Source organism: Molothrus aeneus, chromosome 14 (assembly GCF_037042795.1).
Source record: "Molothrus aeneus isolate 106 chromosome 14, BPBGC_Maene_1.0, whole genome shotgun sequence".
NCBI classification, from domain to species: Eukaryota; Metazoa; Chordata; class Aves; order Passeriformes; family Icteridae; genus Molothrus; species Molothrus aeneus.
Genome location: NC_089659.1, coordinates 7,877,544 through 8,020,988, shown reverse-complemented (window position 1 = coordinate 8,020,988; position 143,445 = coordinate 7,877,544). Strand labels below are relative to the sequence as shown.

The 143,445-nt window shown below is 44.4% G+C and overlaps 1 protein-coding gene across 4 annotated transcripts; it reads left to right on the top strand.

The window, feature by feature from the left end:
* The first annotated feature begins 70,990 nt into the window (after positions 1-70,990).
* On the top strand, positions 70,991-143,084 carry PAK3 (p21 (RAC1) activated kinase 3). 4 transcript variants are annotated; one of them, XR_010784561.1, is made up of 16 exons: positions 71,027-71,139; positions 105,958-106,154; positions 111,332-111,432; positions 115,992-116,145; positions 117,190-117,227; positions 118,432-118,563; positions 119,148-119,310; positions 123,709-123,772; positions 127,447-127,495; positions 128,289-128,401; positions 129,277-129,394; positions 129,756-129,855; positions 130,273-130,469; positions 132,813-132,950; positions 134,464-135,260; positions 136,164-143,084. XR_010784561.1 is itself a non-coding variant. In XM_066559753.1 (15 exons), exons 2-15 carry the CDS (start codon positions 105,980-105,982, stop codon positions 134,551-134,553), a joined length of 1,632 nt encoding a protein of 543 aa, XP_066415850.1. In that variant the 5' UTR covers positions 70,991-71,060; positions 105,958-105,979; the 3' UTR covers positions 134,554-143,084. The 4 variants fall into 4 exon arrangements, 3 of the variants coding, with proteins under 3 accessions (XP_066415850.1, XP_066415849.1, XP_066415851.1); XM_066559753.1 differs by having other exon boundaries at positions 70,991-71,060; positions 134,464-143,084; XM_066559752.1 differs by having other exon boundaries at positions 134,464-143,084.
* Positions 143,085-143,445: the final 361 nt, after the last annotated feature.

Below are 143,445 nucleotides of genomic sequence, written 5' to 3'. Positions count from 1 at the left end.
ATTAGGCCACAGGAGAATGTGGCACATGCTGGACATTGTGCATGAACAGAATGTTCACAGGTGGCCTCTTGGTGAGTGACTCTTCTGGGCTGGCAAGGTTGCCAGTGCCCCTGGATCCTGGGAGTGCTTCACGTATGCCCAGGCTGTTCCTTTTCTCCCAGCTCTGGCCAAGTCTCACCAAGAAGGACAAGCACAAGCACTACTCCTTGTGTGTCACCACTGCCCGTTATGCTTTGCCTTGTCTCACATCTAACACAGCCCCATGGCAGGGCTGACACAGCACTGACAATTTAGCAAGCCCCTTGCTCTGTGCTCTTGCTCAGCACTGAGCTCTTACTGCAGCTTGTGGAGTTCAGGGCTGCTGCACACGTGTGAGACACAGAGCTCTGGAGAAGTGTCACATCCACAGTTGTTACCCTTCATGCTGCCAAGCAGAACTCACTGCTTGAATATGCTCTGCATTCTAGTGTCCAGGCAGGAAAGAATTGCTCCTGATAGTGAGCAATAAAGATTGAAGGATGCCCTAAGTTTTTATAAGCACAGAGGTTTATCCATGCAATTCTCATTAACGATAATGGAAATTAAGCAGATAAATAATGTGACACTGCCAGTAGAAGTCCAAGTCCCTGTGCTGTGCCTCACAGTGACTGAGCAGCATAAGGGTACCCTGCTATTATTTCTCATTTCTTGTGAGGGGAAAAAAAAACAGGCTAAAAGATTCATGCCAATGCTAACATGTTTACACACCATGTGGAGTTTTCTTAATTGCAACAGACATGGAGCTCTGAGAGATATTAGACACATGACACAATATCCCTGTCTTTTTTTTTTTTTCTATTTATTTGTGGTCAAATTTTCACTCTAAAAATGTATGAAAGGAAATTCTTAGCGTAATGATGAGTGTCCTTTGATTTCTGCATTCCCATAAATTCAGTGAAGCCCTTTGGAAAATGTATCTTAAGATGCTAAAAATTATTCCCAGGGTTTTATAAAAATCTCTAAATTACTTTTTGTGGTTTGGATCAGCCCCCCCCAGTTATCATACTGGGAATACAATCTGGATGTTCACCAAGCAGGCTTCACAGATACTGTTCAACAAAAAGGGCTTCAGATGTGCATGATTTTGTGATTATGGCATAGGATGGTCATGAGCATTCTCCACCCTCCTGTTTTTTCTGTAGCATGGACTTCATCCACAGTGTGTTGTCAGTCCTCTAGCACTAGAAATTAATTTATTTATTTGCCAGTAAGACAGATGGATGTAGTGAGCCTGAGATTTCAATTCAGGCATTACGTAAAATGCCAAACTGCAGCCTAATTCCTCATTACCTTGCTGTGGATATATTTAGATGGGACTGAAGAGTAGCTGAAAGTTTTTCATTGTTCTGTCAAAAAATACAAATAAAATATATCTCTTTAAATCTAACTTCCAAATACACAAGTGAGAAGAGACTCACAAAACTTGCCAGCAGCAATGAAAATTCAGGAGAAGGCAACAGTGTTTCATTCCATCATAGAGTAAATGACACTTTGCTAGGTGGGGTGTTGAGAATCCCAATGTGTAGAATAAATATATGCACTCAGAGGTGAGGCCCTTCTGAATTTTGCATGTGCTCATCATTTCCTCAAAGTGTTCATCTACAAATGTTTCTAATCTAATCTAATCTAATCTAATCTAATCTAATCTAATCTAATCTAATCTAATCTATTCTAATCTACCCCAGATATTTATAAAATACCTATTACCACCACTGTGTGTGTGCAGCTGTAACTATGATCCTATAATTCTCTCTCATATCTGTCATGTCAAAAAACTTCAAGACAATTTATAGATTTCTGTGGTACATTCATGAGATGCATGAATAGCAAGTTCAAATCTTCAGTTCAAACTTTCGTCTATAATTCCTGTATGGACAGTGTTTTGTGGGCAGGAAGCACAATTAGTGCTTCCAGAAAAGTGTAAATCCATAAATCAGGCTATTTTCAGCAATTGAAAAGCAACATCAGAGAATCTGTATAAGTGATTATAGTGATTATTTCTGAGTTCTGGGATCAGCTTCACCTTCATTGTTTTTTCACTACCACACATTCTTGAAAACAGCAGAAGGTGGCACAGTTCACATAACAACAACATAAGTTCTTTCTTGCTGTTGCAATTGTTGACTAGAATCACACTTGGTAAAAAAATGTGTGAGTTTAAATGAATCTCAGTCATTTGTTCTCAGTCCTGCTATGCAGAAAAAATGCTGGAACAAATCTTATGGATTAATCATACCATGATAAAGAACCACTTGCTGAGGCATTTCTTTGCAGCTGGCACCCACCAGATAAACCCAGTCAGTCCTGGCTCCCAATGCATGACAGGAAGGAGTCAAGGCAGGCTGAATGAGGCTCCAATTGCAATTCAAAAGTACTTTTATAAACTGTGATTAGTGCTGCTAATCTCACCTTGGTAAGCCAAAGACAATAATGAAGTTACTCAACACCTTGGGTATTATGTAATTATTTTGCTTAGAAATTTGCTGGTGTGAGAGTGTTTTTGAAACCCATTAGTAAAACTGAAGTTGCCAAATGATTGATCTCTTCTCTAGGGAGAGCAAAGTCAAATATGTGCCAGCATGGAGCCAGAGCCTGCCAGGGGCTGAGGACTTGAAAATCCCATTGCTACCAGTGAGAGCTGAGGACACAAAGTCCTTGGTGTAACTGAGCTCAGTTGTAAAATGAACTAATGGCTGTGGAGCTGTCTTTCCCTCTAATAACAATATTGTTACTTATAACAGACCCTAACATGTTGCACTAAACTGTGATGCCAGCCTGCTTGATTTGGACTGCAGGCTTAGGAAAATCCAAGCTGGGCTCTGCCTCAGTGTCTGACTGACCGTGAGGGCACTCACCAGCACTGAGTGAGGCCAGAGGGGAACACCACTCCTTTCTCTTGTCTAGCTCATAAAGCCAGTCTTAACTTTCCTTCATCAGAAGATGGTGGTCCTTTCACATGAACAAAATTGAAGAGAGATAGAAAAAATAGCTGAGCTGTGTCAAAAAGTCACAAGGACTGCTCAACAGGGGATGGGAACAGTGGAAATGTCCAAGAGGGTAAAGGTGAAATTAGAAATGGCTCTTTGAGAATAACCAGCTACAAAATAAAGTTTAAAGTGAGGAAAGGGAGGACTTCATTTCATCATTAAAAACATCAGTATAAAATACATGGAGAAAAACAAACAGTGAAGACACTGTTGCTAGTAGGCTGGCTTTTAAAGTATTAATGGAACGTAACAGAACAAGAGTTTCTTTTATTCTTTTCTATCCCAGCTCCCTGCTTTCAAGGTTCTTGTGTGAACATGCTGCAGTTTGCAAGGCTGTGAAATTATCAGACCTGGACCAGTGCCAGTACAAACCAATTTATTGGAGTCCAGCAATTAACTAAAACCTAGAAAGCTTGATTAATTGTGGCACTGCTCAGCAGGGAACATTGAGAAAAAAAATCATGACACTCCATGAGTTCTCTGTTCCATATACCAATTTACATTATATGTAAAGAAAAGTTTCTTCTTTGCAAATACCCTTACTTTATTATTTTGCATCATGTAGAAAGAATAATTACAGTGCCATGTGAGAAAATGCTTGGCTCTCTGGATAATCATTTCATAGTAGGTGTTATCCTGTTACATATTTTTTTTTTACTGAATTAATATCTCATTGTAACCCCAACAATAGGATATATTATTTTAAAACACTGTTTTGTTATGCTTCTCTCTGGAGGAACATATTGAGAATGCAGCACTGCTCTGTTCCCTTCTATTGCTTCAAATATGCATGTGTGCAAGAAAGATGAGGGTTTGATAGTTTTTCAGAATTATTTAGGATAGAAAAGAAGCAATCAAATAGTTGGGCTGAGAAGCAATTTAGTAGGGCAGAGTATGTTGACTGAAATGAAATCCTGGATTCTGAGGAGGCAGACATTATGAGAAGCAACTACAAAGTGTAATTTAGGTGTTAGCTGATTTTATTATGATAGTATTAACAAATAGTGTCCACATCATTGGTTCTATTTTAAGGCTTATCATAAAAGTCCATGCATAAGGCAGAATTAAAAAAATCTCATTCCTAGATGCCTTAGTGGCACATGAATCACCTTTAGTATAGATAACTGAGAAAAAAATAAATACTCCAGTGTAATGTATCACTGCAGCATATTGTAATGGGTAGTACAAAACACTTGATCTGATTAATCTCAGTTCTCCTTACATCAAAATAATCCAATGGTTAGTACTGGAAAAAAAGCTGTTTAAAGATAAAAACTAGTGGTAATAGAATTGTCACCCCTGCCCAGTGACAAGGAAAAGAAAGATACATGAAAATATTTTACCTTTTCAACATCATTTTGTATCCTAAAATGCATCCAACCGCAACACTGTCACATTCTCAGATTTAAAGAGTGCAATCCACAGACAGGGCTAAATCACATTAGGCAGCAGTGATAATAGAGCCTGGGCATGCAGAACGTCCCAGCAAGCCTCTAGCTGGGGCTCTGGGGTGATTTGGGACATTCAATGAGGTAGGAAGGGCTGTCTCCTCCAATTTCACTGTATTTACTGGGGATTTAATGTATTTTTTTAAAGATATTTGCAGTGGAAATCAGTTTGTCGGAGGTCATCTAATTGAATCTACAGCCCTGGCAACCCGTCACAAAGGCTGCCAGGAGTGACCGAGTTGCTAGTGCTTAACTGTGAATACCCAGCAGGGGTCCTCCACAGGCCTGAATACAGTCAATTATGTTATTTTTCTAAATATTAGTGACTCAGCTGTCTCTGCTTGTGAAGAGTTGCCAGGGTCAGAGATACAATCAGGCAGATCCTCCCCCCTTCACTTCTAAGAGATGGGGAGAATCTTTTAAATATCACACCAAATAATCCTGAAGTGGAGGGAAGGGTTCTCACAGGCTGTGCTGCTTCTCCAGGGTGGATGCATAGGGTGTCCCAGGTTTGAGGGGTGCCAGGGACCAGGCAGGGCACTGTGTAAGTGCTTGGGGGAGCACTGCTGTATGTGAGAAGCTTCCCAGCTCTGTGATGTAAATAGAGATTTCACAGTTCAGCTCAACAGGCACTAAAACTGAGACGTTTCAAAAGACAGAGGTAATAGCAGCTTGTCTCACTCCTTTAACACTTTTTTGTTCTTTCTGTCTTCTCCTCTCCCTCCCACCTCTCATTGTGCTCCAAATACCTCTATGAAAGGAATGTTTCTATGTACTGTAACAATTCACTTTTCCGTTTTCCTTTGTAGACTCATCGGGGAGAGACACAAGAGTGGTGACTAAGGAGAGCATTCATGGTCTGGAGGGCTCTTCCCTGACACAGATGCCTCAGCAGCCACAATCCTTTGCCCTCTATACAGAGCTCTGCAAATATTTTAGGGTTTTGATTGTAACTTCCTTAGTTTTTGCCAAAAAGGCTCTTTTCCAAAGCCCAGCCTTCTTGAGAAACAGTATCCCTATCCCTGTGGTCCATAGCCCAGCTCTTATCTGATCAACAGTTTTTGGCAGAAGGGAAAAATCCCTCTAGAGCATTTGGGTGCCCATACATCGTTTTGGCCCAAGTTTGAGGTAGTGCTTTGGAGTTGGCAAAGTTTCCTAATTTACTGCTGTTAAATTTTATCCAACTTTAGGAATATTATGCAGATGTGGCCAATTTCCAGCTATTCTGAATCCATTGCAAATACTTTGCCAGCATGTGTCCAAATACAATCCAATTTTGATGGTTTTAATGCCAATAAAATTTCCCTGTAAGTACCTTCAGGCCTGGCATCTGAACTACAGTGAGCAGGGGTTCAGCTGCTTGGAGCCCAAGTCCCAGGAGGTGACACCTTTATTCCTTTGGGTCCCTGTCTGTCCTAGAGGTGGAAAACCTAGACTGGGTCTCTAGTCACCACTGATGTTGCATCTCTGACTTGTTGAACATACATTATTTGCTGTGAGAGTGAAGATCTAGGCATTTCCTTGGAATGAGCAGAGAGTCTGGGGTCATAAGGTGTCTTCTCTTGCTATTTGACATCTGTACACTTCAAATTGGGGTTCTGGTGTTCCAGCTGTGTTAGAAATACAGTAGCTAGATAAAACTGCAGTGAAAGCAGAACTGAAGTTTCGTATGTTTCAGTACTGCAGGGAACTTGACTTTGAAGAACTGGACATTATCAAAAGGGTGCCTTTGTAGCTTGTTCTTGCTATAAAAACAGGGAGGAAACCAAGCCACCTCTGTTATAGAGTTTCCCCTGGCTGGAGCTCCCCTAGGGAGAAAGAAAATAACCCAGCAAGGGAGAGGAGGTCGCTGTGTTTAGACAGCCTGTCCTGATCTGCATGTGCCTCTCAGGAGGAGGAGTGCCCTGGGAAGGTTTTGATGTCTGGGTAACTGCCAAGGCCACTGTCCCCCTCCTGTAGGAGGATATGGTTTGAGCAGCAGCTGTGGCACTCTGTGGCACTCTGAAGAAGAGAGGGTTTCCTCCATGTTTTCACTTTTAATTCATTGCCTTCTCCCCAGATTGTTGTCATGATAGCAAATACATGGTGTTAAATTCTGTCCTCAGGCAGTAATGAGGACTCCATTGTGGAAAACTGGAATCTGGATGTCCTTAACATTACAAAGCTACGTGTGACCTACTTTAGTCACAGAAATGATCAAGACAACAGCATCCTGTCTTGTGCTCCAGCTCATCCAAGGATTCATCATTGATGTAAATTGTGATGACCATTGTTACAACCAGCTGACAAACATGCATCAAAAAGAGAAATTAAGATATTTCTATCTTCTGTTTCAGCAAATACACCTTTCTTCTATTGACACTGTCATCCATAATTGTTAACAAGACTTCCTGGTTTTCTGTTCAATGACATTCAATAACTTGAACTCTTGGCAGAATTATACCAATAACAAAAGTGACATATCAGTCAGTGTGTTCAGGCTTTGTGAGGGGAAAATTCTGTCCTGATTCTGTCCTCAAAGAGTTCCACCCTATTCCATGCATTCAGAGATACATTATACCACTGACTGGTCATGAGACATTCTGAAGGCCAAATGCATGGCTAGAGGAAGCAGGCAGGAAAGCACCAGTTCAATTTACTTGAACTCATTAACATCAGCAATTACTCACTTTTGGGTTCTTCTGTGCCACAGTTTTTGACAACCTGACAGAACTGGTTTAAGGAATGTTTGACAATATCTGATTTAAGTACAAGAAAATTAATAATACAAGGGGATATGTTTTTACACTGACACAGAACAGGTTTAGATCCGATCTTAGGAAGAAATTCTTCCCTGTAAGGGGGCTGAGGCCCTGACACAGCTTACCCAGAGCCACTGTGGATGCCCCATCCCTGGGAGTGTTCAAGGCCAGGTTGGATAGAGCTCTGAGCAACCTGGTTTACTAAAAGGTGTCCCTGCTCATGGCAGAGGAGTGGAACAAAATGATCTTTAGGGCCCTTTCCAACCCAAACCATTCTATGATTCTACAAAAATTACCATCTGACAGGACAGTGATGCAGTACAGAGCAGAACTGTTCTTGTTTTAGCATCCTTAACAATCCTTACACCTGAATGCAGAGGCAGGAGGAGGGAGAAGGGAACAGGACTTCCAGCAGCTCTTGGTTCTATATTGCTCTGCCCAAATGTAGGTGCTTCATCAGAGGCTCTGCTGACAAGAGCTCTGCTGACCAGACCTCAGCTCATCCAGTGATTTCATGGCTGGCACTGCTCTTATACTGCACTGTCTTATCGGATGCAACTTTAAAAGTTGTGGACTTTTCAGGTTATCCTTTTTAGAAGCAGTGAAATTGAGACACAGTGAGAGGAAATGCTTTGTGTGGAGGTACCCATCAGCTCTGAGCAGAATTACAGCAGACCTTGTCTCAAGTTTTGTCCTAGTGTGCTACCAGCTGAGTGATATTTCTATTAAAAAACATGCTCTTTCATGTATTTATGCATTGCTTTGGGTATTTCAGATCTCAGGAAGACTCAAATCTCCCTCTTCCTCACTTAAGAAATTGGAGAACCACTTGTTCTTCTACCATGACCCTTTAAAAGAGAAAAGAGAAGCAGTTGATACTGAAAAAAGTAATACTCATACCAAAGCCCCCAAAAGCAGAGCAAAAGTCTTTTAAAAGCCAATCTTCTGCTTACTTTTTTTTTAACAGGCCATCTTCCAAACTTACACAAGGCTAACTATATTACAAGGCATGGATTAAAACAGAAAGGTTCTCTAAAGCAGACTGTTGGAGTTGTCTTTAAAATTAAAAGCAGAGTGTTTGTTTTCTTTAATATGGAGGGCAGCACCAATAAAAACACCAGGGAAAGGCCAGTATTACTAGATCACATGTCTGCTTTTATCTCACAGCAGAGTTATAGTAGAATGATTTTTGCTTAGAGACTTGAAAGCTGGACTGCATCCTTTCATGCTGAAATCATATCTCCTGCAAGGATTATTGGAGGATATAATGTTTCTTTCAGCTTCTTATTTTCTCCACTCCTGAACTTGGACTCCTGACCTCAACTTTTCTCTGGTTATGACCAAGCATTGGCCTTCAATTGAATAGCTGAGCTTTTTTACAATCAGATCAGCTTCTGCTCTTGTAATTTCAGACTCATTTTGTGACATTGATATTGTAGATCTTAACTAAAAGCCAAACATTTTATATCTTGGGTAATGACCATACAGGAACTGCCAGGTTTAGCTCCCATGTGTGTAACCATCCAAAGCATTCAATATGTGTGACTGGAGTCAGAGGAGTTGTGCACACTTTGCATGGGGGCCCCTGTTCCTCTTTGTGTCCCTTTTGCAGCACAGCTCTGCACCTGTGCTTTGCTCTGGGGGTCACAAAGAGTCGTCCATGAATGGCAGGTAATTCAAGGTTCATGCTAGCTGAGTCTGGACCCTCTCATTAGTTGAACAGCTAATCAGGCAGAAATCTGTGGGACTCTGCAGTTAATTACAGGGCAGGGTTAGAGGCTGGGTACTAAAAATATCTATTTCTTGGCTATGCCACTGTTGCCTGCTATAAGCAGTGGAGGCTAATTGCACTGGATTATCTGCACAGATAAGGTTAGATGTACTATTCAGAAGAATACATAATCTGGGAAGCCTTCTGTTCATGGGACTTGTGATTTCTTTTTTTTTTAATTGTTCTTTATTAATGGGATATGATGTGCCTTGTGCTTTCTCTCACTAAAGAGAGAATGAAGATTGAAATTTGGTTGTACAGCTACATTATCAGCTTCAGTGTACAGCTCTTTATCTTGTAGCCAACAAATTTGAATGTCTTTAAATGTTTGAGACACCAAAAAAGGTATTGGAATGTGGTCTTGAAATCTTACAGCACTGGGCTTGGTACAGTCATTTGTTATCACTCTAACAACTACTTAATGGACATTTCTTATTTCTGTTAGTGTGAAAATAAGAATAACGAGGAGCCTCTGCTATATCATCCTGTAAAAACTTGGCCTTTTGTAAATAAGCCACAGCCTTACTGTATTTAAATTACTTTCTGGTGAGAGTGGGACTCTCTGAGTATTCTTCAGGAACACAGATTGAGAGAAGGTAATTTAGCAGAGTCTTTCAAGATGATTAAACTGTTTTCCAGAACACAAAATATACCTGGAGAAATGGGACTGCTAGTGAAGTTTTGCCCCTGAATATAGTAGACATTATCTTCACTCTGAGTGAAGTCAGTGGCAGAAGTGTCTCTGGTATAAAAGGAATAGGAAGCAGTACCTATCAAAGAGAATAATGTTGCAGATTTTCCAATATTTGCATTGGCAACACAGATAAGGACAGTTTAGGAGATTTTCACAGACACAAATTGTGTCTTTGAAAAAAAAATGTGCAAAAGTGGATGTGTTTTGCAAAGCTGTTTATGCCTTTTAATTGACACCATACTGTCAACCATTTATTTTAGATTAGCCATCCTCTTAGGCTTAGGAGCTCATAGGAGGAATTACCTTCACTAAATACATTTTGGTTTATTTTTCAGTGTACCATTTGTAGTGAAAGTACATTAAATGGGCCTGTAATTCACTGCATTGTGAGGAACTAACTTATTAAACAAACCTAACAGAGAATGTAAAACACTTCAAGCACTAAACGGAGGCATTAACCATTACTAATTAAAATTGAACTTGCAGATATGGCATTCTTTTTAGTAGAAATGTAGGGAACACTGTCCCTTAGTGGTGGTGAGGAAGTATTGCTTAGGAATAGCTGCACAACTACTTGTTCATCTTACTGTGTACATTGTAGTGAATGTCTGTTACTGGCAATTAATAGCAGCACAGGGCGTGCAAAGCCTTGGGTTATCTGCTGAGATTATGCATAAACTAATGGAGTCTGGAAAAAGAAGGCCAGCACTACACAGAGGTTGTTTATTTCCAGAACAGGCTGAAAAGTACAAAACTTGATCCCAACATAATTTGTACCCCAGTGAGTGCCTCACTTTTACATCAGTGGTCCTGAGCTCACTCACTCTGTGACACCCTTATGTTGTAAGAAAATAACACCTTCACTTCCTAGCGTGGATGAAAAAAAGCTGATGTGCATTTGGGCAGGTATTTTGTCACAGGCAGACAAAATTTTTTTTCTTGGCACTCGGGCTTCCTTACTGCCTTTGGGATAAAGCATTCCTGGGCTTCAGGCACTGCTCTGGAGAAACTTGCTCCTTTTTCTGTGTGTAGCCATGGTCCATGGATAGTCTGAGGATTCAGTCTCCAGAGCTGTGTAGTTTGCCTGCAAGAAACTCATTATCACTTAAAAATGAGGACTTGTCATTTTCTGCATTTATCTGTTCAGCTTAACAGATGTAATTGCCTTGTAAGGATAGTAAGACTACTTTCACACTTATCTGCATGGCTTCTTTCAGATTTTTAAAAATCATTCTATCAATACACTATTTTTGCCAGCAGTATTTTTTGATCTCAGTCCTGGTCCATGATAACTGATTGTCAGCAATATGAACAAAAGGGCATTTGGTGGGAGTGCTGCTGCTAGAGTCTAGCAATATAATGTGCATTTTTGTACCTGCTCCTGAGAGTCTCAAGGCCTGCACTGCTCCATTACTCCAGCACAGCATGCAGAGACAGGGTAAGCCAGGGATCTGGGAGGCTTGTTGATGATTGCCTAGGCTGTATCTGCTTAGACAGTGGGCTTTTGGGGGATTTGTCTCTTAAATCCTAGATATACAGGATTCCGTCTGTTGGGATATATTTGGTGAAGCTGGGCTGGCTCCTAAGAATTTTTCTGGTATATGTGAGCAGGAAGAGGCTCAGAATGTGTAACTGTAATAATCATGATTAATTTTTCTCTGTAGCTGTCTAAAGACAGGAAGGAATGAATTCTGTGAGCAGTGAACTATCTGCTACCTCACTATTGCTTTTAGCCTCATTTCCTGCACTCCCAGCTTTCTTCAGTCACAGTGGCATATTCAGAGTGAAGCTTGCACTTTTGATTGCCTTCAGCTGAAAACCTGTCCCAAATCCTCCACTGAGGCTTTTCAGAAGAGCCCAACTTATCCAAACAATCACGTGGATGCTTTGTCTGGATCTTTCTGTTCCTTCAGTCTTCTCCCCTCCTAAGTGCATCCTTACAAAGCTTTAGAGAGAATTTTCCTTAGGAAATATCTGTGGGCATCTTCTCTGGAAACTCCTGGGTTACTAACCATTAACTTACTCTGCTAAATTAACAAGCAGATGTTTGGCTGCAGTACTGGCCAAAGTAAAAAAAGGGGTAGTGAATAAAAGCCCAATTTTTCAATAAGAATATAGTAGCATAATATAAAAATTGCCAAGTTTTGAGAAGAAACAGTCTTCAGCGTTTTTCTCTTGTAATTACTTGAAATGCAGCAGAATGGATTTTTATCTCAAATTTGTGGGGTTTAAGACCATTCATTTCCTTTGAGAATTCATCTGCCTTTTATTAACAGCACATTGTTTCTTCATACTGTAGCATTTATCAGTTGAAATATGTACTTTTTATAGACACTGGCAGTATTACTGATAATAACAGTGAGACATCAGTTACCAAGTTCTAGAAGAAAAACTCAAACAAACCAGGAACATAGAAGAGGATGTTACAGAGGTAACCCAGACACAATCTCAAGAAGTGAGCAGGTATGGCCAACTCTCTCTTTTGTTCTGTGGTGCCCTTAGCCACAGGTATTCCATATGTAATGCTCTACACATACCCTCACACCGAGGCAGGGCTGGCTCATGGGCTGTGGGACTGATTGTTGGGTAGTTTCACTTCTCTCCCAGGAAGACAGTAACCAAACACAGTGAGTAGCACAGCTGGTGTCTTTTTAATGGACAGTGTTGTTGGATGTTTGTTTGGTAGCCTCTTGAGGTCTGTGGGGTATCTCTGTAATTTAATTGGGGACATTTTTCAGGGCTGAACTGTCCAATCAAATCTCCAGTGCTGCCTGTTCCTCAGACTCCTGCTCTCAGATTGTACTCTGGGCATGGAGGTTTACCCAGAGAAATAGGACAACATAAATCACACTGAGATTGGGTGCGTGCATGTATTGAAGAGGAAAGGGAGGAGAGGAAGCTCAATCTCCCTTATTTATTGGATAACACTTCTAAGGGTACTTCACTGGCCTTCTACAGCTCTCTGGCCAGTGCACATTTGTTTTCCCACTTCCAAGATGAGCCTGCTTTGCTGGGAGGTCTCAGAGCACACACGACACTCCTGTGAGACGGTGGCTGATTCACTGGGTGCTTATGTTCTCTTCCTGTATGGTTTGTAGGATTCCTTGATGTATGACCTTTGACTGTATCCTGTATCTGTCACCTGGCTTACCAGAAGATGAGCATTTGTAACCAACAAAAGCTTGTGTGAGTTCACAGTATATTGAGTGCTGCTCTGGAGCTGCTGTGTGGCTCTTCAGACACAGAACTGAATTGCATCATCCATTGGGATGTAGCAAAACACTGCTGCTGTGCCCTGATTTGCCTGTAAAGCTGTCAGTGGATGGCTCAGGGCAGTCTTTGAGGAAACAACTTTCTCTAATTATGAGCAGATGTGCTGGAAGTGCTATCTGGTTGGAAGAGCAAGGCATATGTGCAGATAGGACACTTTCATCTTTCCAGTCATTTTAATACTTCCTGTTGGATGGTGAGCACATCTCTGTACTCACAGTGGAAAAAGAGAGAAGGTGTTTTAGGCCTTCATTTAAGCACCATCTGTGAGGTGCTTTGAGATCCCTGGGATGGAAGAAGGATAGTGATGGAGGTGTGTGCTGACATACCATGGAAATCAGCAATGTGTCTTGGGGTGTGAGGAGCAATTCACAATGGTTTGTGTTAGAGTGTTAGTGGCAATTTGCTTTAATAACACCATGGATTTGTTTGCATCAGCTTCATGCACAGCCTTGTTCCTTTTCATGCAGTTCAGGAATCTAACAGGAGACGCTTGATTTCCTACATTCATACACTTTGAAGAATTTTAAAAACTTGAAAACATCAATAGTGCTTTAGTGGCTTCATGAAATTGATGATTTTTTAAAATTGGTTTTATTTAACTACTAGATTACAACAGATGGGTTAATTTATCTCACTGTGTCTTTATATATATTTAGATGGTTCCCATCTCTGTATGACTTGTGTGCCTCCCAAGTACTTTAAAACAGGAAAAATCCTTTCCTTCACGTTTCTATCTAGCCCCTAATAGGAATAGCTTGATTAGACTATAGGGATTGGATTTGTTGGGCTGGCTACCAGCCTCCTTTGCGTGATTGTGTGTGAAGAAATGAATCTCAGGAGAGAAATTTTGCATTTGCCTCTGACTGCATTCAGATCTGGGTTATTTCTATCTCTGTGAGGCAAACTAAGTCCCACAATGCATAAATGCTGCCTGGGAAATGTGAAACTCCCACAGTCTTTTCTCACCCCTTGGTCAATGGTGGCAGTGCTCCAGCAGGAAGAAGCTGGCTATGGAAGATTATGAAAGGCTTTGAATATCAGAAAAGAAGACCAAAGTCTGCAACTGGTAAGAATCTAGGGTGAGCAAAGCACCACACTGCTCTCCTTTGCTATGCAGACATCTGCTGTATTTTACACCTGCTGTGGTTTATTTCAAAGCACAGAGAATTGCAGTAATTAAGCTGCAAGACACAATTTATGCACCAGTGTGTCCAGGCGTGCACTCCTTAGGATGAGGTGCAATCTTCTGGCCAGTCCCACCTGGAAGAGGGCATTTCTGCTGACATGGCTGTTCAGCAATCCACTGGCAATGTGGAGGACACAGACACCCCAAGGCTGTGAGACAGATGCAGCAGCTGACTAAGAAACTACCACTGTTGGTATGTGAAGGAAATGTTTAACACAAAACTGAGCACAGAGGTGAGTGTGCACAGTCCAGAATGGCAGGTCCTAAACAAGACATTGGACCAAAGAGATATCAGCTTCATTGACCATTTCACTGTTCCCACAAGACAGAATTTCATAGAGTTTCAGTTCCACCATGGTGTTGAGAGCAGTTGACTTCTGGGGACAACAGTGATCTGAGTAAAGTGTCCCAGTAATTTCTTGTGAGCATGTGCATCATCTGATGTGAGTTACTCCTGTAGCAGAGTTCAGAAGAGCCTTCTACAACCCATCTACACCCACACACCCCTGCACCCGTATGCCACAGAACAATTATCAGGAGTTTCAGTTGCTATGTGTTCAGGCCTGCCTAGCCTAGCCTTAATCTTTCTGGTCTGGGCAATCTGAGCTTTGTGCACATGGTGGCATGGATCTTACCAAGCTTGCCAGGGGCTGTGGAGACATTTGTAGGTTGATGCCACCACATCCTCATTACAAGTAGCATCCTGTAAGCTGGAATCCATTCAGCTCAGCTGTGCCTAAGTGCAGACTTCACACTTTCCTCCTGACTGTGGACAGGTTGTGGTTTATTGCTCCCTGAGTTCAGATCTTTTTCATTGTCTTTTCTCTTCTTGCCTTTTCTGCCACAGGCCATCAGAGCATCCCATTGTGCTGTGTGACTGGGAGGGTGGATAGGAGAGTTTAGCTAAGGCTTAGGGAGGGACAGTTTCACCACCTCATCTCTATTGTGCCTCTTGGCTAGGGGAGATGTTCTGCAAGTCTGATTCAACGTGATGGCACATGCTGAATGCTGAATTAAGAAATTACCATTTGCCTTCGTTAGATGGATGTTCATTTGGTGTCTCTCACTCTGCCCCTCATCCTAGGCGTGAAGCCAGAGGCACAGCTCAGCTCGGAGCCCTCGTTGCTCTCTGAAGTTTTGTGGAAGATGTGACACGTTTGTAAGGCACAAAAATCCCCACAGTGCCCGAGAGCAGCGCAGCCCTGCAGCATCACCCCAAGGCCGGTTTAACGGCAAGCCGGTTTAAAGGCCGGCTCACAGCAAGGCACGGATGGTGACTGGGGCTGTTGCAGGAACCCCCCGGCGCCGCTGCGGGCGGGCTGCGCGGCTGCTCCGGACGGGGCGGGCGGGCAGCGCGTAACCCCGCAAACTCCGGGGGGCTGGGTAAGCGCCGGGCTCAGTCGGCCATCGGCAGTAGTGTCCCCGCACCACGGGATGTCACTACGGAGCCAGCGGACACCTTTATATTTCGGTGCTTTTTGTAGCCTTCCCTCTGGTGCTGTGACCGCGCGTCACTGAGGGCACCGCTGCCCTCAGCGGGCTCCGGGGCCGCCGAACGCGCCCCGGCGGCACCGAGCAGGCCGCCCATCACTGGGGTGGAGAAAATTATTCGCTCCTTTTTGCCTCCCAAGTAACCTCTGCCTCTCGGGCACGGCACCGCCTCCCCACCCCGCCCGGGGACCAAGGGACCGGGAGGCCGCTGCCGCCCGGGGGCTGCGGGCAGCCGGGCCCCGGGACCGGACCCCGGGCTGTTGGGGCCGCCCGCATCCAGCCCCGGAGCATCGCGGAAGGAGGAGGGGGGCGAAAGCGGGTTCACTTCCGCCTGGCTGCAGGAACCACAAGCCCCCAGAATATATTAGAATAATAATAATAGAAAGGTCCCCCCCAGCCCCGTTTTTGTCCCCCTGGAAGGAGGGGGTGGAGAGCAGAGCAGCGAGGCTGGCGGCGGGCGGATCGATGTGGAGCCGGTGAGGCACCGCGGCCGGCCCCAGCTCCCCGCCGGCACCGCAGCCGCGGCCGGCAGGACAAGCGCAGCCTCCCCGCGGAGAGGCCAGGGAGAAGGTCTGTGCTTTGCCTTTGTACCTAGCGTGCCCGGCAACAGGCTGTGCCCTGGGCGGGCTCCTGGCAGCCCGCGGCCCCCCTGCAGCCAGCCGGGCATCAAAGCCCAGCCGGGGATCCGTGCGCGGCTGCAGCTTGCGAGGGGCTGCGATAGCCCCGAGCTCTTTGTCAGCGCCCGGCTCTCTTCGGTAGTTCCCAAATCTATGCCTTCTAACCGCCCCGACCACTGTCCTCGGGCTGGGGGTCTGGTTATTTGAGGCTTCAGGGAGAACTGGCTCCATGGAAAAGGCTCTGGCATGTGCCTGGCAGTGCCGGTTGGGCCTGGATGCCGCGGGACCGGGATGCCTGCCATGGGACCGGGATGCTGCGGGACCGGGATGCCGCGGGACCGGGATGCTGCGGGACAGGGATGCCTGCCATGGGACCGGGATGCTGCGGGACCGGGATGCCGCGCTGCCGGCTGGCGCTGCAGGCAGGCATAGGAAACCTGGCGGAGGGCAGGAGGGGAGGGGAGGCCCAAGGGCTCTGCAGGCTCCTCGTGTGAGACACCGGCGAGCCGGGCTGCTTGCCCGCTGGGCCGAGTTGAGCGCCATAGATTGCACCTTCCCATGCCAGATGCACCTTCAGTGACTTGCCATTTAAATATCTTAAGATCATTGCGTTTCACATATTAAACATTTCCCAACTTTTAGCTTGTTATTTTTAATCTTAACACCTTGAATTCCAGAGTGCTTTGATGCCTCAAACCTGTACACTGGTGGCTGAGCATTGTACTTTGGAAATCCTGCCAGAAGTCTGCACAATTTAATATTACTTTAATGTATAGCAATGTATAAGGGAAGTGATTTGCTTAAGACTAGTGAAAGCCTGGGGAAGAAAAACCCTGCCCTCTCATTGCCCTGTGCCTGCACTTCCCCTTCCAATTCCATTCCTCTTGCCCCTTTTTTCCAGCCAGAAGTGTGACACCTAGAGTTGTTTAGGAGCTACTTGCCCTCCTTTCTGAACCTTTTACAGGAACTATGGTCACAAGAGGGAAGAGAAGGAGTGAGTGTTCACTCTAAAGAGACTCTAATCCAGAAATTAAGGTATGGCACAGAAGGAATAAGATGCAGTAAGCTAAAGCAGTCTGAGAGCTGAAAAAAATAAACAACTGGTCCATCTGTCATCTTGCTCATTTCCTTTCATGAAGTCTGAAGGTGCATTGAAAACAGTTTAAAGATCATGTTCTGAATTAAGCTCCTAACTTATATGTGAGAAAGTGGAGTGACTTCTCAGGGGTCCTGCAGTCCCAACTTCATTTAGCATCCAGCTGGGGTGCAAGTGTCTTGTGGTGTGGTTAGTTGTGAAGAGTTTTAATAATGGACTGTAGAACAAAGTTATTCTTTTGCTTGTGAATCTGCAGAGGAAGGGAAATAATCTTCTTTGATTCTGCTTCCCTTTGAATAATTTATTCTAAGTTCTCTTCTGCATGTGATGTGACTTGAATTTGTGGTGGGGACAGGATGCAACTCTGGCTTCTTGGTCAGCTGGAGAGGAAAGTGCTACCTGGTTAGGAGGCTCTACAAATCTGCTGCTGTAACATGGTTGACAGCTGCAATAGCATGGTTAACTCTAATTCAGCTGTGTATTTTCCCTGTAAACTGAGTAGTCAGTTACACTCAACTGTGAGCTTGGGATTTATACCACAGAAACATTTGCCTTAGCACAGAGACAAATGGGTAGGAGTAAAAGTAGTAAAATATTAACTTTGGGTTATACTATTCAATGCAAAGATGTCAGAACAAGTGAGAGGTGCTTTCCCTGTGAATGAAGTTCAGTTCTGAAAGATAGAAGTACAGTGTGGTGGTGCACAGGATGGTACAGGTAGAGCCATCCCTCTGCCATAGGCAGCAGTGATACAGAACATGAATCCTTCTGCATCTGTTGTCTGATGTAGATGTTGAAATTGCTGAGATTTCATTTGGTCTGTCAAAACTAGGGTACCACGTCACCCAAACCCCTTACCAGCAGCTGTAATGGTATTTGAATGCTGTTGTGTGGATTTCTCTTTAAGACGGGGTTTACTCTCCAGAAGCCAGGGAAATCCGAATATTTATCTGCATTAGCAGAATGGTATTAAATGCAAAATCCTTAGCTGCCATGAATATTTATTCTTATCTTAGCTGGCTTCAAACTGCTTCTCTGGCCGATTGCCATCCCTGAAGGTTGTTTTCACAGATGTTTTGGAGTGGACACTCACACACTGATACACCTCCAGATTTCATGTTCCTTGATATTTCTAAACAGATTGTCAGTAGTTGGCAAACAACTACATAAAAACAGTCAGTGAAGAAAGTATGGGCCCAAAAATACCTTTGGGCATCAATAGATATCACTTTAAATCATCAGATCATAACTAATTCATCATATGTAAATACCCTCAGTCTCTCACAGTGCTCTCTTAAGATTGAGTGCCTTGAAATTATCCTCCTAGTTGAAGCCTTAACCCTTCAGATAGAATAAGATTCATTTTGAGATCCTATAAGATTTCTTTTTTTTGAAAACTCCCCAGTAATCTTTCTTTCAGTGCATCATATTCTAGAAGGTTTCACTATGGAACCAGGGTCTGTAGTCACAGGTCTGTTGAGCACAGCAGGGTATGTATAGAATCTCCCTGGACACATTGAGTCCATGATGGATGAAGTGTTCATTGAGTGCACTGGAGGAGGTTTCTGAGTGTAGAGTTCTCCAGTGTGGGTGCTGGCCCTTGTGGGTATTTTGTGGGTAGTGCCATTATTTCTTTTAGCTGAGTACTGGCATTCTTGATCAGTGCAGAGGGTCAGTTTAAGTATTAAAGAAATACATTAATATTTACTAAGGACCTATGGTCTGGTTCCAAATTTACCGAAGAAAAATCACACAATAATTTAGGATGAATGTGACTTGATATAGTCCAACCTGCTGCTGAAAGCAGGACCAATTTTTAGCAGATTCCTCAGGGCTTAGTTCAGTTCAATTAGCAATAGGTCCAAAACCAAATATCCTACAAGCTCTGTGATGCAATTTCAGTGTTTGACCATCCTCATGAAAAAAAAATAATCTAATCAGAATTCCCCGTGTTTCAGTTTGTGTCTGTTACCTTTCACTGTACACCTCTTGGAAGAGTCTGGTTCCATCTTCTATGCCTTCTTGGTAGGTAGAAGTATATATGTAAATAGGTTGATATATAGAGAGAGTGAGGATAGAAGAGATGTGAAAAGGGCCTTTTCATAGCTGCTTTGCATTACAGGCAGCTTTCCTAAGGCTAAGATCTTCCATGTGGTTTACTCTGATGTGAAGTAAAGATGGTCACAGCTGTAGCCTTGCAATGAACCTGTCTCCTAAATCCTGCCTTTGAATGCAGCATTAATATGACAGACTGTGGACTGTGTCACTGGACTGGATGAAGTGCTGAATTAATGTGTCCCCTTTTCTACCTGTGGGGTTTTCCAGGAGCTTCTTGCAGTTTCAGTAATGAAACCCATTTGTTGGCATGTTTTTTCCCCTGAGGCATTAATTTGATTTTGGGATGGATCCATCCTGTCATATTTGTATGGTGTAAGACATTTCCTTCCCTGACACCAAGTGTGCCCCAAGCAAAGTCACTGACCAGTGTCAGCAGTTTCCCAAATTTTAAACCTTGGGTACCATCAAGTGGCAGCATTATTTGCAAGGCAGCTTGTACCCATGAGCATCAAACACTGTGGAGTTATAAACTTCTGTGGGAAAGGGAAAGGGAAAGGGAAAGGGAAAGGGAAAGGGAAAGGGAAAGGGAAAGGGAAAGGGAAGGGGAAAGGGAAAGGGAAAGGGAAAGGGAAAGGGAAAGGGAAAGGGAAAGGGAAAGGGAAAGGGAAAGGGAAAGGGAAGGGGAAAGGGAAAGGGAAAGGGAAGGGGAAAGGGAAAGGGAAGGTATGGATCATCTGTGCTGGCCTCACATGTCACTAGGTCTCATAGACAAGGGCTTTGAAACAGCGTGAAGCTGTGTCAGGAGAGGTTTAGGCTGGATATTAGGAAGAGATTCTTCACCAGGGGGTTGGGCACTGGAACAGGTTCTTCAGGGAAGTGGTCACAGCTCCAGCCTGACAGAGCTCAAGAAGCCAACGTTCGATTTGGACAACATTCTCAGACACATGGTGGGGTTACTGGGGTTGTTCTGGACAGGGCCAGTTGGACTTGATGATCCTTGTGGGTTCCTTTCAACTCAGGAAATTCCGTGGTTCTGTGATTCTATGAACATGTGTCAGCCAATGCAAAACAGAAATTAAATCGTGTAGGAGATAAAAACACCTTTGTAGGTGAAATAAAGGATAATGCCCTCTCCTAAATACACCATTTATGAGTTCTGAAGTTGAGAAATTTGTATTTAACTTTTGCCATCCCTCCCAAGTCCTGGACCACTGCTCCTTTCTCTTACATTGTTGTTAGGTAGTATGGAGTTCATTAATAAAACCTTTTCCAATAGGCTCAAGCAGGTTAATGCACTTTGATGTACACAATGATGGTGTATTAAAAAGTCAGTGAAACACTGATTGAATTTTCAGTAACAATTTCGGTTCTAGTCCATAATGGCTGATTTGTGCAGAGGTTAGCAGAGAGCAATAATCAAACAATGTCTCTTACATAATAAGACAGAGGATCAGCTGGAAAAACTGACCTGCTGTCTGGCAGTTGGTGTGAATGTTTTATTTTCATGGTAGCATAAGAACTGCAATATTAGAGTAGGTCTGAAGATCACCTGCTCTGCTGTTCTAGCCTGATATGACTTGTCCTGTGTGGCTCAGGTGACAGTATAAAGACCATACAACAGGAACTTTCTGGTCAGTTCATTTCCCCACATTATAGCTCCTTATCAATTATCAATTATCCTTATCCTTATCAATTTAAGGATGCTTTCCAGCAGCAGTTATAGTAAATTCCACACAACAGGCTATCTAGGGAGGATGCAGCATCTTCAGTAAGATGTAAGGGAGTAAGAAAGCAAGCATTGCTAAGGACATAAGTATTCAAGTGGGGGGATCCAGGTCTTCACCATCAGTTAAACATTGCTGAGAGCTTCTCTTTCACACACAGGTGGTCACTCCTGAATGTCTGCAGGACAAGCTCTCTTCCCTGCCCACTTCCCAGCCCTTGCCATCAAAAACATCCCTTTCATCTTAGCTGTGGGTGAATGTACAGCACAGGGCTGATGGGGAGGGCAGAGCTTGTGACACTGCAGCTTTTCTGCCATACTAACTAGTTCACAATGTGTAGGGTGTGGAACTTAGCAAAGCATGGGAGAGGTTACCATTTCCCTCTTTCAGGATGCTGGGATAGATACACAAATACATAAAAATATGGGATAGAGCAGGGGAAAAGATATGTGTAGAAATACCAGTTTGTAATTCTATGGAACTCAATAGGAGTTTATGCCCTGGTCTTCAGTTTTGCTCTACACCTAACCTTTAATGTATCTAATCAATCTTCCCATTGTTCAAGGGCCTCATCTAAGTTTGATTAGCCATTTTAAGGAAAACAGTTTATTGCTGAGTAACAATGAATCACAGCCTTCAGATTAAATTAAAAGTCAGGAAGACCCAAAAGCAAAGAAGGCAGTAAGATCTCTGACCTCTGGAAGAAGCCCTGGAAAGGCTGTTACTGAAGGAGCCTTCTCTGCTCATCCTCACAAGCTCCTGCAGCAGGACTCCCAGACCAGTGGTACTCTTTGGAGAACACCTTGGCAGGACAAACTTTTCTGAGAAAGAGGCTGTAAGTACAGGAAGATCCCCATTTAGAGCTGAGGTCACAGGACTGTTATCAGCTGATTTGGATTCTGTCCCAAATTCTCCTCTTGCCCTGCTGTGAGAGACTGGATTTTTCACTTAACCTACCTGCACTTTGCATCTTCCAGATAGAAAACTATTTTTATTTATCTCTTTGAGATCTCTATAAAAAGGATGCTATGTATCATCCCCACTCTTTACAGTCAGCTAGAGGCAAATCATATAAAAGCTCTGTAAGTGCAGCACATTTTGGCCTGACAGGTCTGTAATGACCATTTCACTGGGACTCCTTAATAGCTGCAAAACTGAAATGGAATATCCTCCTCTTGCATATTCAGAAAGGCACTTGAGACAGGTGTCTGCCCAGGCCATTGTCCAGCACAGAGTGCACTGGAGGAGCACATACCCACATGAGGTTTCATCAGTGTGGGATTTCATTTCTGCCATACCACCTGCAAATCGTGGCAGCCATGTGACAAATGGGGCAGGAGCCTTGGGGTTATTTTGTGGGGCTTTCCCATAGGATCAAAGAAACTGCCCTTTTCATTTTCAGATTAGTGCTTATATTATTAATTAATGAAGAGGGGAGATAAAGAGGTCTGTTGGCTTTGCCCCTCTTTAATGTTTATCAGGGGAAAAATTATACCTTGAAGACCTGTTTATTTTAAGATTTTTTTCTCTGCTAACAGCTAACAATGTTTACCACTGATCTCCCCAGTGATGGCTGGAGTGTCTTTGGCTCTGAGCCTGCACAGGAAGAATAAGGGAATAATAAGCTAAAGGGTTCTTTTTGGAGGATTTCTGATAGTTGTTTGTTTTCTTCATTACGTGTTTGAGGCTTGTTTCCATGAGAAAACTCTAGGTAACCACAGAACTGAGGAAATTCTATTGTCTTGGGAACTGAGGAGTGGAAGATGAGAAATACGATGGAGAGCAGATTTGCAGGCAAAAAACTGTTAATGTTTTTACAGAACATCCAGTACTTGCCTGCAGTGCTTTGGCTACAGTGTGGATTTTTTCTGTAGACCACCCCAATGGAATTTGAGAAGAATAAATTAGATATTAGAGAACATTTTAAAATAATACTTTTACAGTCACATCCCTACTCTGGCTATAAATATACATCATGAAAGCAGTGTAAAATATTTCTGTAGTGTTTTACTGCAATGTTTATGTTTGTCTTCCTTCTTTCACTCATTCTCACTCTCTGATGAGTGTAAGAAGTCTTAGTGCTGGCAGGACAAGATGACACTTCCTCTCCAGCACAAGTTACTATAATTCTTCTTCTACCTCTCTCCTTCTAGAGCCACTAAGGAGATACCTGCAGCAGTGGAAAGTTCTTCCCCCAAAGGTAGAGTCAAGAAATGCTATTAGATTTACATTTTCTCTCTGTTAAACAACACTGAGTGTTAAGCAGAGGGTCTTTTCAGGGGCAAAGTTCCTGTGGCAAGATTGTAAATTCTCATTTGGTCTAGTTTTTAGAAATTCTATCCCCAGAAGTATCCGGAAGAAAGTTCAAAGAAAATTGAAATTCTTGAAGCCAAACAGTTCAGAAAATTAAGCCCTAAGCAGCTCTGCTCAAGATTACATAAGGAACCAGCTTTTAGTCCCTCCCCTTGGTGTTTTTTCATAGTTCATCGATCAACAACTGCAAAATCCTCAGGCACCTTTTGAACACCTCGTCCAGGAAGGGACCCTCATAATTCAGTGGTGTCCAGTGATCAGGTGACCCAAAATATCTTCCAGTTTATTCAAAAATTTTCCTTAATTCCAGGAAGTTTCTAGAGAATTCATCATTTTCGAGTAGTTCATAGAGAAGGAAATGTGCTGATCAAGATACAGGAATAATTATTTGCTTTAACTGTTCAGATATGGCTTCTTGAATTTTCCAGTCAAGCTTCAGAATTACTGATATTTATTCAAGTAAGATGATGAGATGACTTATTTTCAGTTGGCAATTAATACATTGGCTTTAGGGAATGAAAACTGTGTTACATGAGAAACAAGAACAGCAACATCAACAAAAGATTTCGTCTGTTCCTTGTGCCAGTCTGTGTTGTGTGTAAATCTGTAATTCTCAGCTGCCTTACCATCAACCATGTCTGGAATCTGGGGTGTGCCTGTGGTGTGGAGTGCCTTGCCTTTGCTGGCTCCTTGTGGGGAGAACAGCTTGGGAAGCTGGAGGCTGGCTGAGCCTGCCAAGATCCATTCTAGGGAATCCATGGCACTGTCACCACTGGAGCTTTGCACTTTTGACTTGGAATGAGGTTGACCATCTATTGGGCACCCTGCAGATTTTTAATAGCAGCTTTGCTTCAAAAGTTCCCATCATGGGGATTTCAAAGGGGATCCAGGCAGGTGAAGCCATGATTGCAATTTTCTAGAGTAAGTGCAGTGCTGAGGAGGAGGTATGTGGGCACACAATATGTGTGTGGATTGGTTTAACTCATCTTTAATCCTTTAGGTTTGGGAGTGGATGTAACACCCCTTTTTTTTTTTTCCTTCCTGTTTCTTGGATGGAGGAGAAAAAAAAGAAATTATCTCTGCCATTCTGTATCTTTCTTGCAGAGAGCTTGTGAGGTAGTAGGGAATCTCTCCATTAATGTGCTTTATGTTTTTTCAAAATGGGGTTCTTCCTCAAGGTTTTCCAGATCTGATTTGACTGATGATGAGTAGACTTGAAGCATTCCCTTGATGGTCAATAAACAGGAAACAAATTCAGCTGAGGATCCCTGTCCAAGGAGCACAAAATACGAGGAATACAGAGTCACATTTTCAGAAATCTGAAGTTAATTATTAATTTATTATTTCAGAAATCTGAGTTAAAACAGCCAAGAAGACAGACATGTAAACACAAAAGGCTTTGTTCATTATTGATGTTAAGGTATCAAACACACATTCTGTGAGACTTTATTTAAAGTGGAGCTTACCTGTGTTGTCTAGAAAGGACAAAATATCTTATAAAAGTTTGCATATGGTATCCTGAGTCTCACTCTGAACTTCTCTCTGGAGAGTCCAGTCCTCAGCTGCATTTTATTTAACTCTGAGGCTTAAATTAGGAATGGGGTGAAGTTTTGCCTCTTTTGAAATCAGGACAGTCTTAATTTTCAATCCAGGTAAGCATATGGGTTTCATACTCTTCAAAGAATTTGAGGCAGAGTTTCCAATTTTCTATTTGGGATTTGCTCTGATTCTCAATGAGAACAGCAGTTTGGAAATCAATGTATATGCTATTTGTGCTTACAAGAAATTACAGTTGTAATTGCTCACAAAATTAGAAGGAATTTTAGGAAAAAAGGTCAAATTCTAGGAGCTCTTAAGTAATTTGTCCAAAGTGTTTTAACATATGTGAACAAAGACTGTTAATTTCCTTTTGTTATGTGTGCAAAGTTTAAATAAGGTGCTTATGGAGTGCAAGTAGTTACAAAGGAGATAGATTTCTTTATTGCTTGCCTTGTTTGTGAAATACATTTTATGTCATGAGGCACCGATTACCTAAATTAGAAATCCCAAACAATGGTGTTGTCTCATTTGGTAGGAAGCAGAGACTGTGTGGACAACTGAAAGCTTGCTTAAAGGCAATCTGTGACCCACTCCATACTGTTCTTATGCTAATGTGAGAATGGGTGTCCTGGTCACCATCTGCTGTCCCTGAGGTTCCGGCCTTGGGCACTCAGAATTGGTTTGCTTTATTAATGCTAGGCCATTCAGAACAGCAGCAGTGCATTTGTTATAGTCTGTGAAATCAGAAGTTCCAATTGTAAGCATACAGAGATAACTGTCACTTTTAATAATTCACTCAAACATGATAGCCACCACTTTTTCCAACCTCTCAGGCAGAGATGCCATCTTTCAAGCTGGAGTTACCTTCAGCAAATTCAACAAAGGCCTCTCTGGCTTTTCAGGGTGATAGGGTTTTACTTCCTTGGAAGGTCATTTCATTAGGTACTGGATGGATTTATTAGGTACTGGATGGATTTATTGTCTGGCTCTGCATTTTAACTTTTGCAAATGCCCCCTAGAGAAACAGAATAGTACCTTGATATAAATAAAAAATTAATAAATAAGACATACAATGTGTTTTTAGAGGGGCTAAAGGGCTGGGTTATCAAATATCCTCAACTAGTCTAATTAAACCAGCTGAGATTTAAAGGACACCATGCATCAGTTTTGCCTAAGCTTGTTGTCAGGACAAATGGCTACAATCTCAGTTGTAAGTACCTAATAAAGTCTCATGGAATGGTGATTCTATTTGTGCTTATTAGCTATATGGTTCTTCCTTTGGTGTGCATGGCTAATTAGAAAACAATTCTCTACGTTGCTCGTTGTGAAGTTCCCCAGGTACAAGTCAGGATAGTTGAACTGGTAGGCAGCAAGCCATGTATGTGCTCCTGCCCTGCTGGGCCTGCAGTGTGGAAAGGGGCAGAGCACACAAAGCTCAGAACCTGCCCATCTCCTGCTTTATCCCTGCCAGGGGTACAGGGCAGTTCCTGAGGTGACACCAGTCCACAGCCTTCCCTAGGAAATAGAATCGTGGCTTCCTTCCATTTTCCAGGTGAGGGAAGTGGGACATGGCTAATGTTGTGCCTTGTGTCCCCAAGCCTGCAGCAGCACTGGGAGCATTGGGGCTGTGCCAGGTTCAGCCCCAAACTGCCCACACTGGGCGTGCAGGGGGAACTGGAGGTGTTCAGGGTGTGGGGAGGCAGTGAGGCTGTGTGAACAATGGGACAGGCTGTGGTCTCAGCTGATGTCAGACTTTTTGTGATATCCCAGTAAAAGAGCATTTTATGGCAGAATGGGCATGGAACAGGTCCCCCAAGGCTGTTGGGTGATTAAGTGAGAGTAATTTTGGGGGCTGACTCTCCTGACTCCTAATTGCTCTGATCTGCATGCAGAATTTATTTATGATGACCTCTGTGATGAAAAAAAATAGCCAGTTGCCTAATAAGCAATACAGCCAACAGGGAGAACAACTTTCAGCAGCTACTTTTGTCCCCTCCCTTGCCTCCAGAGCTTTCTGTTGTTTCTTTCAGTTATGGCTGAAGGAGACAAGTGCTCCAGGGCCAGGGAAGATGAGAGTTAATTACACTGTGGAATGGGATTGTTGCACAGTGCTGGTTCTTTCCCATCCTTGTCTCAGGTGCTTTGGAGTAGAGCAGAGCCAGCAGAGTTCTTCAGTACTATCCTTTGCTTATTTTGGAAGCACTGGAAATACAAAGCTGAACCTCTTTCCCTTAAATGAAGACAATGAGGAGCAGGCTTCTTTTTGGTGTCAGCATTGTGAAAGTTGTGCCAAGATCAAGTGAAATTCACCTCAGCAGAGGTGGATCTCATATTGTGTGTATAGTTTAGAAAGGAGAGTAACAGTGTGTGCACTCAATGAAGTTTCTGGGTGAATCTGTATTTCAGTAGTTTTTGCTGTAAAATCTAGAAGGAAGTCCCTGAGACACGCATAGGGGAAAAAATATTTGTATCTTGAGGATGAAGTAGAACATTAGGATATGGAAGGTTGTCCTAGAAATCACTCTGGGTAATAGAATCACAGAATCCATCTTCCTTACTTTCTGAGTTCTTGTTTAGGACACTGTCTTAGTGGAATGTTGGTGTAAAACAGAAGTGAAGAAAGGGGAGATGGGGCATTCTACAGAATAATGGGGGGAAAGCTGACAACAGTGTCCCCTTTGGCTCTGCTCATTTGAAGTGCTGAACTTGGGCAGAGATCTGAGTACATAAGATGTGCTTACAGATATCTGGCTACTCTTTGGTTTCTCAGTGATTGAGGATAATCAAATCTTTGTGAAATAGAGCCCTTCCTGACCAGAGGAGTGTTGCCAGGCTGTTACAGGGGCTGCTGCTCTGCCAGCTGCACACATGGAATTGTTCAGCATGTAGGTGCATCTGCTTATGAATGTGGTCCTATGGAGTCATGCAGAGCTAGTGAGAGCATTGAACTAGGTATGACAGGTTCAGAGTCCCTCATCTGTCAGGACAATTTCGTGTCACATCAGGGACAAGTGTTAGAATCTGTCACATTTCAGCTTAGTACAATAATCTCTGAGTTTGCCTGTCCTGATTGGAAAGGTTCCCATTTAAATGTGGATGATGCTTCAGAATGATTTTGCTGCATTAAAAACCAGAATAGGTTTGTTTTTCACTATAAAAGGCACTGAATTACTGAAGTTTCATAAAGTGCCATGGAGCAAAATAGTTGTCTTCTTATCAAGTCTTGTATGTAATACCTTCAGGTCACACAAGCTGGGACTGAAGAGTATCTGCAGGGCATGTGGAAATGCAGAGGAGAGAGGACTTAAATAAATGTTTATCATCTGGGATGCCAATCTCTTTTAGTGGCTGGCAGAAAAATTCTGCTCTGCTTGTACCTTGCCTGTACACTCTGATAATTACAGTAGTACATGGTGTGAAACAGTAAACCTTTCAAGTTCTGGTGTTCTTACTTGGTTCTTCTCTTGACAGAAATGATGCTGACAGGGTTGATTGAACACTTTTGAAATATGTTTTTAGTTTCTTCCCTAGAAATAACATGTGCCACTCCATTGGAAGATAAGTGACAGCAACAACTCGGTTCTGATGCGTGAGGGAAATCAGAAATGACCAGAAGCAACTATTGTTAGAAATGAAGAGCTGGTGTCTGCACATGTCAGTGCAGTGTTCCTTATGTTTTCATTGTTGACTGGGTAGGAAAAACAGTCCTGCTAGCATGCTGGTGCTTACATGAGGTGTAGGGATATCTGTCAAAATCTATTGAGGTGCTTTGAGAAGTTGTAAAATAACATCTCTGCAAAGGACTCTGCGTAAGCTCTTGGAGAGACTGCAGCAGTGCTAGACAACCTTCCAAGCCTTTATCACAGCCTGGAAGCCTCCTTCTTCAAAAAGGCCCTGTTTATTCTTGGACACAAACAACAGCAAGTGAAAGTTTGTGTCTAAAGAAGTTAAAAATAAATTGTGAAGAGAGATACTTTCAGGGATGACAGGACTACAATGAGCAAGTCTTCATTATTCTATGCAGGACTCTCTATAGAGTGACAACTTTAGTCAGGGAGTAATTATTTGCTTTTGGAATGCTTAATGTTGGTTCCTTCAAGCTGAGTTAACTTATTACCAAGTGTATTCCATTTGTCCCCTTGTCAACAGATACAGGTTGTCTTCTGTTCCCCTTGTTATAGGAAGGACAGCTGGGGAGGCCAGAGGACAGGGATGGCTCTCAGAGACACTGAATGCTGACAGTGGCTCAGTTTTGTTTACAATTGTTTTTGTATCTCTGACTTGATCTAAACTGAACAAGATACTTGGTTCCTACATAGGTATTTTGATATGTTGAGATATTAGTGAGATATCACAAATATATTGAAAAATGGTCCTTCTCTCTCCTATCACAGTGACATTTGCTGCTGCTTGGTGGAGTGTCCCAGCTGGGACTCAAAGTCTCATGGTTAACCAGGAGCTGGCACTAGGAAATTGGATCTTGTTCTTGCACCCCTTTTCAGACATCACACAGAGCTAGATACAGTGGGTGGGCTTTGGGAGCTACCAGTTATAACAGCAGTGGCAGTGCCTTCCTCCTGCCTCGCAAAACCAGTGCATCCAATAGAGCACCTGAGCTGAGTGTGCCTGGCCATGTTGGGATGAGTTGGCTGGAAAATGAGAGCTACACTGTGTGCTCTCAATAAATCACTAGCTTCTCTTTTCCCAGAATTCTTGTGAGTACTCACCCTATACCTGCAGATTAAAACATATTTAAACCTTAAGAAACATCGTGTAACATGATTTATATTCTTGCACTTGTGCACAGTCATGGTTCATTTCTAAGCAGAAAAGATCATAGTAGAATACAGACTAGGAGGAGAGCTGAATGAAACATAACAGCAGAGGAGCTGGTCAGAGCAGGACTGCTGTTCCCCTCCTGCTGGTTTGTTCATCTCCTGGTGCTGCTGGGACACCTTCTGCAGGAGCTCAGCAAGAGCTCTTCCTCCTCTGGGTGTGTGTGAGGCTCTTGATTTGCAAGGCCCCATTTAAACTGGTAGATCAAAACACTTGCTTCCTCAGGAGAAAGGAATGTTTTCTCATTCCTGTCCTACTTCATATTTCACAGCTGCAGTTTGTCTTGTTTTCTCCCTGCCTAAGGCCCAGCAAGTGCTGCAGTGCACAAGGGTTTAAAGGATTATTTCTTTTAGGGCATTGATGCCTTCTTTGAAAAGCTGTGTGTGCTTAGTTTGTTAGGGGACTCTTGTTAGAGCAGCATGGGGATTTTGCAGGGAGGAAAGGGAGGCAGTAAGTGGGCATGTCTCTTCACAAACCAGGTTACATAAAGATAGGCCTCTCAAATTATCTTAAGCAGAATGGATTGGGATGATCTTTGCTCCTGAATGTTTCTTTCAGAGTAGCTATACATCCCATCTTCTCCAGCTTTGTATGACTCCATCACTGATTGCACTGATAGCTGAATGTCCTTAAGTTATTCAACACAGGTGAAAATGATGGGGAAATTAACTTCCATTAACTTCAGTAGGAGCATGATTAGCCCTTAGCTATACCACCTCCAGCCAAAACCTCACTGCTCTCCAGCCAAAACTGACTCTGGTTATACTTTTGGAAGTGAAGCATCAAAAAAGAGCTGCCAAGTCCTCATGCCTGGCCTGTGGGCCTCTGCATCATCGTGGTAAGTATGTTGGCTGTTCTACTTCTTGGAAAGCTTCTTGGAAGAGGAAGTAGATTTGGAAGAATGGCTTGGAAGCAGCCATGGTGGCTCTTGAAAGCTTTCAGATTAGTTACCTGTTGAGTGCTCATTCCAGGGTGATGTGGCTGCACCAAATTCTGCCATTTGGCCAGGCTACTGCTAAGCAGGGCAGAGGTGTCACTTCTGAAGGATAAGGAGGAGATGGAAGTGTGACCTTCCTTCCAGTTTGAGATCCTGACAGTGGGGATGGAGTCTCGCCTCATGCCAAGCCTATATTTGATTATTTACACCAATAGGTCACCTTGCCATCCCCCTTCTGCCAGAAAAGAATTCAACAACAGAACTCAAAGAATGTGGCAAGTCTGAAATATATTAATGTATATTAAAATCTCCCCCTCTCTCTAGAATAATTTGCATTTTTTAATTCCAGAGGGAGCTTGCAAGTCCATCCATAGTGTGCCACTCATCAGCCTCTCTGAGGTCTGGTAGGCTTTATCAGCTTAGGGCTGGTTTGTTCTGCTTTCTGTGGGAAGATGAGGTTGGTTTAGACTTGCTGATGGGTTGGGATATGTACAGTTAATGTTCTACTCCCTCATCTCCCACCCTCAAAATATGTAAGATACAAACCTAAATCTTGCCTTAGACTTTCCCCAGAGCTTTGGAAATTTTTGGATCAAGGCCTCATGAACTGAGCCTGGCTTCAGAATCCTTGATGATCATTGCATCCAGAACTTGGGCAATGTGCATTTAGGAGAGCCTTGATGTCTCTCATACAGCCAGAGGGCACAGATATCCTCTAATATCTCAGGCTGCATGAAGTGAGTGTGACAATTCTGATGATATAAGAGGTTCCCTCTGAAATGAATTTTGTATAGGTCTGTAAGTCCAAATGTAAATGTACCTGTTTATTGAATGTAGGTGTCCCCTTTGTGATAACTCTGAGAGACTGGGTAACAGTATCCACAAGGGGAGAAAGACAATTCTGATACCTTTTTTACCTGGAAGGAACCTGTACAAGAAAATGTGCTTCTAATGAGGATATGCACTGCTTATCACTTCTGTGAACCATCAATCTGATGAGGTTGAATATTTTTCCTGAGATCCTAGCTCCAGAAGTCAGGTGATTTATGGGAAAAATCTCTGTTTTCATTTAAAAGACAATTTCTAATTCTCCTTGCTGGAAAAAAAAAAGGCTAGAAGGCAGAAGCAAAAGGCAGAAACACCATAAGGCAAATAAAACCTTTAATATCTAAACTCATCTTTATTGCTAAGCCAATCTCATTATTTTTTAGGATCTGAGTAATGATTTTTGAATGCCCAGGTTGGCTTTGGAGCCAAGAGACCTGCTTTTCTCAAGTGCTAAGTACTTTACTCCAGCTGTCACACCTATAAAAATCGCCCATTAAAATCATGCCTGGGGTCCAGCAGTCAGACATCCATAGCTGGGGGTGGAGAGAAGCAATGCAGATATGGGGCACAAGCAGAGCTGTTCCATACCTGCTCTGTAGTGTGGTAAATGTGCACTGTGCCAAGCAACGTTGTTGTCTCTTAGGCAGAAACAAGAAATGACAGTAGAGGCTTCTTCACAGTCTTTTATAATGTAAAGCATTAATGTAAAAATATTATGAACTGCTTATGAAATCAGCAGAGCTGAGATTTACATCTAAAGAACAAATTAGGTGAAAGGGAGGGGGAAGCAGAGGAAAACAACATTGATAGCAAAGGGAAGTCAGCAAGGATCTTTCTCTGGGGAATATTCTAAAGTAAAGCTGAGGAAATTGGGAATTTTGTCTTTGTTTGGAAAAGGGGGTGTGTGGATACTTGTGCAAAGTCTTAATTTTGCACCTTGAAGAGTTATTTTACTACAAATGTTGCTGGTTTGGGTTTTTCCTTAAGGTCTCAACTCTTGGATTCAGGGGTATTTCTCAGCATCCATAAGGAAGTAATTTCCTGTGCTCCCCATCCATGGAAGAGTAAGTGGAAATTTGAACCAAAGAGGAGACACTTTTCTCTCTCCCCAGCCCCAAGACTGCTGTTTGTGTGTATTTATTTTTAATCCTGACTCTTGATGTTCAAGTGGCTGTGGTTGGTGATATTCCAGTTTTTATCCCAAGGTCACTGACTGAACCTTGTACTCTTCCCAGTGGAGTTTGCCTCATTGAGCACACTCAAGGCTGGGATGGCAGTGCTGCATCTCTGCTGCACTTTAATCTAAAGATAACGCTTCCCTGTAATTACACTTCTTGGTCTTTTTACAGTGAAGGCAGGATTTTTTGAAAGTTCAGGTTCAAGGCCAGCAAATAACTGGAGATAATAGAAGTACTCAAAGCTTTGAATGTTCTGTAGTTTTAAAATAAGCTAAAATCATAAAACAGAAGTAAAAGGGGAGAAATTTCCCAACATAAATTTTTGGGAATCTGTATATTTTGTTTCTTTGTATTTTTTCTTACAGGTAAGCCTGTTGTGAAATGTGGCTCTATGTTTGAGTTTTTGGCAACAAATTAGTAAGTCACATGCTCACTCTTTGCTTTGAGTTACTTTTTATGTTTAAAAGATGCCAACAGAAATGTTTTTTTCCAGCATGTTCACTGGGGTTTTCAGGTCTTTTGATGGGTAAAAAAATGACTTGTTTTTTGAGTGAAGACAATAGAAATGTGTGTGTAAATAGCAGTGAAGAGAGTCCTTACTGTGGGTGCATGCTGTATGTTCTACCTGCTCATTTTTCTAATTAATATATATAAACCAAACTTAAAAGGCCCTCTGTGAACAGTACCAAGCCAAAACCTTACTAACAGAGTACTCTGAGTAAGTGCCTTTCCTTCCACAATTGTACTCATGCTTTCCAGTGAAATAAGCTGATAGTTCCACCCATGTGTTCTCTTGTTGTAGGAATCCTTTCTCTGTTTGCTGGGGATCTTCCTGAATGTTGAGGGTACCCAAACCCCCTCTCCCTGCAAGTGAAAGAAGAGAGCTGTTCTGTACAAGGTAGCTGGCAGATGAAACTGTGTGTCCACAGAAAGTGAAAAGTATTCTTTTTTCTGCATAAAGGGCCTTAAAGTGGGTTAATTAACACTGACCCCATTTAAAGGGATGGCTTATGTGCCTGCTTGAGGGAGAAGTTCACGTCTTGCATGTGTTGGTGGAAGCCTCTTTCAGTGTGCTGGGCTGGACAGGCAATGAAGCCTGAAAAATCAAGCAGCTGTTTGCCCCACGAGGAGCCAGCTGGTTGGAAATGCAGGCTGTGTCCCTGAGCTGCCTGCACATTCAAAACCAGGGCAAATTTGCTCCTTTAATTAGTGTTCCCCCTGGTCCTTGGAATATGGGTTTGTGACAGAGAGCTTGTTGAAAGAAGAGCAAGGAAGAGTTCCTGCTTTCCCAGCCCCTCCAAGGGGTGGGGAGGACAGCTGGGACTGCTCCCTGCACGAGAGGGTTTCCATGGGGCTCAGGTGAGGTTTGGCCATGGCAGAGGGGTGGAGGGAAGCTGCTCCTCTCATTGCAGACAGGGCTGGTGTCCAACCAGTGCTGAATGTTTTGCTGAAATACCTTGTTTAAACTCAAGGGAGGATTCTGGGAGAGGTGGAGCCTCAAGGACTTTAAACTTTTCTTGGGATTCATCTCATCAGGTGTGTAGAGGTGACTACTGAATACATCTGCCTTGTTGGTTGTCTGTAGTGTGGGGGTCCAGCTGTGTGATCCCAGCAGAGATCCTCCACAGCTGTGCTCTCCACCAGCTCCAGGAGTGAGAGGAAAACCTCCCGTGTGACTAATGCAGTGCAACTCACTGGGCTTCTGTTAAATTACTTACTCAGCTCAGTTCTGATGATTCACTTGTCTTTTGCCCTAGCTGGTCCAGACTCTTTCCTGACAAGGTAGCACAGTCTCAGAGCCCTGCTGATAAGCCCATGGCACTTAAGAGTAGAATGAAGGAATTTGCCTGATCCTCCCAATCTCCACAGGGGATATTGCCTCTTGGTGTTCTTTATCAGTGACTTCTTCTGGTGATACAATCAGGGAGCTGCTTGTATTGAAGTATTATTAGCAACACTGAGAACTGTCAGATCACTCTGGGTGGATTTGCTCTCTCTCCTCTCTCACTCTGTGTAGGAGAGGAAAGGCAAACCCTGCATTTCCAGGGAAACAAAAGGTATTGCACTTCCAATAAAGCTTCTTTTTAAATGAATGATGATAAATTAGCAAACTGCTAAGTGGAATTGTTTGTGCTGTGGAAGCAAAGCATTGATCCCCCCCAAGACTGACCTTTTTTTTTTTTTGCTCATTTAAGCAATATAATTGGAAATGGATTAAACTGTCACTTAGTTTAACCCTTTGTTTTTAGTAATGATATGAGAAATTCAAATGAGGATGAAATGGAAATTGGTATTTAGAGTCTCAGAAAATTGTAGCAAATTCACTACAGTTTGCTGATTTTTCATATTTTCATTACCTACTTCTAAAGCTTGCAGAGAAATAGAGGAAGTCTGAAGAATCTCATTAGAAAACCTGATCAGTTCTTTCCTTCTCTATTTTATCTTGAGAAAGAAAGGGGGAATTTAAACTGAAAAGTGTGCCATGAGTAACAATGGAAAGAGACCTTATTGCATACAAGGGGCTGGACTACAAGAATTGTCTGCCAAGAGGCATTTTCAAGGAAAACCACATAATGGGATTTGAGGACACAATAAAATTTTACCAGTGCTAACAGCTTTGGCAGCTCTGAAGCAAAGACAATGTGGAGGGCAGTAAGTTGTGAGGCTTGCTGGCTGCAGCATCTGCTATTTGAGAGGATATCCTTTTGCACAGAACTGTTCTGCATGGTGACAAGAGGTGTAGTAGGGGGGCAGGACAGGGCAGTTTCTCTGCCCAGAGACTTCAGAGCTTCTTGGAAGTGGCACTGAAGTAACCAAGAGTATGGCAGATCTCTTCCTCTGTGCTGCATTAGCTGTTGAAAGAAATTATACATGTTGTTTAATTAATTAAGTTTCCAAGCTGTGTAATAGCATGTTTGCTGGAGAGAAACTTTAATGGCACCATGAAGTGTCCTTGAGCATATTAAGAAGATACTACTTTGAAAGGTAACTGCTCTGAGCCACACAGGGACTTCAGGGAAATGCCTGGGATGTCTGAAGCAGAAAGACATGGTTTTGTTATCAGGAGGATGGCCCATGCTCCTGGGCATCCACAGGGAAAGATCTGCCATTCCCAGGAGAACCTTCTAATGAGGCTTCTGGTGGGGAGTGCTGCCCCCAGCCCTCCAGCAGGGAACGGGGTGAAGTTCTGAGATCTGGCAGCAATCCTGCCCACACCCTCAGGGAAACCCATCTGTGAACCTGAGCCCTGCAAAGCCAGTGAGAGGACTCCCACTGCTCTTGGTAGCTTTGGAGTGGGCCATAAATGCTTTGTTGCCACATTGAAGGGTTTTGGGGACAGCAAACTAAGGTGGAGACAATAAAATGTTAGTCATGCATCCCATGTCTTCCTTCTTCCCATCTTTCTAGGTTTCATTGTCATTTTGACTTTCATTTTCCTTTGTCCAGGTCCTTGTTTTCTGGCCACTGAACCTCCTGAAGGGAGGTCAGTGGGGTGAAGGGAAGTTTTTTAGACCAACTACTCAGGTTTTGTACTTTTCACTCATGGCATCAGAAGTGCTGCCAAGGCAGCCTGGGCCCAAGCACCTCCTGTCACACCTGCACAGGGTGTGGGGCCTGACATTGGGTGCTCATTTGGGTCTGAATTTGCCTGTGTAGAAGGCACTTGGATCAGACCTTCAGTTCAAAGCTCCCTGAGGATGGAGCTGCAGGCTGCTCCCAGGGCCAGGGGGTTTGGCTGAGGCAGTTGGGTACTTTGGATCAGCCCAGGGCTGAAGTGGGAAGCTGCAGGAGATGCTGGCAGCGACTACTGGGCAAACTAAAGGTCATTTCTTTCTGCTTGGTCCTCTGCTGCCTTTCTGGAGGCTGTTGTGCTGTAGCAGAGGCAGGAAAAGCAGGGGTGTCTTCACTCTTCAATCCATCCTCTTCCAGGAAAGAGGCACCTGCTGAGAGGTGAGGTATGTGACCAGGGGGAGCAGTGAGGGGGTGAGGGTTGCCTTGCTCTTGCCACATTGCAAACAAATGCTCATTGGAAACCTGGCTTTTGGTTTCCATTTCCAGCTCTCCCTGTTGGACACTTCACTTGGCAAGGCTTTGGATTTTGTACCTTGCTGTCTGTGAGTGCTGGAGGGAGGTTTCCTGCACCAGATTGCTTTGCTTGGAAGGTCTGGGATGTGACCCAAGTGTGGGGCCAGCCCTGCCCTGCCCCTCACTGCTGGGGGCTGAGTGTGTGCCCAGGTTATGACATGAATCCCAGGATGTCTCCATACCCAGTTTTGTTCAGCTGCTGTGTTTTGTGCACTCTGCCAGGTGAATTCCCATCCCTGGTTGTCCTTCAGCAGGCCTGGTTTTGCCTCCTTGCTGATGGAGAGGCCATGACAGGACCTCCACCTCCTGGGGAATCCACATTTATTGCTGAAGTGTTGAGGGTTTTAGAAATTATTCTCTGATTCTGCAGCTGACAAACTCCCCTACCACTGATACCTTTCCCCCTCCTTTCCTGGCTGCTGGATTTTGTTTTGATGAAAGCAAACAGCACGTGTGCTCAGAGTGCTGGTGAAAGGGAATTTCCTAACTCAGGCTGAACTGTTAGGGCATGTGTGGGCTCCTTTAGGAAAGTGAGTATGTTTGTAATAAATTTTTTCCTGTGTAGAACAGGACTTTTTGATCTAAAAGTTCAATCTGCTTTTTGGCTTCCATAATGGCTCCCTGGATTGTTTGAAAATCTTTACTTAGTCACAAAGTCTGATAGAACCTGTGTGCACAGCAGTCCAGTGCAGAACTTACTGGTTATTTAATTGTAATTCAGGGACTCAGGGGAAGACTATTAATGCACTTGCAATGTTTTTATTGTGTGTGGTAATCTCACTGATCAGTTCTGTATGCCTGAGAAGGACAGGGATGTTTGCAGTTTGTTAGTCCCATGATTTTCACAAGATACAGGAAAACTGGAGTGCACTGGACAGACATTCAACATGTGACACAGTACACAGCCTTGGCAATGGCACACCAGGCACCTTTCATGAGGCATGTCAAGCAGCTGTGCTTTGAAAAAGCAGAATGAAAATTACTTTTTAATACCCCCCCAAAAGGCTTTGGCAGAAAATTATGCGTAATTGAAATAAAATACTTGCCTATTCTTTGATAGACAGGTAGAAAGCAATCAAAACTCTGGTTTTATTTATAAAGAAAGCATTTATTTGTGTTTGACTTTTTTTTTCCCCTTACTTTGGGTTTTCTTGAATGCTCCTTTCCCCCACCCTCAGTATTTTTGAACTCCTAGTACAATTGCATAAAGCTTAAATAATAAAGCTTAGACTAATTTTAGGCATATTTTCTTTTGCATTTTAGGCATAATTTTTAGGCAATTTTAGGCATATTTTCTTTAGCATTTTCCTTTTCCCCACTCTTTGGGGAAAAAAAAAAATCCAAAACCAAAGAAACCCATTCTGTGTAAAATGAAACTGTGTAAAGTGAAACTGAGAAGAAGGAGGCAGCTGTGTAATTTTGTTACTCTGTAACTTTGCCAAAATCAGAGAGGCTTGGAAAGGTAGAAAATAAAAAGGGGAGAACAATAAAAACCAAGAAAATCAATCTCCTTACTCCTATTTTCTGCATCTAGGAACAGAAAAGAGAAGGATCTTTGACACATTTTCATAATAGCAATGTTAACTTCCACTCCCCTCCCTCCTCCTGTCTCCCCATGTGCTTTTCATATGTTTTGTATTCTGGATGCTTTCAGGGAGGAAGGCTGCAAGACAAGAGAAGGGTGTGAGTTTCAGAAAGCTCTAATGAGAAGCACCTTGGGTGTTTTTGTCTCCTGGGAAAGAAGTTTGCTGTGTGCTCCTGCCTTGGCTCCTCCAGCAGCACCGAGGGGAAGCAGAGCACCCAGGCTGGTGATGGCACTGGGGAAGAGGCTGCTGGGCTTTCAGCTGAGTGCTGGGCCTGACTGACAAGCAGTGGTTAACTGGAGCTGAAGAGAGCGTTGCAGGCGTAGTTGAGCTGAAGGAGAAACAATGTGAATCTAATTTGACTGGGTTGCTAATTACAAGGCTTATTTTTCCGACTCTCTGTATGGTTACAGGGTGGAGGGGTGAAGAGTTTCTCTAGGAACAAAAGTCCCTGCTGCTTAGGGCTGTTTGTTCACTGTTGCAAGATGTGGGAAGGGTTCAAGATGCAACTGGATTGCTTGGTGTAAAAGAGATACTCATCTAAGTGTTCCAACTTTGCAAGAGATCAGTGCAAATGAATTTCAGTTTCTTAATGCTGGGCTGAGGCAACCACCATGGGGAGTCACAGCACTCCTCTTGCAAGCTCTTGCTGTATTTTGTGATTATGACCTACAGCACATACACCCCAGGCTGGTAAGCATTTCCTTATAATGCATAGGTTAGTGAGAAGAGATTTGTCATCTCTTTTGGGACTCTCCTAGGCCTTTACAAGTTGTAGCAGGAAAAGCACTAGGGGGAGTGGGGGCTCCCTGCTGAGCATCCTGGCCAGTGTTTTTAAATTTAGCATACTTACAATGTAGAAAGTAAATTTACTTTAAATAGGGAGAACAAGAATGGTTGATCTAGGTTCTGTCCATTGCTTATCAACAAGCCACATACTGTCACATACTAAGCTGTAACTGGAGCAAGTGACTAAGCTGAACGTGTCTTGGGGAACTCTTATTATTTAAGAGGTGAGTTCTCCATTCTCTTTTTTGTTTGTTTTTCTTGTTTCAATTTTATTTTTTTTAAGTGTGAAGGAACTAAACCTTGTGACAAATTCTTAAGGATTTGTAATCTGAACAGGATTGCATCCAACAAAACCCATTTTTTAAAAGCAGGTTTAGTTTCATGATCTACTTGACTCTATTTGTCCAGTTCTGTGTTATTTGGGTAGTAACAGTTGCCATCATGTGTGGTTATGTTCCATGAGAGGCTATTTCTTGTTTAATCCTACTGATTTCAGGAAAAAGAACCCATTTTGCCAGCTTCTTACACTGAAAGCTGTAGAAACAAGGTCCAAATAGATTGGCTAGCCAGATTCCTTTGGCCTAGCAGCAGTTTGTTTCACCCTGTTAATTGGATGAAAATGGCTTCTGGAATTAGTTCTGCAGGGAAATGCTCATATTTGCAGATGCAACACTTACTCGCATTGTTTTACAATCTGGTTTCAGCAAACATTCCAGTTTTCTTGTTTCAGCAGGCTGGGTTTTTTGGTGAGGAATATAATTTGCCAGGAAACATGAGCAAGGGGAAGGTGGAAGGGACATGAGCATAGCCCAGGCAAGGTACTGGTGTGGACATCTGTGAGCAGTGTTTGTTCTGGTGTGGGTGCTGAAACCAGGCTCTGCATTCAGCGTTGCTCTTGTGATACCAGTCCTCTGTCTGCTTTGGTTAGGGTGATATACTGTGTGGTGCATTTGTAAGCAGGATATGCCAAAATTAGAACCATTTATCTGCCTGTCTTTTCCTTCCCTCAAATGTACTACTTTCAGCCTCAGGGCCTTGATCAAAACCAGTTCTGATTTTTGTCCTTTTCTGGTAAGAAGGATGGAAGAACAGGGTGAATATTTGTTGTTTTCAGTCCTTCATCTCTCTTTTGTTTTTGTTTTGTTTTTTTCCTGGTATGGCTTTGTTTTGCAGATTGGAATTTGAAAGGCAGGGTTGACTTTTCTGTCCCAGGAATTGGCAGGAAAATCCCAGGGCAAGCTGACCTGGTACTGGCCATGGCTGCAGAAAGCTGTTTTGCTGTGACAGAGCTGAGCTGTGTGCATGGCCAGCCCACGCAGGCACAGGGGGTGTGGGTGATGAGGAAAAGAGGTGGACTTACTTTGTCCTTTTCAACAAAAGCCCAAAAGCAGGATGAGACAAAGCAGGGGCACTTTTGCCACAGAGAGGTGAGGTGTTGGGATAAGTTGTCATCCTCTCTGGTTGAGCTGCACATGACTGCACCATGGAAATCAGCCTTGTCAGGGACTAAATGTGCGCCTCACTAACTCACAGTATATTCACACTGACAGGGTTTTCCCAGTTTATTAGGCTCATTTGAAGAGGAAGCTGGATGCATTTTGCTAGCACAGCGTTTTGGACACCTCTGTGATCTTCAGCCACACTCATAAACCTGAAAGTAAATTCTGATTTAATAGAGGGCTTGCTTTTCCTTTTCCACGTAAGTCCAGTACAGTCCCCAGCTATCTTGGCCTCTGAGGCTGCCTTGTCATTTCCCATGGATGTAAGGGTTGCACAGGGTGCCCTTCCCTCAAGCCCCAGCAGCAGCTGCTCACTTCTCTTCATCTCCTGTGTCATAAGAAGCTTCCTGAGTGCACCTACAAGCCACCCACCCAGTTCCCCTGCAGACCTGTGAGCCACCAACCCAGCCAGTTCATCAGGAGAGGAGGTGCTGTAAACTGGGGGTGAGATCTACCAGAGCCATGTGTTCAGGTGAGTCCCACTAGAAGGCAGCTCTGTCCCAGCAGCTCCCAACAAGGGGCAGAGGTGGTCACCTCCTCAGGGAAGGCTTTTTAGGCCTGTAGAAGAGCAGGATAGTGGGTCAAATCTGTGCTCTTGAACACTGCTGCTGGACAGATGGTGAAATGTTCTGGTTTGCTTCCTGCATGCAGGGGACAGTGAGAGAAATAGCTGCTGCTTTGGAAGGGTGTGATGGGCAGTGATGAAGTGGAGGAGAAGGCTCCTTTACCCATCTAAAGTCAGCATGACAGCAGCAATAATTTCACCCTAAATTCTGGAGTAAAATTCCCAAAGACTCAAGGTGGGTTATTTTGGGCTGCCTACTTGCTCTGTTTGCAGAGGAGGTTATCTGAATAGATCTGTCCAGACATTTCTAGAGTTTCTCTTTCCCTGGTTATGCCATGCACAGTGCTCAGCTTGGCTGTTCACAGCTGACTAAATCCTTTTAAGAATGAGTCACTCCTAAATGAGAGGTGACAATGGATATGCAGACAGCAAGAAGTTGAGAGTGAGATAATGAATATTAGGGAAAGGCTAAACTAAATGGGGAATGAGCAGTATAAACTTGCAGCTCTTATAAATAGCACTGCACTGAAAGGATGGGTTTTATTTAGAAATGCAGTTCCCAGGGAGAACTTAGATTTCCTGACCCATAAGTTCCTAAGTTTGCATCTGTGAACTTTTCCTTCCATCCCAGCTGTTAAAAGAGAGACAGGTTGGCACAGGTTAATATGCACCAGGGAGATTCCAGAGACAACATCCCCCTCCATATTCACTGAAGTGAATATTAGTGTTAGTGTATTAAGGTCTGGTGAAATGATGCTCCTCCCTGTCAGTCAGCCTTGCTGTCCTGTGGAGCAGAGGAAAATGGATGGGATGCAGCTACTTGTCCCAGGCTCCCAGTGCTCCATCTTGTGTGGCAAAATCCCCAGTGGCTAAAGGGAGCACACTGCTGTGTGCTGGCCACAGTGGCTGCTTTCATTCTGGAGGCCACTGTACCTCAGCAGAGACATCAGTTCCCTGGACTTTGTTTTACACATTGATGTGGGGTGGACATTGGCATGGGGTCATTGCCTAAGGCAGAGATTTGCAAAGAGCTGAAGGGAGTTAATTGTCCAAATGCCATTAAAATGCAATATAATTATAAAATCTCATTAAAATGCCATATAATTAAATAGCTTTATTTTATTTTTGTTATTTATATTTTTGGCAATGCACAGTGATTTTTGTGCATGCATCTCTGTTAGAAGCACTCAGCAAGATGAATGTCTCCTGGTGCTGAAAATTAACTATTTACTTTTTCTAATTTAACAGTATAAAAAGGAATTGTTTTACTGTTTAAGAAAGGTAGTGTCTCAATACTTCATTTATCTCTACTTAAAAATCTCTGATGTGACTAAAAAGACACATTATTGCTTTTGTCTTCAAATAAACAAATCAGACTTTGAGGCAGCCAGGAATCCTGAAATAAAATGAGAAAAGGACCTTATAGATGATATTGTGGCAGAGAAGTGGAAGATTGTCTAGTGGAGTTGTCATATTGGCTTCCTGTGGTTTTCACTTATAATTGAATTAAATGTAATTTAGCTGTACATAGATAACACAAGCAAAAGGGTGTCTGAACATTGTCTAGTAGCCATGGGAAAAGCAGTGAAGGAACTGAGAGAATTTTGCCCATTAATAAATAAAATGTGGGGATTGGGGTTTTTAATTTCTTCTCTGTGGAAATCTGAAGCCAGAAGCAGAAGGGTGTTGGGAGGGAAAGAGGTTACTCCATGTGTGAAAGCCATTGGGACCTCAGATGATAATTTGGGCTAAAGGTTATCCTGGGGCATTTTTTGGATCTTTGGTGAAAAGTTATTCTCAAATTGGTCCCAGACAGAACTTCATAACACTGAAATACCAGATTTGCAGAACGTCTTCCCTTTGGGATTTTCTGTTTAAGTTCAGTTGGGTTTCTTTTTGGTAGTGGTATTTTTACCTCTACTCTTAAAAATTTAGGAAAAAAATATGCTGCTGGCAAGAAAGATGCAGGGAGGAAGTACTGAACTGATGAAGAGAAGGTGTTTGCCCCCTTTGCAGAAAACAGTGTTTTGCAGCATGGAGATTGATTAGTTTAGGAAATATGTGGTATTAAAAGGAGAAAGCAGAGCTCAATCTCCTCACACGCTCTGATCTCACTGATCTCAAAGTAAATGGCTTTAATTTTTTGTGCTAATAATGGTGTTTTATCTCAGTGAAGATAGAGCTTTGGCATTACCTGAATAATTGATATTGGCTTAGATTAAATTATGATCTGTGCTTGAATTAGTTTGATGTTTGTCTCAAATGCATCTACAGTATATGGAGAGGCTGCTGCTGATTTGGTTTGGTTTGGTTTGTTTGGATTTTTTTTAAGGTGAGGTACAAGTAAAGCTCTCTCAGCCAGGTCCCCACTATCTTCTCTCTCAGCTCCCTGTATCATCCTTCCCAGAAAGCAGTGAAAGTTGTCAAATCTCATTTTACCTCACTTCCCTTGGTAGTGCAGACATCACCTCTCCAGACTGATGGCTGCATTTCCTCCTCTCTGAAGATCTCTCCACCTTCTCCCTTCTGTCAGACACCATCTGCTCATCTTCCTTTCCCTGATTCCTACCTGTGCACTCTCCTGAAGCTGCTTCCAGCCACCCTGCCCAGCACTAGGCAGTAGCTCATCCTCTCTGGAAGGCAGTGGCAGCTGGGAAGCAGTGAGGAGCCACTTCACTCCTTCACTGCCATTATTATCTCACTTGAGCTAACCATAAAGGCTGTTTAGTCTGTTGGGGGGGGTGTTTGACCAGTGGACTTTGACTCTCATGAGGGAAGCTGTTCTTCCAAGATCCCCAGCACAACTTTTTCTTCCTTTTTATCCTGCCTCAAAACTCTGTTTTCCACAGCAGCATTTATTAAAGAGTATTCTTTAGTTTCTTTTGACAGTGGGCAGCACTGTTTCCATGTCTGACTCAAGTCCTTCTGTTATTTTTTATGCATCCTTGGCTGTACCCACATGTTCCTTCATGCTCTCTGGGGAAGGCTGCTTGTCCTCATTTGGCCCTCAGTCCTGGCCTTGAAGGTGGGTCTTGCAGGCCCTGCTGCAATACTGGTGATAAGGTTTATTTTAGAGTTGGCTGACAAAGGTAGAGAACTGTTCAGTTATTATGGACACTTGGCTAAATGCTGGTTCCTTCTGTGCAGCAGCATCTCAGCTCTTTTGGAAAAGGCACTTGCTGCTGTTGGATCACACTTAACATGTTCTGCACTGTTAATTTCTCCCTGCTACAATCAATCTCTTTAATATGAAGAGACACTAAATACAGACACATATTTCAGATCACCTCAGTAAAATTACTGAGTAACTGTGACCCACAAGGTAGAGCTTTAAATGGTACAAATGAACAGAAGTGCCCTGCATCCCTTCATAGTTGTTTTACATTGGCACTGGAGGACAGCTCATGGAATATCTCACTAAGGCAAAAGTGACCTGAGAAATGGAGGCAGAGGGAACTTCTTACTTTGTGGATCATGCACCACTAGTGCTGTTGTCCCTCACAGGTCTTGCTGACTCGTGAAACAAGGAAACGTGGGGCAGGGGAGAAGAGATGGATCCCCATGAAGGCAAAGCAGGGTTTTAATTCATTTTTGTATTTATTGTGCCAACTGCTTCTGCTGTGTATTTCAGTTCCTCCAGGAGAGGGGCAGCAGCACTGGGGAGAGGACAGAGGTTTATGGAGGGCCACACTAACCTTTTGACACTCATTTTTCCTGTTCCTTACCTAAGGAGTTGGACACATAACACACGCGGTGGAGTCGTGTGAGTCTGTGGTGTCACTGGGCATAGAAAAGGAGTCTTTGTTTGTTCTTACCTGATTGCAGCAGTCCCTCAAGCAAACAAAAAAGCACCCACTTTTAATTTGTTACTGTAAAACATTCTTAACACAGCCACCAGTACCCATTGTATGCAAGGCTGTAGTTCATCTGCTGCACAAGAGCAACACAATCCCAATGCTGGCAGCATTCAATCCATCAACTCCATGTGTCTTGAGCCAACTGCTGACATAAGGTGCTTTCCACCCCTTTCATTGCCCTTTGGAAAATGTTTTTGAACTTGTTCAGAAACTTGATAAAATAAATATCCTCTGCTTTGTGGCTGGAAGGTCCTTGGAGCTGGGCTGTTTTGACCAGGAGTGAGCCTCGAGCATGTGCGTTGATGACCTGGGATGCATTTGCATCCTGTCTGAGCTGGGCAGATACAGAACAGGTAATCTGCATGTATGCTACAGACACTGGGCTGTATGTAAATTTAAAGCAGAAATATTCTCAGAGTCTGCCCAGCCTGTAGACCTTTTCCTTATAATGACATTGAGCCAACATGATCAGTTACATTGGCCACAGTGGCACTGACAATGCAGGGTCATAAATGTCCACCATGTGAACCTTTACATTTTCTTACCACTTCTTTGTTGCTCATCTTCAAAACTTTATCAGTATTAGGCAGCAACCTGATAGGTTGTTGAAAATATTTACTTATGTATCCCTTGATCTAGATTTGCACATTTGTCTTCGTGCTTACATGACTGGGAATTCAAATTTTGGGATATTTCTGCTTAGCAGCCAGTATTGTATCTAGGTCCTATTTAATATCCCCCACATGCTGAAGAGCAAAAGGCCAGAGCTGTGCTGCCCAGTGGCATAGGAAAGGTCCTGTCCTGCTTGGAAGTGATTAGAGAGTCCTGCTGTTGTCAGCTTTTGAAGTGAAGTTGTTGCCAGGTTACTTGACCAGTCAATAATGAATGCTCATTAATCTGTTTTCTGCTTCTTGATGACAGCTGTTTGATAGCTTGATCGATTTATGATTGCCATTTGTGTTATGGCCTCCTGCTGCTTTACTCTGTCCTTTTGTTTTAAGGAAGAGGAGAGCAAAAATCTGAGAGCCTGTGTCTTCCTGAGCTTTGGGGATGAGGTTTAAATGCTAGATTTTTTCTTTATAATTTACATTGGTATTCAAGATCAAAATCTCTTGCAATGTTTTCTGTGACAACACTGAAGGTATAAATATAGAAATCACAGGCAGTTCCTGGAGACTGAAGGCCTAATATGTGAATAATCTCACCTCCTACTTCATAACAATATCATAGGGAAAAAAAGGTGTATTATGCATATCTGCAGCTCTGCTTCCACAGTGTCTAGTCTGGTGTGTGAAGTGTGTGTGTGTAAATATTTGAAGGGTAGATCTCGAGTCCCCTGTGTGGGAGCCAGACTACACAAATAAGGTGCTATAACTGTGCTAGCACTTGCTAGGGTTTTGAATCTGCCCTGTAGCCAGGATCCAAAGCACACTGGTTCTGGGCTTGCAGCTCGTGCAGTCAATGCAAGACATAAGTTTCACCAGAGTTCATCACTGCTGGGGTGTTTCATGTGCAGGTAATCATGCAGTCTGCTTAAAAGGCACAAGTTACCTAATCAACTGTATTTAAAACGGTTCTGCTTTGTCCTCAGCAGCATCTCTGGATCATAAAATCGTTCTGAAAGTGGTAAAAGCCAGCTAGATTGCCAAATTGTTAAATTAATTATGGAATTGAAGGGGGCTGTTCCAGACTACAGAGGCTGAGACTTTGGGAGTAAGGGGAGGAACAACCACACTGGGTTTGGGAAGTCTCTGACTAAAGCACTTTACCATGAGCTCTTGCAGTTGCTACTTTTATATGCAGAATCTCTCTCTCTATGTATGTGTATGTATGTATACACAGATGTATGAACACCATGTACACATACATGTATATGTAAATGTGTATTTGTGTATGTGCTTATATAAATTTTACAACAGCCAGAGCACTGTTGAGTGGCAGTTGTATTTCTCCCAGCCTGGGCAGGGTGAGGAAGGGAACAGGCATGCTTCTGTGAGGGCAGCAGAGGGGGTGTTGTGCCCTTGTCACTGCCTGGGGTGTGCCATGAGCTCTGGGTCTGTGTGGCACACAGGGATTCACCCTGCTTGGCTGCAGGAGGCAGCTGTGCCCAGCCTGGGAACAGGGCTGAGGCTGCCTGTTCTGTGCTGGCTGGGGCATTCCCCTCTCTGGAGCATTCCCTCTGACATCTCTTGCTAGCCTTGCAGCTAGCCTTGTAGACATGAGTAGTGTTGAACACCCTGTGCTCTTCTGAAAGTATTTTTTCTCATGATCCAACCCTCAGGGGAACGTGCTCTCACCTCATTTTTGTTCATGGAAGCATGGGACTGAGGAATTGTGGAACAAGACAGGAGAGCGGATTTCAGGCAAAGCTTGGGTTCCAGTTTGTGCAGGGAGTCCTAACCAAACCAGCCCAGCCTAACCAAACCATCACTCCACACTATGAGCCTGCTTGGTTCTTCCTCCAAGACTTAATTCATGGTCCTGGCCCTTCTAGTCTGGGATTTAGTGATGTAATTCCCAAAAGTTTTGATTGATGGAAAGCCAGAAAGTGATCAGAAGATCTTGCAATGTGTTAACAAATCACTCACAGATGAATGTTGATTTATCTGCAATATAAATCACCCTAAATGAAATGGTCTGATTTACCCAGCTTACTTGTAGCAGGAGGGACTGATTTAATGATGCTGAGCCCAGCCATTAATGTACCATGTTCATAAATCGCAGTGGGCATGTGTTAAAGTGGGATTTATAAACCCAGTCAGAGTTTCTGACTTCACTCTGTAGCTTTGATGTTGGGCACCTTGAAAGTCCTGTCAGCTGTGAGAGATATTGCCAGGCAGAGGACACTATTGACATGACCTTACCAAGGATTTCTTCTCTTGGAGCCTGGGGATGCTCTGCACTTTTCAATTTGGAGATCAGATAAATAATCTTTTGCTTTCCCTTCCTCACTCCCAAGTCAGCAGAAAGAAGAGACATGGGAGAGTCCTTTCTGATGGGCACATGTGGGGAGAAGAGGGGGCAGGGCTTTATGCATCTGTCTGTGGTAATTGCTGGTTCATTTATTGCCTCCTGCCTTATGTTTAGTGGGGTCCCAGGAGAACAGTGTGGGGAAGAGGGGAACAGGATTTAAAGTAAGAAGGAATTGCTGCTGTCCTTCAAGCTAACTTCCTGAATTATTCAAGATGTGGTGTTTTGCCTTGTAACTCTCACACTGAGGGTGATAGCTTCGTAACTGAACCTGCCAGCTGTGCAGAAAACCAAGCATCCTCCCCTAGCCTTCAGGCAAAAAAATTCTTTCAGGTCTGTGCTGCACAGAGTAGGTTTTGTGAGGTATGAAATACAGCTGTGGTTTTGCCCTGCAAAGCTATGAGCTTTCCATCTTTATAAATTTTTATTTTGCAGTAATACTGGGCTAAAGGGAGCCATAAATGGCCAACTCTGTGATAAAGATGTGTAATTCATGTTTTTCCACCAGGACATCCAAGGTGCAGGAGTTTCTTGTACGTAGCAGTTACTTTTAAATGAAGTTACTTATTTCATAATTGCAGGTAGGCATTGCTATGCTTTTAAAAAGGAAGATGGCTTTGGCTGCTGGAACAAAAGAGAATTTTAATTAGATTGGGAATTAAAGCAAACTGGCCCCCACCACACTCTTCCCCAGTGCTAGGTAATGCTCGATGAGGCTTGATTATAATTATAGTGTCATGAGTGTTAAAGGTTTCTAATGCATATAATGATGCTTTTAAAATGAATAAAATAAAAATAAATCTTCTGCACATGGAAATTTATCAGGTTACTATCATTGCTGTATCTCTAGATTAATCAATCATAAACAGAGCTCCGGGGGGCTGAGGAAACTCTCTGAATTGAATGTTCTCCTGACACCCAAAACTGGACAGGTTGACTGAGTTTCTGTGAATTCCCAGTCCAGTGTCAGTGATTTGATGCTGGGTGTGTGGTGCTCAGCAGGTGGGATAGCTGTACAGCCCCTCATTGGGAGTGACTGTAGATGAACTTCCCATTCCTCCCAATAGGAATGTTCTAATTCCTATTGAGTCTATAGGAATTACAGGAGTGTTCTTCCCAAAAGGATCACAAACTGTCTGCCTGTTCTTGGACTTGCTGCTTGCTCGTGCACCAGCCAGGCATGGCAGCCCTGCCATGGAGGTTTGCTGGGCTCTCTGTACCAACAGGGTTTGACAGACTGAGACCTTTCCCAGGTCTCAGGGTTGTGTTCAGGCTCTCTGCTGCAGTGTGACCACCTGAACAGCTTCCAGATTGCAGAGGGCCAGTGCAAACCCAGACAGAAATTTTGGTAATTAAATGCTGTAGAGGTAAAAAAATGTGATTGTGAGAAAGTTTATTGTTCACAGAAGTCTATGTCTGTCACTGAACACTGTTGCAATTTCTAGCATTTACTAGGAACATCCAGTGCCACAGAAAAATATTAATTCTCTTTTTTTCCCCTCCAATTATCATCATCACTGTGAGTAGCACTGTTTACAGTTCTGCTTTTGTCTTTAGTACTCATAGCTCTCTTGTTTAACAACTGTAGGGAAATCTGGGGCAGTCCCATTTTTGCTTAGTGATACTCAGCACTAAATGTTGCAGTGAAATCCCAGTTCTCCTAAAATCAATAGCAGCATTTTTGCTGACATCAGAAGAGGCAATGTGGATGCTTTCAGGTTTTTCCTGGAAAAGCCAAAATAAGGCTAATCTGATGTCAACTGATGTAATTTAAATGGAATAATTATTATCCAGTGTTCTGAGATCCCTGAGCAGATAAGATCATCTTGTAAAGAAAGGGCTGCACAAGGCAGTATCAGAGTGCTCCACAGACGTTATGGTCCTGGCCACAAGTCAGGAGATGCTTAATGAGTGTTTAACTTCTGAGCTCACTAACAGCTCCTGTGACTTCAGGGAGAGGATTTGCATGCCTAACCTTCAGAAAATGCTGAAATTCCCAAATCATGCGTAAATTAAGATCTAATACACAGACAGCCTTTCTTGAATTTTAGGTTTCTCTGTCTGGCAGCCCTGACCTTCTGCAAGCTGTGGAGGGCTGATAATTTGTTTTTGTAGATAGTCTCAGCCAGTTCAGTTAATGTAGCAATGAAAATTCAATATACAGAAGATCCTTAAACTGTATGGACTGTGCTTCCCTACTTCTGGGAGTTTAAAGAGGGAGAATGCTGTTAAGAGGAGCCCTATGTGTGACTGTAAAATGTAACTACAGCACAATAAACCTTTATCACTGATTAACACATCTAGCAAAACCAGAGCAGAATGGAGGATCTGACAAAGCCTTTCAAAAGTGTCCAGAGCACATTGGGAGGTGTGAGGCTGTTCTCAGCATTGCACCTTGCCAGCTCTCAGGAGTCACCTGCTCATGCCTGGGGAGGCAGAGGCAAAGCAGTGTGTGGAGAGAAGATGGATGCTCTCTTACAGAGAGATTTTTTTCTTTTTTTTTTTCTTTGATTTCTTCTTGTTTTTTTTTTTTGCTTAGATCAGTGTTGAGATCAAAGGCATTCTGATGGGACTGACAAACAACTTTTTTTTCTGTGGGAAAGAAGAAAGAGAAATCCAGTAAGTTATTTTGCACAACTTTCTACTATACCAGCCATGTTAATTGAGTTTGCTCCTGTGATTAAACTAAAATGGATCATATTTTTGGACAGGCTTTTGGCTTCTGCCCTTTGAAAGCTGTCTCCTTCAACTGAGAGTTCAGTCTTTAGAGCTCTTCACCAGGCAGTATCTTCCAAGCAGTCTCACCTATGACTGGATGAAGCTGTTTATCATTATTTTTGCTCTGTCAGTCTCTAGAAACCCACTTACTGATTCTCTGGTCGCATCACTGTGCCTCTGAAAACCTCACCAAATATGAGTTGGTGAGGTAACCACCATGCTTGTTTTCCTTTGGCACTTCTTGAAACCCCTCTCAGCTGGGAAGCAGATGCATTGCACTTACTGGCATCAGGCAGGCAGCAGCTGAGGCTGAATTTCTGCTCTCCGTTGCTTCAGCTCTCTGTCCTTTCATCTCCTTTATGGGTGTGCTGCCAGTCACTGGGGTTGCAAGTGCTGGAGGACAGGGGCAGGCATCTTTCCTTTCCTGCTTGTCCATACAGAATGGTGCTATGATCCCTCAGCAAGTGCCTGGAAACAAATATATTGATTAATTCCTTCTTGGGGTGGTAGTAGTAGGAATGAGCTACAGATGCCTTTAGAGGATCTGTTCCATTGCTGACCAGTGTGCTTTGAACAGTGGGTTCCTTTCAGCTGTGTCTCTCCCCACATATGTTTTATCCATTTTCTTGATTTCCTTCTCTCCTTTCATTTTCCTTCTATATGTCTACCTTATGAGGCAAGTAAGGAGATCATCACAAGCTCCATGCCTGCAAGGAGACAAGGATGAGTTCACTAGTGTTTTGATCATGGTAAATAGTCATTCAGTGGCACTGCCAGGCTTTCAGAGGAGGAGAGATCTGCAGGCAGAGATTACCATTTCCTTAATGAGAATGTCTGCATAAACCATCAGACAATCCAGCATATAATCCCTCTCCTTTTCCTCTCCAACAGCTTGTTTTACTGTAGGTGAGTGCTTTTGGGCAGTTATTCCCAGCATTTCCAGCGTTTCCTGATGCTTCCCTGTAGATATGCTACAGGAAAATTCCAACTGGCAATTCATGCTGGAGAGCAAGTGTGGGGCAAGTGTCTGTGATGGAGAGGCAGAAATTATCAGAGAGCCTGAATTCAGCAAGATGCCATCTTGCTCCTCTGGGCATTCCTTCTTGCACAGCTTGCTGGTTTTGTGGCCTAGTTTTAATGAGAGATTTTTGACATTAGTTGTGAATGTTGACATTTTTCTCTATTTAATTTTTTTTTCTTCTTTGGGTTTGAGTAGAGCACACACTGGAGCGAGGCAGCTCAAGGGTGTCAGATTCAGTTCTACTGATGGCAGGTATCATGTCCTAGAGTCTGCTTTATAAATGCCCAAAGATGGTTAAATGTTTTTCTCCCCCATTATTTCTATTGAAAAGTAGCTTCTGCTTCATCCTTCTGGTCATAGAAACATTATAATTTCCAGTTCAAATTTACTCATGGCTGTTATTTCTAGTCACTGATCTTGACTAGCTATTTTTCTTCCTTGGTGTTTGCTTTTTAGTTATTTCTGGATTGCAGTGATGACCCTTCTTAGCCTCTGTTTGGTTAAGCTAAAAAAAGCTGGCTACTCTGGTCTCTCTGAGAGGAATGTGCCTTATTCTGATTATCCTACCAGTCTTCGTCAGACTCTGGCTTTTTTTACAGCACACACGTACTGAAGATCAGTATGTGTGTGCTGAGGAGGCCCCCAAACACCCTCTGTGTCCTGGCTGGTTCCCCCAGGTTCTGAATGTTTGAAATGGCTTTGCTCATCACAAGAGTCACATGTGATCTTCAGTAAATACATGTTTTTAAACTGAAGCCCCAACCACCATTCACTGAATGCAAAAGCAAATTCTTGCCTGTGCAGACTAAGGAATGATGTGTAATTCTTTAGTGAGTTTGAGGATGGAATTTTTGCTGGGACAGTCCAGGTGCTGAAAGTATTTAAATAGTTTGATTGCCTTGCTCTGTGAGAGCAGGACAGTTATTGCCATCAGTCCTTTACACTTGTCTGCTCTACTTTAAGTTGCAGTCTCTGCTTCTCTAGGCAGGATCCTGTTTTGTAGTAACAAATGGAACATCTAAATACAGTAGTTGCTGGTTGTGTCTGAACTCTGTGATTATTTGCAAATCATCACAAAAGCTCCCAAACCCAATGTAATAAAGTCCATATCAGGGTAAGTTTTGCCAGACAGCCCAGATGCTGCACAGGGTGACCACTGTGAGCCTGAGGCACTGAGGTCTGAGAAAATCAGTCCCTGGTCTGCAAAAATTAGTGGGGGGAGTTATTGTGCCATCTGAAAATATGGGAGGTGCAGGTGGGAACTAAGAGCTTCAATGTAGTTGTAAGCCATAGGTCAGAATTTCAGTCAGGGTAACAGAGGAATTGATGGCACCGTGTGGCTTTCTGCCAGCTGTACATTGGGCCTAATATTTGTTTTCCCAAGTAAAAGGATCCAGTCAGTCAGGCAGCCTGCCTGGAGCACAAAGGAGCAAAACAGATTTTAATTGCCCAATGGCCATTCTTTCAGCACAGATCTGTGCTTATATGCCAGAATAATTTGGGTTTGTGTCTGACAGGAGATCTGACTTGTGGAGGGACTTCAGTCTGGGCTGTTATTCTTGGAGGACTGGGGAAATGAGGACATATTCCCCCTGCCCTTAGAGTATGCACCTGAAGACTCCTTTCAGGTAGGAGCTGTTTTCTATTGGTGACCAGAATGGTGAATGATGTGCAAGCTCTCTTTAAAGTAGCATGAGAGGGGAAGGAAGAGAGAGAAAGAAAGGGGACATAAAGGTCCTGAAGGGCTTTCTTCAGCCTGGCTTAATTTGGAGGTGACACTTCATATGTCAATTTAAATTAAGCCATTTCAAAGAGCACCCACCCCAGAGCCTCTGATGCACTCCCAAGACAGCAAGTGTGGGGCACATTGGGTGACTGACACAGCTGAGGACAGAGAGGGAGGGAGCAGCAGGAGGAGCTGAGATGAAGCATTTCATGGCAGGGCTGCTTTGTTCCCTGCCATGTGTGATCACATGTAATTACCAGGCTGTAGTTCACCTCTGTTTTCTTTATCACATGTTTGGGCCTAATGTTCTGCTGTGTTAAGTTCAGGTACCTCATGTCATGGTTTTCTGCAGCCCTTCTGATCTGAGTAAGGTTTAAATAGGAGTCTTGTCTGGGTGTTGAACAGTTAATGCTCTAGAAAGCTAACACCTGCACCTGCAGCCTTGTCCCTCCTATGCTGCTGAATAGCATTTCATGATGGCAGGGAAATAATTCAGTACAACCAGGCCCTGCTCTGTGGGCAATGAATAAGCGCAAGTGAAGTAGAGGTCATTCATGTTAATCTGAAGCAAATAGGATTGTGGGACTGGGAGAAGAGGGTGAACCCCCCTTTATGTACAAATTCTATAGCTCAGAAGCTTAGGAAACACTTAATAGTAAACATTTGCAAAGAATCCATCACCTTTTCCAAGAGGAGAAACAAATGGTTTTCCTCCTTCATTTTGTGCAGGTCTCACATTTTGGTATGTATGCAAATCGTGCTGGGTGGCAGTGTCTCATACAAATCAGCTTGAAATGCAGAGGCAGCCATGCAAGCAAAATGGCTTGTCTTTCCCTGCAGCTGCAGTGAGACTTCTAGCACAGGAGACCTAGGCAGGCAGAGAGCCTGATTGTAAGGAAGCATCAGGAAGAGAGAAGAAAACCAGAAATCCTCCTAAAATGCTGTCCCACTAGCAGGAAGCTTTGTGTCATGCTACAATGCTGCCCTGTGTTTTTGATGATCTGAGGAGCATCCAGCACCATTTTATTTTAATTTGGGTTTTGGAGTGTCCTTATCCTGACTTCTCAAGGCAAGGAAATATATGATCAGCTCATGGCTGTGCAGAACTTGGTAGGTGATGTTTGGGAAGAAGAGATGAACAGCACTTTTTTGAGATCAGGACTGAAATGGGCATGGAAGATAACACAGATGGGAAACATAAACAGGCACCCTTGCAGGAATATTGACTGCTCATTGTAAAGGCAGTGGGTGAGGGCTGGGCATTACATTGTGCTGCTGCTGTTCTGTGTCTCAGATCCTTTGTGGATCTGTGAATCAGGTTTTTTCACACTGTTTAACAGTAGCTGCTGATACACCTGCATAGAATCGTCCTAATTATAAATCTAATGTGTCTCCATCCCCTTTGCAATATTTCTTTTATGAGTTGGGTAGGCATCAGGCATTTATATTTTCAGGAATTAATCCCCTGTTTTCTCCATCTTATACTGTGCTTTTCCATCAAGTGTACCAGAAGCAAGTATCCAGCAGGGTGGACTGAGTTTGACTTTCTGAGTCTGCAGTGTCTCTTGGTTAACATGGCAACAAGACAAAATGTTATTTAATTTTAATGATAGGTGACAGCAAAACAGAAGAGAAAGGAGAATGGAAGCTGATCAAAGTTCATAGAGACATGTACTTCCTTGGCTTTTTTTTTTTTTTTTTTTTTTTTTCCAGCCAGACCTTTCTGGACTTCTGGCTCTTTTGACCCTGCTGGGTTGGATTGTGGGGGGCTCTGAACAAGTGTATGCAGGGCACTGCAGCAAGCAGGAAAAGGGGTTGCTTGGCATTACCAGCTTCTTGTCTGTGTAAGTGCAGACACTCCCTGTGTTCAGGGAGGTGAGCTGGGAGGGAACAGTGATGTGGCTGCAGCTTCTTACTGCGCCTTGTTGGATTATTTCCTGTTTGCTCTTTGATCTTTTTTCACACTGAGTAACAGGCAGCATGACTGCAGTGTGATGCTCTGGCTGCAGACTGCATTGTCTTGTTGAAAAATGAATTGCCTCAGAGCCTTCAGTCAGTCTCCTGAGCTATTTCCTGTTACAGCTAGGAAAGCTGGGATTTCCATGTGATTTTGAAGCTCAGAGTTCTGATGTACAGCGAAATCTGTCTCTGTGTTCATTCATTACTGCTTCTGATCCCTTCTTTTCTCTTCCATTATCTCAAATGCTTTTGAAAACTTCATTTTCCATGTACTGTATTGTCTCACTTGAGTTCCCTTCTGTGGGCATCACAGTTCAGTACAAAATGCAATGCTGGTTTGGAATGTTTGCAGACAAGATAGGGAAAAATACATCTGTAAGTTATTAGGGGTGAGAGTAATGTCTTTTACATTTGGCACTTACAGATGTTTTTTGCCTTTTCATCTGCCAAATGCTTACACTTTCCAGCACTGTCTGAATCTGGAGGTTGTGTCTGGGCAGGGAATTAGGTTGGACATGTAGCCTGGGTGAAGCTGCCTTGGGCATCTCCTGATTGCTCTGGCTCTGTGGTTCAGCCCTTCCACACATTTGCGCTGGTTTTAGCATTTCACCTCTGGTCACTCATGAACTGGTTCTGTAGTGGGAGATTTTGCTATTTTATTTTGTAACAGTTCATCCTGACATGAACTGAAGAACCTGGGCTGTCCTCTTCCCTCGGTACCTGAACACCTCCTTCCCCCAGCAGTGACAGCCTGTGCTTGTGACACATCTGCCTCTGCACAATGGTGGCAACAGTTGGGTTTTTCCTGTGAGTTCCTCACCAGAACGTGCTGGAGATTAAGCAAGTTAAATCCAGTTTTTTCATTGACCAGACCATTACTCTCTATAAACAATCTTTAGACAAAGCCCCCTTTTTTCATTGTGGTAGAGCTGTCCCATTTGTGAGGTGTTGTGTGTGGAGGTCTTTGGTTAATGTTTCATTTCTGTAGCCTTTTGAAATTGTGTCCATTCCATTCCTACCATGTTCCTGGCAGAAAGGGAGGAGAGATACCATAACACAAGTAATGCCCTCATTTTTCCAGCTTCCCTGTGATACAGAGATACATGATTGCCACTTGTTTTTGCAGGTTTTGGCAGAAGTAGTCTTTAATTGCACCCCTAAAAGCATTAAACTCGTGTTGGTTTTAATTGCTAAGGTGCAGGAGCTACTTTCTAGAGGTGCCAGACACCTGGGAACTTCATTTGAAATGGCAAGTGTTTGGTGCTTCTAAAACCAAGTTTACTGTGGAAGGGAGCACTAGGAGGAGGAGCCTTTTGTATTTTCATTTCTCTCCCTCTGCCTTGCAGGCATCTCTATCCAGTGGTGCTTTCCATGAGCACAGTTGCTGCCATACTGCAGTCAGTGGGTTTCCAGCCCCATCACTGGGCTGTTCCACTCTCTCCACAGTTAGGAGGTGTTTCCTAGCTTGCAGCTTAAAACTATGGACAACCTATACCTGCTGCCAACATCATCAAGGAAGAAAGGCAAGATGCAAGGGCTGTATTTTAATTAGGCTGCAATCTAATTAACTCATGTGTGAAACAGGCAGACTGCACACTGTGATTTTCTTGCTCATTCCCACCTCTTTGGGGATTTGTTACCATTCTTCCTCTCTCTGTGGGAAGAACTTGGAATCCAGGAGTTTTGAGCTCTGTTTGTGGCAGTGTATTGCTTCACTTGTGACTTTGTGCAAGTCTGTTTGGATTTTGCTTCTGGGGCTTTACAAACATAGGAGAGAAACTAACACACTTCCTCCACTTCTCAGCATTGATTGTGAGCCCTAATTAACACTTAAAAAGGAAGGAGCTTTAGACTACAGGGTGCTGCAGGTGTATATTGCTGTGGGAATATAATTAATAAATAATAGCACATATGGTACAGGAGTTCCCACACTGCATATTCTATTATTTATTTTATGCATATTTTGCAATAATAAAATGCATATTTTATTATTTATTTTCATTATTTGTTTACTGCATACAGTCCATATCAGTCATATATATATATCCTTAACTTTTCTTTACTACTTGAGAAAAACATGGGTAGGAAATACTAATATTTTCCCTCCTAAAGTACTGATTTAATGGTACTGTGATCCCAGGTAAAGGGAAACTCTTAGAGTGTCCTGCTGTTCTTTGGCAGCCAGTTTTCAGATTCCGGCTCTCCCATCATGGCCCTGGTCACAAGAGAATGGAACAGTTCTGACCAGGTAGTCTGACCTGCCATGGATCACAAACTTTTATCCAAAGATTTCTGCTTCAAGCTCATTATTTTTGCTTAGATTAGAGCAGGTCATTTAGACAGACATCCAGTGGGGATGCCGAAGCTGTATGTCACTCATGGCAGAGCTTTTCTCTCTGGTCCTCAGCACACTCTGCAAGATTCCTGCCTTTCTGAGTCTCAAGGTTCTCTCTGGAGCTACAATCCTTAGACACTGAGGTTCCAGAGGGCCAGGCAGTCTTTTGAGGAAGAAGCCAGTACACATACATGTTGGGTGGACATTTTTTGTGTTGATGTCTTGTTATCCAGATAGTGGAAGCTTCACTAAGAATCTCTTGAGGTCTCAAGTGTTTCTTTAACTCTTGTGTTTAACCCTACCAGGGAAACATGTTCATTTTACTTAAACAATTAGTGTAGCATATTATAGAATGGATCTACCTGATTTATTTCCAGCAGCTGATGAGACCAGAAAGTTTGGGATAGTGGAAAAGGCACAGAATTTTTCCCCTGCTATGAAGGGGACAGGAGCCAATTGTACCTGTGTGCTCTGGGTCTGGAGAGCTCCACACTGCACTAAGTGGCTTTGGAAAGGTTAATGGAGAAGGTGCCAGCAGATGGCACTCATGAATACACAACATTGTCTCAGGGGCCTCAATCACTTCTGGCATGTGTAGCAAGAAGTGCAGAATAGGGCAGGTGGCCAGGGCTGCAGTGAGCAGAGTCTGGGGCTGGTTACACCCTGTTTCCATTCAGAGCAGCTCCTCTTTCTAGGCCTGGTGGGTACAAGGGCACTGAAGGGATGTGGTGATGCAGCCCTGCTGCATCAGTGATGACTGGTGTCACCATCAGAATTTGGGGTTTTTGACTACAGGATGGCCTACATGGCACGAGGCATGCTGGTATCAGATGGGGTGGCACATTCCTGCCCAGTGCCCTCTCCTGGGACAGTCAGTCCAACTGCTGTCTGGTGCAAGAGGTGGCCAGAATTGGGGTTTCATGCTGCTGGCATTTGTTCCTGGTGGGGTGAGCAGTGACATTCAGCTTTCACTAGAAGACAAAAAGGGCACACCAGGACATCTGAATGCACATTTTCAACAGTCAGTGAAGGCAATGTATGGGCTCTGTTTCTGAGCCAGAAGAGCAGTCTGCTCCTGGTCCATGGGACTTGTCAGTCCAGCAAAGATTAGTGAGGCAAAAACAAAGGCTGTAAAGCTCCTCCTGCCCAGCACTGGTGAGGGAAGGTGATAAGGGATTCATTGTACAACCAGAAGATAATTGGCAGCAGTAGTATAAAGCATTGCCAGTCTTTTTGCCATAGCAATTGTCCAGACATTTTGTTCACAGCTGTGATTCACCTTGCTGTGCAGTCAATCTGTTCCGGACCATGCAGTATTTCAAGAAGAGCACAGCTGCCACACAAAATCATGTGGGATTGCCCAAGACTGTGTGCAGGACTGAGAGTGAAAATCCATTTTGCTGGTGTAGAGCTTGGGGAAGGCAGGTGGCAAAGGGACTGGACCTCCAAAGGGTGAGTCAGCCTCCTCTTCCCTCACCACAGACACCAGTAAGTGTAGCTAAGGTACAGTCACTGCTCTCCTTGGAGGAGAAGGGGCTGGGTTTCACGTGCCTCAGCCTGAGCTGACAGATCAGATCTCTTATGGGAGGTGGAGCCCATGTCTCATGTGATGACAAGCTTGAAGGAGCAGCGCTGGGTCTCTGTGGTGATGTCTGTGTGGAGAAGTGAACAGAGAGATTTTGGCTTAGCTGAAATGCATAATGCTTGTCTTACCTTCTTCTGTGCCTCATACTGCAGCCCAGGCTTGAAATGTCTGCCCTGTGCACAGGGAGAGTGGGATGAGGCTGTCTGCTGGTAGCCCTGACTGTAGCTTGACCTGTAGGTGTCAGCTCCAAGGGGACACTGGTCAGTGTGACTGGGCTTGAACTGAGCTTCAGTCCAAGTCAACAGAAGCTGAAATATTGGTGAAGGGTAAGCCCATCCTGTTCAGCAATATAAGTCTCTACTGGCCAGCTCTGAGTCTGTGACCATGTGTCATTTTGCCCTTAAAGAGTGAGTGTGCCCTGGAGTTGCCCAGCCCACATTACTCCCGGAGCTCTGCCCCAGGGAGCTGCTTTGGTCAGGAATCACTCCTTACCTGCACGGCCCTCTGAGATGTAACAAAGACAGCATGTGCCAAAAAGATGGTGTTTCTCTTCCTCTGATGATGAGGAATTAATCTGGCATTTCCTCCCTTGCTTTGTTGAGACTTTCTGAACTGAGATTTCCTTCCCTCACCATTGGACAGCAGCTCTTCCCACTGGGGCAAGCACCCCTCTCCTCCTGGAGCAGTGGCTCTCCCCTGAGTTGTGCAAGATAATTGGGCTGTTCCCCTGGTGTGGAACCAATGGCTGTGCAAGGCCACTAACGAGGAGCCAGGGTAGCAACAGGATTAAAAATATGTATGAGCAAACATCTTGTTTCAACTGCAAGGATGCACTGAAGCGTGAGAGCCTGGGTCCTGCAGACAGCCAGAGGCAGAGTGGATTGGCATTCAGACTGCAGCTGCACAATAAAGCCACACTGGTAGCACAGGAAAGGGAGGGCAGGAGCCCAGTCTTACTTACAGTGCTGTGAGCTGGAGTAATGCCATGGAATCACCTGTTACATTTGGCTGCATCCTGGAGTGCAGTGTGGATAATGGCATCAGGAGAGGAGGTGGATTACCACAAATCCGGCTCTGGCTCTGTTCCGCCCTGACAGTGGCCTCCATATGGGATGGGACCTGTCATTGGAAAGATTGTTTGTGTGGAATCATTACCTGCTCCATACAATACTGGGAGGTGAGTACCAGGTGTGATGCCCCATTCTGGTGGGCTCCATGGGGCACTGGCAGAAGCTAAGTGTGACTGTCAGTGGAGGTGTCACAGTGACACAGAGGTGGAGTGGGTACTCCAGTGGAACATGCTGCTTTTTCCTTCATGAAAAAATAAAGATATTTAATTTTAATTTCTGTTTTAAGGGTGATTGTTCTTGGCTGTGTTGGGTCCCTGTAAAACTTGACAAAGCCATTTCAGATAGTTGAAAGCTGTCAATGTACCCCAGTCATTTTCCTCTCATTTAGTGAAGGATATTTTAGGAGGAAGGTTTATGACATATCTTTGCATTGAAGAGCTTGGACTGGCAAGGAGACCTACCAGCAAAGGCACTTCCATGACAAGGAAGGCTGTCTTGGTACCTTGGCTGAAGAGATGAAGGCTTGATGTGAGATCTCTTATGAAAGAAATTAAGTTGCTCATGGAAGGAGATGGTTTCTCTGTTTATATGCTGGATTTACCAGGGATCATAAATCTCTGAACTTTGAATATTCAGGGTACCAAAAGAAGGAAATATCTCATGGAACATGGAGGTTAGCAGCATAGTTGGGCAACCATGCAGGTTTGTAGCCTTTGTGATGCATGAGAGCACCCAGACACTATTGTTGGGGCAGGGATTCTCTGAGCCCATGGGAGCTTACTGGATTCCCAGATATCAGCAGGCCTGGAGTGGAAGGGGAGTCTGACCTGGCACTGCAGAGCAGAACATGTCCAAGCTTCAATCAGTCTGTTTCCAGTGGCATTGATGGCTCCTGTTTATCTTGGTAATCAGACCTTCCAGCCCCATCTCATTTATTAGCAATTGCAATAGAAATAATAATTGGATTCAGTCAGTTTTATTTAACATTTTAATGTCAGCTGAGGATTTCTTCCTGATCCCAGCTCTTGATTAGGTGACATCTTTGAGCACCAGATTAATAAGACTGACTTTATTCTCTATACACCTGAGTTTCCCAGTCAGAGGTGAGGGTTGAAATGTACTGTCATGTTTTATACATTTGACTCAAGATGGCCAAAAGGTCATACTTACAATTCTTGAAATATTTTTTCTTACTACATTTGATTTTGATCCATATTGGATGGAGAATAAAACTTTCACAGATTTTCCATGAATTGTGTTCTTCCACCCTCTGGATGCATGCTGAAATTGGTGCTTCCTTGAGCTTCCTAAAGAAGCTGGTCACTGAAAGTGTTTTGAAAAGATGTCCAACAGGTCTTACCCTTTTACTATAGACTGTCATGTGGCCAGGGTCTCAGGAATATATCTTTCCTTAATCTTGGGGTTCAAAACTCTTCTACTGTTCAGGTAAGCCTTGTCAAACTTGTATTGTTTTGTACACTGAAATGCATAATTCAATAATCATGAGAAATAAAAAACCACCCTTTTGTCAGAAAACTCATGCTGCACTGCTTTCTGGACTCTGAAATTATGATAAAAGGATTATTTCTGGGATAGTGGCCTTCTGGCTTCAAACTAATATTTGGTTCCATCTATGCTGTGTCAAAGCAGACTGTAGCTGTCCCAGTATCATGGAAGATAAATCTATGGAATGAACTTCTCCTTGGTGTTTGTACCTGCACACTGCTTAGCCCTCACTGTTGCTTATGGAGTTCCCTTTGTGGCCAAACAAAACCAAGGGTTTGGAGACACACAGTAGAAATATTCTTGGCATGAACAAAACTTGCACTTTTTACTGGCTGTGTCCTGATGTGAGGTGAGCTGCAAGTGTGTGCAGGGGAGAAAGGGAAGGAAGGTGCTGGAGGGTTCACAGTGAAGAGATATTCTCCTCTAAAGAAGTGCACTGAGGTGATCTGTACATGTAAGTTTGCTTTTTGGCACATTCCCCATTTGCCACCGTGATGATGTGGTCAGTCTTGCTAAGTCAATAGTCCTTCCTCTGGGCCAGCTTTCTGAAACGCTGCTTGAAGTGTCTCACTTAATCAGGTTTCAGAGGAATCTTTCTCTTCAGCTGTTGCAGATTGTTTGGATCACAAAGACAGTCTCAGTCCTGCTGCTGTAGCTGGTATTGGGCGCACTAAAGAAGAGAGGGGCACTTCAGCCAGTGCAGTTGGTGCCTGTGTGCTACAGCAGAGAGCCCAGAATCTTTAATCCAATATCAACCACTTTGGCTGGTCAGCAGCTGGAGAGTTTCTTGCATTTTAATTTTCCAGGTCACAACCCCAGTAAGCTTGGGAAGGGTACTCTCTAAGTCAAGACAGGCATTCTCTATCATGCTTTTTCTAGTTGTAAGGCTTCAATCTTTCAGGCTAGTGTGGAAGTGCACAGACAACCCTTGTCTCTGGTGTACTAGTGCTGCAAGAGCACTGCCCTGAGACAGCCTGGTAGTAAACTCTTAACTGTCATGGGATATTCTCCAGGCAGTGAAGCCTTCCTTTGTGGAAAGGGAACCACATAAAGACCTTTTTCTTCTTCAGGCCCTGTGGGCTGATGTTATCCTGATGCCTATGGTACCTTTGCAGTGCAGCAAGCTGGGAACCTGCATTCTCCAGCCCTCACAAGCCATCCTGCAGAGCTGTGTGTTTGCACCTTTGTTCATATTCACCCATGACATCCGTGGAGCTGTGAAATGAGAGTTCATACTGATCTAGGGTGAGGGTAATGCTCAGATTCACAACATTTGTTGTGGGAACAGTGGATTTTCAAGGGAGACCTGAATGAGCAGGAGGAGGCACATGGACATAAGGATCCACTTTCATGTGTGGAAGGAGAAGGAACCACTAGAGATGAAAGCAGCCTCAGGTATTGCATCTTCTTTGAAGGATTAACTCAGACTCTCCCCTGTGATACCATAGCTGAAGGTCTAGGGTCTGTGAAGGGTGCAAACCTTTATGAGTTTGTCTGTGCTACAGGCCAGCCAGAGGTAACAGCCTAGGTCTGGAGTCTTTCTGACTGGGTTATTATGGGATGATGAATTGAAAATAAAGCAGAGTCTTTCCTCTTCAACTTGTTGACTTCTGGATATGAGTCTGTATCTCCACCCTATTCTGTAGTGCCTTGCTGCTTCCTTCACAGGTTGGCTCCCTTCCTGCTCCCATGGAGCCTGTCTCAGGGCTCATAGGGAAATCATGGACTTCAGTAGCATCAGACTTTTCTACTTTCACCAGAATGCCCTGAAGGCAGCAGGAGATGAGGTATGGCAAAGTTTTCCTAGCAGCTGCTCAACACTGCTTCCCTTCCATAGCAAACAGCACTCTAGAATCTTCAGGCCAGAATCATCCCCACGTGAAATCTTCTGGTGATGGAGTGCAGAAAAGAGCTCTGAATCCCTGCCTAAGCCCTTTCTGCTCCTGAAGCATAACTGCATTCAGTGGAAAAGAGCCAGAGAGCAAGATTTTTTTTTTATTGCGAACATGTCTGGCCAAGAAACAGGCATTTGAAAAAGATTCAATAGTGGTCCCAGTGTAAAAACTGTTAATTCCATTTCATTTTCTAACAGCCTGATTTAACAGCTTGAATCAGTTCATTTTCATACCTTTGTTCTGGATGTTACCCTCATGTGGTTTTGGTCTGGGATGTTGAATGCTCTGGACAGTCACAGATTAAATACTGGCCTTCATATTCAGCATTCTAAAACTCTAGAATGCCAGGTACCACCAATGGTTTGCCCTTTTCAATTCTGTACATCAAGGTGGGAGCTCAGCAGGTCTCCCACTGACAGAGTTGAGCTCAGCTATCCAGAGCTGAGGGCTGTGCAGGCAGGGCAGCTTCACACTTGCTCCACTCAGTGCTTCATTAATTAGCCTTAATGATTACATCGAGGTGAATGTAAATTAAAACCCCAGATACAGACACATAGTATGGTTAAGCCTGAACTGCCACAGTGTGGCAGCCTGTGAAATGGTGGCATTTCACCTCTTAAGCCTCTCTGTTTTGATGTCTCTTGGCAGGCACAAAAATTGGTGTAATTCCTGCTCACAAGTAGCTGGGGAGAAAATGGAGAATGACTTGTGTAAAAATCTAGTATGTTGGCAAATGCTTTTCATATTAAAACAAAGATAAGCAGCCTGGAGAATGTTTTTTCTATGCCTCACCCACCTCTAGACATTTTGCAAGCTGAAAACAGAGGCACGGTGATGTGTGGCTGTTCCAATGAAGAATCACTGCTGAATGACTATTTTTGGAGAAGATAAATTTGCTGCACTTGCCCATTCTGCTGTGGTGGTTTTACTGTCAGATTGTGCCTTTAAAGTGTTCTGTACCATAGTCATGTATGGATGTTCCTACAGGGGAAGGGATCTCTCACCTCTGCTGAGATTCTCTGGTGCAGGGGATTGGGCATGGTCATGTATTGGGAAATCTGGTGTTTGTGCTGGGCTGTGACAGCTTGCCCACACTCCTCTGGGTGAAGAACCTTATTCTTTGGTGCCAGGAAGAACTGGAAACCATTCTGTGGTGTTTGGATAGATAGGGTGGATCTTTGCTTTCTCAGTCCTGAGAGCAGACTGAATTCAGCATCTTGAGCAGATAAAATTTTGCAGACAGGTGGGTCATCTTTGCTTGTGTTCAGTCAAACAGGATGTTCCCCATGAAGGAGCATGGTTGATGTTTAAGTGCAAGCCAGACAGGATTGGACTTGACAGGGATTCTCAAAAAATTCTGGATCCCACTGGTGTTTCTGCAGGAAGCTGTGATGTGTTTTGTTTACAAGCTGTGTTAAGGTAGGGCTTGATACATTCAAGCTAGTCCTGCTGCTCCTGTTGGAAGGTGATTTAAATTGCAATTCACAAAACAAAAAGGGGGCTGGGAGTGACACTGGGGATCCATGGGAGGCAAAGCTGCTGTACAGCTGCCACTGAGCTGCTGCCCAGCCTGAGCTGCTCTTTGCCTCAGTCTCCCCTCTGCCAAAAGGAGAAGCAATGCTGTAGGAAGAATCACTAAAGACAGCTCAGATGGGATTGCAGAGCACAGGTATGAGCAGTGTCAGCTCCTACTGTTTCCCTCTGGCAAAACCCTCTTTCAGGTTGGGATCTCCTTGTAGACACTCCTGTCCTTTCTGAGAGAGGCAGGATTTGTGAACCTGATGCCTACTATTAATCTGAGAGTGCTTCTGTTATGTGTAATCAACTGCGTCTTTGTCTTAGCTTTGAATTTTATATCACACACCTCCCCAGAGTAGGAGAGCACTACATTCAGTTTTACTAGCTCCTGGAGGTGGATTATATCCCACTTGAATGTTTACAACAGTTGTGAAGGTTCAACACAATTTTAATGAGGTATAGCAGTAGTATATTAAGAAATGTATCTATTAAATGCAGTCTTTAGTAGTTGATTGGTATTTAATTGACATGTGTTAATAGTCCTGTTAGAGCTCAGTTAAATCCACAGTTGAAGCACTAATTTTGAACAGGGAAATCATGGTTTGAGGTAAAAATATGTACTAAAAGTACAGCAGTTTTTAATATAAAAACATTATTACTAAATAAAGTGTTAAGTGTATTAATAAAGTCTTACACTGACTTTAGCAAGTGTTTACACTTAGTAGATATTTTTAAAACAGATTAAAATGACATAAAAGACACATTCTGTCAATTGTTGCTGGAAGATTCATAAGGACTTATCTATGGAGGTAATTTCTGTCTCCTCTTAGGAAAAATTCAGACTTCATCATTTTACAGGCAAGTTTTTTTAAAAAGTGTGCTATTTAACATGAAGGTGGGCATTCTTCTCCAGGAGTTGGTCCTGGGGATCAGCGGTTTGGCAACTGAACTTCTCCAAGCTATGGTGTTACTGCCATCCACAAAGGTTTCACACTGCAACACCTCAATCCACTGTTATTGCAGCCACAGGAGGTACCTTGCAGGTCTGAGTACAGGGTGAATGAAATCCCTGTTTCACACGGACATGGTGAAGGACAAAGTGTTTCCTGGGTTGAGAAATCCCAGGGGAAGACACGGTGTTTGGTGCCTTGCATGGTCCCACAGGTTCTGTTTTCAGGGGACATCTTGCACCTGAGCCGAGAGGGATCCTCAGGACAGCAGAATTCTCTTTGAATGCGCTGTATTGCTGTAAGTCTGTGCCCTGCCCTGAGCAGGACTGCAGGACAGGAGTGGGAACTATTCTAACCACTCACAGAAGCTACCTGCAAATGGGGTAAACTCAGGCACAGAGTCTGTCAGTCCTTACCCTCCAGGAAGCAGCACGTGAGAGCTGCAGCACCACAGGAATGCCTCTGTGCCAGCATCACCGTGTCACTTGTCCCACAGGCTGTTACTGTCCAGTTCCCACGTGAGCCCTGGGCACTTCCACTGCTCAGCAACTTGAATCACCCCCAGGCAGCACCTGTGTGTCCTCCCTGCTCTGTCTGCCTGGATGTCAGCATTGCCCAGCTGAGCAGTGGGGACCCTTGGCTGCTGGCAGGCTGCCTGCCTGTTCCCATCGCTACTGTTGGTAGGTGGTTCCTGTCTAATGAAGCTCCTTGCCAAGGGAGGCTGTTGACGTGCTCCAGCATTGCCAGATGGTCCCCTTACCTCTTCTTCCCTCCACTCCCTCGGAAACATTAATGATCCCTAAACCTCTCTGATGGAGGGGCTCCTTTTTGTGACAACCTCATTACGTGGTTATCAGAAGCTGCCACTATCCAGGTTGTCAGGACAACCAGCTTGGGAAAGGTCTGAACCTCAGGCAAATAACCATGCCCAGCTCCCAGCAGATGCTCAGCCACAGCCAATGGCCGGGGTGCTGGGAAGCCATGACATAATGGGCCAAGCTGGCCTCCAAATTTAATTGTCAGTTTTGTGTCCCTCCATGTCCCCTCCCCCCAGTGCTCTCCCCATCAGCCCCTGACACAATCAATCAGGTGCTGCTGTTGTGCCACTCCAGACCCCCCCTGGGGCTGCCTGCTCTCTGCAGGGCTGGCAGAGGGGCTCCCACAGTCCCCCGTGTAATGCAGCCTCAGGGAGGAGTGAGACCGTGGGGCCAGGTGCTGGTGCCTCAGGAGCCTGGCATGGGGGAAAACTGCAGGGGACTGGAATACCCACAGCTCTTAGGGGACAGAATAGGTTGCTTCTTAATGGGGTTTTGTTGATGGGGATGGATTGATGGTTGGAGTTAATTTTACCTGTAAAATGAGCTCTCTGGCAGCTACCACTGAGTGTGGGGCATTATTGGTGAATCAGCACTCATACTTACTGCTCAGACTGTGTTGTGTTTGCCAGCAAGGTGTGATAAATGTGGCAGGACCAATTCTGGTGTAGATGAAGGCTGTGTTCAGGATTTGGGCAGGCCCTGGGGTCTTGGAGGCTGGACCTCCTGAGTGGGTGTGCGGACTCTCAAAGCATTTCCAGCTCGCTGGGACACGCATGTGACAGTCACACGGAACTGATGTCTAGCAGGGACTGACCTGCTTTCCTAAGCCCTGTGAGGACAAAGCCATCACCATGCCCATGTCTGGGCCAGGTGAGGCCCAGCCACACTCTGCAGGTCAGGCACAGCCCAGACCATCCCAGGTGGACCCACGGAGCAAGTCCAGCTTGCACTGCCGAGCCTGGCACCCTGGGACTGTGGAGGTGCCTTGATCATGCAGTCACTCATTTTTTTCTTTTTTCCCCCCTCTCCCAGCAATGTGCTTGAGCAATGTGCCCATTGTCAGCACATGCAGCTGCTTATAGTGTGCAGCAGAGCCCTCCAGCTCCAACAGGGTCAGCCTCATTACAGCTGGCATGAGGAGCAGGGGAGCTCTGCGGTTTGGGCAATTTCCCCTTTGTGGCCTTTTGCTGCCACTCTTTGTCTCCTTTGCCAGGAAGGCATGGGACAGGCATGCAAAGTTAGCTTTCTATCAGGTATGGCTTCCATTTAACAGCTTAAAGATAGCTGGAGAACCCCGGAAGGCTGAAATGTGCAGCTTCAAGGCTTTGTGGTCACCAAAGGCCAACCTGAAAGGCACAGACATTTAAAAACCCTCTGTAAGTTTCAAGCAAAACTCCACTGTGCACAGTCAATGCTTACAAAGTTTCTTTGGCTCCCAGGAGAGTTGTAGATTTGGACAGGGCTGAGTGTAAGAGATCTGATCTGCTTTTTTACTGTGTGCAGTCACAGAGTCAAGTTTCTGTTCTTTCACAGAGGAAAGGAAACTGAAACTCTTCCTTCATCTGTTGTTGCCTAGCCTTTGGCAAAGGGCAGCCTGACCTGGGCTTGGTGCTTCAGAGAGCCTGCAGTTTTCTTATGGTGCTCATACGAGCAGTTCTGCTAAAAGTTTATTCTGAAACTAGATTTTAGTTGGACTTTTTAAAAGAAATAGAAGTGATTCACTTGCAGATTCAGTCCTAACAACTGTAATTGCCTGATTTCATGCTCTATCTGCAGCTTTTCCTTGAGCTGCCTCCCTCTTTTGGAAGCCTGTGAGCAGGACTTGCACTTCCCATGGCTCGTGGTACTCCAGGATGTGGGGCTGGTAAATGACCCATCAGTCTTTCCAAAGCCATCGGGAATGATTTTTACTCTGAAGGTGGCTGGGTACTGCTGGTCCCCCATCTGCTCAGTCCTTTCCTGCTCTGGGCTGTTGTAAACAGCAGTTTGCAGCAGCCAGTGTGGTTTGCAGGGCTGGGTGAGCCTGCAGGGACCCTGACAGCTCCTTCAGCTGCGTTCCCTTCCTCGCTGCAGTCACGGGACATTCCTCCAAAAGCTTTACATGGACTTGGACAGGAGAAGAGCTGAAGGCCAAAACCTGCACTCTCTGCTAACTAACCCCCTTGGGCTCAACAAGAAAGAGTGTGTCCTCTGCAGGAGTCACCCCACTGCTTGTCCCAGCCCTCCTGGATGCATGCACTGCTGTCACTGGACACTGCCACTGCCACATGGACACTACATGCAGCAGAAAAGGGAAGTCCTCTTCTTCCATTGTTGAGGGACAGCAGATTTTCACAATTCCTGCTTACCTTAGAAGATCCTGAAAGTCATCTACCCCCAGGAGTAATTCTCTGTGTGAGTGGAAAGAACACTGACAATTTGCTCTATGGCTTGACTGTAATCACTGCAGAACCAGCCAGCTAAGTGACAGATTTGACTCACACTGGGGAAGAAAACCTTGGTGAGACTTCGGCTTACAGCAGGAGGGGATGGCATGGGGATGGTGATTCAGGCAGGGCTGCTTGTCACGTCAGTGTGGACTAGGTGACTCAGTGAGTTCTTGCTTCTGGAGAACTGGTCCTTTGAATGAGCTGTAAGGCAGCAGCCTGGACACTTGTGGTCAGAGAAGATCACATGTCGTGTGGTGGGGCTGGGACAGTTTGTTATCTCCTCTTGGAAACATGTGGCCTGCCTTACCTTTGGCAATAGCAACCAGCAGAAGGTAAGTCTTCATTGCTTGCCCTTGGCTGCTCCACCATGTGTTATTACACATATTCTGTGCATCTCCATCAGGAAAAAATCCCCAACAAATCAAACAAAATAATGGTGAAAGGTATGCTCACTTTGGTATGTAACAGCACAGCCCTTTCCATTGGTGGCACTTGGAGCTGGTAGAGCTTCCTGCCAGCCCTGGGACCAGGCACAGCCCCAAGCTGAGAGCATGGCTGGTGCTCCCAGCCCCAGCACTGCTCCATGCCCAGGGCCCTGTGGGCTCTGCTGCAGAGATTGTAAATTTGGTCATGTTTATCGGCACATTTTTTCCCCCTGGAAATATTGTAAATGTGAGATCATCCTCATCAAAGCTGGGTCTGTTTCTACGTTTGATACCTTTCATGGAGGAGCTGAACTCGTGGATTCAGAAGGAGCAGGAGAAGGACCACACGTTGCCTAGGGAAGCGTAATTCTAAAAGAATGAAGGAGAATGGAAAACACAGACCGCGAATAAGATTTTTTCTTCTGGTGCGTTGGGAGAGGTTTGCAAGGAAGTGCCCTCTTTGTGGCAGGAGTGGCCGGAGCTGGTTGCTCCAGCCTCACTCCCGCTGGGCTTCTCCCACGTTTGGATGCGGACAGGAGAAGCCCCCAGGCTGTCACAAGCAGACGTCATCCGGGGGAGCCCCGAATTTCACGGTGCATTTCCTATTCCCAGCGGACGAAGACCAGGGAACGTGATGATGCCTTTCAGGACCCCTTGCACCGCCGGACGGCGCCGGTGCCACCTCCCAGGTTTGCGCACCCCTCTGAGGGGGCTCCCGGGCTCAGGGCTGGGAGGGTGGGCACCCCCCCGCGCCGCGCTTTCCCTGCGCGCTGCCCTGAAACACGAGATTTGCCCCCAGCCCCAGCCCCGGCCCGTGTGTCGTCACCGGCCGCCCGCCGCGCCCATTGGCTGCGCCAGCGCCGCTGCGGCGGCCCCGCGACGCGCGGGGCGGGCGGGCGCGCGCGCGGCGATTGGCGGCGCGGGGGGACGGGCCGCGCCCGGGGGGCGCTCGGCGGCGGCGGGGGACGGGCGGGGCGGCGATGAGCGACGGAGGCTCCAGGTAACCCCGGCCGGGCGGCAATGAGCACCGCGGCTCCAGGTAACCCGGGCCGCGCAGCAATGAGCGACCGCAGTTCCAGGTAACCTCGGCCGGGGCGGTTCCAGATAACCCCGGCCGGGCCCTGCGGCCGCCGGCGAAGCGCGGTGCCCGTGGCCGCGTCTGCGGCGCCCCGTCTCCCGACGATGGGAGAATGACGCCGCGGGCAGGGCCGGGGTGCGCCGGTGGCGGGGCTGTCTCTGCGTCTCCGGGGTGCCGCTGCCGTCAGTGACACGTGTGTTGCCGGGCAGTCGGCGGTGGCCGGAGCCCGGTGTCCTGCGGGAAGGATTCCCGGAGCCGCAGAGCCGCAGCTGAAGTTGTGTCAGCGCCGGCACCGGCCATTAACGCGGCCGCGGTGCGTGTGTTCCCCATCTCCCAACAATGCCGCCTCTGGGCTGCGCTTCTGCAGAGGAGTGAGAAATTCTGGGCTATAAATAACCCCGCCTTTTTTTTTTCTTTTTTTTTTTTTTTTCTTTTTTTAATACTCGTTATTGGCAACGCGCATCCGATTGACCTTGGCACCTGCCAAGTTTTTCCCGAAATCCCTTTAGGGAAGGGTGGTCTCTCTGTGCGTGCATGGTGGTGCCTGATGCCACACTGGAGCTGGTCCCTGTGCTGGGTTGTCCCTTTGTCCCAGACTTGTACACCAGCCAGCCGAGGAAGTGCTCCAGCGTGATGTCTGGCCGCTCCAGGCTTCCCTCCTCCGGCGGGGGGGTGCACTCGGCGCGAGTGGCCCCTCTTGCTGGTCATTGAGGCAGTTTGCAGATCCAGTTTTCACCGATGCCAGAAAACGAGCCTTGTTTTAAACACAGCGAGGTGTTTAACGTGGAAGGCTCAGGGAATTCAGGCAGGAGAAGCCATGGCTTCAAAGCGAGCAACATCTGAACGAGATGGTGGGCCCAGGCTGGGAGGAGCGGGATTGTTTGGGGCCCTGCGGCCCGAGGGATGTTGAGGAGCTGGATTTTGCCTCTCCCCTCGCCCTTCCTTCGTTTGCGAGGTGGGAACGGCGTGTGCCAGCAGTGAGCAGCCTGGGTATCTGTGTGCAGGGTTTGGCAAACCCCCTTCAAGGCTCCGTGCCGCTGATGCCCCACCTGCCCGGATCCGAGCCGGCGCCGGGGCTGCCCGAGAGGGGACGCTGCTTTCTCTTGTCTTGCTGGGCACGGTCGGGGATGCCTGCACAGGGAGCCTGAGGCCGGAGATCAGCAGGGGCTTTGCTGAGCGACTCTCGGCTGACATGGAGCGAGGAGGAGGGGAGGAGGACGGGCTGTCGGGAGGGCCGGAGCCAGGCTGCTGCCTGCCTGCCCGAGCGGGAGAGAGCGGTGATGAGTCCGGCTCCCCTGGCTCCTCTCGGGTGGATCCACCTTCTCTGTGGCTGTCAGGCGGGGAGGAGGGGCTCGGGCACAGCTCCGGAGCCGCCCGGGAGGAGGACGCTGTGCCGGGGGAAGTGGAAGTGTGGCACATGGCTGCAGAGGAGCCTCGGCCTTCCAGTCACAGGGTACCCAACGATGTGAGCAGAATGTGGAGTAAATTAGGGGTCGGGGTAATGGGTTGTAGGTCTGGGACCATGGACAGGTGCATCATTCGAGGCCAGAGAATGAAGGTTTCCATGGCAGGTCGTGTGCATGGTGGGGAAGGATTGCTCTGAGCCGGTGTTCTGCGGTGAGCATGGGCTGGTGAGGGAGGGTGATGCTCGTGGCTGTATGGACCTGCATAGGCTGGAGCTGCATTCCTTGAGTGTGGAATTGGGCACAGGAGCTGGTGGCAGGCATGGTGCTGGGGCTGGCTGGCTTCATAGGTGGGGGGCTGCAAGCAGCTGCCTCTGGGCTGCACAGGAGGTTGGACTCTGAACCAAGATGTGCATGGATGGCATTTCTTCACTGAGTGACTCTGGATAACTAAAAGTAAGTCTCAGGAGCTCCTGTTACAGGATTAAGTTTCAGGCCTCATGGGCCACCACTTGCAGCAGCAACAGTTTGAGAACAGCTGTGGCAGCAGTGCTGCAGGAGGCAATACCCAGGGTGAGCTGCTTTGGTTGTCACAGGCCCTGGGCTTGGGCCTCATTCACCTCAGGGCTCTAACACAAACGTGCTGCCTTTTTGTAGGGACTGATGGGGGCTTTCTGCCTTCTAAGCTAACAGGCCCAGTGAGACTGTGTAGGAGCGTTTCCCAAAAGTTGGAGAGCATTTTATTGCTGACTACAGGGAAGAGAACTTTACCTTTCCAGGTAGACTGTTGACAGGGCAATTCCTCTGTAAGGATCTGATCAAAACTCAGAAAACCCGTGGAAGTTGGAGTCTAGATTGTCCTGTGTGTCTTGAGCTGACTAATAAAGACTAGAAAAAAAAAAATCGGGCACAAGAGGTTGTCTTCCTCCAACCCCCTGTATTTCTTTGCAAGTTTTGTACATAAAATTCCAGACACATTCAACTCTACAACACATTGTTGGCCGCAGCAAATCCAGCTCTTGTGTTAGCCATCTCTTGGCCTGGCAGCATTTGCTCCTAGAGGAGAGCTGGTTTGTGGGGATAGTCCCATTTTCAGTTCCTGTTCCCTTTGCCTGAAGCTTTCTTCTCTTTTTCTTTTAATACTTTAATTGTGACTGTGGATCCAAGCGTCCCTGGAGCTGCCTGTGTTCTGGGATCAAAACCAGCTGGGAATCTGAAGGTCTTTCAGAGCTGCCTGCAGCTCCTCCTTCATTTTAGCCATGCCTGCACAGAACTGGTTGCAGGGGAGATGTTGCCAGATTTGGCTTCCGCTGCTGCTCTGGTTGGACTCCCTGTGACTTTGGGACATTAACAGTGCTGTCACTTTGTGCTTCTCTGGTTTGAGTACTGATTTCTGTTCTTGCTGTGCTGCACAGTGGGCAGGCAGAAGCTCACCGTGACCTTCCTCTTTCATTACCATCCTTAGCTCATGCCAAAGGTGCTTGAAGCTTTTCTCCAAGAACTTAATGGGGAGGGCAGTGGTAGAAAGGAGAGAGAAGAACATGGATTTCACCTGCAGAAATAAACTTTTTCATTCGCTAGTGCTATTTTGTATTTAGCTAGCATTTTCTCCCTGTAGCTCTATTTTGTCTTTTACCTTTCAGACACAAATAGTTGAGCTTGTGGATCTTCCCTTATGTGTGCTTTGATTTTTCTGTTACTTGAAGAATGGCATTAGGCTGAGTGGTAATTAGTAGGTTTCACTGGGCCGGGGTCAGCACAGGTAGAGACACTGATGTGAATGCCTTCTCTCAGAACTGCTGTCGCTGGTTGTCTCCTGCTCCTAGCAGTAATTTTATAATGGAAAAATATGATAAAATTGTGTGGTTTGCTAGTGGATAGTCTCAGTGCTTGGAGATCTGGAGATTGTTTCCAGGTGAACATCAGCAGCTGTAGCTTGTATGCAGTGAACAGCAAGAGTTTCAGTGTGCTTTGTTGGAGATTGCCAAAGGATTCTCATTTTGCCTGTTCAGTTGCACTGCTCCAACTTAGCTCTGACAGTGCACTGTTTATAAGTTGGCTTCCTGTGTTTCTGAGACAGGTGGCACTCACTGCCTCAGGTGCTGTGGGATGTGGCAGGTTGGGTGCACCTTGCTCTGGGCAAGCACCATGGCATCCGCCCTGGCAGCCCCACTGATAGGCATCCAGGAAGCCTGTGATGTTGTTGATGCAGTCTCATGTCCCCCTTTTCTGGAGCTCTTGATCCCAGGAAGCCCTGGGCAGGGGACAGACAGGCCTACAACTGCTCCAGGTTGTTGGCTTCTGGGTTGGGAGGATCTTTGTGTCAGCATATGGCACCAGCCCTACCTGCAAGTCTGGCTCTTGGAGCACTGGGCTAGGTGCACCTCCAGGTACTCTGATGTCCTGTCTTGTATCATTCCTTCCAGAGGCAGACTTGGAAATCATGTCCCTCTTAAAGAGGGGCATGTCCTGCTCAGTTAGGAAACCTCTGCTCTGAATGTTGCTTTGTTTTGCTCTAAAGGCTTACTGTTATGGCTGTGTGCATTAAGTGTTCAAGGGTAAAATTGTGTTGGTACATATTCAGTGTGCTCATTTCCCAACATTAGTTTTATTGTCAGTTGCTTATCTAGTAGTGTACTGACAGATGTGACTGAGTCTTGAGTGATGCAGAGCAAAGCATGTCTCTGCCCTGGAGTCTGTGCTGCCAGTTCCACAGTTGGAAGAGTATTCAGTGCCTCCACGTGCTGGGTTTGGGGCTTGGTGTGGTGCTCTGATACAGCACTGTAAGGGTCAGAGTTGGGGAATGGCAAAGGTAAGGTTAGATACACATCCTTTGCTCTGCTCTGGTCATATGTACTGTCTTACTGCCATCAGAAGCAGATTAAGGCAGTTTGGATCCAAAACATACTCAACAAATCTTTGGGTAATTTCATGTTTGTTTATTGTCCTGGTGGCAAAAGTGTGCTTTCTCAGGGAATGGAAACAAACATTTGGATGTGACCCTTTGACTTCTGAAAGTGACACCTTGCACATGGACCACTGAGCTCTGTGCTGTGGTCCAGCTTGCTGCTCCTGCACATGCTTTGCTTTGCCACAACTCAAGGTACTGCAGTGTCATTTTTGTCCAGCCATAGATGCCCATAAGCCTGAAACAAACTGCCATTTCAACATTGCAGTACGGCACAGACTCCAGAGCCAAACCATTCTCATTTCCTTTCTAATCCTCAAGTGTTGAAAATGCTCTGGCACCTTAGCAGGCTCAGTGTTGCTCTGCAGGGTGTATGCAGTTCGCTGCATGTGACGAGAGGGCAGTACTAAAACATTTAAACATTTCTTGCCATGTCACCTGGGTGGGCTCATTTCTCCAGCCAGTGTTGTTGAAGGGGCAGCAGCTGTGCCTCCCCCCATCCTCTGTCCATTTGCTGGCATCAAAAAATCAGTTTCCCTATTTAGAAAGGACACTGGAAAGTACTTCTCTGTGTCTCTTGAGGGGAGTGAAAGGCCTAATGTTTTCCATTTTCTGACTGCTACTTCTCTATTCCCTATTGTGAAGGAGAAAATCCTCCAGATCAGAAATTTTCTAGGCGCTTCCCTGCAGAGAGTCTTGATTCAACCTGCAGTGCCCAGATGCCAGCTCATATTTATCAGGTGCATCCAGCCACTCCCCAGATGAACCATAGGGCTGCTGGTGCATGGTAAACCTGAGAGGGAAAAACTGATGGCACACAATTAAAATCCTGGGCATTTGCTAAAGCTGTTTTTAATGTCTCCTGCCCTCACAGGATTGTGGACTTGGATTTGGGTTGCTCTTGATGTGTCACCAGAAAAGCTGTCATATGTGTGTTTGCAGAAATGGAGGCTTGGGAAATGTTTTTAATTGTGATTCTACTCTGCATAACACAGATTGTCAGGCTTTAAGCTCAGGTTTGTTTGTATCACGGACAGACATTGATACCACAGCTCCTATTGGTGCATGAATATTTTAACAACTGAAACGATGCCTGCTCCAGAAAAGAGCTGCTTACATCCACGTTTGATCTCTTTAGCAAGCCTAGGCAGCTCAGGGTGGCATTTCCTACAGATATGGGGTACATCAGCTGTGCTGTGCTCTGACTCTTTCTTCATTCCAGAGAATTCAAGCTGGGAAGAAGGGAGGTTTCTAGCAAAAGACTAAAACAGACAGAATTTGCTCCCTGATTTGTTTATTTTTGAGGAACTTGCCTTGCACTTTGTAGGATGCATGGACCAGACAGAGGTGGGGTAATATTTGGAAGTACCTAGAGTGGCAGTCTGTGGGGTTAGTCTTCTCCTTTAAGTTGTGGCCTGTGCCACAACTTCTCTCCATACTCTTCTTCTCTCTCCACTTCTTCTTGCACTAGGGGAATGCAGAATCCCCCTCTTTAGGGGCACTAATGAATAATGTTATCATTTCAGAAGGAATAAGCTGAGAGTGGAGTCTTATTCTTTTCTGCATTATATTGACAGTTCAACACAGAGGTTGTGTCCTGGACCGTTCTTGAAATCTATTGTGGTACTGAAATGCTGGAACCTCTGCTCTCTTTGTGTATTTCTGAAGTAAATTGTCCACAAAGCATCTCTAATTAGGGGGCACTTCTGTGCCATAACTTGTAATGCAAACAGAGCTTTTGAACAGCCTGATCTTCAGGACATGCCCTGTCTTCTCCCATGGTCTGTGGAGCACTCTGGACACTCAAGGTGAATGCCAGTCTTCTTCATGTAGTAAGGAGAAGCAATAAGAACCTGGTTACAAGGTAGTTTTCCAGTTCTAAGTCCTTGGTTTGGTGAGCTCTCTTTCCTCTTAGTGAGCACAGCAGCACATGGATGAAGTTCCCAGGCCCACACATGGCACAGGAGGTCTGGTACCTGATTCTTGAGTACTTTTTGAGCTGCATTTCATGTTGTTTACATTGCTGATCTCAGCAGAATGGCAGAGCCTGCCCTCATGGGTATACCTGAACACGTGATTCTGCATCTATCCTGACTGTAATTGGTTGTGTACTGAAACAGGAATCACACACAGCTGCCAATGTACCCACAAGCAGTCTGGTAAACATAATCCTAAAATCAGCCCATAATAGGACTGGCTTTCGGGCAAGGAGAGGAAAAAGTTGTGCTCTTGCATAATCCAACAGCCTCTAAAGCACAAGTTCTCATCAGACTGATGGCTTTGATTGGTGGGGTCATTAGGCAGAAGACACCTTGCCCTGGTCTGCCCTGCAGTGCTGGTGAGGTGTTGTGTTGTGATCCATGGAGCAGGCTGTGTCTGACTCCTGATCCCCCTTGCCACGGAAGGGGCAGCTCAGGCTCCCTTCTGAGCTCACTGGCATTTTGAATGTTGGTGCCAGAAGGCAGTGAGCAGTAGGTGCATGCATCTAGTACTATTCTGCACTCTGAGGATCTCAAAGCATCTTTTCTGTGAAAACTATTTTAAAGATCTACAATAAATGCCTAAAAGTCAGGCCTGGAAAACAAGCAGAGATGTGTTAAGGCAGGGTCTGACTGCTCCAGGGGGGCTGGGTGCCAGGTTGACTCATGTCAAACACACTGGAAACAAAAGGATGAAGTCAGATGCCCAAGGTCATCAGTAGGGTGCTGTCAGAGCAATGAAAGATAGCAGTTAGAAGTAAACATGATTGAAGTTTTGTGTCCTGAACTCACTGTGGGGAATAGTGGTATTGGTGTGGCTGGGCACCTTGAAAACCTAGGCTAGTAGGTGCCTAAATGGGTTCATGGCAGCTAATAAGAACAATTTCCATCCAGCAGTGCCAGGGAGAGAAGAGCCCTGGCATCCCTGAGGCCACAAGGCTCATTTGAGACACACAAAGTGAAGGAGGGACATGTTGGATGGAGAATTGCTACTTGTGATATGTTAGGTGTTAAATGCATCTGACACAGGAAGCTTGTGAAAAGGTCTGGATTCAGGATGTGCTTGTGCTTAGCAGAAATGTTCTGTTCTGGGACTGCTGTGAGCAGAAAGACAAGGCCCCCAGCCCCTGCTCAGCTGTTGCAGGCTGGTGCCAAGCCAAGTGTTGTTGAGTAACCATTGCACTCTGCACAGGTGGCCTCGGAATGCTGTGAGATCTGGAGTGGGAGATGTGGGGATCCCTGGGTACTGGGGATTTGAAGGTGCTTTAGACCCTTTGCTTTGCTTTGCTTTTTGCTTGTCAGTGTTTGGGAGAGGTGTCCTTGTATGCGTATATACCATATGCAAATGGATTTTGAGTTGTGTGTTTTGTCTGAATTTAGAAAAGTAGAGATTTGAAGAAAGAATCCTCCAGGAAATGCTGCTTTTGCAAGCACAGGCCTCTTGACTGTGATTTGTGGGGGAGGAAGGAGTGGGAATGAGGGGGAGGTTCACTGAGGTTTTCTTCTTTTCTTGTTGCGTTTTGGGAAAACTCCAGCCGAGGCCCACATACAGTCGGATGAATCAGCCTCCCTTTTGCCATAAGTAATTGGCAGCTCTAGCTGCAATGCAGTTTTGATGTATGCCTAATACACTTTTCCTTAGTTAATTGAGAAGATACACTGCAGTAGATGTATGATGTTGAGTTGGCCTTTGTATGGAGTCTTTGAGCTAGTAGGGAGATACTGTAGGCTGCTCCTTGAGAGGTTGGAATTTAATGCAAATGATATTCCATACTCTAGTCTGAAGGCTGTCATTGCTGTTCAGCTGCTATAGAAAATACATTTCCTGTCTCATACACGTGTAGAGAGCACTGTAAGTTGGCACATGGCACTGTTACTCAGTGCAGGGTTTCCTTGGAAAAGTCTGATTTTATAACAACTTCAACAGAATATTCATGCTCTTAGATGAGTGGCTGTTCCTGTGCTGACAAATAAAGCATTTTGGCCTTCTCATATTCCTGTAACAAAATGAAAATCACTTATTTTCTAAAGCATCTGGTGCCAATTCAGACTCAGAGCTTTCTGTGTCTGCTCTAGGATTTCCACTGGGCTCGGAAATCTTACCAGACAAGCTCAGCATTCACCACTGGAAGAATCTGGAGTAACTGGAGGGCTTTCTTGTCCTGGAAAGAGGACATGGAGCAGTTGCCCTTGGCAGGCTAAGACTTGCCAAATGCCTTGTATTTCCTGTTGGAAGCCTATTTATCCATGGAAGGACTATATTACTTTCACAACTGTAGTATCTGTTGGTAAATATTGGCTTTATGCAATATTTCACTTCATGCACTTCACTTCAGCAGAATATCAGCAGCGCAGTGAAATAAATGTGCTGCACTGGGGCCGTAGCATCAGTATTCTTTTACTGTTTTCAGTGGTAAATACTGTACCTATTATTTTCAAAGCATTTGAAAATTCATTAGAGCTAAGTCCCTTTGAGGAACCTGTAGTCACAAGTGTGATTATCTCAGCCTTGGAGTTTTAGTCATGGCCAAAGCTTCACTAAATGTTGTCTAAAAAGAAAGAATAATGAACTCCAATTATTCTTTCATGGGATTGCTTCATATGAAGGCAGCATATGGCCTTCCTCCCTCCAGTTGTTCTGAGGTGGAAGAAAACAAGTACAGATGTAAAGTCTTCACAAGGAGCAACTGAAACAGTTGCCTCTGTAGCATTTTGCACTTGAAGTGAAACAGAAATGGCTCTTTTTGCCATGTACCTTTGTAGGGTACAGAAAGAACTCTGGGATGTCTGAAGATACAAACAGGTAGAAAGCAGCATACTCCTTTCCATGCATCCTTAGCAGAGGAACACTGCTACTTGTTCCATTCAGTGTGTGTTACATGTGACTGCAGAGGGGTTATCCCGAGGCCACTTGGGCTCTGCTCCTTCTCTCTCCAGTTCACCAAGACAAGTGTTTCATGTTTTCTTAAGAATACCTTTAAATGGACATTATTTTACCTCGTTTTGAAAAGGAACTGGTATTTTTACAGCTCAGGCTGATATATAACTAACCTTTTTCTTTCCTGAACAAGGTCATTACATCATGATGCAGTAATCCTGTCTGTGGGATAAACCATCCTCTCTCTGTGTCTCTGTCTGCTGCTTTTATCTATGTTTGTGTGCACGGTGGGGAGGAGGCATGAGGGGAGAGAAAAAGTTTTGATTCTGGCCAGTTAAACTGTGTTTAGGGAGAATAATATGTGGGTTGTGAGATGCAAAGGGCTGTTGTCTCAGAGCTATTGCTTTGATACTTTATCCACAAAGAGAAGCTCCACAGTCTCAAGTCAGAAGAGCCTGGGGATGAAATTACACCTTTGTCAGGCTATGACAGGTTAAACTTTATGGAGATGCAGGTAGCAAATTATCCGCAGACTGAATTGCAAAGGAGGGCTTTAAAATGGGCTTTAAAAACCTGCTGGGGAGATTAAGTGGATAAAAATATTTAGCTCTTGTGCCCCTCTTTTTGTCATAATGCTTGAAGCAATCTGTGAAGGAAGGAAGGACAATGTTGTTATCTTGGTCTCAACCCAGAGGAAGCTGAGGGATGGAGTAATGGCACTCTGGGTGGAACAGGGAAGAACAGGAGCCAGCAGCAGGACCCAACCATCTTGCTGCCTGTCTCATTCCCTGGCCATTAGACTAAGCTGCCTCTCTGCTTGTTGCAGTTTCTAATTTGTCTTGAATGTGTCTGTGTACTTTTTCCCAAGTCAGTTTACACCACAATATGTCATTTATGGCTAGCCTGGGGTGTGCCCAGTGAGGTATGGTTCATAACTATTTTTGATTCACTTACAAAGGGATTAGGTGACGTGGTTGCCTGGACAGCAGGGGCTGTACTTGGTGGGTCTCTCCCAGTCCTGTGTAACCTGAGGTGATGCCATCTAAGCTGCAGCAAGATGCCAGTGATGTAATTTCAGACTGTCTGGCTCGAGCACCAGTGAAGGCAGGGAGGCTGCACATGTGTAAGACAGGCTGAAGCAGAAGACAGACAGGGTTTGATTCAAAATGAAACCAGGTAACTGAGCAAAGTAGAGCAGGTGTATTAGTTGTTGACTCCATCTTCCACCTGCTCTGAGGGGAAATTGCCCATGCTTATTTTACTGAACAGCTCTGAGTCTGTTGCAGATTAAGACAAATAACTAAGTTGAGTCATCGAGTTGTAGTGTCTCAACAAACTACTTAAAAAGATGTCAGGTCCTCTCTGTGGGTGGGTGCTAAAGTGGCAGAACTATTAGAGAAACATCTCAAATCACATGAAGACTTCACTGTTAGCATCATGCCAGCTTTATGGTAGAGCTAGAGCATGTGTCTTCCAGGCTGGAGGTGATAGACACCCGTGGCTGTCAGCAGGACAGGACTATGATGGACCCCTTGCAGGTCATGCTGACATGGGCACAGTGCTGCACTCACATGCTTTTGTAGCTCTCAGAGCAGCAACATGCATCAACTTGCTTTCAGTGCAGGCAGAGAGCTCAGATCAGGCTGTGCCCATCTGTGGAGACAGCTGTGCCTGAGCAGTCCCTGCTACAGTCAAAAGGGACACCAGTAATAACCACTAGATACTCAAGATAATATTTCTATACTTTGTACTTGTCCTTAATTTATTAAACCCCCAAATGCAAGAGTCTCCTTATGGAGATTACATGGCTGACAGTGTTTGCATCCATGTTTTATCTGTACTGACTGTTGATGCAGGTAGGCTCTGTGTAGTTTGGTCCAATGTCAATGTTTTAATGGAGAAGGGAAGATTTCTAAATTAGATTAATTTATTATCTCCTTTTATAATTTTCTGTTACTAGAAAAATTCTAGCAAATAAGTGTGTACTAGTTTGTTTGGAGTATTGTTTTGCATCTGTTGTATTCAGTGCAGGGTCTCAGTATAGTGCAGATGAGAATGTTTGGACTCAAATTACAAGGTGTTGTCCATGTTTGAGAAAAACCATGGCCAAAGCAGCACTTCCCATTGACTGACTTTTCAGCAGCCATTTGTTATGGTAGTTTTGACTTTTTTTTCCCTGCCAGGCTAAATTTCAAAGCAGCATTGATTTGTGTTTCTTCATGTGACTTGTGATTTGCTGAGTTACAGGTGACAGCAGCTTTCCCCAGTCCTTAAGGGGTCATTCTGCATATGTGTGTGTGTTTAAAAGCTGCAGAATCACATTTTAAAAGCAAAGTCCTCTAAACATGCTTAGCTGAGTGTAACACCTTCCCTTTTGCACTTAATTTTAAAGCCAAATATTATAAAAACAACTCTCAGTGCTTTGATGTGGGTTCCTAATTTTCTCATTGATGCCATTAATATTCCATGCCCAGTTGCTCCTTGGTGGATGTCAGTGCTCTGTAACAGCAGCCATCTGTGAGAAAGGAGCTGCTTCCTGGCATGGAGTCAAATTTAGGCCAGCTGTAGATGCTGGAACCACATCTTAGAGACTCCTCCTCTGGGCTCTCCCTTCCCTGTGCTTTGCCTGAGCAGAATTTCTGATACCCAGAATCCCACAGCCTGTGGAGCTGCATTTCTGTGTTAATGTCTGAGCCTCACATTCTGAGGAGAGAAGGTAGGGCCTGAATTACTGCCACACTGTGCTTGTGCTGGTGGCATTCCAGAAGGTTCCCCTCAACTCAAGGGCTTGCCCATGCTCTTTTTAACTTTGAGCAGTACTTGGGATGTCTCCCCCTGCACCCCTTCAGCACAAGGGGTGTTTTATGGGTCTAATAAAACAAGTGAAAATGCAATTGCAACTCTGGCCTCATACTTCAGGGGAAGCCAGGTTTTCTGTGGTTTTTTTCTCTCATGTTGGGAAAAACATTATCTCTCTGCCCTTTAGCTTTAATTTCTAGGCATATAACCAGGTTAGAATTGAGAGAGCAGGGGAAAATGAACAAACTTTAAGCAGCATCCCAGCTAAGTCTTAGATACAGAGGATATGTGTCTTGCCCTATGTTCAGTTGTTTTGCAATTGAACTTCTGGGATCTGAATGGATTTCCAAGCCTGTGTCAGAGCTCTCACAGAGAGGACCTGACAGAGATTACTGTCAGCAAAAAAATAGTCTGTCAGTACTGTTTTCTTAGTCTGAGTTAACTGCCTTGGGGTGTCATGACACACCTTCTAGCCTAGAGGATAGCCCTTATGAAAAATAATGATCATTGGGCAAATTCTGCCTTCAATTACATGGTCTGACCTCAGCTTTTCATTTAATTTACAGAATTGGGGTTTATAAAAAAGCTGTGTTTAATAACGCATCAATTCTTACGTTGATGTGACTTCCTAGATGGCTTTTGCAATCAGAACTTGGTCTCAGGATTTCTACTGTTTTCCAGCACACATTCTTCCTTTCTGTGGCTACCTTCAAAGTCCTTTCCCTCTCAAGAGGGAAGATTTCATTTCTCAAGAGTTCTTGGGACAGGCATTTTCAGATCACTGCAGGCATAGGCCAGTTACTCAGAAAAGGGCTTCAGCCCTGGAGGTGCTTCCTTATAGACAGTGGAAAGAATACATGGTTCTGCTCTCCATGCAGCCTTTGGAAGAATGGAAACTTGATTTTAAGAGCAAACAAACCTTCTGCAAAGACTTGGGAAGTGATCCATATTCATCTCCATTTACACATCTTCAGTATCAGTTTTGTCAGACTGTGATCATATGTTGCACTTTATGGTATAACGCCCCTGAATGTAAATTAGATCAAGACACTCTTACAGTTTGCAGCAGCCAAAGTTATATTAGTGCTGATGATAATTGCTGAAAGAGTATAATGATTACCCAGATAATCATGGCTGAGTTCCATCAGAAATGCTGAATGCGCACCTTCTGATAAAGGGCCCAGCTTTCAACTGTTGTGAGACTTTGCTGAGCTGGGGATGTAAAAGCCCAGAAAACTGCCACAGATTCTGTCTTGGTGGCTTTTCAGATACTGGCCACATGGAAATGTTTTGTGGGATTAGAAGATTGATTAGGACAGGGTCTATTCATTTTTTCCCTCAGACTTCTATGCCGTAGAAGTCAGTGGAATTGGTCAGAGCCAAAGGGGCAGAGCAGCTTTCCTCTTCAGCTCACAAGTCACCAGAGATTTGTATTATCTGATGTGAATCCTATTTCAGACTTAAAGGAATGCAGTCCCAAATCCTTCAGCAGGTCCCAATTTTTTCATTGCAGATACCAGAACCACTGTTTAACTACTGCTGTGGTGATCTTGGAGGCCAGGACCTGAATGGTCTGTGGAAGCACCAGGAGCTGTCTCAGTCATGCAGTGTCACAGAATCAGAGAATGGCTTGGGTTGGAAGGGACCTTAATGATATCTGGTTCCAACTCCTTGAAATGGGCAAGGACACCTTTCAGGAGAGCAGCTTGCTCAGAGCCACAACCACCTTGGCCTTGAACACTTCCACGATAGGGACATCCACTTTTCTGGACAACCTGTTAAAAATACAGAATAGTTCCTGAATTTAGGCAGGTTCTTGGTAGTTTTAATCTTGGCTAGGCCCTGAAGCTGATGTCCCAGGTATATCTCAGTATGTCTAAGTAACTTCTGCTTGGAAGATGAGTAGAAGTATTTGCTTCCCACATAGATGAGGCAACTGGAGATAGGTTCCCATGGGAGCTGAGCACTGCCTTCCATGTGCAGCTGAAATGGGCAGTAATTTCTCTGCTGTATTACTCAATCCCATCATATCCTTTAGAAGTTTATGGATAAGATGTTTAGCACAGGAATTTTTTCCCAGGGAGGTCCATGTATGGATTCAGGTGGAGGCCTTGCACAAAGAGCAAATGAGCTGTGCAGTGAGTTCTGGAAGTGTTTTCTGATCAGGCTGGTATGTCTTTCTGAAGGAAGAGTGAGAAAAGCTTTGTTTTGACAAAGAGGACATGGAGGCTCTCTGTTTTGTGGTAGATGCTATTTGTTGACTCCTTTATAAAATCCTTGATGGAAGAAAGAACTTTTTATGGTGGAAAGTGCTCATGCCAAATAAAATAAGAGGTGATGACTTGAAATAGAATTAAGTATTTCTAGGAGAAGCATGAAATATGTTCTATTTTCAATGCATGCCTTAATGCCACAGCTTAGAGTTTCCTTGATAGCATTTCTAATCAGCAGGCTCTTATCCATTCCCTACCACTATTAGTTGCAGCTTAATGATACATAATTGTATTGGTTCTTTATCACTCAACTTGCCAAGTTGTTAATGTCTTGGAATGCAGGATGGATTTATTGCCTCACTGTCTCTTGATGTTCTGCAATGCAAACACATATTTTGCCAAAGCCTTTGGGAGGGTGCATTATCAGAAATTGTAGACAACTGCACACCTAGAAGTAAAGGTGTTGCATACTGATCATCTTGCTAAGTCCTTTTAATGTCACATTGTCCTACATTCACAGAGTTTGGTAAGAAGGAGATTAGTGAGAAAACTGAATGATAAACACTGATTTTTGATTTGGGCAATACATACACATAAATTGAATTTTTGACAGCTGTTGCCAGCAAACCATCAAAGCAAATTTTTTACTGAGAGTCAACAGGTAAAGAGTAGAGGTGTGTAATTCCTGGGGCACCAGAGCAGCTGCAGTGTTCTCTGCTGGGGCAGGTGGTGATGCTGCAGCTGGGCAGGAGTGCATCTCTGCTCCAGCTTCTGCATGGAAGTCAGCCTGGCCAGCTGCTCAGAGGGGCACTTGCTGCTGGAGGTGTCTGTGCCTTGTGCTGATGTGCCAGCTGGAGAGGCAAACTCAGGAGCACCTTTCAGAACTGCAGGCACAGCTTTGGCAGCAGAGTAGATGTTGCTTTGGTCTTCTGTCTTACAAAAAAGATTGAAGGTGATCCGTGCTGTCAGTGTTGGAGGAGGAATCATTCCTTAGAGATTCACAGAATGGTTTGGGTTAGAAGGGATCTTAAAGGCCTTCCAGTTCCAACCCCCCTGCTATGGGACACCTTCCACTAGACCAGGTTGCTCAGGGCCCCATCCAGCCTGATCTTGAACAGTCCCAGGGATGAGGCAGCCACTGCTTCTCTGGGCAGCCTGTGCCAGGGCCTCACTGCCCTCACAGCAAAAAATGTCTTCCTAACATCTAATCTAAACCTGCTTTCTATCAGTTTGAAGCCATTCTTTCTCCTCCTATGGCTACATGTCCTTGTAAAGCATCTCTCTCCAGCTCTCTAGTAGCCCATTTAGGTACTGGAAGGAAGTTCTGGGCTTGTCAGAAAAATGGGAGCAGTCTGACTGTTTCACTTCTAAGTTCCCTGCTTTGGGTGGTGTAGACAGCCAGTGTAAACATGCTTGTGCAAATTCCAGCCTTTGCCTTGATCCGTTTTGTGCAATTGGATTGTCAAACTAAGTAGTACTGGCTGCTGAAAGAGTTAGGATAGAGTTTAGATGTGTTTGCATTGCAGTTTAGATTATAAGAAGTCATTTTCTAGGGAGGGTCTGGCCAGTGTGTTCCGTGTTGCCAGCCGGGTGAAAGAGCTGAAGGAAAGGCTGATGAGTTCCAGTAGATCAAAGTCCTGGTGGTCCTCTCCTCCCCTCTGCTGGGAGTTCTCATCCTTAGAGCCAAGTTTCAAGAATGTCTGCTCAGCATTTGTTGCTGTGGAGTAGGAAATTTATCCCAAATCCCTTTGGTGGCACTTTAAGTTAAGTCAGCAGATGTTACACAGAAATGGTTTAGTACAGAGACATCTTCCTCTCTGCCAGTGTTTCTGGGTGAGCAGGAGCTGTTGGCAGAAGGGCTGCTTCAAATACTCTCACGGGACATAGCGTTGTCACACAGCTGCCTTTGCACGTTAAGAGTGTGTGGCCCTGTGCCCATCTCCAGAGCTCTTTTAAAAGGTTCCAGGCCAAGATCATCATTCATTTGTTATAACTCACATGTTGTGCTTGGATAAACTGATTTGTGTTGAGTCCAGCATCACAGGTTCCTACAAAGGATAGATCCAAGTTGCCTGTGGCATGTATGTTAGATAGCCATGATAACAATGGGAAATAGCAGCAGTCCCTCACCTTCTACCTTTTCTAAGCACTCAGCAGTCATTAATGAATTAATAATCTGCACAGAATCCCTGGGAGCTGGCCAGCAGGTTGTTTTTTGTGGGAGGGAGGTTGAGTGGAGATCTGACATCCTTGGACTCATGACAGCTCATCTTGTGATACACTCACAGTTAAGTGGAATCTGAGCTCTCCCTGTTGTGGGGCCAGGTAGGAAATAGTTTTGTCTTTGATATCTCCCTTTAACCAGGATCTGTTAAGGGAAATAGATCCTGGTTAAAGGGAGATATCAAAGACAAAACTCTTTTTTGTCAAACTCTTCTTTTGAGAAAAGAAGAAATGCTATTAAGATTTCATGGGGGACTAGAAAAATTGTTCTGGGGAATCTGGATCTCCTGCCTTGCACCTACAGTACTGGTGCCTGCACTGAACCCAGGTTTCCCAGCCCCAATTCTGTGCTTTCTTCAGCTGCTTCTTAAGGGAAGCAGCTTCCTTCTTCCTTCTCTGTTTTCTCCAGAGACACGCCCTTCTGATGAAGCCTTCCCAAACAGTGGCATATTCCCATGAAAAAATTCTCTTTCAAGCCACTGACATGTAACTTGCTGAAAAATTAATGAACAGTTCCTGTCAGAGACTTTGCCTTTCCCGTGAGCATGGCCTGTTCCTATCAGATGCCTTCAGGGAGGCAGAATCTGAAGCACAGGATCAGTCCCAGGTTACCAGGGATTTGTTACAGCATAATTGTAGCCACCGAGAAATGAGGGAATGGAGGCACATTGTAATTATGCAATTGGCCAGAGTCCCCATGATAAGTCAGTTACAGAGCAGAGGAGAACATCTGATTCTTGGCATTTCCTCCTGTGTTCCTGCACAGGGAGGCAGGATGGGAAGAGTCCTTCTGAATTTTGGATTTGCTTTGGGTACTGAAGGCTATTTGAAAGGCCTTAGCTCCCATTAAGAAATTAATTAATTAATGAGGATGTCAATTAATTAATTAATTAATGAGGATGTCAATAGTAGAATTAATTTTTTGAAAGAAATCAGCCACAAAGAGATGTAACTGAAGATTGGGGGACTGGGTGTCAGGGTCTGCAAACATGCAGAGGGGATGTGATCAATGTACATAGGCAGGAGAGTATTCAGTAAGGAATGTCACCAGCTGCACTTGCTCCTAGACCTGTAGGCAAGTATTTCAATGTCAGAATATGAAGGTGAACATATGCAGCAGTACACTAGGGCAAAAGATTATTTTGCTGTCATTGTTTTCAACTGACAGTGATTGCTGTTCCCTGGAGTACAGGAGATGCTTTGTACAATTTAATTCAGAATATAAATTTGATGTCTTAGGTGCTGTGTGTACAGGGGGCAGAACCAGGGCGCTTCAGTTGCATTTCTTAGCTGGGGACCTTACAACTGCTGCTGGTGAATGCTGGCTTGCAAGAGGAGGAGTTTGGGCTCTCGAGGTGTGTATCAGGGAGAGGTGATGGCTTGTTTGTTAATTTATATAATTTTTGCATCCATAGATTTATTAGGGCAATTTGTAATGGTAATTTGATCTCTGTGCATTGATTTCCTAATTTGTAAGCTCTTTGCAGACTGGTGCCTGTGCTCTGGCTGGCTCAGGTCAGCTTCATTCAGCTTCTGCTGCTGGGTGAGCTCTGTGTGGCATGGGCTGTGTGTACAGTCTGCCCTTAGTACTGTTTCTCATTTAGGCTAAAAGGCTGAGACTTTCAGCAGTGGAAAGCCCAGGATTCTGGCCCTTGCTCTACAGACAAGTGTGTGATTTGTCTAATAAGAATTCACTGATTACTCCAGAAGTCCTTTGAGATTACTGGAATTATTTAATTGTAGCTGGTAAAGGGCTTCATAAACCTGAAGTAAATCACTCTTCAGATGCCCAAAATGTTAGCATTCTATAAAAATATTTTCTAGACATTGATATAAAAATATTTTAAAACACAGGAAGTAATACCAGAACAAGATCTGTAAAATGTTGAATTTATGTAGGAGCTGTTGCAGGCTGAACAGACTCTGAAGATAGTGAAATAGTAATAAACCATGATGTGATGGCCCACATTTTCCAGCAGAGGCTCGTTCCGTGTGCACCATCCTGTGTCAGCCCAGATTAGACTTGCAGGTCCCAGGATGAGATGGAGAAGGGTGCCCACTGCTACAGCAGGACTTCCATGTGCCTGGCATGCCCAGAAAATGATACAGGGCTGCCCCTTCTGAGCCATGGACTTTGCCTTCACACTTGCTGTCCTCCCAGGGTTTCTGCATTTATTAGCTGGCAGCTTGGCTTTGGCTCCTGTGGCAGGCAGCCTGGTTTTCAGCATGCAGAGCCTGAGAGATGCACTTGACTTGGGTGGGAGCAGAGGGAATGCAGCCCTTCTCATGGCTGGGCCAAGTGTGTCTGAGTCACAGAGAGGGCAGGCAGCCAGGGCTTTTCCTCACAAAGGCAAGGAAGCTGAATTCATTTAGTCCTTCAAGGAGTGTTTAGCTCGCAGATTGGAAGGGTCTGTAGAAATCTGATACAACATTACTGGAGTCTATTCAGATACTTTGGTGGAAATTGAATAAGACTTGAAATGTGCTAAAGTCTTTGCACTTTTAGCTGTAATGACGATGCTGATAAGCAGAATTGAATTAAAGATAATAAAGGAGAGAGCTGTCTTCCCTGGACTGTTACCTGGTTTCTCTTGAATCTCTAGAAGTGTCTGCATCTAGATTATTTCAGGTTTTGTTTTGTTTCCCTGTGGTATCATACTTTAGTAAATAATTTGTGGTTCTTTGTGACAATTTTTCTTTACTCCTAAAGGAAGGAGATCCAGTTTCTTATCCCTTTTGGCTTTCAAGTGTGTAGTTGCAAACAGCCTCTACCGTGTCTCTTAACATTTCCTCCTGTTTACAGTTGTGCCTGCACCATGGGAAAAGTTTACTTAATGCAAGGTAAATATTTTCTCTCTTCTAGTACATTAAAGTTTTATTGGTTTATTTTGTTTCTGATGACAAATAAAAGCTGTTTGAGGTGCCAGAAATCACTAATTTTGCAAAAAACTGTTCATCTCTTAAAATTGAGTGGATACTTTCATTCAGATATAAAGACTAAGCAAATAGGGTGGGTGGTCATTGCCTTTTTCTAGAGTGTGCTCTTAAGTTTCCCTCTGAAATTTATCACAAGGGAGAAACAAAACTCGGAACGTTTACAGTAGTAGATCTTTGGCTGGCTTTCCACTGTAGCTTTCTCCTATCCCAGGTCTTGTATCTCTGTGCTGGGGTGGATCTCCAATCTGTCAAGCAGTCCTGGCAAAGACTGGGGAGCAAGAGTAACTTTTTCTTGCTGTAGCTTGTTTTGCTAGGATCAGGGGCACTCTAATGGTGCATGTTGTTGACAGAAGTTCTGAGGATGGTGCTGGCTGGTGTATCATGACACTTAGTCTTGCAAAGTCAGCAACCTGGCCTATCAAGGTGATGGTGTTGCATTACTGTCTGTGACACTCTGAAATCACTTGCAGTCTCCCATTATAATGAGGTGATAATTTGGTGTGTTAATGCACTCTCTTCCACTGGGACATGGGCACTTCATTCTGTAAGGTTGCCCTTTCTGCATGTCTTTGCTGCCATTAGTGACCAGTGCTGAAGGCTGATGCTCTTTGAAGAACAGGGGCAATTATCCCTTGGAAGTACTTCATGGGGTTGTTTTCATGGTCCTTTCTCCTGGCTTGTGACCCAGACAGTGCTGGTGACTAGTAAGATGTGCATGGACATGTCACATTCCAGGGAGTGTAGCTCCTGGCTCCTTTTCTGTCTGAGCAGATGCACTTTGTGAGCTGTAGGGCATCACCTGGTAAATGGAATGGGACACTGCCTTCCCATACTTGCTCTTCTTAGGTTTGCTGCTGAGGCACCTTGGTGTTGCTGTGAGCTGCTGTGTAGGACTTTGGTACCTCAGGGCTGGGCAGGGAAAAGGAAGCATCAGCCCAAGGCTGTAAATTAGGGACGAGCTGACAAAATCAAGCCAGTAGCAGAACAGCTTCCTGTATAGCAGCCTCTCTGAGTGGCTGAAGGGACAGGGGCTGGTTCGGTCTCCAGCTCAGGGGGAAGCCTTGGGGCTGTGCTGTGTCCCCAGCTCCTGGCTGTGGCTGCCTCCAGCCTTGTCCTGCTTAGGAGAGCAGAGGGATGATGAGCAGCCCTTTGGCTGGGGCGAGACCCATGTCTGGCCCTGACCCCACCCACTGCTGCAGAGAAACCCTTGGGATGAAGGGGCTTGTCTTGGGGCTGCAGTGTGTGCTGATGGCCTCAGATGTTCCCAGACTTCAGAGTCTGCAGAGCTGCTGCAGCTCAAGATGCTCATCACATCTTTGGCTCCAGGAATTTCTTTAAAGGCCTCAGAGGTAAATGCAGGCCAGGAATTAACCTCACTGAGAATAAGTTCACTCAGTGATGATTCTTAGATTGTGGTTGGTCTTTGTGGCCTGTAATTTAGTGTGGCTTTTAATTGGTTTAGTGTATTCTGTGGTCTTCCTTTTCTGTTACAGTTTTTTAATCAAAACCTCTTTTTTAAGGCCTTTCAGGGACAGAAGTTTTTACAACAATGATAATATTTCTTTATCAAATGTGTTTATCATTTCATGTTTGCACAGTCCTGCTACCAAGCAGTGGATGGTTCTGTCAGTTTCTGTCAAGCTAAAGTGATAATACCTCTGATTTTGTGAGGGGCTTTTTTATCAACAGCTTGTATTTGCCCACTGATCTCAGAACATTTTTTTATTCTACATCTTCAGCATTCAGTGACATTTCTCCCATCTAAGATTGCCTCTTATCACTGCAGCTGGCTCTGCAATCCAGCTGGAATCAGAATCATCTTTGATTTAATGGCAGAGCAGTAAATGTAGCTGTAGAAGGGCTGCCAGCTTCTTGTGCAGAGCCTGACTATTGAGAGTCTCCTGAGGTTTTATTGCAGAGATCCTTCTTTCTACAGGATCATCCTCAGGCACTGCCTTCGCTCTTGTTATTCACATTCTAGAGAAACTGCATTGTGGAGGCATTCTGCTTCCTGTGTGTGTTTACCCCATTGCTCTGAGCTGAGCCTTGCTCTTTTTGCATACCTCTCTGGACTGTGCTTTCTCCAGACCACAGAGCCTGGGTTTTCAGGCAGTCTCTCCTTGTGCCCTGGGTTCCTTTAGTCACATTCTTACAGTGCATGTCTGGGGCTGTCACCCATTTCACTGGGGGACCTCTGCTATCCCTTCAGTCACACACAGACATGGTGATGCACAGCTTTGTAACCAGAGCATTTAATCTTTGCTTCATAATTTTGCCTGAACAATAGTGCCTTTAGACAGGTTCATTTTGTCTGAGATCAGACAATATATCAGCTGTTCTGGGTTGGGTTTTTTTTAGATACTGACCCTGGAAACAGCGTCCTGCTCATTTTTCATCATTTTCTGCTACTTATTAAAATCATTTTACCTCCAGTTTTCTTGTCTTTTCCTCCTCAAGGACAGATAAGTGTAAAGGTTCTGTTCTCATGTCTGTTAACCTTTTATTCCTAGCAATCTGGCATTTCCAGAGTATTGGTATTTGGTATCTCCCCAATACTTCCTGTTTTCTCAGCTCATTGGAGGTATTTTGTTGTTCTTTCTCTCTTCTTCACTTGCTGTCCAGTTTGTTGACACTGTATTATATGTACTGTGTGCTGACTGACAGCATGATTGCTGATGATTTCTGAAACTAACCTGGCTCTTTATTAGGTTCTTTAAAATCTGATAGATGTGGCAAAATAGAAGCAACCTCTTATCTGCATTAACAGCAAGGGAAAGAGCAAAGTTCCTCACAGAACCATAAAGAAACACAAAGACAGTGAGTAACTTGTCTGAGGTTATTTGTGAAGTCTGTGGCAGGTATAACATGCTTCTACTCTCAGCACATGGTTCTGCCCATCAATATGTTCTGCAAGGAGACAAAACGAGAGGTAGATCCCTGCTCCTCTCCCCTGGTGAAGAGCAGCTCCAGGTCTGTCATGAGGCAGAGCTGAGGCTGCTGTGAGCCTGGACGTTGGCAGTGTGTCCCATCTTCCCACTGCTCCCACTGTTACTTCTGGAGTGGGGTCTGGAAAGAAATATGCCTGTGCTGCTCACTGTGGGTGTGGGCATCTTGTAGCCAGGTGTGGGCATCTTACTGCCATTTGAGGTGGCAGTTTTTGCTGGGGAGCAGCAGATTTGTTGCTGTCTGTGTGCTCATAGAAATGCTCTTTACAGTTCCAGAAATCAGCTGGAGTTTGTCATGGGGTGGGACATGTTGGGGCACAGGCCTGTTGGAGGTTCCAGCTGTGGTTCTGTATGAAACAAGCCTGGAGACCTCTCCTCCTGTGTGTGCTGGCCAGGCTGGAGGCCATGAGCCATCAGTGCTGTGTCACTGCAGCTGGATTGGGCCTCTCTAGCTGTGTCAGTGCCCTCACACAGGCTCAGCAGGCTGTGTGTCCCTCCTGGGATCCGTGCCTGGGACAGCAGTGCACCTCCAGACCCTTTCCCTTGCTTGTATTGACTGAGGAATAAAGACAGGCAGAAGAGCTGTTAAGGTTTTCTTGGGCAACTTCTCTCCTTGGGTGCTGCTTCTCTGATGTCCTCCCCATTTCTCAGCCTGCTTTTCTTCTTCTGCAACATGTAACAGTGCAGCTATCATTCTGTGCCTCATAAATGCCTCAATTAATGTACTTCGGTTTTCTTTAAAGCTTGAAGTTGTAAATAGTAAGTAGAGGTGTCAGACAGTAGTAGACTTCAGCCAGCAGCAGAGTAAATGTTGATGCACTGTTTTAAGAACAAGTTTCTTTGCAAAGCTTTTATGCCATAGATCTGATGTGTGTGGCACAAGGAATCTAATTTGGGTCCTATTGTTATTCTCTTTCCTCTTCCCTTGCTCTTTTATTTGTTTAGTTGTTTCTGTGCATTTTGATGGTTTCTTATTTTGGCCACCTTTGACCTGATACAAGATTGCATTATTGTCAGCTGCTGCTCTGGGAGTCGGTACTTCTGTACAGATTGGCAGTAGGATCTAAGGCTGCTTTAGAAGCTCTTACTGGGCAATGGAGGCAGTTCCCTTTTACAGGAGCTGTTGCAGATGGCTCTACACATTTTGGACAGAGATCTTGACACGAGAGTACCCTGATGTGTTGGGAATGGAAATATCTTGGCTCTTGTCTGCTTAGTTAAAAAACTTTGGGTCCTTTTGCACCAGTGACTTGGAAAAGTGCTCTCATGTTCTGTAGACAAGGTATCTGTCTACAGAGGAGGTACAGAGGAGGTCAGTGGTTTGTCCTGGCAAAAATTTGCAGGATACAGGAGTGAATCCCAGAAGTGTGAATCCCTGCTGGTTGCTCTAACTGGGATTTGTAGCATGTGTGGTTTCCAAAACCAGAATAGTCCCTGCTGGCTCAGGTATTCTCCCATACAGGGACTGAGGCTGAGGTGTCCTGGATGCCACCACCTTTGGGGGCTTTTTGTCCCACTCCAAGTCCTTGCCTTGGTGGTTGTAGACTCTCTGCAGGAGGCTATGGACAAGTGAAGAGGAATTGTGGCTAGATCCTCAAACACCTTTATTTTTTCATTTAGGTCATGAGAGGACAGTGAACTGTTTTCCTGCTGTAATGTGAAGTGAGGCAGTAAGGAATCTCCACTGCTCCACTACTCTGAAGCAGAAGATGATTTTTTTGAGCAATGAAGCATTAAGTGCTGAATCCCTGTTTAAGCAGTTTAAAAATGCCATACCATTGTGGTAGCTGAGGAAACAACAGATTTTCTATGTAGATCTTGTTTTGCTTTCTGCATATAGGTGTCATTTCTTCCCTGACCTATTTAAGAATAGCATTTTTATATTTGTTCTCCTAATCTTCCCATCCTGCTGCTCTGAAGCAAGGTCTTGCTGGCAACTAGAAATGAGTGAGTGCAGGCAGTGACTGCTCCATTTCCCCCTCTGCCTGCTCCAGATCCATGATACCCCCAAGGTAGATAGGCCATTATGCACAATAAGATCACTAACGTAGCAGGTGAATATTAGATATATGAAGTTAGTCAGCTGTAAATAAAAGGCCTGGCAAAGAATAAAAGGCAAAACGTTGTCCCTGAGGAAGTAAATTGGGATATGATGCCTTCCTGCCCTAGTGCCCTAAAGAGTTGATGCAAGATCTGGACCATATTCACCTCCCACATGAAAGGCATGTGGCAGCCTGGGCTTTGCCTTCCCCTTCCTTGGAGGCAGGAGCTGTGTCCTTCCAAACATACCAGAATGCCTTGAGAAGATTGGTACAGCAAATCTTCTTGTGTGGTGTTGGTCTCTGGCTCTGCTTGTGGGATTTGGAGGTTTCAAGTCCATCCTGTGCTCTCCTTATTAGTGGTTGTTATCCAGCCCCAGTAGCTATATCCAGAGGATTCCCTGTTTTTTATTTTTGCTTCTTGCTTCTTGTGATTTGTCTCCCAACTCTGTGTAGCAGTCCTGGGGCGGCCTTGAGTTCAGTCTTTTACATGTCAGATTCATTCTCTGGTGCATGGGTTTAGTGTTCTTTACTACAGCAAGTTGCTCAGCTAATGTTTGCAAAGGCAAAATGAGCTAAAAGGTAACTAGAAGATGCTAGAAATGGCAACTGTCTATAAGTTTCAATTATTGCATTATATTGCTGCTTCCTTGTTTCTTCCAGAGTTCTGTGGTAATTGTTGGCTTGGCCTGCATGTGTCTGCTGAGCCATGGGCCAGTGGTTTGTCAGCAGGTAGTTGTAGTCAGGACAGGCTGCCTCCTCCCTTGTTCCTTCCTGGAGGGCTGCACACCTCTCGAGGCAAAAGCAGCTCCTGCCCTGCCTGTGGGGGCCATTGCAGGGAAAAGGGCTGGGGCTCTTTCTCTGCTGAGCACTGAGAGTGTGGGCTGGAGTGGTGCTAGGCTGGGAGTTCAGAGGGTTGTGTTTATCATGGCACACCTTCTGGAAGTGTGTCAAGCAGAGAATAAACTGTGGAAAAGCAGAGAAAGCAACAACACCTGCAGAGGAACCAGGGAAACTGGTCCTTTATTTTTTTTTACCCTTCCTTCTTCTTCCAAACTTTTGATTTTTTTTTTGTTAATGTAAACAAAATGAAGAACATAACAGGCAAGATGACTAGTGGTTTATTAAAAGCAGCCTTAGTGCACCAGCTGGAGTTCAGTAGGAGTTTAGACTGCCCAAAAATATGAATTAAAAGACTTTTTTATATATCTAATTTTGATTATGGAAGTCCAAGCAAAAAGAAGCTTCCTTTGATACCCTTTATGAGATAAGAGAGAGAGTAGTGATGGGAGCAAGCTTAGATCTGCCAAGCTCTCTGATTGCTTTGCCCTGATTGCTGTTTTTTAGCATGGGTGTAGCTGTGGATCAAAACTCTGCTTGAGAGTGGCCAAATTCAAGCTCCTGTGCTGGTGGTTTGTAGTGCTGTGAGCCTTTCCTGTGCTGCAACAGGGCAGGCTGTGTGAATAAAACATGAGGTGTCTGTCTTGGGATACTCTGGGTCCATTTTAAGATGGTTCTGTGAGGTTGGTGGGTGAGTGTTGTTCTGCTGAGAGTGTAGACAGAGCCCACGCTGTGGTCCTGTGCATGGAGCTTGGAGACAAACCCTGCACCCAAATGGATCCACACCAGGGAGGCACAGGAGGTGGGGAAGAGCAGATAGGAGGCAGGAGAACATGGTAGAGAGACTCACAAGCTGTCAAGGGCCAGCAGAAGAACTAGCAGTTCAACCTGCACATCCTGAAGCTGTGTTGACAGAAGAAAGCAGAATATTCCTGCCAGCATGAAGTGATGACATGGCCCTTATGTGGTTCCAGATGCATCAGTGTAATGGAGCTTTGTATCTTCTGCAGAAAGAGACACCCAGGATGTGTAAAAGCAAATAATTGCAATATCACAGAATGCTTTTTCCTGGGCATTTCTCACGTATAGGTGGGGGAGCCTGCTACCTTGCTAGGCTAATGTTGATTCACTTTCAACATGCCTTTACCAGAGAAGATGAGAGAAGGGGTGAAATTTTTGTGCTGAGTTGCAGCAGTTGGGATCTTTGAATGTAATGAGAGTCTGCTTCCCACCTTATTAATGTGAATATTGTTCTAACCTTGGCAGATCGATCATTCAAGGTGCTATTGCACTCTTAACTGTTTCCAGGAGCAGGCCCAAATTTGGGTTTTCTGGACCACTTTGGGGCTTTGACTGATCAGCTAAGTGAGCCACAAGTGTTCAGCTTGAACCTACCAAAGATCCAGCATTTGTTACAGAGCCTTCCTGTGGTGAGGGAATCGGACTGGTGCATTTTAATTGTCTGTAGCTTACAGTAAGGGCTGGTGTCTCATGCCTGATCTTGGACAGTGCTTCAAGATTAGCTCCAAGTTGCTGATTCAAATTAGAACTCAAACTGTTTGTCTTGGTTGTTTTTAATCTGAATTAAGTTAATGAAATTTTTATTGAGGCACTTGTGATGTTGGTGTCTCTGTTAAGTAGCTTGTCTTTGTTTACATTTGAGTCCTCCTGGAGAGCAAAAGTGAACCTGAGGTCTAAGCTCTGAACTAGGAATAATAATGTCCATATGGAGAATTACTTCAGTCTATCTGCAATGGTTTAAATCCACATTTCATTTCACACAGTCTCTTTCATGTGTAGACAAGGGCAAAGGATGCAATCCTGTGGAATGTGGGATATTTGAGAGGCACAGTTGATTTTGAGACATCTTTCCCAGCTTTGTGGAGCCCTTCAGCTGTGTAAATAAAAAGCAAAACAGGGAGTGGGGTTTTTTGTTTTTTTTCTTGCATATAAATGCCTTTTCTAGGTAGTTTTCCATAGTTTCTTATCTATCCCAGAGAAATGTTTCCTACTACATTAGAAAAAAGCTGGTCTGTGGTATCCTTCACTGTTTTTTCCTTTAGCTGCTTCTGGAGTGCCCATTGCTCTGTCAGTCTTGGCATGTCTCCAGATTCAGTAACTTAGAGCACTACTTTTTGTTTCAAACCATGATTCAAAAACACATGACAAAAATACCCATGTAGCTGTCTGGGTTTGGGTATGAGTGGATGGAGGTGTTGGTGGCTCTTCCCAAGGCACTCAGGAGAGTGGAAACTCTCCCCTTGCTCTCTCTGGGTGGCAGAAGCATCCTTGTGATCCAGGTGGCTTTTCTGCATCATCATCAAAGGGTATGTCCATAGCCTTTTTGTCATATGAAGTAAAGTCACTTTTTCTATCAGAATAGTCACCAGCTTACAATGCTGCGAGGTGCTCACTTCTGTAACTGTAGGAATGTACTTCCTTTCCTTGCTGTGCTGTGATGATGTGTCATGACTGAATGCCTGGACAAGCTTTAATGGGGAAAGCTGTTTCCCTGCTGCTCACCCTCTGTACACACACTTCTTCCCCTCCCAGGTCATGCAACCATCCCAAAGCTCAATGGATTTATGAAGTGGCCAGGATTCCAGCAGGAGCACGATTTGAATGGATTGCTTTTGTTTTGATGTGATAAAAAAACACCCACAAAGAAAATATGTTGGGCTAGGGGTGTTCTCCAGCAGGGTGGAGAGGAACTCTCTCCAGTTTTTCTTTCATAGTGTCCTGCAGCTATGCTGAAGCCTCAGCACCCTTGTTCATGTTATCTCACATTAGGCACTGCTTAAGCACAGCCCTTAAATACACACCTAACTTTAAACATTGCTGGCTTTACTCTGCAAAAGTAATTCTGTTTTGCCTTTTTGGGGTCATGGCCTGAACAGTCACAGCTTTGTACAGAAGGGGAAAGTGAAAAAACCTGGGCAAGCCCCAATACTAGTTGCACTTGGAAGAGTGAAGCTGTGTGAGGAGTGGGAGCAGGTCCGGGGTGCTGGGAGTCTGCAGAGCAGCAGCTTCACCACTGGGAAGAGACACTAAAAGTGGATGTGCTGAGGGGGGGTCAGAGATGAAAGCCAGATGTATTTCGTAAAGTGTTGCCCGTGGTTGCATTGGCAGTACGCAGAGAAAGAGTTGAAGAGTTGTGGAAAGAAATATAGTTAGGTAGGTTCTGTGTTTGAAGAGGGGAGATGGGTCCTTGAAGGCCATGAACTGAGAATGCTGTTGAATGCTAATTAAGCAAGGAAAGTATATTTTCAGGTTATTTCCATCAGTTGTGACAAGCTCCACTGTTTAATTCCCAGCTCTTAGCAATTAAGCTGGGTGATTCAAGATCCAGACAAAGGACATAATAATTTAAATTCTAAGAAATGTTTAGTTAAAAGCATTAAATTCACAGCTACTGCATGAATATACTTTCTGTATTCATTGACATTCTGTATTCATTATTGCTACAAGTACACTGTCAAGAGGGAATTTTAAACCAGTATTAGTAAGTCACTATATTAAACTCTTAATGCTGCAATTCCTAACAGAAGTTTGTTTATCCCATCTCAGAATGGATGTTTCCATTTCAAATACTTGGGACCAAGGTAGTTTTACTGGGATACAACCTGAATTCAAAATGTGCCCTCCACACAGAGAGCTTCTTATGAACAGCTAGTTCAGAGGCCAAAAGTTGCTTGTAGCAAGTACAGAGGATAACTTCTGAATAAATGAATATATTGGAGGGAATCATAAGCTGCTTACAGGGTGTTTGCAAACAGGAACAGAGAGTACATTCATCAAAGAAATTACTCAGTGAGAATAATTTGTTCAGCTCAGAGCATGTTTACCTGGCTGTGAGGGGAATGGGGAAGTTTAATTGGCAAATGTTTGTATTGTGCTTTGAGACAGTTGTATGAAAGGGAAGCGTTCTTGTTGTTTCTAGGGTTATAATTCCTTCTGTAGCTTGTGTGAATGCAGCCTTTTCTTCAGGGTTGTGTAAAGAAGGGATGCAGTGGTTGTTTTGCACCACGTGCACCTGGGGGAGGTCCTACAAAAGATGTCTTCACTTCAGAGAGCACCCTGGCTGTGTCTGCCCTGCCTGCAGAGCCAGCCCCACACACCTGCACAGTCTGCAGGCAGCCGAGGGTGGAGGCAGCTGAGCACAGACTGCCCTGGGGGTGTTATGGACCCTGAGTACCCGGACAGAATTGTCTCTGCTTCAGCTGATGCTGAATATGGCCATTTTTTATCAAAAAAGCCTCAGTATTGTATTTTAACTTATCCAAGTTTTACAGAGAAGACAGTAAACATCTTCCACAAAAGTAATGAAATCATGACTTCATCTGTTCTGTCCAACTCACTGTCTGCTCTTTAAAAGAGCTGTGAGAAAAATGCAAGTAAACATGGAGAGCAGATACAGGTCTGAACTGGGCTGGGAAATACTCTGTAAATACCTGAACAGAGTGTCTCAGTACTCAATATCTAGAGAGAATCCTTCTCAGTTACATCACCATTGATTTTTGGAAATGGATAAGTATCACTGGGAGCAAAATTTGGCCCATACAACTAAGTAATAAATATCTTTTTGCAGGAAGTATATTTATAAACAAAGAGCGAGCCTTGGATCTTCAGGTTACATTTGCAAAGCTGCTGCCTGAAAATTGGCATGGTTCCTTCCAGTCAAGTGATCCTGGAGACAGTTTTGCTGCATCCCAAGCTGCAGTAGTATCTCTGAGGCTTTAGAAAGGAACACCAGTGTCTCTGCAAACAGGATGCTATTTGTGAGTTTTAATTGGAACCAGTCGTGTTTGAAGGATGCAGACTTTGAAATAGCAGGGCTAACCTAAGAAAGCTGTTCAAGATCTATCCACAGTGTTCCCCAGATACACAGGGGTGAAGAGCTTACTGAGATCAAGGCCCAGCATGAGATTCTGCTCTGAACTTGAACTGAATTGCACAAATCTTTTGTGTGTATATTATGTTTTGAAGACATTTGAGTGCTTCAAATATCTTTCTTCCTCTAGCTTGTCAAGGACTATATGCAGAAATATTATGAGACAGGCTTTTTGCAAAGGGGGAATTGAGTGAATTGAGTCACAGAGAAGCTGAATGCCATACATTTAAAGTCAGTGTTTGTCTTCTCACTTAACAAAAACTGGTGATTAGAAGAGGTAAGGAGGAAGGAAATGGATGTTAGGTCATCTTCTATAACCCTGTCATAGTTATGCAGAAGCAACTGACCTGGCTGAGAATTTAATTTTAGCTTTTGCCATTTGGCTGGGAAACTTTAGCTAACACACTCAAATTCACAGTTGTATTTTGGTACAACACTCTGTCTCTTTAAATGCTTCCTTAAGGCTGATGGGCAGTGACAGGATTTTTTCCTGGAAGCAGGTAGTTGTTGGTCACCTGTCCTCTTTGTTGCACAAGTGTGATTATCTTAGAAATTCTTTTAAAAAGGGTTACCAGCACTACCTTGGTTGCACTAATGGGGTCCTTGAGGACTGAGATGAGGAAAATCCTGTTAATTGTGCACTCCATTCTCTTGGTGAGCACCAGCTGGCCTCTCCAAAAGCTGTCCCTGCTGACAGCCTGGATGGCTCTCATGGTCCTGGTGGGTATGGTCAAGTGCTCTGGTAGCTGCGGTGTTTCAGCTTACAAACCAGCACAACCCTACCAAAAAACACCACACCCCAAAACTCCCAAGCAATTAAAAAAATGCCTGAAGAAAAAAAGAGAAATAACACCAGAATTTGATGGACTGAATATATGGATATGCCAGAGTAATTTCCAATAGACAGAAAATGTGTTTTGATGGAGTTAGTCAGAAGTAGACTAGCAGGACCAAGGACTTGTTATAATGACAGGAAAACCTGGCCCCAGAATAGAGTATTGGAATAGGATCCCAATATTACTGGATGGAACCTGCCTGGGCTCGTCTGACCCTTGCTGCTGGGCCAAAGGTGGCAGCTGTGGTGTTTCACCTCAGCGACACCTTTGGTTGGCTGGATGTAGCAGCTGGGAGCTTGGAACAGGTCCAGGCATGCAGGAACTCAGTTTTACCTCTGGTGGTAGAGATGGTTTACCATCTTCAGGCGGTGGTGAAGGGAAAAGGGGACGGATTCTGCCAGAGGGTTTAATCCAGAGCTTTATTGCAGGGTCACAGATCTCTGAATCTTGTAACAGCTCCAACAGAACCCCGAACCGCGTGGTCCTGTGTCTTTTAAGTCCGGGGAGAGGGGGAGGGAAGGGGTAGGTGTGCCACCAACCAGGTAGGAGGGGGGAAGGCTCAGGGGACAAGTGACACCTGGATAGGCCAATGACCCCAGGGCTGAGAGCATCTTTTGAACTTTTGCCAATCAGACAATGCCCTTGCTGGAATGCCAAGATTGATGGACAGCACTTAGCAAGGGGGCAAGGGGGAGGGGGAAGGTATTGGCCCACCTGGGAGGGACTGGGATAGCTAAAACAGGATATTGCATCACACTGCAACAATAGAGTATAACTTGAGCTATCTGTAGTTGGCATTTCTCTGCAATGTAAATCTGAGAGTTTTCCCAGCTGAATAGATCTTATTGCCCCTCCATTCATTACAGGTTTTCTCTAAGTTTGGGTTGGAGTAAATCGGTACAAAATACTTAAAATATGAAGTCTTACATGATAGTGAATGCTCTTTTGTAATGATGCTGTGGTACATGAAAAATCTCAGAATTAATGGAAGAGCAGATAGATTCCTCTGATCAGGAAAACCATAAATCTTAAGTCTTTTGGTGTGTATTGCTTTGTGGTTTGCTTTAGTCTTGATTTAGACCAGCTTTAGAAAGTTAATATCAACCATTAAACCTTCTAAGCTATCTTCCCCTGCTTTTTTTTTTCCCTGGTTTAGAAGTGAATAAAAGAGCTTTGTACAGTTCTTGAAACTGAGCCTGAAACAGCTCTGAACAAAATATAGTGTTCCTTTCAAAATCTTGGAAATAATTACATCATAGGCAAATTGGGCCAGAAACTGTTAATAGTATTCTTTGTGGGATGAAATCCTGTGGGAGGACCTATTTCAGCAGACTGGCATTGTTTACAAATAGATGCAGTGACAGGTACAGTTGTCCCATTCTGAGAGACATCTGTAACTGTGGCCTATAATGGGCTTCTCAACATAACTGCTTTGCTTTTGATAGCAAGCTGAAAATGTGCCTTGGTGCTCCTGTGGTCACCTTCACACTGATCATCCTGGGAGGGAAGGCTGTATTTGGCACTGGAAAACTACTTGTAGGTGGCTTAAAGAGAAAATAAAAGCTTTGCTTGTATAAGCTCCTGGTCTTTGAGAATTGTTGGACATACAGAGAGCTGTGTCCAGATGTCTCTGCTGGGCTTCATGAGCCAGGAACTCTGCACAGAAACCTGGGCATGATGGACCTTCCCTTCAGCAGGATAACAAACACAGCACATGTGGATCTCCCTGTACCATACAGTGGTTTTCATTACTGGCTCCCCCCCAGACACGTTCCTTACTAGAAAACCTTCTGCATTTCAGGATGGAAATCACAAAGATTAGTAATATTAACTGTTTGACCTCAATCTACAGAAGCATTTAGTTCTCTAGGTAAGTAGGCTAGTCTGTACTTGAAAACTACACTGGCACAGGCTCTGATCTGGCACATTTACAGCTGTTTCTGGGTGATAAGAAAGCATTTTACTGGCTGTGTATGTGCTTCTAAAGGTGGGTGAGCTGTGTTCCTCCATCACCAGAGCACATCTTTACCTGGACAGTGGGACTGTGTGAGCAGGGCCTTCTCTTGGGAACCAGACACATGCTGGAGACCGTGGTTTTTCTGAAGGATCACTTTTCTTTCCCAGATGGTGTGGTTCAAATGACAGACACACCTTTCTCTCTCACAGCTGCCTCCAATATATTACTCCATTAGTTACAAGGGTGTGATGTTTTCCAAGCTTTTAGGTCTGAAGGCAAAGCCCTAGAGAGCAGCACCTGGTCAATGGCTGCCTGTGGTTCAGTGCTAGCTGCAGGTACAGGTGGAGATGAACAGCCCCATGGTGCAGGGGAGGTCTGACACAGGGTGAGCCTATGGTAGACATCCTCTTTGCATGGTGAGCACCCATTGATCTACCAGCAGAGCAATTGTTTGAAGTCTCCCTAATTTGCTGCAGGGAAAAGATGCTGCAGAAGGTCAGGCCACTAATTAAACAGAAACAGGTTGAAGGCAGCTGGGAAGGTGCTCATTCAAACTGCTCCCCTGATGGAGGTGAGCAGCTGGGGTTAGTAGCAGCTTCAGGTGTGTGTTTGTGAATCAGGGTCTCCAGGATCACTGCTCCATGCTGTCTGTACTGGGGAGAAGACTGGGACCCAGCTGTTGCTAGAGTTTTCAGCTGTGTGACCTTGGGATGGGTTGTGGGATCCCATGGAGATGTAGATGTCTGGGGACAGATGCAAACTAGAGGTGTCATGGTATATTACATTTGTTGTTTTTTTAACTGGACTGGTGTTTTGAATCTCAAATCTGGCTTTTTGGGATTTAATTTAGATGAAATTAAAAATGTAAGTCAAGTAATTTTAAAAAGTGATCATTTTATGTGTGGTAATTTAAAAATGGTAACAAAGGCTAAAATGCCCACGTCATGAAAAATGTCTGAAGTGAATGTCTCTAAATGTTTCAGTTGATCATTTAGCTTTTACTTGTAAGGTAACATCAGTTAAGGCAATGTGGATTTCATTATTTCCTATTAATGTACCACCCATAAATCTGGCAAAATTACAGTTATATCAAAATAAATGTGGTTGTTGAAAATGTTAATCTCCATTCTAATAAAAAAAACCAAAGCAACCCAAGACCAACAATGGAACCCCAAAAGCTCTCAACTGTGTCAGCTTTACCTGACCAAAGGAGAAGCAGCTGGAGCTTCAGGACCTCTCTGTATGTGACAGTCACCATGTTTGGTTGATAGTTGTGGAAAAAACCCTACATCTTCCATACCTGAAAAACAAGTTGCTTCCCTTTAAATTTAAGAGAGTAGCTGATGAGGGCCATAGCTTGTGTTACCTGTGAATTAGCATGAGGAGAGATCCAGAACATATTCACAGTGATGTGCATATGCCTTCTGTAAAAGGAGCCACATTGATTTTAGGGGATGGAAGACAAAGTGCCTATAGAATCACAATGTTTAAAAAGTGTAGCCCACATCACTTCTGATCTGTCTGAAATGATACTCTATTTTTGGGTCTTAAAACAGTTAATTTTATGAAATGTTGCTGGCTACCCATATCCCCTCAACGAGGACCTTGTTTCTTACATAATAAAAAATGATTGAGTACAATGCCAGGTAATTTCAGTAAGTCATTTAACTTTTACTTTGGAAGTCTGTTTGAGAGGTAAATTTGGATTGCAAACAACTACAGGGAAATAGGTGTAAATAAAAGCTGCAAAAATGTATAACAGATAAAGAAAAAGCTGTATTTAATGGTAATACCTTGATTTTTAGGAGTAAGCCACTCGGTTTATTTACCAGCAGCAACCTTTTTCAGAGCAGACTTTTAGCAGAGAGATTTTCTCATGCCACTAGAAAGCTTTTCCTGCCCTCTTTCCTGCCCAAGCCATTGGCCTTGACATCCTCCCTTGACAGGCCTGTTTTGTGCTGTGCTTTGCAGGAGGCTGTGAGGGCTGCTGAAGATGTCAGATAGTCTGGATATTGAAGAGAAACCTCCAGCTCCACCGTTGAGAATGAACAGCAACAATCGCGATTCTTCAGCGTTAAACCACAGCTCCAAACCGCTCCCCATGGCCCCCGAGGAGAAGAACAAGAAAGCCAGGCTGCGCTCCATCTTCCCAGGAGGAGGGGATAAAAGTAAAGTATCAGCACTGCAGATGGGGGCTCCTTCTCTGGGCTTTCTGCTGGTCATTGGTTTTTGTGTTTATTTTCTGCCTCTGTTTTCTTTCTGTTTCAGTTGCAGGCCGTAGTACCAAAGCCTTCTGTTCCAATTACTCTAGAAACACATTTCAAAAGAGGAGGAGGTGTTCAGTCAGTTACTTTCTTGTCTATGAAAAGGCACTAAAATGTGCACACATTGTGCAACTTGCCTTTTAAAAATAGTTTATAGTTATACTGGGGAATCCTTTCCTTTGGATTTTGCTTTGCATTAGCAGTAAATACAGAGATGAGGATGGGAAAATACTTTCACAGAAGTGAAAGGGCAAGATGCCTGACACTTTAGGATTTTTTAATGCACTTATATCCCAAGCTCTTCTTGCTTGTTCCTTTTGCAGTGAAAGTGGATACTTGGTTTATAACCTGCTAGGTGTGGATGCAGCAAGAGAGTCTTTTAAACATGCAGCAAACAGCATTTCCTTTGCATTCTTTAAAATGCATTTGTGGAAAGGAGTGTGTTTTGAGTTAGCTTGTTTGCAGGTTTAAGGGAAGGGATCTTCATTATTTCTACTCCCATGGGAACTGATGGGCTGCACCTGCAAGGCTGATGTCACTGCAAAGCCACTCTTGATTATCTTTGGAGGGTTGGGGTCACTGGGGGATATTCCTGATGATGGAAACAAAGTATTGATCTGGGGAAGTGAGGCCAGCCAGCCTCACCTTGGTCCTTGGGAAAGTGGTAGAGAAAATCCTCCTGGAAACCATTTCCATGCAAATGAAGGATAAGAAGGTGGTCAGGAATAGTCAGCATGGATTTGTGACGGGGAATTCATGCTGAACTGTACTGACAGCCTTTTACCTTGAAGTGACAGGCTTGGTGGTGAAGGCAGAGCAGTGGTTGTTGCTTCTGCTTTAGTAAGGTGTTTGGCAGAGCTTCTCACAGTGTCCTCACAGACAGACTGGTGAGGTACAGTATAGGTAAGTGTACAGTGAGGGAGACTGAGAACTGGCTGGAATGCTGGGCTCAGAGGCTGTGGTCAGCAGCATGAAGTCCATCTGGATTTCAGGAGTGATTCTGACTTCAGTGTCCTCCAAGGAGAGCTCAGAGCTATGGAACTGTGGTCATTCCCTTGGAGCTCCACCTTACCTGTGCTGCCCCATGCATGAGGCTGAATGAGGTTGTGTGGAGCAGCTGGAGATAGTCTGGCATTCAAAACTCCTCACAGTAGAAGGCACAGTGGCAGTCCCATTCCGCCCCTCAGCCATGGGTAATCCTGATGACTTTTCTGATGTGAGGACTGTAACTGGATGGGGCCCATTTCTTAGGCAGACCTGGCTGGTTCACTCTGCAGATTGTTCCCCCAAATGTCCCCTTCTGGGAACAAAATTAATTTTCAATTGATTCTTTTTAAAGGCCAAAATGAAGGTTTCTCCCAGCTTGCTTAATTCCTGGAAAGACTTGGATCACTTCTTTCCCTAAGTGTTAGCAGGATGGTATTATCCCTTTCCAAGGAAGCATTTTCTTAATGAGGAAATGCTGTGTAAAATGCATGCAGAGAAGGGGAGACTCAGAAACAACCCCTCCTGGAAATGATCAGTGACATTAAAAATGTAATTAACTACCAGTCAGAGCAATCTTAGGGAACATACAAGTGCCACGATTTTAAATGTGACCGTGAGGAAAAGTCAAGTAAGATTTATAGCTTAATTTTGTGGGGTGAAATAATAAATGGAGGAAGTTTAGCTTGACTGGCCAAGTCCCTTGAGGTAGTTTCACTGCAGAGTTGGTTTGTGGGTCAGGGTATCAGCTGGCCTGTGTGTGCTTCATAGACTCTGTGACACATTTTTGAGACTCCTGCTTATAAAACAGAAGGTGATTGATATGTCTGCTCTCATCTAGTACAGTGCTTTGCAGCATCACTATGTTAAATCCATAGTTCATCACTGGTGCAAGTCACTAGAATGTGAAGAAAACACCATGGCAGGGTATTTCTGCCTGAACCTGCAGGAGCTTTGTTGTCTTTCATTTGCTCAACAGACAGGAGGGATGTGAGGATGGATATGGTACAGTGTGTTCTCTCCAAGGCTGTGGTGTGTGTCAGGACTGCTGTGCCTGGCACCAGGAATCTTTTGCAGTCCCTCCCCTGCTGGAGTGCAGCATTTTCACTTAGAGTTTGAATACTTGTGTTTAAAACCTTGTTTTGGCAAGCCACTGATGGCTCTGTGGAGCCCTTCTGTGGATCTGCAGTTGAAATAAGCCTTTTAGGCAGTAGTGTCCTGCCCCTTCCCCTAACACCTGACCTCCTCATGTTCCTTGTATAGCTCCTCTTGCTCTCATCTCTGGGCTAATGTACCCCCATTCCTGAGGACAGGAAGCCAAGGCAGACAACTGAAAGTTTCCAGTGTCATGCAGGCAATTTGTGTGGAATAAGGAGCTGAACTTGTTCTGCTGGAGCTGTGAAATTGGCCTTCCTGCCTCAGAGATCATCATGGTGGTGGGAGCCACAGTGGAGTCACAGCAGTAGTGCTTCATTCAGCAGAGGTGTTACCTCAGCAGAAATGACTTGATTCTTCTGGTTGTTTGATACAGGCTTGTTCTTTCATTAAACCCCCTGTGATGCTGTGAAAGAAATTCACTCTGTGTGCACACTGGGGGCTCCATGAGGGCACTGTAGAGCATTCCGCCTAAAGAAGTCAGGAGGAGGCTGAGCTGCACAGCTCAGATGCCCCTTTGAGATGTCCATCCATGCTGAGTTCCTGGGTCAATGATGCCACTTCCATTGAAGCTGCTTTAGACTTGGCTGCAGAGGAGAGCAGAGTCTGGCCTTGAGGCAACTGGCACCTCCTGTACAGAAAAACCAGAAAAGAGGGAAGGAGAAAAACTCAGCAGAGTAAAAACCAATGGAACAAGGGAAGAGGACAAGGCTACAGGAGGAGCATGTTGGGAAGGAGAATGGGAGGACAAGTGTTGAGAGGCAGTGGAAGGAAGAGGGAATGGAGGAAAGAGCAAAATGAGTTGAAGAGGAGGTGAGCAAACAGGAAGGCATAAGCATGAGGTCAAACCCTTTCTCTTTCTCTGAGAAAAGCTGCTACTTAGCTGAGTCACATTTTTCTCCCAAAGAACTGCTCTTTTAACATATTGGTGATGATGGTGATGCAGACTGTGGAAAACAGAACAATCTTTGTTCTATTCTAACCTGTCATAGGTGCTGAGGTGGTGTGGAGGCCATACCTCATGGCTAACTTTGTGCAGCAGGAGTGTATTGTGAAGGACATTTACAAGAAAATCAAATAGGAATGTTCAGTACAAACCTCTTGCATCCAGTGAGTCAGGTGCTTCCAAAAAGTCATATCTTTTCATATAATTTTGCCAGCTTGTGTGAAATAGGAATGATATGATTTGCAGAGCCCAGACAGAAACATCGATGTTTTTACACTGGGAAGAGGTGAGGGTGCAGTAAAGAGATGTTTAATTCTGTGATTCGTTTATAGTGTATCAGCATTTGGACCATAGGTGTTATATCACAGGTCCATGAAGCAAATGAGCCAGATCTTGGGGAATGAGCTGGATCACTTGTCCTCCAGCAGGAGAATCCTAGAATGGACAAATGCTGCTTTTGGTGGAACATTTTTATATAATCCCTTATTTCACTTCTTGATTTCACTGCTGTTTTGAACTGAATATGATAGTCCTTAAGTGTAATTTTTGCTGCAATAGCTTGCAAATGATGAGGTAGAAGAAGCCAGTTTTGTTACCTACACACAGATGACATCTTCTAACTGGCAACGTCTGTCCTGAAATTTAAACAACATTATCTTAGTGATAAAAGAAGGGGAGCCTTTGCATTTGTATTTTATATATTGCTGCCATCTTTACTGACTGCTAAATGAAAATATTTCATTGGTGAACAATGTGTAATGGTGTGCAGCACAGACAAAAAGTGACAATTATTTAATGAGGATAAATGCAGCAACACAGAGCAAGGATTAGAAGCATTCCAAATAGACTGTAAGGACAAAGAGCATAGCATCTTTATCTCAAAGGATGCTGTAAGGTAGAATAAGAAATAAGCAAATAGAGGCCTTGTGGAGCTACTGCCTGAGCAAAGACAAACTTGAACTGGGAGGGCTGCTGGTACATAGTGAGTCCAGTCTTGGATGAGACCCCTAGATGAACTGTGGAGCTGGCAAACATAATATTAAAACACTGCAGGAAGGTGAAGACAACTTCCCTCAGCCTTTATTCCACTCATTCTTTATCAGGGTCAATAAAACTGGGCTGAAGTGACATTTGTCAGTAGTGCAGGAGATGGATGACCACAGGGATTGCTACTTTCAAAAGGTTGTAAAGAGGGAGGAGATGAGAAGCAAATGCAGGTTGACTGACATTCAAGTCTGCCTGCTTAAGTACAATACTTCACACTCTGGGAATACTGGTGGAGTGGTTTAAAAAGAAAAAAAATCTGGATTACTAATAAAGCCTGCATTTTATGATCATATGTCTTAGTTAATTGAGAGCTCAAAGCTTTTCCAAAGATATTTATGGGATTCTGTTGCTGGGCAGATTCTGTCTTTGCTGAAACAGAGCTGCTGTTTCAGCCTTTTTGTTGGAAGAGGAGTCACCGCATGAGCTGCTGGTTTTCACAGAACCTGTAGGAAAAAAATGGTTATCTAAAAAACCTCTCCTCTGATTTGGCTGATTTTGAAATGGACTCAAACCATGTTGGAAAGCAGATACACATACACACATGTTGGAGAGCAGACACACATGGTGTATCCTGTGTGATTTACTTCTGCAGGAACCCGCAAAGTCAAATAGGAGTTAGTTTCTAGACATGAAAACTCAATGAAAAAAGAACTGAAAATAGAAATCATGCTGGTTTAGAGATAGCCTAAGAAGACTACTTCATGAATAGCTTGCTTTGGCAGCAGTCACACTGGCTGAAAGAAAAACAAAATTAAATAGCACCTTGTAGACCTTCCCTAACAGAGGTTGACAGGCATTGTGTTAACCTGGGTCGGTTCCTCAAGTTGGATGGATGTTAATTGATTTGTTTTCCACTTTTAAAGCACTATTTTGAGCACACCTGATTGTTAAAAGTTTTAAATGAAAAGCTGTTCAGAAAATAAGTGCTTGTTAACATTTTTGCCTCCAGCCAACAAGAAGAAAGAGAAGGAACGTCCTGAGATCTCTCTTCCTTCAGACTTCGAACACACCATTCATGTGGGATTTGATGCTGTCACTGGAGAATTCACAGTGAGTAACTGCTGTATTTCTTGCTTACCAGAACTTCTAGTTTCTTGATGGTAAAATAACCTCCTATTGCCAGAAACATCAGATCATAGCAGCTAGGCTGTGAAGAAAGGGACTTTTATTTGTTTGGCTTAGGATTTGGAGTGTTTAACTAGTGATTCAGGCTGCCTTTTTTTTTTTTTTCCCTCCAAGAATTGTCAGCAGAGTGTCTGTGGGAAATGAAAACTAGGAAGAATGTAGGTGTATGCTTTTACCAGTCCCCCAAGCTGCTACAAGGGTTGGTTATTCAGTGTCTTTGGGAAAGCACAAAAAGCCCCCCCACCACGTGCATAGTAGACAACCAGCCTCAAGTGCAAAGTCCAGCTCTCTGCAGGTAACCCTTGGAAACACTCAGAAAGCTGCAGCACTGTGGAAGTCCATTCTAATTTAGTGTCCTTCAAAATAGGTTTATACACTAGGTGATCAGTGTTTCTAGCCTTTATGTATTAATAAAATAGCTGTCAGCTTTTGCTTCTTGAATATCAACAAAATGTTGGGAAAAACAAATCCGATGGAAGCTCTTTGAAGTGTGCAGGGGGCTTCAGAGCATTTTTTCTCTGATTACTAGTAGGGTACTGAAACCATTGTTCCTTGAAGCTGAGATGGCAGTGAGCTTACCTTTTGTTAAGCTGTGGAGGTGAGAGGGAGCATTAGCAACTCTGCTGCCACCAGTAGTGCCCCATGAGCTGAGTGGTCAGACTGAGTAATCACCATTGTGGACTGTGCTAGTGCTGACTGGCTGCATACACCAAATAGGATGGGACAAATCATTTGCCTGGACAAAGGATGGTTAATTTTCAGAATTTGAGCCCTAAATGTGATTTATTTATATTTTCTACTTTGATTGCTACTTTTGTTTCACAAAGACGTTTCAGAAAGCTGGGAACTTTCTGTGTCCTACAGTAGCAGTTGCAACGATAGGAATAATAGTAGAAGAAAAAAGACACATTTAATTACAGCATGTCTTCAAAGGAGTACTGAAATTGAATTATCCTTAGTAATTAGGAAATACAGCTACATTTAAAATAAGTGGACTAGTTAATTAGGATTTTTAAAATAGATGTCATAAAATCTTCAAATTTTATTCTGTGCCAGACCCTAGGGCTTGACTAAATGCATGTTTAAAAAGCCCAGATGTGGTCATTTTTGATCAGAAGCTTTGCATAAAGCTTTTAAAATTTTGTTTTCCCTGCTGTCTGTCCTGATTTTTCCTTTTTTTTCCTCTCTTTCTTTCCCTGTAGCCACTTTATTGTTCAGTTTAATTTTCAGTGCCATTCTCCTTATCTTCATATCATATTATCTTACTTTATGCTTTTGTTTCTCTCCTTTTTTTGTTTGCATCACTTCTTCTTGTCCGTCTTCACCTTCCCACTTTCCTTTTTCTTCCCACTGGACATTCAGCTGTTCTTATTCTATATCTGTTCTTCCTTTCAGCCCCCCACCTTTATTTCTATCCTGTGTTTGAGACTTTTTCCTTCTGACTCCAGGCAAACACAATGGGTCACACTCATTTTCTCTCACAATCTGACAGGTGGTCAGGGTCCTGGTTAGTTCATGTCCCTGCCAGCTGGAACAGAAAGGAGGGACATTAGGCTTAACACACTTCAGTTTTAAGCACAAGCACTCACTATCTGTATTTCAGGATCAAGGTTTGGATAATTTTGAATGTTGTTATTATCTACCAGTGTTTCAAAGCAGTCACTATCATTAGAGACTTTAGGGGTTTCTCGCTGTCAGGTGCCTTCAACACAAAGCAAATTTAGCCTACATGGCTAAATAGGTCCAGCTTTGTTGTTGTGGCACAGTTTCTTTTTAAATACCTTTTTCCTTTTGCAAACAGTGGATGTGAGATGTCTGCTGGTTTGCAGTTACACCACTTCTTGAAGTGTGGAAGTGCAGTGCTGCAGTCTGAGAAAGCTGCAACCAATTCAAAACTAACCAAAGGGACAGTGACTTCCCATGCACAGCTGGCCAGCACAGGGCTAAATGCTGTAGTCCTCAGTGGAGTCCAACATCAATCAAAGGAAGGGAATTTTTGCACCATTAAGAGCTAGACATTGGCCCCAGCTAACCCCAGATGCAGGCATTACATTACACAGTACATTAGGCATGTTTGGTTTGTCCCAACCTGGATAGAACCTGTGTGTCAGCTGGGTAGTCATGTGGTTAGTACCTGCAAAGGGACTGCCTCTAGCCCATTCCATGTTCTGATATTCCCACTGTCTAGTGGTCACACTGTCTGCCTCTTTCAAAAGTTTGGAAGTGCCATGGGAGCATCCAATCAATGTGCAAATGTACAGGGGTTTTTGTTTTGTATTATTGCAGCTGTCATGCCAGTAGTGCCTGCTCTCCTGGTTATATGCAGTGCATTGGGCCATTTTCTGACACCAAACCATTGCCCCCAGCTGCATCCCCTGATTGCTGTTAGATGCATCCTAATGCACAGTTGCATGGACTCCTGAGTTCTGGCTTTCAGGCTTCAGCACCAACCTGTGTTGTCCATGATGAAAAAATATTACATCTCCATTTCACTGTGCTTGGAGCAACCACATTTGCTAAGAAATAGGGTTTTTAAAGCAGAGAATAAAATTGGTTGGAACTGTTGGGTGGGAGCATGTTGCTAGAGCTTTATTTGAAAAAGAATTTGCATTTTCTGAATGAAGGGCAGTGTGGTTAGCAGGCCTTTGGGGCGTGTTTTTTGTGAGGCATGCATGTTTGAAACCATTTCCTCATCCCCAACCTAGAAGAAAATGTGGTTACCCACCAAACTTTTAAAGCTTCTAGATTCTGACATTAGTAAGTGGGAAAAGTTGTGGCTGTAGATCCAAAGAAGTTGCACGTTCCTAATCTAATCAAGCATTTCTTTCCAATTGTCCTGATTTTCAGTCTGACACACACAGATTGTTTGTGTTGTGGCAATTCACAGCCTCCCAGATTTCACAATCTGACTTTGACCATCTGCTCTCTTCACTGGTCAAATGGTGATCTCAGGGATGGAGAATGCCCAAGCCTGGAAAAAACTTTTATAGAGCCATTCAAAAATGGTAATCTGGCTTCAAAACCAGTCAAACTACAAAAGCCCAGATCCTTCTCTGTTTTTTTGGGTTTTTTTTTGTTTAGTTTTAAATTGACTGGGGAAAGCACATGTAAATTTTTCTGTCAACTGCCATTAATTCTCAGGAATGTATTTTTATGAGGAGATAAAAACTATTTAAAAGCAAAAGGAGGGGGAATGATGCTTCCAAACTTTGGAACAGTTGTGATTTTTCTGTTTTCCTAAATCTGCCTTCCTGTAGCCTGTCTACCACTTGATCTATTTGGTATCCACTTCGTAATTCCCATTTTAGATGGGACTTGCCCATTCTGGCCCATTGGTTTCCTCCTCCCACCACCTTCTGAGTTTGCCCACATTCTGTTTTAACTTTCTTTTCTTTCTTTATTTACGTCCATTACAGCCAGATCTCTATGGCTCACAGATGTGCCCAGGGAAGCTCCCAGAGGTGCGTCACAGGCCCCAAATGCTTCTTTGAGATGTCATAGCACTGCAGCAGCAGGTTGATGTGTGTGCAGTAGATTTGTTGCTTGGCTTTTCCCACTTTTTTTTCATCAATCCTAAACTTTGGAGGCCCATGTCACACATTGTTTTGTGGACAATTTCTGAGAAGAATCTATATGGAAGTAGATTGGGGTGGCATGTTTTTCCTTCAGTGAATCCTGCAATTTGCTGGTCAATGTCAGCTGTGCAGTAAAGGGGGAGATGACATGCTGGAATTATCTTGGATAACTGAAGCAAGTTCTCATCAATAGAATTTCAGTGTGGAGCTGGGGCTTTTAGTGATTGGATCGATTTTCAAATTCCACCTCACCCATAAGATGTCCAAGAATTCATCCAAAGCTTTGGATGAACTCTCAGCCTGTTTTATGAATCCCTGGTTTCTGTATGTTTGCAGTAGAGAATCTAGAGACATCCTTTACAGCTGTGGTATACCTCAGTGTCATGATTTTGAGAGCTGAAAGGCAGATTCTTTACCCTGCAGTGTTCCCTGGTACACTGAAAATTAGTTGTATCAGGGTGGGGTTTACTTTTGAATCAGACAGCAGTGATCATTTCAGCAAAATGTGTTTGCATTCCTAAGCATGAAAAGTCCAGTGTAAAGCTCCTAAAAAACACTGTGTTGTGCACCAGTAGAGAATAAATAGTCTTGTTACGTCTGCCCTGAATCACCAGGCAAACAAGCTTAAGCCTTAAATCTTTATTCCATGGAGGAGCAGAGTTGATTTCCAGAGAAGTTTCATCCCCTTTTTTTCCTTTCACAGTCATTACTTTATTTTTATAAAGTTGGGTCCTGGTTTTAGCTAGATTTTTGATAGAGAAGAAATGATTGCATCTAATTTTAATTGTAAGGTGTCAATCAAAATTTCTGCAAGTAATCTTACAGCAAGCATGGGATCTTGGTAAAGATCTGTGAGGCTGCAGGTTTTAAATACTCTAAACCCACTTTGTTTCCACTCAATGTCTACAGGGCATTCCAGAGCAGTGGGCCAGGCTACTACAGACCTCCAACATAACAAAACTGGAGCAGAAGAAGAACCCACAGGCTGTTCTAGATGTTCTCAAATTTTATGATTCAAAAGAAACAGTTAACAACCAGAAATACATGAGCTTTACATCAGGAGGTAAGTTGATGTCTCCCAACAGGGGAGGTCAGGCTCCAAAATGAGTCAGAGCAAAGTTCAACATTCAAATTGTCAGGAGGCAACCTGAACCAATTCTTCATTGTGGGATACTCTGGAATTTAATTCCATTTCTCCTTTTCTTCCCCCTAAATGTCATTAAAATGCAACAAACTTGCTTTGTTGCAGGTTTTTAGAACTAACCAAGATTTTGTTAAAAAAATGCCATTAAGATGGCATTAGTTTGGTAGAGTGCCTGTCAACAGCTTCAGCTAAAAAAGGGGGTGTCAGTAGCCAACAGGGTGCAGACTGCATTTGGAGTGTCACCTGCTGGGGTTCCATTTCCTCCACAGGATGGTCTGTGGCACTGGAGTCTGTCATTTCCTCACTTTGAAGGTTCAACCGAGACAACTTCCAAAATGAAGAAGCTTCTCAGAAGTATTTCTAAAAACTGTGCACTTATCTCCAGGATTGAGAGAAGCATCTTTTTAACCCAAATTTCATAATTAAAGGGTTTGACTAATTTGATGCTTACTGTGTGCTAAAATGGCAATTCCCTTTGTGATGAAATTCAGACTTCATAACAGTTCATGTGTGCTCCTGAACCCAGGAGCTGTTCTCATCCTTTGTCAGAATAGAGCTGCCATGGCTAAGAAGGGTTTTGAGGAAGCTTTTCTTTGGAAATGTTGTCAGCAAGCTAATGAGAATGAATGCATGCAATTAATTGAAAAAAAAAAGACCACAGGAAGAAAAGGAGAAAAAAAAAGACAGAAAGCTGCTTTAGCTCTTGGGTGGAACAGAAGCATTGACAGTTAAAGAACAATTTGCATTTTCTTGACCAAATTTCTATTTACTTTATTTACTAGCAAACAGGCCAAAAAATAGAGTCTGGAATTTTGTCCTGTTCTCTTCCTTGGTGTTGCTCCTGAAGGGATGGTGTGGAAGGAAAACAATCTCTATTTGGGTTAACTTGTTCTGTGGGATTCCCCAAAACAGGCAGGGTTTTTTCCTAACAGCATCTGGTTCATTCTCCTTTGCTCATTGCAGATAAAAGCGCCCATGGATACATAGAAGCCCATCCCTCGGTGAGTGGGAAAGTAACCTTTGATGTTCTTCATGTTTAAGAATTGTGGAGCAAGCCATGAGCTTTCCCTGGCTGATTTGTTCTTTTTAAAAAGGTGAAAGTCTGGTTTAGCAGACAGAAGATTGCTGGTTTTAGCCATGGTGTATATCATTCACAACAATATGCAGCACCACCTAATGAGCCCATTTTAATTTAGTTTTAAAAATTTAGAATGCCATTTCTATCGAGTTTCATGATTTCTCCTTAGTACAGCTGGATATATAACTGAATATAAATAAGGTTATAATTGATATGTAACTCTCTGGAACCATTGAAGGAAAGTTTTAAATAACCATCCACTCCAATTAAATGCTGGATTGCAATAGCAATCCCAGAGATGTAGGAGTGACATACACATTAATACTGACCAAATTTATTAGGGTTATTGTTAGTGAATTAAATAGCAAGTGACTGAATGGGGATTTGGCTTTTATTTTAAAGTGTTAAGCACTTCATGTGAGGTTTGTGATTACACAGCCAACTGTGTATGATGAAATGAAAATCATCTTTGAATATTCACACTTCAGATTTTCAATCAATGCCACGTCCCTTATCTTTAATAAAACACACTTCTCAGAGGAAGTGTGGTGTTCACCAGAGCAGAGGAAGCCTTCCCAGTAGCTTTTCCAGTGGATATGGACACCTTGGCAGATGCTGTAGTATTTTTGTCTAGCAGACAGAGGCAGTAATGAGACAGTCAGCATGACAGCTTTTCAAAATTACCGACTCAGCTCTCCCTGTTTGCTGTGGGCTTCCCTTACTGCTATTTCTACTGGACCAAAGGGATGGCATTTTAAAGAGAGCGATAGTCAGATGTGAATATGTTGAATGGTGCCTTTGATTTGCATCAGTTCTCCTAGTGGCCTGTTGTAGCCAGCTTTAAAGCAGTTGGTAAAAACTTCAGAAGGTGCATTTTCATTTTTTTGTTTCACCAGCAGATTTGGGATGACATGATATAACCCCCTGCCTCTGAGCAGCAGGTGGGACTGGGGGAGTTCAGTGCACCTATTCCTTTAAGTGTTGTCCTGGGTTTAACTTAGACTTTAGGCCCATAGGAGCAAGTGCATGTCTAGATTGGCCTCTGATGTCTGGGAAGACTGAGGGTAGAGGAAGAGCTTCAAAGTACCAGGATAGAGACTGACACTCACAGCACTGTCTGTCCACAGAGCACAAAAACAGCATCAGAACCTCCTCTGGCTCCCTCTGTGTCTGAAGAAGAGGATGAAGATGATGAAGAGGAGGAAGATGACAATGAGCCTCCGCCTGTTATCGCCCCACGGCCTGAACACACAAAATCAGTAAGTGCCAGCTTTTTTAGGTCTGTGTTTGGTGCAGTGCAGAGCTGCAAGTTTGTGATCAGACAGCACTGAAGGGGCTGAAGGTGCTTGGGTGGAAGTCCTGCCATGGCACAGAGCTTCACTCCAGCCACTGACACTGGGAAAATCAGGTTTGAACTTTCACATTCTCATGTCAGTTTCTGGGATTGTGGTGAGGGCCATGGCTTTCTTCTTATATCAGGTAAGAGGTAGCATCATGTCCTTCAATGCTACAGGTGTGAAAATGCAGGCTCCCTGTCAGCAGTGATAGCAATCCAAAGATGCTGTTCATATCCTGGCAAGATACATAGGACACACTGTCCTCTGGAGGTGCCTGTCCCTCTCCATGGACTATATCAGCAAGTCCATGAAAGTTGAACATGAAACTGGCCATGAACTTGTAACCTTTCATTTTTGCTTGTTCAGTTTGAGAAGTGGACAGCAAAACCAGTTTTAGAGTCCTGGATGTGGCTGACACGATCTTCCTAAGGGTTCATACTTGAAATATGATCTCAGGGGGATCTCTGCCAGCCACCTTTCTGACACAAAATAATTTCTTGTCACAGATCTACACCCGCTCTGTTATTGAACCTGCCGCTGCACCAGCACCAGCTAAAGAAGCCACCACTCCCCAGCCTGAAAACTCCAACACAAACACCCTGTACAGAAACACAGACCGGCAGAGAAAAAAATCCAAGATGACAGATGAGGAGATCCTAGAGAAACTGAGTATGTATTGGGTATTTTGAGTCTGCCAGAGCAGTGTATTTGCTGCAGGTGTCAGCATTAGCTGTACCAAATGTTTCTTGCAGTTTAGTGTCACAGAGTTGTTTACAACTCCCTACAGAAACTGTTGTGCTTTGAGGCAGCAAGAGAACACTTGGGGTGTTCCTGCTGCCTTTGAGGGCAGCTGATACTGGGTTGGGTTTGCCTGAGCTTCCTGCTGTGCTTAAGGCAAAAGCAGAGATTGTTTCTGGTTGAGCAAAAGGCTGTGACCTAGTGAATGACATAGGGAACTCTTGTGTACTAATGGCCAAATGAAACAGAATGTTTGGGTTCCTAAATTCTCTCTAGACTCCTAACTTCTCATGGTTCATTGGAGTCAAAATACTTTGCAAAAATCTGTTGGGTTTTTGGGTTTTTGTTTGTGGGAGGTTTTTTATTGGTGTGGGGTTTTTTACCAGTAGACAACTGCAGCACTAAACTGGTCCCTTCAGCCTCAGTGAGCTCTCCTTGAGACAGTTACACATTTTCCAGGTATTCTCTTGCTGTCTTTTTTGTAACTGTTATTGCTCCTCCTACTTCTATAGTTTGTTTTTAAGAATTTTACAGTTTTGTCAGTGCTCCTTTGGAAGGAGCATCTGCTATATATTCCTCAGATAACAAGGCACTTTCTCATGGCTAATTCCCAGCCAGTTAATACTATTAGAATCCTGACTATTGGCTCCAGCCCCTGTGCACATCATACTCTACTGAAGCACATCAAGCCCTTCCTGATTCTGCAATGCAACCAATTGAATTTGCTTCTTGCATGTGATAGCTGCCAGTGCAGTGTTCTCAGATTAAATGGTTGGTTCAGAGCAGAGCCAGGTTATTCTGTGTCTACCATTAATTGTTAGTAAAAAAAGCAGATTGATCTACACCTCCTTCTGTCAGATCACAAAGCCAATAATGTGTCTTTAATGGAGGCACCTGCTTGTAGTAGAGTGCTGTGTGGCTGTGGTTTTTTCTCAGTGGTTGCCATTGCTCAACCTTCTTGTCATCCTTGCCCTGCCCCTGATGGCTGCTGTGAATGCACAGGCTGGAGCCTTCCTTAGCTGTGAGATTTCAGCTGCTTGCAGTTTCCTGCATCCTTACCAGGCTGACATGAATCTCAGTGACATTAGGGAGTATCCAAGGGATAAATTCAATAGCTTTAGCTGAGGGCATGGTGAAATAAATTCCAGAGCAGGTGGTCACCTGCAGGTATGTCAGCTTATAGAGAGGAATTCTGCTTCTTCAGCTGATGCTAAATGTTTGAGGCAGGCTTCCTCCCCTGAGATCTACAGGTACCCTGCATCCATGAGCTCAGGTATGTCTATCATTTATTCAAGCTGCTGTATATCCAGGTTGGGACTGGGCCCTAGAGTTTTGGGGAGTTGTATCTTTAAAATGTTACATGCTTTCATGCTTTTTCTTTCTTAACAATTTGCTACCAAGTGAGCAAGCTCTGAATGTCTGCCTTGGGCAAATTGTGATGTGGGCAATGAAAATATTTTTGTGCTTTCATGAAGCTATCTGAAAACAGGCATGATGCTTTTTTATTGAGTCTTGAACTAATTATATTTAAGCAGTGTGGTGCTTGTTCTATTTTAACTTGCATGACTACTCCACCTTGCCTACTTCCCTCACAATTCTTTCTATGCTACTTTTAGGAAGATGTCCCCTGCCCTCTTTTATCTAAAATGGCTTTCATAATTCTTTTCTACTTGAAATAGCTTGAGTTCTTTTAGAGCTTTTAGACTTTAATAGTGAGTAAAGACTGTAATATTGAGATAAGATCAAATAAAATTTTGTCTGTAATGAAATCATGACTATGTTCTACTGATAACTATAAAACAGAACTGGCCCAATTCAGGTTTCTTATCCACTTAATTTAGGACTTGATAAAGGAAAGTGCTTAAAGACATCAAAATAGCTGATAGGTTTGTCTTTTGTCCAGAGCAGAGAGTGCTTGTCTGAGCAGGAGCTGTGTACCTGTCACTTTGTTGATTTTAATACTGTGATGTTTGATGTACATTGGCTTAAGTACAGGGAACCAACCACAAACAACTGCCTTGGAAAAGCAGCTACTCAAGTCTTGAGGAAAAACCCAGAAAATCTGAACTTCAAAATTAGTGGCAAATTTGGAAAATAATTTTTAGAAATCTTTCTTCTTCAGTCCTTCTCTTTATTGTTTTCTGAAGTGAATGAACTTCCATGAACTTGTGATATCTGTTCTAGTAGATACACCGTTCCATTAACTTGCTGAAAATAGCACCTAGCCAGGCACTGGCAGCACAGTGTTCTTCCTGTTGTCCAGCCCAGCACAGAATTAGAGCAGTGTTTGATTTACTGCTGCAGAGCTCATGGGATTGTGAGCCACAGGGTGTGAGTCAGTCCCATGTGGGACAGTCTGGCCCCATCACCCATTGTGGACTTCATGCCACTGACAGCTGAAGTTAAACCTTGCCCTGCTTGACACCTTCTTGCACATTTGGAGATGCCAGGAATCTGATGGGAAGGAAAAAAAGCAGTAATTAGGATATTTGTCTGTGTCTAATGAAAGAGCCAAAATCTGATAGATAGTCTCAAACAAATCTAAAGGCTTAATTCAATAAACAGTACTGGTTTTTCTGGTCTGGTAGTTTCCTTGATAGAATGCAAACAGTGAAGCCTGAGGTGGTGGCTCAATTCAAATGTCTTCTAAGCACTTACCTTGGAATGTACATCACAGAAATAGTTTAAGAAGATGAGTTCAGAAGGAAAGACTTCAGTGATCTGCAGCTTATTTCCTTTGACTGATCTGGCTGTATCCCTGTATTACAAATAAATATTTGTTTACCTGTGCATCCAAAACAAAACTAGATGATGCACCATTCCCTCTTAGTAGTCACAAACTCCTCTTCTCCCTGTTCAGGCCATTTGTATGGAGCAGAGAGGTCTTCAGCATCCAAATGGGCATCTGACTGGCTGCCTAGCCAGGAATCTGCCTGCCAGCACAGTGAGAAGACAGGGCATCAGCACCATCTGGTACACTCCCTGCTACAGCAATTTTGCAGCCCTTGGCAAGGGTGTTAATGGAGCTGCAGAAGAAGAGGTTTCCTTTGCCCCACATGCTCACTCCCCTTACCCAGTGCTCTGGGAATGCCAGCCAGGACTGATGGCAGGGTGAGCCTGCCTGCTGCCTGGGATGCCCACATGGTCTCAAGTGCCCTGAAGTGGTCCTGCCCTGCTGTGCCAACCTGCAAGAGTCAGGTGGATTGGTGTGTCGGGAGCCCAAGCTGGGAAACCTTCAGAATCTGGTTAACTTTTCATAGTTTCATCTCACTGAAACAAACGGCATAAAGCAAAGCTCATTCTGCTTCTCTAGAGCAGGTCTTCACTACAAAATAACTTTTCAGTAGAGAAGAACATGACTAGAGGACTCTGGGGCTCCTTTCTAGCTGACTAGAAGGAGGGATAGGAGATGAGAAGGTATAAACCTCCTGCTCACACTGTGGAGCTTGATCAACCCACTGCTGCAGCATGGAGCTTCCAGGGGGCAGCAGCCCCTTGTTTGATCTGTCTTCTGCATCATATCATCTGGGCTCAGGATCAGCATGCCTTTGGGCAGCTGTCTGTGTCACACCAGCACCCCAGGAGCACTGCTGTCCTGTTAGCCACCCTGCTGGTTTCAGGAGAACATGAGCACAGTGTGTGGGTGGTGGTGAGAGGGTGAGTCCAGTGTGAGTGGTGGGGCTGTGTCACATTGAAAACCAGCAGTGTGGTTCTTGAAATGGTGCAGGGCAGGGATGTCTTCAGAACTTAGCCTGGAAACCAGTGATGGGGGCCCTGGTTCTGAAACCCCATCATTCTTGATGGTAAAATGAAATGCTGTTCACTGCAAACATGAAGGCATTCTTTTGGCAAACTGCTGAAAGGTTGAGATGGTCTCCTCCTCTCCTGGAAGCACTTGCAGTACTCTTCCTGTTCCAAAAATGGTACCTGCTCATAAAAAAGTGAACACAAGGTACATTTAATCTTCAGAAGTAGTAAACTTTTTGTTGAATCACAGTGTGTTTATTCCCAAGAAAATACTGGCAGAGTTGTTATAGCTCTCCTTAATGTTTGTAGTGAACAAATGCTTGCATTGGTGCCTCTTGTTTTCTGATCTCTGTCTGTTCTGAATGTTTCTCCTTGTGTTCAGTTTCTTTAGGGTAACCCTAAAGGACTGTAGTAAATCAGTGTTTATGGAGGCCATCTGTGCTGTGGAGCTGCCTCTGTTGCTGTTGTTACTCAACTGACCACAAATGGCCCAAAGCCCCAGACAGTGGGGCTGCATTTCAGATCTGCTGGAAGGTGGAATCTCTGGTTTGAAGTGAGAATCTTGCATTTTGTTTCTTTCAGGGAGCATTGTGAGCGTGGGAGATCCTAAGAAGAAATACACTCGATTTGAAAAAATTGGCCAAGGGTAAGTCATATCCCAGTTTCTTGTACAAAACCATGGACCAGGTATTTTGGTGGTGGAGCATCAAGCATGAAGAGAGGCAAGCTCCAAACATGTTCAGATATCATCAGCTTTAGATCCTCCTGTCTCTCAGTACTGATCAGAATTTATAACTGTGGTCAAAAGTAATTGAAAGACAACTTGATGCTGACAGAATCTCATCTGCAGCAAGGAGAAAGGCCTGAAGGACCTCTTGTCCCTCAGGTGTGTGGCTCTTGTTTGCTTATTTTCTTATGAGAAATCATTTTTGTATGTCTCAAAATAATACGACCATGCTGAAGAAAGGAGAGAAAAACATTATTACCTAAAAGAGAAACATACCGCCTGATAGCTGTCAGCTGATGGCTCTCAGTAATGTTTATTTCAAATATTTGCTTTAAACAATATTCAGTGGTCAGGCTTATAACCACATAGTTTAGAAACTGAAACCAGAGATTAAATAATAAGCTTTTTTTTTTTCTAGCAGGGGTTGTAAAACCCAAAAATTCAGTCATAGACACTGTGCTAATGCACTTCAGAGGAAGATACATCATCTGCCTTGTGGCAGATCCCTTGTGGATCTGCAGGTTCTAGGCATTTATTGAAAATAATCACCCAAGCCATTCCCTTTGGAAACCCAGCTTTGCTAACTGTAAATTGGATCAATTTGAAATATTTCCTCTGTGAGGAGGCAAGAACAAAAGAACTTACCTCAAAATTAGGTATCTGACTTGCATTTTAACTATGGGCTGCCTGCACCATTGGTGTTTCCTTGGCAGTGTTGTTCCAGGAGGACTGGCACCATCTGTGTAATGCCAGGCCACTGCTGGCAGTGTAGGACAGAAGCTGTTTTCTGGCATCAGGAGATATTTTCCTGCCTTAACTGTTTGTGGGGTCTGAGCTCAGAGTAGTCTGTTGCGAACCTGGAATAGTTAATGTACTGCAATAAGGCTGACACACCCATGCCCTTTCTCTGGCAGGTTTATCTTAAATCTCTGTGATTTGGTAGGGCCCTTGTGGGAAAGTTTTTATGCTCTATTCATTGTATAAAAACCCTTTCTCAAATTCCAACTTGCTTCCTATCCGAACCTTTAGTTCTTACTGTCATTTGTAAAATGTCAGTGCAAACTTCAAGCTGTGCCTGTCTCTTAGGAAAGGGGTGTCAGCTGAACAAGTGAGAGCAGAATAAACATGTGTGTGAAGCAGATTATTGCTGTCACTGTGAGAACGTGACCATCATCCTCACGTGGGAGTGAGCTTGTACAAAGGTGCCTTGACAGCTGGTGGAAAGACAAGTGGCTGGTATGTGGCCTAAAAGGGTATCTAAATGGATTTCCTCCAGCTTTTAGTGCAGCCTGAAGACTGCATAGCCTCCTTGGGGAGGAGTGTGCTGCCATAACTTAACTCATGCCTCTAACACTGCAGGACAACTTACTGTGATAGGAAAAGATCCTAAAGAGAAAGATGATCAGAAAGATAGTCAAACAGGATGATCAGGAGCACCCAGAGTGCTGCAGGGCTGGGGTTTGGGTGTCTGCAGCAGTGCTGGGCAGTGGCACTGCCTCAGTAGCTGATTTGCTCAGTTAATGCAGGTGCCAGTTCCTGAGCTTCCACCTCTGCAGTGAGTTGGGTACAGCTGTGCCAAAGACAAGTGTTGTGGTGTTGGAAGTGAGCAGGTTTTTAGTAGCTGCTAATGAGAGCAAGGCAGGGAGAGGTGTGGCTGCTCAGGGAACTGCAGGTGGAGAGCAGCTGCTTATGTGAGGAAAAGCAGCTGGCCAGCACATTGCACTGCATGGCTTCACACAGCTGGGAAGTCAATAAAGACTGTGATGGTTTTACAGCACCTTGCAGTGAGCAGTAGTCAGCAGGGCTGTGCTGCAGAACAGGTCAGTGCTGAGTCCCTGTTTTGTCCTCTGTCTCCAGCTGAGGACTGAAAATGTTGCTTCCACCAGAGGAAACTTAGTTTTAACTAGCACTTGATAAAGAGGTTGTGTTTGCTCAAGCAGTGTTAGCTCTTGTAGCAAGACAAATTAGTCTGGAGCCATGAGCAGCCTGGTTAGTACTGCACTGCATCACAGTGACACAGATCTAATGGTGAGTCCTGGCACTTGCCTAACTGCAGTAAAGACCAGGTGCTGCAGAACAAATTAAAAGTTACTGGTCAGAAATGAGTGGCTTAGAAGTGAAAGTTTGTAATGCAGAATCACAAAGCCTTTGCATTTAATTCTCAGCTTTACTTAAATTACCTTTATCTAAACTCCTCACAAGTAGGTGGCCTGGAGCATTCCAAAAGCATTCTAATTTCAGGAGCTGTTTTGAAATAAAGCCTGATATGACTTTGCTCAGGAGAATCACCACAGTGTTAGCAATTCTGAATAAATGTTGTTGACTTCTTATGAAAACAAATTGGATTAATCTTGTCAATTAGTCATAGGAAAATGCATTTGCCTTTATATTAAAAGTGTGCATAGCATGCCCAATGAGAATATTGCTCTCAATGCAGACATAAGGTCTCTGTTGAATTAAACTGCTTCTGAAATATTTCAGCCTGCAGGTAAACAAACAAGCCAGGGGATCATGTGAGAAGGAGCAAACTCATTTTGGCACTTTCAATCACTGGGACACTTGCAAGATGCACATTCCTGCTTGTGAGAATTCCCTCCCTGACTCTCCACTGCCTCACTGTTCCTGCAGACATGGGCTTCTTAAGTGATGGCAGTGTAAAGCTGTGGTTTAGCTCAGAAGGAGGGCTTTTCAAGCCCCCAGATGCTTTGAAACCCAAAGGAATTGCCTCTGACTGGGGCCTTTTCAGCCCTTATGTCATTATGGGGAAGAACATCTTTGAAGGAGAGGCAGATGGCAAACCAAACCCTACCCTGTCTAGTCTGCAGGTGAGCACACTACTTATTTCTGGTGGCTCTACAACACAACCTGTGTGTGCCACAGAAGCAGCACATGGACACCATGAAGAGTCCTTCACATGTTAGGTGCACACAACAGAAGCAGCTGCCTGCAGTTCTTGACACACAAAGTATCTCTCTAAGTATCCTCTGTTCTGAGTCCTCAATTTGTGTGTGAAATAATAGATGCCTTAACCTGCTCTAGCTGTGACCTTGCAGGATGGCTGGGAAATTGTTTACTTGCATGCTGGAGAAAGCTGTATTTAGATCTTTTCCTCAAATGGCTGTCATATATTCAGGGTTCTCAGAGTGACTGTGTGACATTGCCTGAGTTTGGCAGATGGATTCAATTTAAAGGTGTGAGAAGACCCAACTGGATTGTGTGTTACATTTCATGAAAAAAACACACTCACAGACACACAGAGAAAATGGGGGAAAAAAATCTAAATTAACCACAGCAAAATGAGTAAGATTTGAATGTACTATTTTCCAGTTTCTGTAGACACCCCCCCTTAGGTTTTGAATTAGAATAATGTGACATTACACTGGACATTTGCACCAGCCCTTCTTCTTCATGTTGGACCTCAGTTTTCTCTGCATGACAAAGGGCTGGTGGGCTGCCATGCTGTTGGCTGAGGAGTGGGTGAACCCTTATAAACACTCCAGGCAACAGAGCTCTCCTGTCTGGGCTGGCTTTCACTTCCAGGGAATAAAGTGTTTCTCAGTGTTTCTCAGTTTCTCCTGCTGTTTTGTTTCTAGGGCTTCAGGAACTGTTTATACAGCGATTGACATCGCCACAGGACAAGAGGTGAGTGTCAAAAATCCCAGCAGATTCTGCAGCTCTTGAGTGCTTTCCCCTCTGCTATGGCTGGAGCTTTGGGTGGCCAGTAGAGCTTTCCTGCAAAGGCTGTTCCTCTGAAGCATGGACAAATGTCAACTGGCAAAATCCATCATTGCTGTCTGCAGCTATTCAGTGGAAGGTCTTTAAGGGCAGTGTGGTTCTGTGCCTCAGTAACTGAGCACTTACTGTGGCCATATGCTTTCCAGCAACACTGGATCTGAGGTTTTCATAAATGCCTGAAAAGGTGCCTGTGAATTCCTAGAATCAATAAGGGCCTTGATACTCTCTGTGCTTGGCTGGATGCTTCCATAGCTTTTTAGTCCAATTTTAACCCATAGCTTTTAAGTCCAGTTTTAAGAGATGAATTTTTTTACTTGCTCTGTCTTCAGAACATGTTGGTGCTCTCCACAATATTGTTGATCCCACCCTGGTACCATGTTACATTATCCCTGAATGGTTTTTTTTAATGGAGAGAAATCTGCTAAGAAATCCCAACGAGCTTTTGTGCCAATAAAAAGTGGATAATTTTTATTGCCAGTATAAATGCATTGGTTTAGAAATTGTTCTGTCTCTGTTCCCCATTATTTTTCTTGTTATTTTTCTTGTGGAACAACATCCATAATGTATGTCTGTGTTTGCTTTGTTATGAAATCAAGAATAGCAGGTGATACTATCAAAAATCATGCAGCTGTCCACTGCATGTTCATTCTGACCTCGTGCAACAGACTACTCACGTTTATGGTTTTTAATGTCATTTTAGGTGGCCATAAAGCAAATGAATCTCCAACAGCAGCCCAAAAAGGAACTAATTATTAATGAAATCCTGGTCATGAGGGAAAATAAGAATCCCAATATTGTTAACTATTTAGACAGGTAAGTTGTTCTGTATTATCATGTGAATGTTCGTTTACACACTGCAGGCCAAAGGTTAAAAAAAACCCTTTGATCACTGCAGAACATGGAGCTCTTTATTTTTTCTCTACACATCTCCAGTGGATGGGAGGAGATTGCATTGGCTCTGCATTAGTCTATTCTGGCATGCATAGTTTGAAGTTGCTTTTCAAAAACCTTGACCAGGCATATCTTACTAAAACAACAGTCTGTCAGCTCCATGTTCCAAGTATTTCCATGTTGTTTTGTTGTTCTGGGTTGTTTTTTTTTTCAAAGTTGATCAGATTTTCTATGTCTTGTGCAAGGTGCTGACAAGAAATTCTTTCCTAGAAATTCTTTCCTTTGGGTGGTTTCTACTATTTTCCATTGCTGGGGATGCCAGGAAGACTTAAGTTCTTGTTTCCAGAAACACCTAATTTGACAGTTTTTTAATGGCCTTTGCTGTTTCTGAATGTATGTTTTGCAAGGTTTTCCAAACATTGGACCAACTTCTGTCCTCAGTGGTGCACACCCTCCTCCCATGGATAACTTTGAAAGTTATGTTGCCTCATTCCTGGGGTTAGTGGTGGAATTCACGAATTAAGATGATTAGCTAGCTGGTGGCATGTATCCTGGTTCCAGATTTATCTTTGTTTGCTTATCTTACTAAGTGCATTCTTCCCTTGCTTGTCACCTAAGATATCTCCTTTTTCCACTGTGCAGATTCCAAGAGCTGTGTAGCCTAGAAGGAATGTCCTTTTCATTTTATTCTGTCTTCATTTGCAAGTGACCTGGAGACACGAATCAGTTGTAGGTTATGATTATTCATTAGTTTGGCTATGCACATTCATCCCCACAGCATTGTTTTCTCCTTTCAGCTACCTTGTAGGTGATGAGCTGTGGGTGGTGATGGAGTACTTGGCTGGAGGCTCTTTAACTGATGTTGTCACCGAGACATGTATGGATGAAGGACAGATTGCTGCTGTCTGTCGGGAGGTGAGGGATCCACTTGTGCTTCTGTTTGCATGGACAAGGTGATGCTTCTGCTTCTGTGGTGTTGTCATTATATGGAGAAGAAAGAGCAGATCCACTGCAGCAGCAGTCATTCTGTCTGTGTTTGCAAAGGACAGCCTGTAGCAACAATTGATGTTTCCCTTTCAAAAGCTAGTATGTGCCTTCCCCTAGAATGACATGACTGTAACAGGGTTGGAGCAGCAAGCTTTTCCCTTGGCTGCACTGTGTTCTGCCATTCCTCACCACTCCTCTAGAAAGGAAATCTCATAAAACCATTTCCTGTCTTGTGTGATGAAATCATGACATGAATTTTTACCCTTATATTTCTTTTTTCTCTTACCAGTGCCTGCAAGCCCTGGATTTCCTTCATTCCAACCAAGTGATCCACAGAGACATCAAAAGTGACAATATTCTTCTTGGGATGGATGGATCTGTCAAATTGAGTAGGTATTCCTGGTCACATGCAGCGTTCCTAGATGTGGGGTGGGGGATTCCTTTTGAGTCACAGCCAGTTCTCCAAAGGTGGTGCTGGTGGGAGCACCTGGACCCTGCTGTGAGGGCACAGCTGCAATGTGCAGAGAGGGCCAGAGAGAAACAGGGTGTCAAGAGTGGCTTTGCTTTGTGTATGACCCTTCCAGAGTGGAGGGAGTTACTGTCTAAAGCTTCAAGTGATTAAGTAAAAGCCAGTGGATGAAACATGAGGGTTTCTTTAAGTGACCAGTTCCATATTACCTTGGCTACAGCCCTGAGGAAACACAGCATGGCTGATTCCACAGTGCATTCTCAGACTTAAAGTGGGGGTTCTTTTGCTTGGTTTTGGAATTCAAGCTGGCTTTAACAGTATTTGTTTTTCTCCTCAGCTGATTTTGGCTTCTGTGCGCAGATCACCCCTGAGCAGAGTAAACGGAGCACAATGGTGGGGACTCCTTACTGGATGGCACCAGAAGTTGTAACAAGAAAAGCATATGGCCCCAAGGTGGACATCTGGTCACTTGGGATCATGGCAATAGAAATGGTGGAAGGAGAACCTCCTTACCTTAATGAAAATCCTCTCAGGGTAGGGTGAAATATCAGATACTGTTGTCTTTCTAATTTGTGCCATATTTTGTCTTCCATGAGATAAAATCCCATTCACATCAGCTTGAACTGGTTCTACAAAGACCCACTTCTAAAAATGTTCCTACAGCACATCAGCATCTGTTGTAGCTTTGGTTGCATCACTGTGAGAAGCTCAGAGGCAAAGTGACATGTACCTGTGCAGAAACTTGCCACTTCAGCCTTCAGCGATGCTTGAAATTTCTCATGCCCTTTTTGAACTCTTTTTGCCCTTTTTGAGCTGTATCTCCCAATGACAAAAATTTTTAAGTGCCGTGCTTCTCCAGTTGGGGAATTTTTATGATAAGCATTGAAGCTGTACCTGCAGGCACAAAACTCTCTTCAGTGTCTCACCAGTGCTGATTGATTACCTGAACCTTCCAGGAAAGACCACTGTTCTAATAATGCAATTATTTATTGTCAAACACATTTCTAAAAGTATCTTTTAGCACAGATACTTGTAGAAAACTAGTGTATTTTGAAGTTTTCAGTTTTATCCTAATATCTTAAAATGAAATGGCCAGTTCTTACACCAAATGAGTAGGTAGTAGTGAAGGAATGCATACCAGGATAAAACCTCATGACTGACAGCTGAAACAAAATGCTGCACAGTTAATTCCTGTGGTAATTTATGAGAAAATTAACTTTTACCTATATGTATACATGCATACATATGTTTTGTTAAGGCTACAATTAAAATAGAGCATGATCTTTAGCTTTTCCATGCTGTAAGGTTGTGCTTTCTCTGATTTGTGGCATCCAGACTGTGTATTGCAGACTGACAGAAGAAACTGCAGAAGGTCAGGACATACCTCCCAGCTGCTTAAGAAAAGAATACACCAATTATACAAATTTCACTCTTTCAACTATACAAGTCTTTCACACTTCTTGAAAAAGGTTCCTGAGTTTTCTTGGAAGACTTCCTTTGGTTTGATAGGTGGCCTGGGCTTTTTGGTTCCAGGCACACATGTGCAGTGTTGCACACTGTGTCACCTCATTTAGGGTGGATAAGAAATAAACAGGTTTGGCTTCAGAGTGGTGCTGAATTAGCAGAGTGCACTGTAGTGGCAGGGTGGCATTAGGCCTCTGTCACTGCAGCCCTGTTGTACCAGCAGAGACCTTTGCACATCACAGTTTCGCTTTTGTTTCCTGTGAACCCATATTTCACTTGCAAAAAATGCAGTTGCCTTGTATAAGGCAGTAAAAGCAAGTGAAAAGGATGAACGTTGTTGATCTGGATGCTGAAAATTCCCTGCTTCCTTAGTCTGAAATGTTGATTAGGACTCCTCAAGAAGCCTCAGGTCAGCTGTTAGAAAGATAACTGGATTTCCTATTTCTGACCAAATTCACAGTCAGATATACTTGAGATCTGTGTAAGAGGTCTCAGCTGCCTCTGAACAGAAGAGCTTATAAAGCAAGACTGCTTTTTACAGCAAAATTTTTTTAGCTGATGGCACACGCTAGTTGTTGGATTTTTTTGTAATATATAGTGAACATTTTCCTTTCCTAGCCCAAGCCACTTTCTCCATGGCACTAAGCCTTCAGTAGTCCAACTGCCAAAACCTCCTATTTTGTGCCTGGCAGTGTCTGGGATGGGGATGTCATTAATGCATTTACTTGAGTATTAAAATTAGTGGAGGGTTACCGTAGGGATGGAATTACTCCTTTTTCTGATGAGACTATTAAAAGTTTTACCACATAAGTGAAGCTGATTTGGAATTTATAGACTGCTGAAAGATAGTTGAAGGTGGGTCCTGTCTGCCAATTCTGCCTTTTCATCATAATATATTTGTGCAATTTGACATGTCTGTTCAACATGAGACTGCAAATGTTTCTGGTTTTTTATCCAAGGTATAAGTTGATGGATTTCTTTTTCTTTTTTATCAAGAACAGGCAAAAAATTAATTAATTGTGTTTTATGGAAGCCATACTTTAGGGACCAGTGAGCTCTGCACAGATGCATTTTGTGTAATAATTCTTTGAAAAAATATATTTAGACCACACTGACTCTTTAAAATGGCCTGTAAAGCTGTGTCAGTACTTGGAGAAGTAAAATGTGCTGATGTAGTTCCTATTAACCAAGTCAGCCAATGAAATCAGCTGTCAAGGCAAGATCATTTTGATGCTGGAATAGCTGTGACTGCATCAGGGTTTTTGGGGGGTTTTTTGTTGTTCTTGATGTATGAAAGTCATCTCCAGCCCTTTGCCAGGAAAGAAACTGCCAGTGGAGATTGGAACTTAAAAATAGGGAGTGTGAGTATTTCTGGGTGTGAATGAAGCAGTGTTCTGTTTGCTCTGTCTCCAGGCACTGTATCTGATAGCTACAAACGGGACACCAGAGCTGCAGAACCCAGAGCGACTCTCGGCCGTGTTCCGAGACTTCCTCAACTGCTGCCTGGAGATGGACGTGGACAGGCGAGGCTCTGCCAAGGAACTCCTGCAGGTAGGGTGGGAAGCAGCTGCAGCTGATGTCCAAGGGGTCAGTTTTCTCATCAAATAAAGGCATCAGGTGGCTCCCCCCACATATTAATCTCCAGTCTTGGTGCTTCAAATGAAAACTAAGTAGAATCCTATAATGGTTTGGGTTGGAAGAGACCTTTAAAGGTCAACTAGTCTGACTGAGCTGGGATCTCTTAAACTAGGTCATGTCACTCAGAGCCCCATCTGATCTGACCTTGGATGTTTCCAGAGATGGGCTTCCACCTACAACATCCCTGGACAACCTGTACCAGTGTTTCACCACTCTCCTTGTAAACAATTTCTTAATTAGATCAGATCTAAATTGATCATCTTTGGGTCAAAAACCAGTCCCTCTTGATCTGTTGCAACAGGCCCTGCTAAAAAATGTGTCCTCGACTTTCTTACAAGCCTCCTTGAAGTATTGGAGAGTTGCAAAGTGAGGTCTCCACAGGATCTGCCCTTCTCCAGGCTGAGCAAGCCCAGATCTCTCAGCCTTTCCTCAGAGGAGATATTTTCTGTCTCCTGGTCATTTCTGTGGCCCTGTTTTGTACTTTTGGGAGTAAATTCAGTTTTAATTTTTGACAAAATAACTGAAGTAGAATGATACCAGGTATAGAGGCCTGAAATGGTGTTGACAGCCAAGCTGTCAGAGATTTGGCTGTGGGAAGGAGGAGCCTGTAGGGAGATCACTGTGAGCCTCAGAGGGGGCCCCAGCTTGTCCCTCCTGCTCCTGTCTTAGAGGTTTCTGCCACCAAGCTCCATTTTTAGAGGTTTGTGCCACCCAAAACAGGTATAGCTGATCAGGACTTGTCCCAGCCCTGTTTGCTTCCTGGCACAGTCAAGCTGCTTGAGGTTTGCTGCCAGGTTTTGTGGCAGAGACAGAGCTGCAGAATATGCCACTTGACTGTCCCTGCTGGGAAGGAAGGTGCCAGCCAGCACAGGAGGGCCAGGGGATGGAAAGATAGACACTGCTCTCCCTGCAAGCCAGAGCTGAGTCCATCAGCACTCTGCCACTTGTGTCCCTGCTCTTGACTTGCTGCTGAAAACCTGTACCTCACTACAGGTCTTCAGAAAACACATGAGCCTAAATCCTACTGGATTACACATTTTTTAGAGGTATTGGAGTTTCCTAAGGAATGACTTACACAAGTCTTTTTTGACAATTAACATAGTCTGTGTCTTTAAAAAGGGAGAACCTAAGTGAGTCTTTTGAGTTTCCTGAAAGGAGCATAGCTCTGGGGCAGCAAGCAGCATTCCCAGAGCACTGGCAGGGCAAAAATCCCAGCAAACTGAATACACCTGGAAAAATGGATTGATAGGTGTGTGGGCCCTGTTTGCCTGTGATAGCAATGTCCTGGACATGAAGGTGGAAGTGCAGATGGTTCCCTCAGTCCTGTTTCTGAGTATTTCTGGTAACGAGTGGAATCCTGGTTGAGTCTGTGAGGAACTGAGTTTGGAAAGTAATGGTACTTTTCTTGTTTCTTTCCCTTGGGCAGCATCCATTTTTAAAACTAGCCAAGCCACTCTCGAGCCTGACTCCTCTGATCATTGCAGCGAAGGAAGCAATTAAGAACAGCAGCCGCTAGCACTGCAGGTCGGCTTTCTGCCCTGCCAGCTCAGAGCAGGACTGAGAACACAAACTCTGTAAAACCTCAACTCTCATGCTGCGGGACAGATGGATGGATGAACAAACCAACGGTCACAGTCATGGTGGTAGGACCACCCCAGTTCCTCAAGGAGTAAAAAATTATCATTTGTCTTCTTCCTGCTTTCTGGCTCCTTAATTTATTTTTGAGATGAATCGGGGCTAAGGACAGAGAGGTAATGACAGAAAATGCTTTGCTGCCTCAGTCATTTCCAAGGTAAAGCAAATTCAGTTGGAAGATTCCCTTCCTTCTCACCCTGTGAATAAGCTGTACATTCACTTTTAAATTGTCAGTTCTTTCTTAACGATGTAAAGTCGTGTTTATGGGGTTTTTGGTATGGTTTGGAATCGGAGAAGGGCAATTCTTCATTCATCAACTCCAGACTGCCTTTTGAATACGGCCCACTTGCCAGTTTTTGCCCAGTTGTGGTACTTCTACATGAGAAAGAAAGTGCAATTGCATTTCCAACCAAAAAGGAATGAAGATGGGACAGACAAAACATCCTGTGGAGATAAAGAGTTCAGCTGGGACTGTGTAGTAGTTCGGTTCTTGCCAATTGCATTTGTACCCCTGACTGCAATCTCTGCCCGGGTGAGAGTCTGACTCAGCTGACACAGCAGAAAGATCAGTCGGTGTGCTCAGAACAGGTTTGTCTGATGCAAAGCTGTCAGAGCAGTGTGAGGGGAGAGTGGGCCCAGCCGTGCCTGGGGCTGAGCCCCAGCAGAGCCCTGGCAGAGCCCAGAGCAGCCTGAGCATCGGCAGAGCCAGGCTGGAAGGAGGCGCTGGGAACAGCAAGAGGCAGCAGCCTGGCCATGGGTGCCTCCTCCTGGGACAGGACTAATCCTCCTGTCTCAGAGCCAAACTGGGTGGGGGCTGTTCTCCAGGGAAATCGTGGCCATGCTGAGAAAGGCACAGCCTGGTGGGATTGGCCATCCTGAGTCTCTGCAGGAGTAGAGAAGAGCAAACAGAGCAGAGCGGTGGTGTCGCTTCTGAGGGTGCCTGTTCTTCTCCCAGCTGTCTTGTAGCTCCTGGGAAGGGTTCCTAGTGTCTGTGGAATTCTCAGCAGAGGTGGTGGGGGGACCAGGCTGCTCTGCAGGCTCCTGCACAGGTGAGCATCCTTTAGGGACAGGAGTTCTGCCCTGGGAACTGAGGCTGACACAGGGAACAACCTGCACAGTTCAGATCTGCAGGAGCCAGTGCAGCAGCCAGCTCGGGAAGAAAGCGCCTTAAAAGCTGGAACTGTGCACTGAGCAAGAACAAAGGTGTGAAAGGCAAAGTGGAATTAATTGCAGAATTACTTGGAGGCACCAGGCCAGCCTGCTTTCTGCTGTCCTACGTATGGCAAGCACTCCGCAATGAAGCTCTTGAGTTCCTGCAAGAGATGGAATTGGGGATGTGCCTGAGGATTGTGCTTGACTAGTCAGCAGATTTGGAAGGGAGCAAAATACTTTCAGTATGCAATTTGTGTTTTATTTATTTGTTTCTGAAAGACATAGTGTGGCTTCACTCAGTAAAAGCATTTGCATGGCATATTTGTTGCTGTATTTTAGGAGTACAACTCATGCAAGACCTTCAAAACAGCAACTGAAGCAACATGCACCCAGTGAGCAAAAAAGCCCCCACAGTAAAACAGCTTTCTGCTCTAGATTTTCACGTTGGCCTGCTCCTGCCAAGGGTTAAATAGCCTTTAAGCTGCTCACCACCTTCATGTCTGGCCAGCAGGAATGAAGGATGCTTGGGCTGCTCTTGAATCAGGCCAGGAGCATGTCTGGCTTTGGCATCCTGTTTAGTTGCAGTCTTTGTGTCGCTCGCGAGTGTCGCAAGTGTCCTTACTGCTGCTGCCCTCGCTCTCGCTGGCCACTGCAGTGTCCTTGGCAGGGGCAAACCTCCCTGAGTTACCACAGCTAAGCAGAAATTAGCTTTTCTTCATTTCCCGGGGAGCACAACAGGTCCAATTTTTCAGATGGCCAAATAACACACCAAGGCAAGCAGCTCTGCATTCCTGGACTGGGGGAACGTCGGGAGGAGCTGAGGAAGCCACCAGGAGCCCACAGCTGGAGCGACAGTGGTTGACAGGAGCTGGATCAATGGCAGCCAAGCTTTCTCCCCATTATAGAAGCCCCTGAGGAGTGAGAGTGGCCAGGACAGGCTAAGAGGCCATAGCACAGCAGATGGTGCAGAAGGCTGTGCAGGAAGGTGCTGAAGCCCTGCCAGCTTGACCAGGGAGCAATGGTGTCCACACAACAGAAAGCTATGGCTTCTCTAAGTCCTGCACCCACCATAATCCATGCAGCAGCCCAGACAGAGCTCTGGTAGGATTGGGCTGCCAGCCAGGTGTCAGCTGCAGGCTGTGCCCTGCTCTAAGGCTAGTCCTGGTGGCAGCAGCATGAGTACAGCTGTGGGACATGTGCCCAGCAAGAGGAATTCCGCCACTTTGGGCCAGAGCTACAGCAGGAGGTACGTGAGGGCAGGAGTATCCAAGCCCACTGAGCCCCTTTCCATCATTTACCAGCAGTCCTGGCTAAGGACAAGATCCCATGTGATTGAACTGTGGCAAATGTGACATTGATCTACAGGAAGATCTGGAAGGAGGATCTTGGGAATTACAGGTCTGTCACCCTGACCTCAGTGCTGGGAAAAGTCATGGAGCAGATCATCTGGAGTGCCATCACATGGCACATACAGGACATCCACGGGATCAGGCCCATCTAGTTTGGGTTTGTGATAGGCAGGTGCTGCCTGACCGGCCTGATGTCCTTTTACAACAGCATGACCTGCCTAGGGCATGAGGGGAACAGCTATGGATGTGTCTCCCTGGAATTTAGTAAACCGTGTGTCAGTGTTTCCCACAGCTTTCTCCTGGAGAAACTGGCTGCTTATGGCTTGGATGGATACACTGCTCTCTGGGAAATAAACCTGGATGGATGGCTGGGCCCAGAGAGCCATGGGGAATGGAGTGACATCCAGCTGGGGCTGTCACTAGGGGTGCACCGGGGCTGGGTGCTGGAGCCAGTGTGTTCAATATCTGTGTCAGTGATCTGGATGAGGGGATCGAGGGCACCCTCAGGTAACACCAAGCTGGGTTGGAGTGTTGATCTGCTGGAGGACAGGAGGGCTCTGCAGAGGGATCTGGACAGGCTGGATTGTTGGTCCAAGGCCAGTTGGATGAGGTTCAACAAGGCAGAGTGTCAGATCCTGCACTTGGGTCACAACAACGCCCTGCAGCTCCAGGCTTGGGAAAGAGTGGCTGGGAAATGCCTGGTGGGAAAAGACCTGGGAGTGCTTGTTGAGAGCAACTGAACATGAGCCAGCAGTATCCAGCTACCTGAAAAGAGGTGGGAGCAATGGGGAAATCACTCTTTTCCCAAATAACAAGCAATGGGACAAGAGGAAATGGCTGCAAGTTGCACCAGGGAAGGTTTAGATTGGATATAGGAAAAATCTCTTCACCCAAAGGATGGTCAAGCATTGGAAGAGGCTGTGCAGGGCAGAGGTTGGGTCACCATCTCTGGAGGGATTTAAAAAGATTTGTAGATAGGGCACTTGGGGACAGGTTTAGTGGTGGGCTTGGCAGTGCTGGGTTGATGGTTGGACTCCATGAGCTCAGAAGTCTTTTCCAACATGAATGATTCTGTTCTGTTTAGAAGACTTTGTTTCTCTTGTGAGGTCCCATTTTTGTCTGTCAGCTCAAGATCTGTGTCTGTAGGAGAAGCTTCCTTGTGAAAGAGTAATTTGGGCTGGAGATGGGCTGCTCTCAATGTGTAAAGCATTCAGCAGGATGAAATATGTTTGTATTCCTGTAAGAAGTGAAGAAATGAGTGACAGTTTCTGTTTCCAGTATGTATTTTATTTTTTCCTATCCACAAAACAGACAACCATCCTTTAAAAGGAAAGCACTTTGTAATGCACATGTTTGCTGGACATACAGTCTAAATACTTCTGTTGACTACTACTCTATTTGATTGGCGAAGGGGGGAATTTCCTATTTTTTTCCTTTACCTATAAGTATTTTAGCATCTCTACTTCAAAAAAACCCCACCACCACGACTTTCCAGAAGACAGCAGGTATGAAAAATAAGGAAATCAAATGGTAGCTTTTTTTTTTTCTAATCAGTGTATGCCTCAGCATACAGAATATTGTTGGCACTGACTTTTTAAAGACAGCTGCTGTCCTAAGAGGCCTTACATTTAATTTTATTAAATACTATATTCCTTTTACTTTGCATCAGCAAATCTAGAGATTTTTCTTTAAAACCAATTCCTGGGAGGCAGACAAGATTCAGCAGAAATAATCTCTGCTGTGGCTGTTTTCAGCATGGACTGTACCTGCCCAGCTGAGACTGTGTGACAGGCAGGGGATGTTCCTGCAGTATCCCTGTGGCTCCATGCTTGGGACAGTCTCTGGTGCTGATTCACACTCACTGATACTGAAAGATGGCAGCTCTGTTTGTATCCTCCCAGCCTGGATATTAAATGTAGAAAAGACACAAGTGTTTTTAAAAAACCCAACAACACAAACCCACAAAAGTCCAGTCCTGAGGGGGTCAAGTCTTACACATTATTTACAGGCTCACAGAGTATATTAGGATATAGAGCACTGGCCTTGCAGAAAGGAAAGAGACAAATACTCTAAAATCTCTGGAGCCACCTTGGGTTTTCTGACTGCTATCCTCAGATCAAGCAATTAGTTATATATATTTTTGAAGTATTAGAAATAGTCTGTTTCTGTTGCGAAATGAAAACTAAAAGTTTCAGACACTTTTATTCCAAGATTTTAAAAGATTGGTTAATTGTCTTCATTTTAAAATTAAACAGTGACATACCCTAGCCAAGAACTTGACTGTGATTCCCATCCCTGCAATGAAGGCATGAAAATGAGCCAATAGCTCACTGTGGTTTAAATGTGTTTTGGGACAAAAGCATGGTAGCAGTAAAGTCAGGGAAGTTTGAGAAGCACAGAAAAGTTTATTTATTTAAGAAAAAAGAAAAAAAATACAACCATACCTATGTAAAATTCCATACAGCTCCTGCATGCACTCCTGGGAACCTGCACAGGGGTGGATCTTACAGTGCTCTCAGGGTTGGATCCCAAACTTGGGCCGGGGTTCCATTCTCACTTCTTGTGTCCATGTAAATATATTTATTCTTCATCTTTGGCTAATGATTGGCCAGTCCACTACACACAAAAGAACTCAAGGGTTTGTGCTGAGTTTCTTTGAAGCCTGTGGCTGCACTTTGGCAGGTCTTTGAGTCAGTCCTTCCCTATGTCCTGCCACCAAAAATGAAGCACACTCCAGTCACCATGAGAAGGGAAGCACCTGTCTCCTGTCCTCTAGTTGTAGGAAATGTCACTGTACTCTATTGTCCATACAGCAGCTATTTCCAGTATATAATCCTTGGTGTGGCTACTAACTATTCCTCACACTGAGCATGTAAATATTTGTATTTCTTAGTCCAGTCCTGAGCAAATCCAGTGAGCAAAGAGCCAGAGAGAGCCCTGTGACATCTGCCATTAAAGGAAGGAGCCAGTGTTTCTTTGCTTGACACCCAGGAATGCACTCAAGTGCCAGCTTTGCCTTGCTAAGTGCTGCCAAGTCAGTGGTCCATACACATCCTGGTCTTGGACCATTCATTCATGCCTAGATGTGCAGCAACTTAATGATGGGTTGATGAAAACCTATAAATATAAGTGTTCATCCCCCTTTTTTTTTTTCCTCTCCACTCCCCATACCAGGTAAATATCTCCAATCTTATCCCAAGTTTTCAGGAAGCAGAAAAAGGATAACCTTTGTCTTTCAAGAGAAACCATCCAAGCTTTTTTTGAGTGTGATTTGCACTTCAGGGATCTTCAAAACCTCTCTTTTCTTGTGTCTGTCCTTGAGCTGACGGGGTAATTTTATTTTTCTCACTGAAACTTGAAGAATCTTACTTATCCATCTCTCTTTGGATGCAGTTAAGAGCTGATTGCCATAATCCTAGGTGTGCAGCATGCCTGCAAACCCTCACTGGCCTGAGCCTACCAACAGTTGCATGTACCTTTAGTTACAAGAGTTATCTCAAAAGAAAAAATGGTCTTACAGCAAAGAGGAGGGGTGCCCATATGCTCTGTATGAGTGCCCTTGGGGCTGCCATGTGGGTACAAGCCTGCAAACTTTGTTCTTGCTGCTTAGCAATTCCCTCAGAACTTGAGTTCTGTGAGAATCTGACCCTGAGGAAACTGGGGGCAATATCATTGGTTAAAGTTGATAATATTGGAAACTGCTAATTGATTTAATAGCCTGTGATCACAGTGACTTTGTCCTGCACAGTTTCCAAGCAGACACACATCAGCTGCAGCACCTGTGTGTAAGGTACTTTCTGCTCTCTTTGGTGGCACCGTCTTTGCAGCTGCTGGAGGCTTGTGAGCAGCACCTGCCTCACCCAACTGAGGCACAGACCCAGCAGGAGCAGGGTTGGGCACCATGGCCTGGGTTGGAATGCAGGTCAGAAGAGCTGTCAGACCCATGTGCACACACCTTGGAATCACAGCTCCTGGTGTTAGAGGTTTATGGATGCCAGCCACTAGAACAGGTTCTGACCCTGGTATCCAGAGGTCTTTTCCAACATAAAGTATTCTGCAGTTCTGTGATTCTGTTTGCTGGATTCAGCTAGGTCCATGTTGGCAACTTTATTTTGATCAAAAAGTTTCTTCTTGGTCAGCTCTTGTGGCCTAAGGCTTCAGCTCCTTCAGCTCCTAGTGCTGAGCAGCTCATGCTAAACGAGATTACTCGGGGAGAAGAATACATTTCATCCAATTTCTTCTAAAACACTGAGAGGGTGAGTGTGTGAAAACATGAGTATCATTTATGTGCAACCTCCTCTCTGCCCTTCATTCCTCTCAGGGGTTTGAAGCAAGAAAGAGCTTCCCAAAAGGGTGGAATGAAGCAGCATGTTACTTCTCCCAGGTCTCACTCTTCCCAGTCTCTGCACTTGAATAGTTTTGTCCCTCTTTCTGTGCCCTTTGCTGCCCCTGTGCTCAGTGGCTGCTACCCAAGACTGTGTAACGGGCACAGATAAAGTGGTTGAGACCCTCATTTCTCTGTCCTTTGAGCTGCCTGGTCACAGCAGCCTTTTCCATCTGGAAACTCGATATGGGGAGGGAGCAAGACCTCCAGGAGCCCAGGGCCTGCCATCTGAAGTCAGTGCCTGGAGGGCTCCCAGATGCCTCAGGCTGGTGTGACACCACTGCAAATGGGAGGGAACAGTGGCAGGAGGTTGTTTTGAAAGGTCCATTTGCTGCTGCATGCTGAGTGTCCAGCCCTGCTCCAGGCTTAGGGATCAAATTCAAGCACTGTTGCTGCTCCCTCTGGAGCCAGTGAGAATTTGGTTGTTGCTTTCAATTACAACTGAACTGGTTGCTGAAGCAGCAGGTGCTGACAGTGCCCCAGGCCCTGGGCTGGATGCGTCCCTTGGCTGCCTGGGTGAGTTGGAGCTGCCCCTTTTTCTCACTCTGCCTCACACAAAACTGGTCACAAGTGGGTCAGCAGAGCAAACAGGCAGCCTGTGAGTCTCTTCCACCTTGTCTCTTGAGATTTTTGACCTTTGAGCTTAAGCTGTACAAAGGCAACTGCTTTTGGTCCCTCTGTGTATCCCCACGTTAATCAATGCTGCTAAATCTGTCTGTAGCACAGCCAGGGGGAAGGAAAGGCCTCAGCCCTGCAGGGCCAGGGGCTGCCTGAGCAGCTCAGCCAGCAGGAAAGGAGCTGCTCCACACAGGAGCCAGGAACTAGGGACTGCAGCACCTCCTTCTTGGGCAGAGCCCAAATTCCGTGGGGGAACGTTGGCAGAGTTATTCTCATGCACTGGTGCGTCAGCACTGCAGGTGCTGTGCCTGCAAACACATGGTTTGAGATCTGCAAAGGAATTCTGCAACTCTTGACTGGATCAGGATGTCACCAGTGCTAAACTCCAGTTTAGTCCAAAGCAACCAGTTTACACCTATGCTGGTGTGTGCTAGATTTTTTTCTTCAGGGTATCCAGACAAAAGTAAACAGAGGAGGAGCCTACATTTTCATTGTTTATCAGAAATGTATCTCATTTTGCTGTACATTCCTTTTTTAGGACGTGTTATCTGTTTAAAAAAAAGAAAAAAGAAAAGAAAAAACAGAAAAAATACGAAAGAGAAAAACAAAAAACAAATGTGTAGTGAAAAATCTTCTGTAACTTTGGATTAAGAGGTAACTGATCTTTTTAAAAGGAGAACTAAGTTATTTACTTTGTAAATGTGCTGATGGCATGGATCCATCTTATTGACCTCAGCATCCTTTTTTTAAAGATTTTGGGTTTTGTTTCCAATATTAAGTTATTTTAAATTGTGGTTAAAGCAATAGGAAATTGAAATATGGATTGTGCATGACTGTGTCTTGAGTGTAAAAATATTGCAGTTTGAAACTTGGACCTAAAGTATTGCAAATAAAAGTTATAAATTCCAATGGATTGTGTGATAGCAGCTTTTCCTGTAGGATGTGCAGCATCAGAAAGTCTTCATCAGTGTGCTTGTGCATGCTTTTAGTTTTGTCCTGTGCCACTCTATGTTGTCATGACACAGGACCTGACCTGCTACCAGCCCAGGTCACCCTCTGCCACCCCAGCTCCTTGGACCTCGTGTCCCCAAAGCAGACAGAAAGTGTTTCTGCTGCTCCCCCTTTGCTCAAATCTACAGAGAGCTGGGATTTTTCCAAGTCTCGTGTCTCCATCGTGCCACATTCCTAAAGAACCAGCAGCCCATCCTGATGACTACAGCGAGCTATGTGGATGGTTGTGAGCTCCACTTCCTGCCTAGAAATCCTGAAA

What these genes read in the sequence shown, in the direction of transcription:
- PAK3 (XM_066559753.1), top strand. Translation starts at nt 105,980, where the DNA reads ATGTCAGATAGTCTGGATATTGAAGAGAAACCTCCAGCTCCACCGTTG. An exon ending in CCCAGGAGGAGGGGATAAAA is followed by an intron (nt 106,155 to 111,331) that starts GTAAAGTATCAG and finishes TTTTGCCTCCAG; the next exon opens with CCAACAAGAAGAAAGAGAAG. An exon ending in GGAGATCCTAGAGAAACTGA is followed by an intron (nt 119,311 to 123,708) that starts GTATGTATTGGG and finishes TGTTTCTTTCAG; the next exon opens with GGAGCATTGTGAGCGTGGGA.